The sequence below is a fragment of the Lacerta agilis genome, chromosome 9 (genome assembly GCF_009819535.1).
Source record: "Lacerta agilis isolate rLacAgi1 chromosome 9, rLacAgi1.pri, whole genome shotgun sequence".
Classification (NCBI taxonomy): Eukaryota; Metazoa; Chordata; class Lepidosauria; order Squamata; family Lacertidae; genus Lacerta; species Lacerta agilis.
The window spans coordinates 16,548,204-16,675,361 of NC_046320.1; the positions used below are offsets into that span (position 1 = coordinate 16,548,204).

Below are 127,158 nucleotides of genomic sequence, written 5' to 3' on the forward strand. Positions count from 1 at the left end.
TATGTTGGAAGCAGCCCATAGTGGCTGGGGCAATCCAGTCAGATGGGTGGAGTATAAATAATAAAACTATTATTATTAAGGAATAGGACGTCCCTATTTTCATTGTCTCCTTCGTGGATCACTGCCTTGTCGTGGCGAAGGGGCTAGAATAACTCAGGGAAGCTATGAGCTATGCCGTGCAGGGCCACCCAAGATGGATAGGTCATAGTGGAGAGTTTTGACTAAACGTGATCCACCTGGAGCAGAACTGGCAAGCCACTCCAGAATCCCTGCCAAGAAAACTCCATGAAGACAGGAGTGCCTGGCGTGTTCTTGTCCTTGGGGTCACAAAGTGTCGGACACGACCAAACAACTAAACAACAACAACAATTTCCATTGGAGAAATGTTGGAGGGTATAACATTTCCAGGGAGAGTTCAGATTATACCTTTTACTGAAAGCCTAGAGAACCACCGCCAGCCAGGCCATGTAGACAGTACTGAGCTACGTAGACCAATGGTATGACTCTGTAGAAAACACCTTTCTAGACTCCTAAATGCTGTAGAGTAGATTGAATACAGCCCACTAGAGCATTCTGCATCTGCTTCTTTGACACGAATGGGAGATTCACCTGACAGCTACCGTTGCCACCTCTCCACTCCCCCAAAACATTGAGGGGCTGCAAAAGAAAGAAGAGTGGCAATGTTGGGGTAACAAACATGGTTGGAGGCTTTAGGTGGCAGCAGTGTGAATATAGAACTCAAGAAGTAAGCTTTTGGGTGGTTATTTGATGGCTTGTGTTCATCTGAAGCCACACTGGAATTAAAAATGGCAAAGAGGTTGGGAAGGAAGAGGGCAAAATGTATGGAATGAAGGTATTGTATTATAAAATAGTACTATTACAGGAAGGCACGGTCATGGATTTGCCCACCGAGATACATTCTTTTGGTTGTTTAATTTCCCTGTTCCTTGGACTCAACACAGTGGGGTCTCCAAGTGGCTCACAACGTTGTTGTTTTTTTTTAAAGAGAAATCACTCGAGCAGCATAAATGCAACGAGACCAACGGTCTCTGTTGTAAAACCATCAAAGAGCAAGCGACTCCATAAAATAATGTAAGAACACACAGAGAGGCAAAGCTGATTAATTCTGCTTCCAGTATAGCTCAAAAGACTTTCTAAAGAAAAAGAAATTAATTGTGCTTCTAAAATTAGCCATTTAGCGACATCTTCCACTAGCACGTCGCATTTCGGTGAATGAACCAAAGAAGTGCAATCCTCACAGAAATATTGCCAATATACGTATAGCTCCTTCCTGAACATGTATATAGTGCGACTTCTCTTGTTTCAGATCCTTCCTCAAAACCCACCTATTGTGAATGGCTTTTGGCTTATTTATCCATTCCCATTCTCAACTGTAACTGAGTTTTAAGTAGCCGTAAACATATTTGCTCTCCTTCTGCCTTCATTGCCTTTAGTTCTCCCTCCCTCTTTTTCTCCCTCTTCTGTTTCCCCACCAGGGGCGTAGCAAGGTAAATTGGTACCCAGGGGCAAAAAAAATTTTTGTCACCCCCCCCAAGGCGTAGGAAGGTCAGGTGGTACCCAGTGCAGAAAATTTCTTGTCACCCCCCCATTGATCCCCCCCTGCAAAAATGGTTTTACGTTATTTCATATTTTCTTACAAAGGAATAATAACAAGTAATAATAATAAAAACTTTTATTTATATCCCGCCATCCCCGGCCAAAGTCGGGCTCAGGGTGGCTAACATCAGATACATAACATTGGTATAAAAATCAAGCAATAATTAAATTACCTCCTAAAAACATCTCAAAATCAAATTAAAAGTCTAATTAGATGGCTTTCCACAGGGTTAGGGTTGGGAACAGTAAGTGCTCCACTGAAGTGAAATTTCAGCCTTCACGACATAGGAAAACAGCCAAGTGAACAGCTATTTTGGTGGAGGAGGGTCAAGATATTAACCAATATGCATGAAATTTCATATATAGCTATATAATCCCTAGTATAGTAAGATAAGACCTTTGGAGCAGGCATTTAAAAAAAAAAGTTCTTTTTTATGAACCGCCCTAGTAGGGCAGTAATTGTTCCTTGATAATTTGTCACCCCCTCCATTATGGAACCTGGGGCGGTCGACCCCCTACGCCCCCTTGCTACGCCCCTGTTCCCCACTGCATTTTGGGAGCAGGGATTTTATAGGAAAGTTGCCTATAGCTGTGTAAGGTCACACATACTTGAATGGCACAACATGGCACAATATGTCAATAATCTTATCACAGAAGGAGTGCATGTGAGCACACTTTGGATGCTCTCCGGTAAATGTTCCACATTTAAGGATCATACAGGGTCCAATATTTTTTGAGAGTTCAGTGATTTAAGTCGGAACATTTCCTTTACTACTATTACAGTTGGCTTAATTTGAGGCCTACACTAAAAAATTCTGAGGGTTTCCTCCCTGCTGAAGGAGGTCCTACATTGGAACCACTAATTAGTCCTCATATTAAAGGCTCACATAGGCTTCAATATTTCTTAAGAACCCAGTGACTGCTCATTTTCGTTGCTAATATTGCAATAATTGGTGCTTACGTTTACCTGAACATCCAGCTCAAGGAAGAGTTATTGGCTGCATCCTACATTTGGACCACCAGTTTGTCCTCATAAAAAGGATTCTTCTTCTTCTTCTGTGGTTTTTCTATGGCCGATAACATTGGCTGAAAATAGCAGATTGCTAATCATAACTCCTTTGTTAAAAACTACTCTGTTGCTGCCATCTAAGTCTGTGGGCGTTTGGCAGCCTTTGTGATGAAATGTACATGAGGAGCTCTGTTTAGCAAAACATCCCATTTCCATACAGCTTCACTATTGGAGAAAACCCATAATAGGTTTGCCAAAAGTTTCCCCCCTTCCCTGTGGTGCACCATATTTTAGCAGAGCACAGTCATTCACTCAGTGCAGCAGTTGGAAGGTAGCCCACACCTCTTTAGAGAGAGCATTGAGGCATGCAGTGGCAAGATCTCTCCAGACAGACTGGCAGTGCTGACAACTGCTGCCAATAGCTTTTGCTTTATGGGTTTGGAAACCCTCATATTTAGGTTGTTGCTTTCTAGATAACCATTGAAGCAACCCTCGGTTTTATTTATTTCTGCCGAGCGGCAGATGGATGGCTTTGGCCACTATCTGCAACCTACATTCACTAGGGAAGCTGAAATGGCTATCGCAAGGCTAATCTGGAGATCACAGGTGGCAGAATTTGGGTAGCCACTCAACTTTCTCCTCTTTAATACCAGGCAATAAATTGGAAAGTGTATGGCACAATGAGAAAGTGTCCCTCCTAACAGGGCATTTTAAATGATCAGAGTTCAATTAGCAGATTGGCTTTATGCTAGAGATGTGCCAAAATTTTGAAACGTTTCTTTTTTGATCACTCATTGGCAGTGCTGGATTTACATATGAGCTAAACAAGCTATAGCTTAGGGCCCCACTCTCTTGGGGGGCCCCAAAAATGCAAAGGAAAAAAAACTGGATTACATTTCCAAAAGATAAAAAATAAAATGAAACCTACGTACAGCAACAGTGTTTCGTGTTGTGTGGGGTCCTGTGGTGTAAGTAATGGGCCCCGCCTGCTATCCTGCTGCCTAAAATATCACTGGTTTGCTCATTTCTATATAAAGGGTGCCAACATTCTGCATGGACTGGTTGCATGGCATAAATTCAACACAAAAACGGTGACAATTTGTTGTTGACAAAGGATAGCTGGACAAATAAAGGCAGGGGCGGAGTAAGGGGGTGCATTGGGGGCAGTCCACCCCGGGTGACACCCTGGAGGGGGGTGACACTCAGTGCATCCCCCCCACGATGCCCAAGCCAAGCCCCGCAGCTCAGTAAAAAGCGCACACCGTATGTGTATGCGTGCTACGGAGCGGCACCCCCGCTGCGGGTGGCCAAGCAGCTTCATTTGCCAGTGTATAAAGGGCACCATTACCTTCAGTAGTATAGGGCCTCCTCAAACCTAAATCCGGCCCTGCTCATTGGGGAGGTGGATGCAAATGAAATTCCCATAAAAAGCATTTGGGGAAAGCAGCACAAAACTCTCTGTGCAGTTTCTTGCAGGCTCCCCTTCCTGAAATGGCATAGGAGCTATGTTGTCTCATGTTGTACCATGTTGCTCCCAAGACATTCCAGGAAGTGTGGTCAGCAGAAGGTTTGGTGAAACATTTTCTGTGGTTCTCCACCAGCTGTGCTTCCTGGTGGAACTTCGTTTTTTTTATAACTTGGAAATTTGGGAGAAATCCCCCTTGGACTCATCTACACAAAAGAATGAGATGAGAAGTTGGATTCACCGTTTTGCCTCCACTGTACTGACTTTCCTCCCTTTTGCGCTCTTGGTAAGCACAGAGCAGTGATTGACAGGAGACCAGCAGTAGACCTGGAGGCCATAGTTGTATTAGATTAGATTTCTCCACCCCACCCATCCTCCTCCAGGAAGCCCATGGTATTCCCCACATTCTTTTTCTCCTTCACAACCTTTCAGGTAGATTGCCTAATATCACACAAAGGTTGCCTAAGATCACACAAAGAGCTGAATAGCAAGCAGGAATTTGAAGCACAATGGGAGGTCTTCAGCAAATGACTATCTCAGCTTCTGATTGCATCCCTGTTTAGGGAAGTTTTTAATAACTGGTGTTTATTTTTGCAAAAATAAAACAAAAACAAATTTCAGATATTGGCATATCACATAGAATAATCAATACAAAATAAGATGACATAAATAAAAACGACTTCCCTCCACCCGTATGTTGACTTTTCCTTTTAAATTTTACTTCTCTCGTTGTGTTCTTATGCTATCTTATACCACCGTTTCTGTTATGCCTGTTATTAGTCGATCTCTTCTCCTTGCGATATCTTAGACTTCATATCAATATTTCGATACCAAAACAATGTTTTCCATATATTCCTTTACGCAACTCCATTCTTTCATTATTTTTTGGTTTGATTTTCCTCTTACAATTGCGGTCAATTTCGCCATATTTATAAATTCACAAAATTTGCTCTGCCAATTTGTTGGGGCTTGTTCCCTTTTCCAATTTTTTTTGCTATCAAAACCCCGACAGCTGCTGTTGCGTATAGGAATATATTTTTCATACTTTTCGGGATCTCTTCCGTTACTAAACCCAGAAGGAAAGCTTCTGTTGTTGTTTTTTTAATATATTTTAAATATCTTTTTTTAGTTCTTCATGTATATTGCACCAAGATTGTTTTATGATCCTGCATCCCCACCAAATATGGCACATTGTTCCTTTTTCCATTGTACATCTCCAGCATACATTGGATTTTCGTTCGTAAATTCTGGCCAATTAATAACTGATGTTCTAATGTGTTTTTAATCTTTTGTTAGAAGCTGCCCAGAGTGGCCGGGGGAACCCAGCCAGATGGGTGGGGTATAAATAAATAAATAAAATTATCTCAGGGTGTCCCATTTTGGTTCCCGCAAGAGCACAACCCCCCAAAGATACTAGTTTTAGGGGGCCGTGCTCTTGGGACAGTCACCAGACTCCTACAAGAGCGTGGACCCAAAAGATGCCCTTTGGGGGGGGGCTGTGGTCTCACACAAGTCATGTGACTCATGTGGCAGCACAGCTCCGAAAGATGCGCACCCCAATTTTCCTCTGTGCCATGTTGGAGGGTATGCATACCTCAGAGGGTTGGCATGAAGAAACAAACAGGAGAATCCCTGTATGTGCCGCCTTGTGCTCCGTCAAGGAAGTGCAAACAGTATTTTTTTAAAATAATAATAATAATAATGGTCAAAACAACATTGTGTTAAAATATAATTCGCTGGCTTATTTCAGTACGGTATTTATTAATAATTATTAAACAATTTTTTAGATCACTTTACGGAACAAAGCCACTAAAGTGGTGTACACAGTAAACAAAATACAACACACACACCCCCACTGTATTTTAGGTGGGAGAACCAGACATTTTAGGCTCTGAGAAGATAAACAGTGTTCACTAGTCTTCCACTTCCTGTATATCACTTTCTCTGCACGGTGTGTTTCCTGGGCCAACTACACAAGAAAGTGGATGGAGTGATCTTCAGACAGAACAGAACATACCGAAGGAACTGACTTTTGCTGTTTAAAGCCAGCAATGTCTCTGTGTGCATTCCTGCGCCTGAGTGGTGAACAAAAATGATCACACAACATGCATCCGTTAGCTCCTTTTTTTCCTGGAGAATTGTGTTTTGGAGACTAGGGCAGAAGGTTTTTGTTTTGTTTCAGCTGAGCTGAATTAAGGAAACCCAAATTAAGGAAACCGAAGCTCCTTCTCCATTGTGAAGAGAGATAACTTGCAAATTTGAGCCAAAGTACTTATTTCCAAACTATTTTATTTCTAAAAAGAAATCCTTCATCGAAGGAGGGTGTGCATCTCCAAGAGCGTGTCTGTTATAACTGCAGCACTTTGATGGATGTTTCTACTTTGTGCAAGTCCAAATGTTGGAACGCTGGATGCAAAGCCTCATTAAAATCAGTGGGAATCTTTCCAACAGCTACAGTGCACGGGGAATACAAGCATTTATCCAGCGGATTTCTTTTACATGCAGTACAAATATCCAGCGTTTGTATTTCTCCAAAAGTGAAAAGCAGTCCGGATCAAAGAAGCAGATGGCTACTCTGCCTAGCCAATATAGACAAGTAACCATTTCCCTAGCCCTGTTCAATGTTAAAGCAATTTGTATTGTTCAGCTATTAGTCAGCTTCTGCGTGCCATTTGAATTGCAGCTCTTGTTTAATGTTCATAAATGCCTTTGGCAAGTTATCGATCTGATTCTGTAAACTTCAAAATCTGCCTCTCTCTTTTTGGTCTCCCCTCTGTGTAAAATAGAAGCATTTTTTTTTAAAACCTGGTTGAAAAAGGGGACCATTAGCAGAATGAAGCATTTTTAATGATGTAGCACGAATCCCTCTAAATAGCAAAAGAAGCTTCTTTAGTGCCGTGTTATCTCTGAGGTGAATTTTGCAAGATCAAAGAAGAGATAGCAGCAACATCAATTGCACAGGGTTGTTTTTTTTTTTACAAAAGCAATAGGCGCAGGAAGACAGAGAGAATGCAGCAGATCTGCTTTTTCAGAGAGCATGTTTGCCACACAGGGTAGTCTCTGTAGTGTTCTGTTTGTTGCCATCCCTTAACAGAAATCACAGGGTATGTTCACACTGCTGCCACAATACATGTGCTCCCACTGCTAATTTTTCTGAAGGCACATTCTCCCCCCCCCCATTTTCTCTTTTTTATTTTTTTTTAAATATAATTTTTTTATTATTTTATACTAAATTACTACAAAAAATAAAATATACATTCACATTCATTTTCCAGTTTTGGCTATCATAGCCGTGACTTCCCTCAGACCTTCCACATGGCATTCAGATTTATATCTTAGTGTTATACTTCTTTAATCTACCATTGCTTACATTATCATACATCTCTTACTCACTCTATCTACCATGATTACAATAATATTTCTACACATTAACTACAAAGCTTCTTGAAGTCCTATTAGTGTGTTCAGCTGCGAATTGTTAGTCAAATAGTTCGTAAACTTTAACCAGTCTTTGATGAATTTCTGGTCCCGCTGTTCCTGGATTCTTCCCGTCATTTTGTCCAGTTCTGCATATTCCATTAATTTCACCGTCCAATCTTCTTTTGTCGGTATTTCTTCTTGTTTCCACCTTTGTGCTAGCAAAATCCTAGCTGCAGTCACTCTGGTTTCTCTTCAGATCGTATAAATCTTTCGCCTTTTTTCCCTGAAGGCACATTCACACAACTTTTGCGGCAACCCATGTCAGTCCTGTAGTTCCCTGACAAATACTGGAAATTGATGTGCATTTTCTTGAACCATGTTCACTCCATCTAGAAAGAATGTAAACCATATGCATCTTCTTCTTCTTCTCCTCCTACTCCTCCTCCTCCTCCTCCTCCTCCTCCTCCTCCTCCAAATTTGTATACTGTCCTACATCTATGTATCTGAGGGCAGGTCACAACATAAAAGGACAATAAAAACACAAAATACATAATAAAAACAAAAACAAAGAAAACTCCATAATCCCCCCCTTTAAAAGGGCATCGGATGCCAATCAGCCAAAAGCCTGGTTAAAGAGGAATGTTTTTGCCTGGCGCCTAAAGGTGTATAATGAAGGCACTAGCCGAACCTCCCTGGGGAGAGCATTCATTTCAGAATGGTGCGAACATTTGAAGCAGCCATTGTGCATACACAGATGAATGTGCATGCACAGATGACAGTTCGAGGCAAATTGCAGTTTGAGGCGAATAGGTGTTGTTGTTGCAGGAGCAAGGAAACATCCCCATCTCCTCTCTGATGTGAACAGTACCATGCAAATGCTGCTTGCAACGCTGTGGGGCGAAACGACATTGCTGTATTATAATTTTTCTTTTTGCCAGTCCTGAGCCTGAATGTCCACGAGAGAAACTTCTTTCCCCTTTTCAAAACCTTGCTTGTAGTTTTATAAAGTTCTGTTGTGCTCCCACCCGTCACATCAGAGTTTGCGGGTGTAAAGGGGCTGCAAAAACGAGGGAGCAGGAGGCATGGAAATGAGGGTGAAAGCAGTGTCATGAAAAGGTCTGCAGCATAGGGTGGCTGGCTTCATAACTGGGCAGAAAGTTGCAATGTGTGTAGTAGTGGGGGGGATAGATGCAGGATGTTGCCATGAGGGGTAGTTTGTGTACAGTACTTCAGAAATGGGTTAGGGAAAGTGAAAGGGGAGGTTGGTGAGTGGAGCAAAGAAGTGTGCAGCCCCTAATAAAAACCAGGGCTTTTTTCCCCTTGTGGTACGTAATGATACAACTTTTATGGAGGAAGGAGATGGGAGAGCTCTCTGACCTCGTCAGAGCATCGCGCCTCCTTCTCTAAGCCCAGGAAGCATTTGCCTAGCTTAGGGAAGGATTTAGGCTTGATGAGGCCCTAAGCTACTGAAGGGAATGGGGCCCTTTATATGTCCAGCTGTCCTTTGGCAACAACAAATTGTCGCTGTTTTTGTGTGGAATATATGCCAAATGGTAATTTATGGACCTAATAGGTATCTAAAGCCATTTGCACATAACAAAATACAGTGGTGCCCCGCTAGACGAAAATAATTCGTCCTGTGAAAATTTTCGTCTAGCGGGTTTTTCGTCTAGCGAAGCGGCAATGCAAGCCACGTTTTTGCTAGACGAAAAAAAAAAAAGACCTAAAATTTTCATCTTGCGAGGCAGCCCCATAGACTTTTTCGTCTTGCGGGACTGCCTTCCGCTAGACGAATGCCTTCGTCTAGCGAGTTTTTCATCTAGCGAGGCATTCGTCTAGCGGGGCACCACTGTATGTATTTTATCAATGTAATTGTTGAACTGAAATACAATTAAGAAGTATATTAATAATGAAATACAATTAAGAAGGTGACGCAGGTGGTGCTGTAGTCTAAACCACTGAACCTAGGGTTTGCCGGTCAGAAGGTCGGCGGTTTGAATCCTAACGACGGGGTGAGCTCCCATTGCTCAGTCCCTGTTCCTGCCTACCTAGCAGTTTGAAAGCACATCAAGTGCAAGTAGATAAATAGGTACCGCTCCGGCAGGAAGGTAAATGGTGTTTCCGTGTGCTGCACTGGTTTGCCAGAAGCGGCTTAGTCATGCCAGCCACATGACCCGGAAGCTGTACGCTGGCTCCCTCAGCCAGTAATGCGAGATGAGCACCACAACCTCAGAGTTGTCTGCGACTGGACCTAATGGTCAGAGGTCCCTTACAATTAAGAAGTATATTAATAGTGAAATACAATTAATAAGAAGTATATATACTTTATTTTATATTTTGGAAATGTACATCGTTTTTTTCCCTTTACATTTTTTTGGGGGGGGCAAGAGAGTGGGGCCCTAAGCTTTAGCTTGTTTAGCTTATACATAAATCTGGCACTGGGTGCAATGCTCTGACAGGAACCTGGAGCCCTGCTGCCTCCTTCCCAAATCTGGGCGGGGGAGGCTTCTTCACCTGGGTGGCAGCACCCAGGTGTGTGGGCGGGTTGTTGGGTGAGAGAACATCAAGCAGCTAACACACCCTCTCCACCCAGCTTGGGCATCAGGCCATGCTTGGTGATGAGTGCCGGCACTTCCCCCCCCTTGAAATAAAGCAGTAGTAATAACAAAAGATCTAAGTGGCAGCCTATGGTGGCAGTGCCCAGCAGTGTAGGAGGAGGATCAGGAACTCATTCTCTCAACCCGAGGAATGGGTAAAGAGATGTTTTTTCAACTCTGGTGATGGTTCTTGGAAGTTTCCCGGAGCATCTCCTCCGTTGGCTAGACATTACCCTAACGTAAGAGAGCACACGAACTAACGTGATCAACCTTGTCATTTCAATTCTTCATGCATTGTCTATTGTCTCCTGGATTAGCGAGTGAAGTCTCATTTCCCTAGCACATTGCCATAGGCTAAAAGCTTTTGAAAGAGTGCACTTGCAAAAGTGTCAGATGAGATAACAATATGTCATGAAGAACACTGGCCTTAGATACTCCTAGATGTCTAACTTTTAAGGTTCCAGGAGACCTCCTGATCCTCGTTTAATCACCCCAATAGCTTTCAGAAGGCTACATAGCTCTTCTGCAGTCAGGCCATCTTTGCAGGTCATCTGTAAAGGTGTCTGAAAATTGGAACCAATCAGTCAATATCCTAGACAGAGGCAGAATGGATGCAGAGTGTCATTTGGCAATCAAAAGTGGGCTCAGATAATAATTGGTGGCAAAGGAGGGGGCAAGTTGAGTCAGGAAGTGCAGTGACTGCTGTGGTGCATCTACAAAGCAATATTTAATGGTCACTGAGGACTAGTGTATTACAAAGGCTTCCTCGAAGGGTATCCACCACCACCCCAGCCAAATTCACAATCTATCCATGTGTCTCGAAAATAGGCATCTGTAATATTCCTTTCATCAGATTTACTGCTCCACCTCAAGTAGTGCCAAAACTACTGTCCAACAAGACCATCAAAGTATTTGAGGAAATCGCACAGCCTCACTTCCCAGAGTGGTCCCTTATTTTAGCCCTTTACATTGATGCCACCTTACCCCTTTCCGCTGTCATTACCACCACCACTTCATTCACCTGAGGCCACTGGACTTCATTACTGGGGGGGGGGGATGAAGATTTTGCATGCTACCCTCATTGTAGTGAATGTGTGTAAGCAATCATCTCCCACTTTCAAACTTCACAAAACAAGCATTCAAACTTAATGGCAACGGTCCTTTTCAACTTCTAGATCTGTTAATGGGTCAAATGGATCTGGGCTCGATCCCAGATCCCCATTTGTGGTGGGCCTTCAACTCGCCTTGCATATGGCACAAAGGCGGGGGTTGCTGCTTAAAAAACACACATTCAAAGTTCTCTTCTGAATGTGGACGTGATTGCGACATTCTTTGCTTCCTTGCCATTGAGTTCGCTCCCCCCCCCCCACATTTTCACTGCGTTCTTTATTTAAAATATGCTTGTTGTTTTGAAAATGATCTCTTGCAAATCCTTGAAAGACTGCTATTCAATACAATCTCATCAAATATACAATGAGGGTGTCTTGAAAAATCTTCAAATGCTTCTTCAAAGCTAATGAAGCCCAACAGATTCTAACAATCTGAGAAACATCTGCTTTTTTCACCACATCAGTTGAATGAGAAGAAGCTAGTTCATTGGAACTTTGTGTTCTTCATGCTTCAAGAACTTTCTAAAATATAAAAGCAGTATATTGAAAAGACAGATGTTAACTTCACTGAAAGCTATGGAATATGGATGCCAGCATCCATAACAAGTATTTGACAACTGCGAGAACATTATATCCCCATTCACTGGAGAGCCTACATTGCAGCAAAACAAAAATAATTAGTAACGAAATAACCCAGAGAAGAACACAGCACAACTGTGATAACTAACTGATTCAAATAGTGCCATGGGTATCCTATTCTAGTATCAAGAATAATTTTGAGGCAGAGAGGGCCTTTATTGATGTGGGTTATCAGGAATACGATTCAAGGATTAAATACTGCCAGCTTGAGATCCAGTTGAAGAGAGAGAACTCTCTACCTAGAGGAAAAGAGGATCTGATGTTTGATTTTACACCTGGGCTGGGAATTCAAATCCTCAAATGAAGAATATGAATCCAAAGCGAATCCAAGGCAATGTGCCAAAGACACATCACTCCCCTGGAAGCTTCCAGTGGGGAAAGTATCTGAAAGCCGTCTAGTTAACACCAGAGTGCAAAGCTACAAATGAAGGCATCGCCCATTTGGATTCTTCTTAGTTTTCAGCCAAAGGCTGGGCTTCAGACAGTAGACCTGATTTCATATGTAGGTGATGAGCACTGCTCAGACCACCTTTGAAGAACAAAATCAAAAATTCTCTCCAGTAGCACCTTAGAGACCAACTGAGTTTGTTCTTGGTATGAGCTTTCGTGTGCATGCACACTTCTTCAGATACACTGAAACAGAAGTCACCAGATCCTTAAATATAGTGAGGGAGTGGGGAGGGGTATTGCTCAGAAGGGTGGTGGGAATGGGTGATCAGCTGATAGGTGTGGAAAACCTGTTGACGACTCTTAACAGCTGTAATTAGTCTTGCAGGGAAAGGCAAGGGGTGAGATGGCTAAAGATAGCTTTGTTATGTATAATGAGATAAGAATCCAATGTCTTTGTTCAGACCAGGTTTCTCCGTGGTTTTAAGTTTGGTGATTAGTTGTAATTCAGCCACTTCTCTTTCCAGTCTATTTCTGAAATTTCTTTGTATTAAGACAGCTACTTTGAGATCTTTTATAGAATGTCCTGGGAGATTGAAGTGTTCTCCTACTGGTTTCTCTGTCTTGTGATTCCTGATATCAGATTTATGTCCATTTATCCTTTGGCGTAGGGTTTGGCCTGTTTGTCCAATATAGAGAGCTGAAGGGCACTGTTGGCATTTGATTGCATACACAATGTTGGAAGATGAGCAATTAAATAGTCCTGAGATGGTATGTTTGATGTTGTTGGGACCAGTAATGGTGTTGTCCGGGTTTATGTGGCAGCAAAGTTGGCATCTGGGTTTATTGCAGGCTCTGGTACCAGTGTCCATGTTGAGTCCTGTTGTAGTATTATTGTGGGTGAGGAGCTGTTTGAGATTGGGTGGCTGTCTGTAGGCGATGTAGGGTCTTCCTCCCAGAGCTTGAGAAAGAGAACTGTCATTGTCTAGGAGAGGTTGTAGATCTCTGATGATGCGTTGTACTGTTTTAATTTGGGAGTTGTATGTGATTACTAGTGGTGTTCTGTTATTTTCTTTTTTGGGTCTGTCTTGCAGCAAGTTCTCTCTGGGTATCAGTCTGAAGAATCACCTCTGGGTATCACCTTTGAAGAAACATTCATCTTAGTTGGAAACTTTCTGCAGGAGCTCTCCATGGTGCTGAAGAACTTGACTTCCCCCTACTATTTGCATTACTAGAATCTGAATCACCTGCCTGGTTCCTGCTGGCCAGGATTTGATGACCTCAACTTCAGCTAAGCCTCATTCAGGTCCTGTGTGGCACCAGGCAACTTCACACCCTGGTCCTACTATAGGGCAATACACCAATGTCAGAGATGCATCAAAAACTCTGGAAGATGCAGTTTCTCTTCACAAGTACAGACAGGCAATGTATTGTTTGGAGAGAGAGAAACATCATACATGCAATAAATGAAGTCAAGAGAGATAAAACAACAATCCCATTAGTTCTCAACATCTGTTTGCAAAAAAGACGGGTCCCATTAAAATATCATTAAAATCACATTTTACACTTTTAAACTAAATTAATGACATCAATTAATCAATTAATGTTTCCACTTCTAGCTCACCATTGTATACTGGTGCAGTAATTTATAGTATGTTATTCCTTATCTTGGCAATTTATAACCCAACATGCTCATGGAATCATAAACTGTAGGGCTGACAATTCTGTGGGATGCAGTGTTCAGACAAAACTGCAAAGGTTCAAGTACTCAGAGGGACTTGCGCCAGTGCAGAAATTCAGGACGGTTTAACTGAGCTGATTAAGGAATATACAGGTGTCAGAAGGAGTGGGTGGGAACAGAGCAGTGGAATGGAAGAAATTAAAAGGAAGTCTTGTCATGTCAAATAGAAGGGCCACAGAAACCATTGTCTGAGAATCTTGAAAGCTGTGGCAGCTGAAGTAGTATTAGACTAGAAGGACCCACAACTTGCCTCAGTATGATGGCCTTCTAACCCCTTGATTGGTCTGTCATGTGTAGGGTTGCTAGCAAAGGAGCCTTGTTACTCACACTACAGTACAGTATAATACAAGCAGAGTACAGGAAGCAGCCCAAAAACACCAGAGTTGCACCAACGTGACTAAGGAGGCAAATTTGGGGTTTCCAGCTTGGATGAATCACTTAAGGCTCCCCCCACCTTTAAAGGAAAACATGCAATATTTCAACCAAACTACTGTATTGCAACATCGTTCTGTTCCATTTGGAGTTGTTTTACTTGTTTTTATAATTGTAGATTTCATTGTTGCAACCCAACCTGTGACCTCATGTCGAAAAGAGTGCATAAGAAATCTGAATGGATAAAATTTCTCAGGAAGGTTCTGTAAATTCATAATTTAAGCTTTTTAAAGCTATACACCCACTAATGTGAACAACCTAAAAAGAAGATACACAACATAAACTTTACTGCAGCATTGAAAGCTATGTTAGACAAAGACGCAGGCTTCCAGTGCTCACTCTTCTCTTGTCTAAATGACCCCTGCCCCTCTCCCCACCAAAAAGCAAACACACCCTCTGTATCCCATTCCCTGTCCTGAATTAAAAATAATCCTAGTACAGTAAAATTCAAGACTTGCCAATAAAACCCTCAGCAGCAGCCATATGAGTAATTATATTAAATATAATAACTGTTGCTTTATCTTGTATTATTGGAGGGTTTGCATTTTGTTAACTTTTTGTAAGCAGCCTTGATCATTCTTTTAATGAAAAGGCAGAATATTTTTTTTTAGCATCAATGAATAAAAGGACCTCGCTTACCATTATTAGGGGGGTGGGGATTAATGGCCCATTTTGCTTGTATCTGGCAGAAAACGACAGACGTGTATATTAATTTCATGCAGTCCCCTTGTGGGCAGAGATCAACATGGGTAGCCCAATGGCCACCAGTTGTTTGCCCCTACTTTAACTGGTATTTCTACTTACAAATCTATCTTTCACATGATGACCTCAAATATGTTGTTGTTCAGTCGTTCAGTCGTGTCCGACTCTTTGTGACCCCATGGACCAGAGCACGCCAGGCACCCCTATCCTCCACTGCCTCCCGAAGTTTGGCCAAACTCATGCCAGTCGCTTCAAGAACACTGTCCAACCATCTCTTCCTCTGTCGTCCCCTTCTCCTTGTGCCCTCCATCTTTCCCAACATCAGGGTCTTTTCCAGGGAGTCTTCTCTTCTCATGAAGTGGCCAAAGTACTGGAGCCTCAAATATAACCATCCTTTATTGCAAATTGTGGCATTTTCTTTGGTAGTTCTTTCTTCCTCTTCTTTTTTCCTGATCTTACTGAACTTGCCTTTTTGAGCTTAGCAGAGGGGATAGCTGAACTGAAAATACATTGCCTTCCAAATCACTCAGTGCACATGCTTATTAATTCACAATTTAAAGCCATTAATTTATGACAACAGTACTGGCTTGACAGGTTGGGGGATGACAGCCCTAATTTGTATAAGGAACGATCAATTTATTTTGGGCATGAACCATTTAGAGAACAGGACATGTCCACTATTCCAGCAAGTGTGCTTGTTTCTAGAGTGCTGCATTTGTACCTGCCCAGAATAACTTCATGTTCATTTTCCTTTTGACTGGGAGGAAATGGCTTACTTTTAAGAGGTTGACAAATGTTAAAGATTTCCACTTTAGTGGTTTACAATGATATCAAAGTGGCATTCCATCTTTCCACAGATCAGTTTCCTTGGCAACAGGAAGCACACAGTTCATATCAGAGGTGACTGCAAAGAGAGAGTAATTGAGGTGTGTGTGTGTTAAGTACAAAAAAAAAACCTCCTAATGTGGATAATGATACTGTACATAATTTACTGCTTGGCCATGCTGATTTTAAAAATCTTCAATAAATTGTACAAACAGCCATTGTCAAACACCTGTAACTTTTAATTATTCATGGTGTGATATATTCCACTTCCATGGAATCAAATTATAAAACACTTCTGTGAATTTGATAAGCACACAATGCTCAGATCTCAGCGCTGCTGCCGTGGAACAAGGTTCAAGGAATACAGTCTTTATCAGTACTCTTTGAGTACAGATGTTTTCTGAAGGCATTATTGAGAACAATTTCATATTGTGACATACACTTTTTTCTCCCTTCCCCCAAGGAACTTGGGGCAACACACATGTAGTTTGCCTGTTTTAGTCTCACCATCACCCTGTGACATGGGGTAGGCTGAAAGCGAGTGACATCTGGCCCAATTTCACACAGCAAGCACCTGGGCCATGTGAACCCAATTCTCCTTCAATATTCCATACCCCTGGGATATCCAACATGGAATAGGAGCCAACTCCTAGGGGCTGGGACCCCTTCTCCCCCTATAAAATGTTTGAGGGGACCAGACCCCCCCCAAAGTTGTTGAGCATTGCGTCTTGAATGGTGCACACGCACCATGTCTTGTGATTGATTATGTGAGGTGGGGCTTACCTGGGCCCGTCCAATATTTTGTTCAAGTTAGCACACCTGCAACATGGTGCCATGGACTCCAACTCCTATCAGCCATGGCCAGAAGAGCTAATGGCCAGGGATGACTGTAGTTGGAGTCCAACCACTTCTGAACAGCACTACATTTACTATCCCTGCACTATGCCATCTTGGTTTGAATATTGGGCTTGTTGGAGGTCTGTGTCAATGCCTGTGGATAACTATGCCTTTAAGCTTTTTGGGGAAAGTAGATTAATAGAAGGTTATATTTGTACTTACTGCTTGGCCAGGAAGAACAAAAGGTTAGTTTTTTTCAGTCATAGTAAACTTGCCAACCAGTCAATATTTTATTTATGAGGCGAGTATAACCATATCAGATATACAGTAGTGCTCCTTCCCAGTTTATTATTTAGTTTGAGCCATTTAAATGCAACCGTCTCTAAGTGGTAGACAGAGAGCTTAACAAATACAACAGGGATAATATAAGTTAAAAACCAACTATGGTGTCAGAAATGACTTGGAATGCCTGCTGAAATTAAAAGGTCCTCACAATGCACCAGAAATTCAACAAGGAGGGGGCTTGTCTGATCTCAGCTGGAAAGGAGTGCCACAAAATGGGGTCTACAACACTGAAAGCATGACTCCTGATGGATATGAGCTGCACATTTGAGCCATGGGGGACCCCGAACAGGGGCTTCCCGAAAGACTTCGGTGCTCAGAGAAGTATTACAGATTTGGGGAAATATCAGTGCCAGGACTATCTACAATCCTTATCAGCCCCAGCCAGCATGGATCTTGAGGAATGCAGCTATAGCTTATTCCACGTATCTGATATAATTTTTTTGCTATGCACTGAATAACTTTGAATGAAGAAATTGCTTTTCCAATCTACGATCAATGTAGATAGATTATCTACCAACCATTGAAGGGAAAAACATTTATTTGAAGACATAACGATATTAAACAATTACATTTAACAGAGCATTAAAACACAGTGAACTCTCTAATTAGAGAATATGTTGATATTCATTTCACTTAAAAAATGTTTAAGAAACTTGACTCACATTAGTCCTTGAGATTTTTTTACTAACATTGCAGTAGCTACTAAGTAGTGAAGATCTTTTATAAATGATTACACTAAACTGCGGTGGTTTTGTTTTTGATATTTTTTCCTTTTAAACTCTGCTCCACCATATAATTTAATCAGCTAATGAGTAAATTTGATTCAATTTGATTATTAAATTTAAAATGTCAAAGTTTGCAGTGTTCCTTTCATGCATTATAGCATAATAAATGTTCTCCATATTGAGTGGCTTATTTCCTGGAATAAAATTGCTGTTTCTACGCCAATGTATAGCAGAGTGGAAATAGCCAGTGTTCTTGCCATACAAAGACACTGCTCCAATCTTCGGGAATCCAGTCAAGGAGACAACTCTGAGCATAAGAGACAACTCCTAGGGGCTGAGGTCCCTTTACAACCGCCAATAAAATATTTGAGGGGGCTGGGCACCCCCAAAGTTGATGGACCATTCAAGTGGTGTGCAAGCACCATGTCATGTGACCAATTATGTGGGGTGGGGCTTACCTGGGCCACCTAATATCTTATTCAAGTTGGCACCCCTGACTCTGAGACTACCTTAAACAAGCTGTCCATCGGTTACAGAATCGTGCTCTTACTAGAAGATAACTTACTAGAACGAGATATTTGAGTAGAAGGGAGTTCATGGAATGAAACTTTCCTGTCCCGTCCCCCCCACAGCCATCTTGTGCCCTCTGGAAGTCGCATCAGAGGATGGACTGCCCTTCAGAATCGCATGGGATGGCACTTGGAGAAGAGCTGCAGCAGGTAGTGGGAAATCACACAAAATTGGATGCAGGCACGTTGCACCATCACAACCAAAGAGATACCCTGCAGCTTTTAGCCGGTTCATCGTGTAGGTTCCACAAACACTGGGGACACAGGAGGACTCTATTGACTTATGCGCCTTCCCACATAGTGGGTAGAATGAATCAGAGGGAGAGAGCACCTACACAGTCCCTTTGGCCCAGGGTTGGGAGTGTATGGATCTTGAAATTGGGCATAGGCTCTGATTTGCACATTAGGAGAAGGGGTGTGAACCAGAGTCTTACTTCCATTGCCTACATCCCCTTACCACATGTTGGGATGATGTATGAACAAGGCCTTTTGCAGGGCAAAGTACCACAAAGTCTTGTGAAATATGTCTATCCTTCATGTTGGGAATGATCCACTGACCAGCTTCTGGTGCCCAGCCTGAATCAAAAACCTTCTCACTTTAGAAATTAGATCTTGATAGAAGTGCCAGCTTGTTTATTGAATGATTTATGGCACTGTACAAAATAATTGCAGAAACGGAGAAAAAATCTTGTATATGCAGTAAAATATTTAAAGGCATTGGACAAATGTGGTGTGTCTAAAACAAAATGCTGATAAGCAGAAGAAAATGTGCTAGATGTTGCACAACTGGGGAGAAAGCAAAATAAATATCAAGCCAGAGCACCAAGCCCTGATGGATATCCACGTGGTGGATATATGACTGTGTATCATCCAAATGTTTTGTCTTTCCGCGTTTCTTCAATTTGGGTGGTTTAGTGGGAAGGGAACCTTCTTGTGATTAGGAGGAAGGAACAGATGTTAGGGTATAGAGTTCAGGTGGATGGTGTCAGTGGTGCTTACACTTTAAATACTGTGTGGGTCTGAGTGATTATTTTGTTGGAGATTCATTCCCTGTGTCTACAGTCATGGGACTGTTATCTATCACATGGTGGTATGTGTTTTCATTCCACAGAGTGGGAAGTGACGGAGACAGGGTGTTTGTGTTACTGTGTTCCGTGAAGTGAGACTATTGCCCTTTGTTCTCTCTCTTTGCTGTCTGACGCTAGAGAGAGAGGGAGCCATGTTGCAGTGCTCCGTGTGTGTTTACATGTAAATAAAGGTAGATTAGCCAAAATGCTGAGTTGCTGAGTTCTGTTGCGCAACTGCACAAACTCTGCGGATCCGTAAGCGTGCTGATGTTTCTTGGCATCAATCGCTGTGATGTTAGGGCTGAAGAAAGCTTTTGAAGCTCCCAAACGATTGCCCAGGAGGGAGGGAACATGCCAGTCGGGCATGTGTCTCTGCCAGGGTCCTACTCATGTGTAGGAAATCCTTACATCTTTATCCCCCCCCCACACACACACTTTTTCTTAGCTGAAAAAGCTGCCACACGACTCAGCTTAGTTTTGGCCAGCAATACAGCTCCTGCACACTTTGAAAATGGGTTTTCAAATGTCCCTGGAAAGTCACCCCATGATTTGTCATACTCCAATCAGAGAAAAGATGGCTACTTCCATGATGACAATTCGGCCAAGGTGGAGCATCACTTTTAAAGGTAAGAGAAAACAGAAATAAATAAGTCCTTGGACCATCTCATAATGTGGTCTATATAAGCTCCACATTCTCCTCCACCACAAAAGGTCTGAAGAAGTTCTCTCCCCCTCCCCCACACAAAGAATGGCTATGGATTTCCACTCCCAGCCTTCACTGGGAAGAAAGATCTGACAAAAGTGAGGAAGGGATTTTGCCCAGTACTAAGGACGGCACAACCAATGCCCATTATATACTGCAGCCTTCAACCTCCATAATCTCTGACCATTGGCCCTGCTGGCTAGGGTGGAGGGGAGCTGTAGTCCAAGACAGCTAGAAGCAAGCAGGTCAGAGAAGGTTGCTTTACAGAATAACATGGAAAAGAAAAGAAACAACAGCAACAAATTGTAAATGTTTGTAGTCTGCCTTTTAAGACATACAAAGTAGCTTCCAGTTACAGGTAAAAGCAATACAATTACAATACAAATGCAATCGAAGCATCAGGTAACTTCAGCAATATAAGGCCAGCATACATGAATCAAGAGGGTTTTAAACCTAAGAAATCAATCTGCAAAGGATAAGCAAAACAAGCAAGTCTTTAGAGTCCATTTACAAGCAACTTGAAAGGGAGACTCAGTAAGGAGGGAATTCAGTGGATGTGAGGCCACCACTGAAAAGGCTCTGCGTCTTAATAATTATAATAATAATTTTATTTTTTTAATACCTCACCCAGCTGGCTGGGTTGCCCCAGACACTCTTGTAGTTGTCAGCTAATCATAGAAACAGGTGTTGATGAAATTTTCTCACTGTAATACAGGACCTCTTGAAGACATTTTCTTCAAGTAAAGAGTGAACTTGTACTGAGAGTTAAAAGCAAAGCAAAAGGGAAACCCAGCAACCAATATATATATACTGATTGCTATTCAGACACTGTCTTGCTTACCTCCCCCCCCCCCCTGCTGGTACTGCTGCAGTTCCACAAACTGCCATGAATAGTCAACTCTGGGAATCTTTGCTTGCGTGCCATTTCTTTCTTAAAAAAAAAAGTTATTATAAAACTGAAATTAGAACTTTGAAACAACAGTATCAATTACAATAATATATACAATACAGCAATCATACAATTAATATCCATATCAATTGCATAGTGCATATTCTATTGGTCCAATCATGTAGAAAAATAAACATAATGTGCCAATTGTTGTATAAATGAGTTAGGCATTGTTTCATAAGATACCATTTACCACAGTGATCCCTCCATAATGTTCCATGTGCTGGGGATGGGCTCCAGCCATGTTTTCTCTGAGGTAAATATGAACCAAGGCTACCAAAAAACAAAAACAAACAAAAATTCCGTGCCATTTCTGAACAAGATGTTGGCTTGCGTAGCCCCAAACTTCTCAACAAAACTTCTTCTCTACCCAGGATCATTTGCAGACTTTGACCTAATTCCAGCTAAAGTACTTTGTACTAAAGTAACAGATGAGAGAGGAGAGCAAAGCTAATCAGAAGAGGAGCAGTCTTTTCATTCTTTTCTTTCTTTTGCAGAAGTGATTAAAAACAAAAAGCATTTGGGAAATCGTATTACAGACGTGTGACCTGCTCCTAATGCAGCAAGACAAAAAAAAAAAAAAATGAAAAAGCCTTACGAGTTTGCTTTATATAACTTTCTTCTTCTTCTCCCCAAACTTGGCAATTGTTTGTCCCAGATTCTGGCAAACGTTTCCAGGAGAAGGAGAGCATCTACTATATCAACACTCCTTATAATTAGGGTAGCATCCTGGAGTTTTGCATTGCACCTTTACATTTATTGATGCAGTGGGAAGAGTGAGCTGTTTCTTACGGTTTTTTTTTTTTTTTTTTTTACTCTGTCCGGGTTGTCTGCCATCCCCTTCAGCTCAGCATGTTGAGTTGAGATGCATCTGGTGGGAACCCAAGATAGGGCCTTTGGGTTGTCATTGCCCTGGTTCTTGAACTCCCTCCGAAAAGAAGCGGATTAGTCCTTCAGTATTTTGAGCGAGCAGTTAAGATATTTTTAATTCCACCAGGGTTTCAATGTAGTTCAACGTTGCAGACTGTGGCTTTTTATCTGTTTTAAATGACTTTTTCCGTTCTTAATTTTGCGTTCTTAATTTTGATTGCATTGAGATTTATATTGTTGAAAACTGCCTCGACACCTTTTTGGGGTGTGTGTGTGTGAAAAGGCAATACAAAAATATTTCTATAGACAGACATATAAAGAGGGGGAGGGTGCTCCCTGCTCCCCATCTTCTTTCTTTGTGACCCCTTGAGGGGAAAGCCCTGCAAAGTTCACAGAGAATAGGAACTTTTATGGACTTCAAATGCTTTAAATAGAAATGTGGAGTTTAATTACATTTGCACTGGCGCATTGAAAAGACTAAAGTGCCAAGGGACTTCAATAGATGTGTACTGTACGTCCAAATAAATAAAACAACCCCAGTTCCTTTCAGAGGAGAGCATTGTTATTCTGAATCAGTCCTGGCAGATGCCTGGCAATGAACTGAATTAACTGCAGGGGGGGGGGGTTCTTTCTCCCTGTTTCCTTTTTTAAATGACTTTTTTTTGCCACAGAATGCTGAAGGATACATTTGCTGATTCACTTAAGACAAGTCCCCTGTTACCTGAAGTAAAGTCAGGGCAATTTTTTTGTGACAGGGAAAGGGTAGCCAGAATTGCCACACTGAAATTTCCCTTGAAAGTGAGTATGAAGGGTCCTCAGGTAAAATATCAGTAATGTTAAGGGATGCCTGGAGAGTTCTGTTAAAGATTTGGATAATTTCTCAAGGGGTTTCCACCACCACATACTTAAGTTGGATGTATAATTTCACAGCACAGGAAGGAAGAAACAGATTCTGTTCAAAGCCTTAACAATGCCTTGCTTCACTAAACGAAAAAGGACCACAACAGAAAGTGAAAAGTGTAATGACTATAATCTGAATAATTCTCCTACTACTACTACTTTTGGTAATGCTGCAAAAGCATGTGACACTGTGACAGTTAGAATGTGGTTAAGCTGGCTTCATTCGCTCCCAGTGACATCATGGTGCAGCCCAATCTGATTGACTCTGTGCTGATGTGATGTCATCATCACGTTCCCTTTGAGATTCCAGGTTGGCTGGGATCACCCAGTGAGGGATAGAGAAGAAGAAAATGGTTGTCAAGTAGCATCAGAGAGACGAAGCAGTGGCTAGAAACAGGCACAAAAATATCAGGTTATGGGGTTTTTAGTGCATTGCACCGAGTTGGACTAGGTGACCCTTTGGGTCCCTTCGAAGTCTACTATAATATGATTCAGTGCTCCTGATACTTCCACCTTATGTGTGGGTGATGCCATTGTGACACTGTTTTCCATTCCTCCCCGTAGTCATCACCTATGACCCTGAGAATAAGAGTCTCGTGCTCTACTGACTGAGCTACCCTGCAGGCACCACTGTTTCCATTCCACTGCAGTTCATCTTCCATCTAAGACTACTATTCATCTCACTGCCCACTGTGGTAAACTTATGTAATAATTCCATAATTTATCCAAGTTACATTGTCATTGTGTTATTCCATCGCGTTATTTTCAATGCCAAGGCAACACAGTGCAAAGAGGCTGGGGTGACGTGTAATCAATCAGGCATCGTTTGTGGATGGAAAGCAGCAACAACAGTGAATGCTGATCCTAATAGCGGGATTGATTTCCATTCTGGACATGGGACAAAGAAGGAAGCGTCAGCAATTCCTGCTTCCGTTACAGACTGAACATCGGAAATAGCGGCAATGATTAAAAAGTAGTTTGAATAATCACTCTTGAAGCCATTACTCTCAAGCTGTTTCCTCATCGGTCACTGCCTGGCTTTTGAGCAGAATGTTCTTAGGGATGTTGTAAAAGCATTCTTTTTAGATAACATTAATTTAGCCAGAATATCCCAATGTGTTTCTCCAAGAGAAGTGAGTGCCTGGAAATGGGGAGCATTGAATCATTTAAAAGAAAGCATAAAGCTGTTCACGAATGGCAAAGTAACAGATTAAAGCTTTGAATCCCTTCATTTGAGTCACTTTCTGAGGGCCAACCTTTAATTGTAATTTTGTATGAAGGACTCCTTTAAAAAGAGTCTTTGATTTCAGAAGGACCAAGATATAAGCTGGAAATGTAAAAAATGACCTAAATTGATCTATTTCTCATACCCACTTCTCTAGCTAATGTGTCCTGACTGATAGCCTTCATCTGAAGCTGGTAAGCCACTGTGCGTTTCTCTGGTTTCCAGGATATGTGCTGCCAGAATGTGATATAATAATAATAATAATAATAATAATAATAATAATAATAATAATAATTTTTTATTTATACCCCGCCCTTCCCAGCCAAAAACCGGGCTCAGGGCGGCTAACACTAATTAAAATCACAGCAAAAACATAAAAACAATCAATTTAAAATACCGATTAAAATACAAATTCAAAATTCAAAATTAAAACTGCAGTCTCATTTTCAAATAGCCCACCAATAAAAGAATGAAGCATAAGTATCAGATAGAAACCAACCCAAAGGCCAGGTGGAACAGCTCCGTCTTGCAGGCCCTGCGGAAAGATGCCAAATCCCGCAGGGCCCTGGTCTCTTGTGATAGACTGTCCCACCAAGTCGGTGCCAATACCGAGAAAGCCCTGGGCCTAGTTGAGGCCAACCTAGCATCTTTGTTGCTCGGGACCTCCAAAAGATTATTATTTGAGGACCTTAAGGTCCTACACGGGACATACCAGGAGAGGCGGTCCCTTAGGTATGAGGGTCCTAAGCCGCATAGGGCTTTAAAGGTCAAAACCAGCACCTTAAACCTGACCCTGTACTCCACCGGGAGCCAGTGCAGCTGGTAGAGCACTGGATGAATGTGGTCCCGCGGCAAAGACCCGATAAGGAGCCTCGCCGCGGCATTCTGCACCCGCTGGAGTTTCTGGGTCAGCTTCAGGGGCAGCCCCGCGTAGAGCGAGTTACAGTAATCAAGTCTGGAGGTGACCACTGAGCCACATCCCTTCTCCAAATGGGCAGCTCCCAGTCACTGCAGAAAGTGGCAGACAACAGATGTCAGGCATAATCTCCCAGGAGCTTTCAGGGGGCAGGCATGGCCTTCCCAGAGCTGTGATACTTGACTGCTCCTTGTGTTGGTTAAGAGACATATGTCTGCATTCACCTTAGGGACTGGCTTGGGAAATCTGGGGGCAATGTGGAGGCACCGAGATTAAGGTGACCCTGTATCTTTCTGCATGGTGTGAATGTGACCAAAATCCTAGTCAGCCCTGGAGCTCATTATACTCCTCTCTCTTGTTTTTCCTACACTGCCAAAGAATTTTGGAAATCCAAAGAAAAGTTGTGTGTGTGTGTGTGTGTGTGTGTGTGTGTGACAACACTTTTTTAGTGCACTAAAAAAAGTAACCAACTAATTATGGCACAGAAGAACACTCTAGAAGGTTGCAGAATAAAACAAAATGTCTCAAGCCGAAAGATTATCATGACTTTCTCCTAGGTCCCTGCTTACATCAAGAATGTATGTGAAGTATGATTTCCCGGTGGGGATGCAAAGTTTGTTGGGGTGAAAATGCACAGGGTAAGCTTTGTGTTGCAGCCCTCCCAATGTGTTTCTGTTGTATTAAAGGCAGATAACTGTATTTTTAGAAACACTTATTCACAGGAAATTAGGCGTCCAATGGAGTGGGCTAGCAGGGGGGAGAATGACAGATGGCAGTGGACTAACTCCAGCTTTTCATTACTGCCATGCAACCCTCAAGACTTCTGCACTGCACCTCAACTAATGAGGAGACCGTGTATCTATTGGCTCTTAATCATGAGTCACTTAGGGAAGGGATTGGGTTTTATTGCTGCCTCCTAGAGTTATACTTGCAGATTAAGAACGTAGAATGGATTTTCATGATGGTTTTGTGCATACCCAGCCTGAGGGTCCTCTTCTCCCATTGGGCTTTTTAGGCCAATTCAGATTAATTTTCTGCTCTGCGTTACTTAAGACTAGAGTTGCAAAAAAGGGAAATACTAATCAATTACAGTAATCATATGAATTTGAGGCTTCAGTCCTGTATACACACTTAGCTGGGAGCAAGCCCTATTAAACTCACTGGAACTTACTACAGGAGTTATTGCAGACCCTCCAAGTGTCCTTGTTGTCTAGGGACAGCTCCGAATTTAGGGAAGCTGTCCTGGTTTCTGATTTGGTCCCGCTTTTCCTTAGGATGTCCCTATTTTCATGGGAGAAAGGGTGGAAGGTACAGTAGGACGTCCCTAATTTCATCAGAGAAGTGTTGCAGGGTATGGAGTTATGCAACCTCCGAGTCAAGGAGAAAAGTAACTATACAACCTTTGAAAGCCATCTGAAGGCAGACCTGTATAGGGAAGTTTTTTTTAATGTTTAATGTGGAGTGTATGGAATAGGATGTCCCAATTTTCACTGGAGAAATGTTGGAGGGTGTGGAGTTACCCGACCCCCGATCCGTCTGAAGGCAATCCTGTATAGGGAAGTGTTTTTTTTTAATGCTTAATGTTTTATTATGTTTTAACATATGTTGGAAGCTGCCCAGAGTGGCTGGGGCAAACCAGTCAGATGGGGGTGGGGTAAAATTATAATTATAATTAAATAGGACACCCCTATTTTCATGGGAGAAATGTTGGAGGGAATGTTATTGGTATACAGAATTGCAGCCCAAGATTGGCAAGGTTCAGACATTATGTACATTAAGGAATTGTGAAGAAGACATCCTGAACAATGGAAAACAGTGCAGATTTCTCACCAGTCAAATGCTTTATCTTTGCCTTTAAAATATGTTAGATGCCAGGGTGATATCCCATTAAAGGTTGCACATTGTGGGCAGATTGTGCCCGTCTCTGGGGTGACAGTGGTAGACACAAGTTCACTCCTCACTGCTCTGGAAGATTTCTTCATCTTCAGTCTTGACATCCACAGAAGCATCAGTTTCTTGAACAGGGGAAGCTTGATATGAATTACGAAAAGCCCGCAAGAAGGCCTTGATGACATCGCTGAGTTCTAGGCTCTGAATGACGGGTTCCTTTTGAGCCTCATAATCCTCTAAGGTGCAGTTTTCACTCAGCTGCTTGCAGATGAACACCAATATATGCTCCTCTGCGCCTTTGACTTTTGCTTTGTCCTCCTTGAGGTGGAGATCTGTGTTCCAAGTGCTGTTGCTAGGTCGAACATTTAGCGAGACGATAGCCCAGGTTTGGTTCCTCACAGCGACCTGCATAATCTTTTTCAGTGAAAATGAAGAATGTAAGTTAACCAGCGACGTGTCTGATGGGTTAGTAACAGTTGCCCGAATGTTGGTCTGGGAAATCAAAATATAAATTGTTTTATAGGACATCTGTGATCAGCATTGCACTGCCCAACCCAAAACCTACTATGCCTGACAACCCACCTTGTCTTAGAAGTTCTGGGCAAGCAGTGAAAACACGGTTGGCAGTTTCTCTTTGACTTGGTCTTTCACAAGTTCATAAATAATAAAAATATATATTCATACAGCACCTTTCAAAGAACTCCTCATATGCTCTCACAGATCCTTACAAAATTGTCCAAGACACACCAGTACTATTTATACCCATATTATAGCTGGAGGCGGGATAGTGGTCAAGGTTGAAACATAGTCACTTGCCTCAGAGTCTTTCCTAGTGAATTTTGAACGGGTAACTGCCCAGCTCATTCTCCCCATATGAACTGATCATCGTCTGAGGCCCTTCTTTGTGTGCCTCCTCCATGAGAGGTCCAGACAGTGGCAACACAATAACGGGCCTTTTCTGCGGTGACTCCCCATTTGTGGAAAGCTCTCCCCAGGAAGGCTCGCCAGGCACCTTTGTTACATACATTTAGGTGTCAGGTGACAATGTTTCTCTATAACCAGGCTTTTTGCTGATTAAACAAAATATGGCTTTTTAAATGTGTTTGTGGGAGGCGGGGCTATTGGTTTGTTTTTGTGTTATGTATTTTGTGTCAGATTTTTAGGTTGCAAACTACCCGTGATCTTCAGATTTGGGGTGGTATGCAAATTTAATAAATATAATAATAATAATAATAATAATAATAATAATAATAATAATAATGCTTCCTCACTCTATATTACACAAGCTGTGGTGCCTCAGACACTCTTGTGCTGCAAGGCACACAGGAAGAAAGGTAGCTATGTTGGCCCTTCAGAAAAATTCCAAAATCACCAGTAGAGCAATACTTTTATTAGGATCATCCAAAAGCTCACAAGATACTGAGCAGTAGTTAAGCAAGCACTGCTGAAGAGTTCTGGAGAACCTGAGAGTATGCTTACTACTATGTTGGACGCTGTCCTACTGTGGAGTTTGGAACTTTCCTGTAATACATCTCTTTAATGAACGCACTCCTCTGTTTTCTGAATGGTGTGCCCCACATTTATTTTTGAAGTATTTGGTTGCGGGAAATTAATGTCCTGTGATGCCAAGAGTTCAGCACTGCATGATCTCTGCTTTCCATTTTTGTGCAAGCAAAGTTCTTGCTCTCCAGCTAAGTTGCTGTGTATTGAAAGAAAGACAAGCATGGAATTGTCCACTGTGTGTGAGAGAGCTCATCGCGTACAGAAGCAGCCTCCAAGTAAAGATTTTAATGACAACTGTGGAGTTACTTCTGCTCTCTCCCCACTAGTAGGTGAGTGGTGTTTACAGCGCTGACCATCTGTTCAAAGGGTGAAGAGAAGTTTCTCACACACAGCAGTGGGAATACAGCTTTCTGCTGCTTGTGATGGTCTCTAGAGCTGGTCTAATGGCTGAAACACATGAATTTGGGTTTATAACAATCTACTGTTATCTATTTCCCCCCTGATTAATTCTGCAAAGAAAAGAAGCCAAAATGGTGTTCTGTATTTTTCTTACTTTAATGCACTGCCATGCGATCGAACTAGATGCGAAGAATAACAGATATGTGCTTCTTTTCATGTGTATACTCTGTGTACATATAAAGGGATGGACATGTGTGTGTCTAACAGAAGTACACAGGAGAAGAACACCAAACCTCTCCTCCCTTTCCTATCCTCTCTGGTTCATTGCTCCAAGCATTTATCTCTATTCTCTGATAACTTCGGGCACTGGAATTAAGATGAGAGAAAAGTTCTTGGAGCAATGGATTGAGGAGAGGGATAGTGCAAGAGGGGTGAGGTGTCCATATCCCTCTCCATAGCTCAGTGGTACAGCATGTACTTTCCATGCTCTGATCATCCTAGGTTTCATTCCTAGCATCTCAGGGGTAGCACCTACTTGGTGTCCTCCAGATGTTTTCAACTACAGCTCACACCAGCCCCACCTAGCATAGCCAGTGGTCAGGGATGATGGGAATTGTAGCCCAAAATATCTGGAAGAGACAAGGTTGGGGAAAGCTGGTGTGGATAATACTGTACTAGAAGGATCGGTGAACTCACTCAGTATAAGACAGATTCTGTGTTCCTCTCCCACTCTCTTTTAGCGTTAAATTAAAATGACAAATCTCTGTTTTAGGTGTGAATGAGCGGAATGCCTAAATAGTGGCCCCGTTACATTTAGTTTGGCCATCATATGGATGAACAAATGCAGGGAAGAGATCTAAAGTATTCGTTTGAGTTCATTTGGATGCTAGGGACAAATATCACATTGGGACCTTCCCAGAGCATCTGACAGCCGCTGCTACACTAGATGAGTTTTCAGTATGATCCAGAAAGGCAGTTGGCACGTTCTTGCAAGAGAAAAGAAAAGGAAAACTACCCACCATGCCATAATTGGGAGCGATTTCTTTGACTAGTTTGGCTAAAAGCTCCGCTTCATCAAATTCAATGGTTAGGACGGTTGGTTCAGATGTGATGATGGGCCTTGCAAATTCCGCATCGGGAGCCATTTGTTGAAATGTTGTGACCATCTTAGTTTTGCCCATTGTGATGGTTAATTTCGTGCTGAAGAGCAGGATGCAAGCCATGATGGTGATGCAGAAAACGAGGATAAGCCCAGCCAACAATGCAAATATCATAGAAAGGAGAGCATTCAAGATGTTCATGTTTGGAGAGTTTTCTGGCACGGCACGGCATGACCTTCAGATTGTTAGCATGACTGTCATTTTGGTAGTTTCTCCTTCTGTGCTGGGCCAGGGTCATCTGTAATCAAATGACACCAAGCCTAGCTAGAACTTGGTTATCTGGGCAACGGTGCTACATCACAATGGGTGAGGTAAGCAATTGTAACAGCACACAAAGGACCCTCGGCCTGCCAGTTTTCTCAAGATTGGCATTTTGCAGATAGAATAGCATGCTATTTCAGTTCTAGCTGCCCTCTGTAGGAAGCAAGGAAGGTGTGATCAGATCATTATGGGGAAATGGCTCACTTTAGTTCTTTAGCAAACCTTTCCAGTTGGGATGACAGTAAGTTTACATTCCAGAAAGAGCTTTTCCTTTGTTCAGTGAAAAAACACTATAGAACTGGAGCCATTCTTGGTATAATTCTGTAGGGTGCGAGCTATCATTAAGGTGTCATTATGCCTTTTACTTTGGATGGGCATAAGACACACAACCCTATAGTAAAGAACATAAGATTATATGTGTTCTATGACACCGTATTTACCTCTTAATTACATATCAGGAACATTTACTGATTCGTATAACTAATAAGGATAAACATCTAATTGAAAGGTAATGTCTGCTATGTGTGCAACATATGGGAATGAAAACAATGTCATAAGGTGGATGAACAGCTAGGGGAAAGCTATATTTCACAGGAGACATGAGGTTCCTGCCAAAACATGTGACACAACCATCACACTCTCTCCACCACCAATCTACTTCATACTGTAGGTTGAAAGGATGTTACAATGAAGGCAATAATATTACCAAGAAACCAGATTCAGGACTTGATGCAGAACTGGGGGGGGGGGGACATTTCAAAATAACATTTGCAGTAATTATGGAAAGCTTTGCTCATTTTATGTGCAATTTGTTGAGATCTGATTCATTTTCTGTTTCTTTCATTAGCATTCCATTTGTCCTGGTATCCACATCCATTTTGATGGGTTGTGTCTCCCTCCCAGTTCTTTACTATATTTTGCTTCCTTCTGGGGCAGTGGCAGCAGTAGAACAACAGCTGAAGCCCCTCCTAAAGGTAGCCGTTTTCTCCCCCCCCCCCCGAGTGTCTCCTAATTCTCAGGTATTGGAGAAACATGGCTGCCATAAAACAGCAGTCTCCCCTGACAACTGTCATTTCCCCCTGAAATGAACTGGAAGGGACTCCCAGCTAAGACCAATTTCCCCACATTTCTTTCAGGACAAATGGGTTCTGTTCTGTTAAATCTTCCATTTTTTGTGTCTGAAAAGAATGCACAGCCCTCGTTTTCAGAGGCAGCCACATATTTCTGCACCTAGCATGTAAGAGAGAAGAGACAATGAACACAAAACATCAGATCCTACGGATGGATGCCTCTGCAGCATCACATAACTATTTTCTGCTTCAAACTGCCTATTGGTCTGTTTTGGTTGTTACTTGCATGCACTGTGAGGGAAGGAGAACCTGGGTCTATGGAGAGTAAATAGGTGATTGTAAGCTTTAACAAACACGCAATACTTTAATTGGTGTCACTCCGGCCACACACTTAACAGGCTGTTCAGTTTTTCAGCAATCTGCTGCAAATTTTCAATGAAAATCTATAGGCTAGAAGAAAGAAAGAAAAAGATTTACTCTGTTTGTCATTGAGATACATACACAGACCACACATGGTCAGCTCTACCAATGGGTGGACCAGTCAGCTGCTTGATAGCTCAGTTGGTAGAGCATGAGACCCTTTCTCATGATCTATGATTCTGGATGACCCATAGAATTGTAGAGTTGGAAGGGACTCTGGGGCTCATTTAGTCCAACTCCCTGCAATGCAGGAATACCCAGCTGTCCTGTACGGGGATCAAACTTGCAAACTTGGCATTATCAGCACCATGCTCCAATCAACTGAGCTATCTAGGCTTAGCTGAATGTTGCTGAACCTGGTGATGGGTTTTCTTACCCTGTCCTACTTAGGGTGTCAAACACTCTTGAAAACACAGCATTATAGCAGTGACTTGTGCTAATAAAATTTTATGTACAGTGGCTTAGATATTAACAAACAGAAACACTATGCCAGCAAAAAAAGGACGAAATAGAACCCTTTTATGGTGTCTCTCTGGCCCTCATAGATATTCCTTTTCTCTGTAAGATTCTAACTTTCCTTAAAAAGTGAATCTTGCTTGCAGTGCATATTTTAATGACAGCCACATCTATGAACGAAACCAAGAGCCATTGCTTTCACACCACTTTCCATTTGTTAATTCTCTTGCAAAAAAAGGAAGATAAAGCCACCAAACCAAGAAGAAAATGTTATATATCCAAGGACTTATGAATCATGAGCACAAGTAATGCTATTTGCCTTGGGCTTGTCATTATGTTGTATGGCTATGAGCATTGTTGACCCACTCCTTGTATTGATGTTGCCATTTGATAAGTTATTTCCAGTAGAAAGCTCTTGGAATTTATGTTGACTATTTAGTGTGGTTCTGGCTTCACTTTTGGGGGGAAAGTCTATATTCCATCTGTGTCCAAGTGAGTAATGGGAAAGCCGAACAAGTCAAAGGAGGTCATGAACACGTACGTAGATCAATTGTCAAGCAGTGGATTACATATCTAGTGATCTGGCAAAGTTCCAGCTTTATAGATTCAGCTGCTCCATTTTGGCAATGCTGGAGTCATCAATCTATAACATCAGGTATATAGTGTTTTAGGGGAGAAATTCTGCACAGCAGCCTGTTAGTCTGTAGTGCACACAAGAGACACATTTAAAAATACAACATAAAATAATTGTGAATAAAAAAGAAGGAATATATAAGTTTGGAGAATCACACTCAGCTTTATACTAACCAAATAGCACAATTTTACTGAGCATAGATGGTTCTTTATACATATGTTATCGTTGTGCCTTGATCCTGGATTTTCATATCTTTCAAATTAGTTTATTCAAAACAGAGAAACGGTCACTTTGGGGGCTTAACTAACTCTACAAAAACACACAGCAGTCATATTTAGCCTTTTAACCCCAAATCCCTGGAGCAAATCCTTAGGTAACAGCTTTGCATATTGACACTTATCTAATCAGCTGACCATGGCTCCTTAATGTAACGGGACCATTTTAATAGTACAGCTGCCATAAAGCTCATGGTTATATGTATCTCTCTAACATGGAAATAGCAAACCGATGAGCCCAGTGACTGGAGAGGGAACAGAGGAAGGAATAGTATTTTGCCATAGTATTACCTATACTAAAAGTGGACATATCTGACTTTTTATTCCATTTCTCATTTTTCAAATCTAAAATTTAATTTCAAATCTTAAATTGAGTTTCCCACATTTCTGCAGTAACTTCCATTTTAATATATATACACACACACACTGCATATTCGACATCATTTTTGAGTGAATTCCTCTTAAACATGTTTTTGTATGCAGTATTGACTAATTTCTGCAAGCAGATTTCCCCTAATGTAAAGCATTTTTGTATGCCATTTTGACATCTATATGCATTTTATGTACATTTCCCCGTAATATATGCATTTCTGCACACATTTGTCGGTTGGGAACTGCACAGCAAAATTCAGAGAGGTGCAAATAGAGCTATGTTTCAGTTCATGCATTGGGTTGGGAAGTGTGATTTAGGTGGTTTCTCAGATAACGGAAACAAAATTTGATTATTTTTTTCCCCCCAGCCACTAATCGAAGCCAAACTTTTCTGGGAAAAACAATTTAATTTGAAATTTCATGGGATGGACACACAATGTGACAAGCCTTAATGTTTTCAGTTAGTCTCTGCGTTTGGTACAGGCAGGTACAGTATAGTGTGTTTGGGTTCTACTTTGGGATGGAGAAGCCATGCAAGGAAATGCGTGTACAAGCAATCCCTGCATTTGCTGCCTGCACAATGCTACATTGTTAGTGTCCCTTCCTTGTTTTTCTTCAGGTCAGTAGCAGCTGGCAGAGTCGCAATGTTCTCCCAGGTAAACCACAGTGCTTCTGGTGGTGAGAGATCAGGTCAGCAACCTTGCGCCGCTGACCATTATTGCTTCTAGTCTTCAGCTACCCTACTTCCTCAGGTCAAGAGACTCCCGGGAACCAAACACATGCACACTATAGTTCAGGGCCCTTACACTTCAGTGATGGTGCAGAAGGTGCACAGTTCAAGCACTGCACATGCACAGCTAATAAAGCTCCTCCTCCTGTTCACATTTACTTTTTAGAAAAGTAAATATGGCAACTAGTTCAGGTGCCTGGCTTATATACACACACACACACACACACACTGCTGGCAACTCCTACAGCGGTAAAAGGGAAAACAAGAGACAACCAGGGAATTTCTCCAGCCATGTAAAGAAGAAGCCGTACTACCAGCTATGACATCGTCACAGCATAAGGAAAGCCACAAAGCATGAACAACCAGAATCATCTTGCTTGGAAAGACTAGAGCCAAAATGGCCACACACAAAAACTACAAGCCAAAACCTAGAACAGCTAAGCGGACAAGCAAAATATTCAAAACCCCAAGTGCAAATGAAAGTATTTAAAAAGTGAAATAAATGGTGTCATATTATGGATTCCAGCCCTTAAAAAGCGAGATAAAAGGTGTCGTATTATGGATCCCAGTCCTCAAAGTACCTGCCTTATAGACTAGTTTAGAATTGCAAATGGGACATAAATTCTTCATAGTGTGTTCGCCGCTCCTGTGGGTTTTATCTAGAGCCTGCCAAGCATACAACCAGTGTAACATTTTGAGACAAACATTAATTTGAAATTTCATGCAACGGGCAGCATGTGACACCCTGAATGCATCCTTCTGAACTAAGCAGCTTTTGTCTTGGTAAGCAATAACCAAACTACTTGGGGTTCTCCTCCAGCCACCCCACCCCCTGCAAGGGCAGCTAAATGGCATCTTAATTATTAACTAAAAAATAACCACACCATTAATTTTTATTATTTCCACAGCTTTCTCTACCACTATTAAAAAATCATTAGATTCCATTATTTATGGCTTATTTAATTATTTGTTTAATGAGTTGTTATTGATTCATTCTTACAGTTTTCAACTCTGCAGAGTGCTTGGAGATTCCTTATCTCTTGTGAGAAGAATGTGAGAGGCGCCCCATCAAAGCTCCATCTAGTCCTGTTTCCCACAGCAGTCAACCAGTGGCTTACGAGAAGCATGCAAATAGGACATGAGGGCGATAGCTTTTCCTCTCCTTGTTCACTAGTGACTGGTATTCTGAGGCAATCCTTCCTCTGATTCCCAGTGCTCCCCCACCCCAACAAGCCTGAGAAAGAGCCTAAGCAGAGAGAAACTGGCTTTGGGCACATTCACGCCCAACACATTTAAAGCACTATTCTACCACTGCGGGTGGCGCTGTGGTCTAAACCACAGAGCCAAGGGCCTGCTGATCGGAAGGGTCGGCAGTTTGAATCCCCGCGACGGGGTGAGCTCCCATTGTTCGGTCCCAGCTCCTGCTCACCTAAGCAGTTCAAAAGCACGTCAAGTGCAAGTAGATAAATAGGTACCACTCTGATGGGAAGGTAAACGGCGTTTCTGTGCGCTGCTCTGGCTTGCCAGAAACGGCTTAGTCATGCTGGCCACATGACCCAGAAGCTGTACGCCAGCTCCCTCGGCCTATAGAGCGAGATGAGAACGCAACCCCAGAGTTGTCTGCGACTGGACCCTAACGTTCAGTGGTACCTTTACCTTTACCTTACCACTACAAAGAATCAAGGCTTTCCCCCAAAGATTTATGGGAGCTGCAGTTTGTTAAGGGTGCTGAGATTTTTTAGGAAGCCCCTATTCCTCTCACAGAGCTACGATCAGGGCTTTCACCACCCTGGCTGGAACTCAGTTCTGGCACCTCTCAGGTAGGCGCCATTGCCATTATAAGAGAACAAGGGAGGCGTTCATGGTGAGTTCTGGCACCTCTTTTTCTAGAAAAATAGCACTGACTACAATTCTCAGAAGGGACCCAGGTGGCGCTGTGGGTTAAACCACAGAGCCTAGGGCTTGCTGATCAGAAGGTTGGCGGTTCGAATTCCTGCCACGGGGTGAGCTCCCGTTGCTCGGTCCCAGCTCCTGCCCACCTAGCAGTTCAAAAGCACGTCAAAGTGCAAGTAGATAAATAGGGACCGCTCCAGCGGGAAGGTAAACGGCGTTTCCGTGCGCTGCCCTGGTTCGCCAGAAGCGGCTTTGTCATGCTGGCCACATGACCCGGAAGCTGTCTGCGGACAAACGCCGGCTCCCTCGGCCTATAGAGCGAGATGAGCACCGCAACCCCAGAGTCGGACACGACTGGACCTGATGGTCAGGGGTCCCTTTACCTTTACCTTTACAATTCTCAGAGTGGTTTAACAATCAATCCCTCTTCACAGGGAACTCTGGGGATTGTAGCTATAGACATATATTGGATCAGAGCAGTGTCTCATCTAGTGCAGTATTCTCTCCCCCAGGGAAGTGCTCTCTCTCTCTCTCTCTCTCACACACACACACACACACAGAGCAAGATGGAGATAGCCTTTGTTTACTCCCAGCTTCTGGTAATTGGAGCTTTATTGCTTCTGAATATTGGGACTTCCATTTAGCCCTCATGTTCGTTGTTGTTGTTGTTCAGTCGTTCAGTCGTGTCCGACTCTTCGTGACCCCATGGACCAGAGCACGCCAGGCATGCCTATCCTTCACTGCCTCTCGTAGTTTGGCCAAACTCATGTTAGTAGCTTCGAGAACACTGTCCCTCATGACTAGCAGCTAATGCTAAATCTATTTTTCATGAATCATCTGTCATTGAAGTTAAACACCATTCTCAGGGCTTTTATACCCCCCCCCCCCCGGGAGAATTCACTGGAACTCAATTCTGGGACTCTCAGGTAGGCGCCATTGTCATCCTAAGAGAATAAAGAAAAAGAGGAAAATAGCACTGACCATTATTATGTTTCCAGTCATGAATTTCATGTTGAGTGTAAGTTGTGTTAAATAAAACCTACAGTATTGTCCTTATCTGTCCCAAACCTATTGCCAATCAATTTCACCCAACAACTCCACGTTCTAGAATTAATTGATTGATTGATTTTTTTTTTTATTGTGAGAAAAATTACAAGCACCCAACCTCATCATGAAACTTCGTACTCCTAGGAATAGATGGGATCTTGGTTTTAAGAAAGGAAGACAAATAGCACTGAAGAGATCGCAGCCTCATGGCTTCCATTCACTGCATTTTCAAATGTAGATACTAACATTGACTGAGTTGCCTAATACAGGTGGTTATTTGGGTTAGCAAAAGACTGGGACTGCAAAATGCTCGACTCCCTTAATGCACTGTATAAATGATATATATCATTTGTGTAAGTGGCATATATTCTTCTAATGGCTGATATTAGAGTTTATTGGTGGATAACATGGGAATGGAAATCTTCAAATGCTCAGTTTTCTGAAATAATAGCAAAGACTTAGCCGACAGTGTGTTAAATCATAGACTGTTGCTCTCCTTAAAAACAAAGCACACGTTTAAGATTCATATTAATGCTATGAAGCAAAGAATCCACATAGCCGCGTAGTTCTATTTGCTGCAAATTCACCTTGAACCATTAAGCAACCAAACTTGTGTATACAGATAGGGATGACTAAGACTGAAATCATGACCAGAGATTATGATGCAGGGTTTTTTTTTGGGGGGGGGGGGGGTTAGTTTTGGTTTTGCAGGGAGAACCAGCAACTGGAAGTTAGGTATACATAGGTAAAGGAAGGGGTGAAGCACCTCACTTCACCAACCACTTCTCCCCTACAAATGCCCTCCATCCTCAACACAGTGGCATAGCGTGGGTTGCCAGTGCCCGGGCCATGTTAAGGAGAGGGTGGGGAATGGATGGAGTATGCATGTGCATTCAACTACCTAACAGCTACCGTGTCACCCAGGAGATGGCAGTCGCAGAGATAAGAAAAGAAGAGTCATTACATTGTCTAGAGAGGTCACTTCCTGGTTCATTTGGAGAAGCTGCTTTCAACGGAGCCCAGCAACGGAAGCATGCAGTTACCATTCACTAGAGGCAGTACAGTACTGGGTTTTGAAATTTGTGCCTCCAACAATTTTGCACCCAGGGCAACACCCTGTGCCCTCCGCACACTATGCCACTGCTTCAATGCTCATAGTTTTGGCAAACAAAGCAACAGGAATCCCATGCTCTTCATGCAGTGTTTAGTTCTGATGTAACAGCAGGTCAAAGAGTGGCCATTTTCCTCATCTGACAATCTCACATAAATCCCCATGTCCAACAGTCCTTGCCAGACTTCTTCATGAACCTGAAGACAAACCGTAAGTCAAAAAAGCAATCTAAGTGAGTGAGACTTGTCATTATTATCTCTGAGCTCATTCTCCTCATTCTCCGCTATGTAGGAGGTGACTACAGCTGTGCTGAGGCAAATAATATTCTGGTGAGTTTCTGATGAGCATTTCTAGGAGATACTTTAGGTTCTGGCCTAGTTTGAATATGCTCTGCCTCTATGTCAAAATAGGGGCGTTTGTACCTTTATAGCCGAAGTTCCTTTAATCTTTCCTGCGTTTATAGCTGCATGAAGCCTCAAATAACTTTTACGCAACTGAAACAAGTGCCTTACAAGGCTCTCCTATTTGTCAGATCTGCCTAGATACTTCCCAATCCCTAGGTAATACTGTGTTCTAATGCAATGTGATGCAAGAATCAGGTTACATTAGCAGTTTAAATAAATGTTGGTAAACAACTTGCCTTGATAGACAATGGTAAACATATATTCTACTGTACTATCTGCATATCTATGCCATATAAAGTTGATTATCCTACTAATCCTACCTATTTTAAGCACCTAGTCCACCCACCACTTTTTACACATTTTGAAAATAATCCCAACAAATTTTACCCAGGACAACTTAATAGTCAGTCTGAAGGAAGAGAAGAATGACAAATTAATAGGCTTTCAGCAAAGAGACACACTAACTTCACTTGCAAAGGGAAAGTGAACATGCCTGTAGTGTCCGTCCGTCCCCCATATGCGGTGAGAAAAGGTGAATAATAATTCGTTGCATATATTTTAAATGATAGTAGGTGCCTTTGCCTTTGTAGCCTTGTCATTTTAGTTCAAGGAGTTGGTATCTGCGAGTTTCTTGAAACACACAAGCACATTAAAGCTCTCCAGTAAAATAAAGCTTTTAAAAATAAACCAAACAGCACCTTGGAGATGCTTTGAACTATTTGCAAATACCCTTTAAGTTTGGTTTTGTAACCCAGTTAACAACAGGGACAACAAAACATTACTAGAGCCAGTCAAGATGTCCTCTGGCCTCTTCAGCAGCATTGGCTTTTGTACCTGAAGTCACTCAGGGCCCCGTCCTCCCAGGCCAGGTGGAAAGAGGCCTGCAAGTCAAGTCCTCCAGGACTTATAGCCAACATGAGCTATTCACAGCCAAGAACAGAGTTTTCTAAGGAACTTTAAAATGCAGTCAGTTCATAAATTGATAATGATAAGAAGATGACTTGAAATAAGAGAAGTTAGAGTGCCAAACAGCAGAAAGAGAATATTTAATAGGTAGGGCTTCTTCAGGAAGCAAAGAAGCAAAATAGGAAGGATAGATAGAAGGAAAGCTTTTGTCAAATTTTACTGGCGTACACATTGCCCAAGGTCCTCCAAGAGCGATTGGTTGCTCAGCAGTGGAGAAAGATGAAACCACCTCACGGCAACCATTTTAGGAATTCTGTACATGTGCTCGGTACCATTTTGGAAGTGCTTCCTCGTGTCAGAGAAGTCTGACGCTGATTAGATCGGGGCAAAACGAGCAGCCTCTAAATTGCACTTCTCAGTGGCGTAGCGCGGTTTGGTGACGCCCGGGATGGGCGCGCACTGGGGGTGCAAGGCACAGGGGGCAAACAGAGCCTACCTCACTAGCCCAGCCCTCACTGCTGACACTGCCAGAGTGAAACCCCCGACCCCTGAGCCAAGGGGGGAGCCCGGCCAGCTGACATGGCCCTTGATTAATCAAAGTGAGGGTGGGGCTGGGATTGAAGGTCACATAACTGTTGCGTTCTTCTCACACTACCCTGTCAGCCCTGTGCTGCTTTGCGAGGCTGGGATCTGACCTGAATTATTCACCCGGTGAATCGTTCAGATCCGATCCCAGCCTTGCGACACGAGGAGCCAAATGCGCAGAGCCCCCTTAAAAGATGTGCCCGAGACCATTGGCCGGGCAGCCCCCACCTTACAACTTTTCGTTTCACTGATCATTTTGGTCTTTAGCTACCTCAAACATTTCCCGTGAGCCTCATAATTCCAAGCACTGAGAGTAATATCAAGCATACTGTAAATGCCTCCGTTTCAGTATTTCCACTTTTAAAAGACATCGCCATTATGAATGGCTGCCCTAAGTGGTCATAAGGACAATTTAGCTTCCATTTATAATTTCCCCCTAGTGTTCTTTAGGAACGGTGGAATGACAGCACATTCCCATTCATCTTCATTCTATCTGCTGGGAAATGTGAAGGTTGTCTGTATAACAATTTTCCTATTTAGCTCAGTAATCACTTAAAGGGTTTCGCCACCTTCTCGCCTTAACAGAGCCACAAATCTTGCCTCTAACAGCGTGTTGCTAGCCAGTATATTACAAGCCCTCTTGAGAATAGCAGCCTATGGTTATTACAGCTGAGCTATACACAGTTTTTTTTTACCATTTGCAATGTGCAATTATTTATTTAAAGCGTTTTTACTCCGTTAATCAGCCAAAATGTCTCCTAGAGAAGCTTGCAGAAGAGCAATTAAACAAGGCAGCTTACAATCTAAAAGATGCACATATAAATGAAAAGGAAAGAGCAAAACACCAGCACCAATCTTGCTTTGCTGCAACGATGGCAAATACTGCTGCAAGTTTAAAGATCTCTGTTAAATTTTAATAGTGACCACTGGTTTATAAACAAGTTAAAACCATTGCCCAAAGCAGGGTCTCTCTCTTTCCAGCACTTGAAGATCACTGAAATATTGCTGCTCATCTAAATTCTGCAAATTTCTCTCAAAACTCAGAGCCTGAAATATTTTTGTATCAGTCCTGCTAGAATGACTCTGTTGACGGCTCTTTGTCCTAAGAGCTGAATTTCCTGGAATCTCAGCACATGGCTAGCCAGAAACCTTAATTTAATATGAAAACAATTTAAGATTGATTTCATAGGAAACTAAATAGAAAAATCATAATTTTTGTTCCCCACCCCTCACCCCCGTTTCCCACCCAACATGTTAACTTGAAAGCAATGTCTCTGGCTTTACAAAGTTGTCTTATCGGCCCTCTTTAAAGGGGAAAAATTCATAACCTGTGTCATAAATAAACATTACAAGACTAGCTTTCCAGGTTCTTTTTCATTTATCACAGGATGACCAATCATCCAATCACAGGATGACACAAGGGAGAAAAGGAAGCATTACAAGGAGATTTATAAAGTGTGGTGTTTTAACTCCACTCGATTCTTATCACATTACTGTCTAGAACATCACAGCGTAGTCTTATCGGTTTCCTTTGTTGAAAAGACACAGTACTAATAGCTTGATTTAAACTCTGTAGCTTTCTAAAACAGTCTTGCATTTGGCAAACTTTTATCTGTGCTTGTATAAATGATGCAGATTTTCTCTTGGATTCTCATGAGTCTGGTCTGACATACATGAGCAGATATAGAAGAGGCTAACACCAGTTGTATTGACACTAGTAAATTAAGGGATAAGGAGGTTATTCATGTTACTCTGAAGATTTATGGTGAGAGCTGGAACATAAAGAAGGCTGATCGCCGAAGAATTGATGCTTTTGAATTATGGTGCTGGAGGAGACTCTTGAGAGTCCCATGGACTGCAAGAAGATCAAACCTATCCATTCTTAAGGAAATCAGCTCTGAGTGCTCACTGGAAGGACAGATCCTGAAGCTGAGGATCCAATACTTTGGCCACCTCATGAGAAGAGAAGACTCCCTGGAAAAGACCCTGGTGTTGGGAAAGATTGAGGGCACTAGGAGAAGGGGACAACAGAGGGCGAGATGGTTGGACAGCGTTCTCGAAGCTAGCAACATGAGTCTGACCAAACTGTGCGAGGCAGTGGAAGACAGGAGTGCCTGGCGTGCTCTGCTCCATGGGGTCATGAAGAGTCGGATACGACTAAACGACTAAACAACAACAACTGAAGATTATAGGTTCAGTCCTCAGACTCTCCAGTAAGGAAGGGGTTGTAGTTAGGTGCAAGAGCACGCTTTACATGTCATTGTGATTATTACTATCAGTGCCATTTATCTAGAAAAAGAGGTGCCAGAACTCACCATGAATGTTCTCTTATCATGGCAATGGTGCCCACCTGAGGGGGGGGGACCCTGATTAATGTTATTATTTAAAATTATATACTATCCTTCATGAAAAGAACACACAGCAATTTACAACATGGAAAAATCAAAAGAGTTTTATTACTAAAGGTAATACATGACAGAAAACAGCTTTTTGTGAACGGTAGCTTTTTTATAACAGCAGCAACATAAAAAACAAGAAAGGAGAAAATGAGCAGCAGGGCATCTAAAATACAAAAACAGTGCACAAATACAGAATTTTCTCTCTATCTAAAGTAGCTCCTAATCCAAGCCAGCCATAGAAAATGATAGATGCTTCCAGCTCTCCCCTGGGAGCTTTGCTTCCCTCCCAGGCCTTATCTGTGCTATGGGGAAAACTGCTCTTTGGCACTCAATCAGAGCAAACAACAATTTGGGTTTCCCCCAGATTGCCATTTGTTCCATTCTATTATTGAAGAGTGGGTTTTCTCATGGAAAATATCAGGGCAAGGGGGAAACTGCTCAGGTCCATGTTTTCTAGCCACTGCACAAGCAGAAGTGTGGTTGAGCCCCCCAGTCTCTCACCCTGGGAGATCCTCACTTCCCCCACCTCTTGCTTTGGGGGCCTTCCACCCTCTACCTTCCGCTTTCATGCCCCAAGTCATGTCCCATGCAGAAGGTCTTCTCAATTCCTGGCATCTCCAGAGGCGGCTGGGGGAAAAATCAATTGTCTGAAATTCCGAAGAACTAGTCAAATGTGGACAAGACTGAGTGAGATGGGCCAGTGGTTTGACTCCCTAAGTTCATGACTTTTGTTTCCAGTGTTCCTAAGGACCAGGGAACCCCATCTGCTGAAGAAGACTTGTACCTGCTCCACCTTTAAGGCACCATGCAGCTTGAAAATTCTGTATTTCTCAGTAGTGGTATAGACCTGAATTGTTTTTCTTAAGTGACTCTCTGGCGGATTGCATGAACAATTTGTTGTGCTGCGTTTTTAGACTATTTTAAGAGAATGTGCCTACTTCACTTAATTACATCCCCTTCTCCCCTTTTTATCCTGCACACCTGCTGCACACTTCTCCAAATGGGAAACAAGACGATGAGAGGCCATTCAGCAGGCAGTCACTGTGTCTGGATAAACAGATTGTTCATTTTCTGGAAATGATGTGTAAATGCCACAAGTAACTCGACGGCCCATTTTTAAACATCCTGTCCACATCCTGTCTCCATGATGACCATGTTTTAAAAGACCTATTAGCAATAATAGTCCAAGAGCGGGATATTAAGTTCAAATTAATGGCCAGTGAGGATTTAATGGCCCGCAGCTTATTTCACTTGGACATTAATCCCTAGGCATTGGCCAATGCCTTCTGTTTATTTATTTGTTTATGTTTAAAGATCTGTCATGGGGGTTGTATTTGTTTTCTTGCAATTTGACAGTGCTGTGCAGCGGGCATGGCTGAGAGAAAATAAGCTGTACTTATTAGGTCACAAGCTTAGCTTCAGTTCAGCAAGAGCTTATTGATGTGGTATGAATAGAATTAATAAGGGCAAGATAGTGATTTTGTGGCAGATGAGTGGCCATGTGTTCTCCTGAATTGTCTACCCCTTGTATCTTGTTCCATCACACTGAGCTGACATGGCGAAGCATCTGAGGTTGGCTTTGGATAGGGGAAGCTTATAGAATGGCCTGGGAAATCACATATCCTCCAACATTTCTCTGATGAAAATAGGGATGTCCTTTTCCATACCCTCCAACATTCTGCAATGAAAATAGGAACGTCACTATCTCAGCCTAGCCTCCCTCACTGGGTTATTTGGGATAAGGGGGTGCATAGGCGTGAGATCCTTGAAGGAAGGCAAAAAAAAAAAAAACATGTGAAAGAAGTACATTTATGATGCTGTAACAGGGACATGGGTGGCGCTGTGGTCTAAACCACTGAGCCACTTGGGCTTGCCGATCAGAAGGTCGGCAGTTCGAATCCCCACGACGGGTTGAGCTCCCGTTGCTCGGTCCCTGCTCCTGTCAACCTAGCAGTTCGAAAGCACGCCGAAAAGTGCAAGTAGATAAATAAGTACCGCTCCGGCAGGAAGGTAAATGGCGTTTCTGTGTGCTGCTCTGGTTTCGGTGTTCCATTGCGCCAGAAGTGGCTTAGTCATGTTGGCCACATGACCCAGAAAAACTGTCTGCAGACAAAACCCAGCTCCCTCAGCCTGTAAAGCGAGATGAGTGCTGCAACCCCAGAGTTGTCTGTGACTGGACTTAACTGTCAGGGGTCCTTTACCTTTACCTTTTTTTTTTTTTAAAACAGATCTACTCCTTGTAGAAGATTCTCTTCAAGTGACATATTCAAAGGGGGAAATGAAGCATTTTGATAAGACAAGTAAGCAACAGTTTTCGGGACCATGGTAGGTGGTCCATTTGGAAAGTGTTGGAGCTTGGTCCACTTGGCCATCATTGACTCTGGCTCCACCTGTTGTGGGTCTCCCTGCCTTAGGTCTCCCTCCCTAACAGTCCTCTTGGGCAGCAGCCACCACTTTTTGGGACATATATATGTCTGAGCACGCATACACAGGAAGCATAACAAGGGTTTGATGGAAGGGCAAGATGAGATCCAATGGTGAAGGAAAGGAGTTGTGCTCCAGCATAGGAAGTTGCCTTCTACTGAGTCAGAGCACTGGTCCACCTAGCTCAGTAATGTCTGCACTGACTGGCAGCAGCTCTCCACGATTTCAGATCTCTCCCAGCCCTTCCTGGAGATGCCAGGAATTGAGCAGATGCTTTGCTATTGAGCTTTGGCCCTTTCCCACATCACATCAGGTTGCAATGCATCTTTGAGCCTTCTTTTAAATCACGTAATACAACAACTAAGAAGCCATCAAACATGACAGTGAAATGGGTCTGTATGCTTTTTTTGATGACACAACAAGCCAGGCACAGCTATGTGCCTCAAGACAGAACAAAGCTCAGCTCCATAAGAGGTATTGACTGGCATTATGTGAAACCCAGGACACTGAATTCATGGATCTCTTTTTACACAGAACAATAGCATTGGAACATTTCAGGCAGGACCAACTCAAATGAGCCCCATTTTGCTGCCCTAGGCAAAAATCAATTTTCCTCTCCCTCATATACACACATAAGCACACACGTTTATCCACATTGTGCTTCATATAACAAAAGACTACCTTATCTGTTCAAGAAATGGCTGCTCATTTTGCCTGTTGCTTTTTCCAGTCAAGTGAATTGAGTAAATGGAAGGAAGTTGAACAGATTAAAGGAAATAGGACAGCATTCACACAGAACTCCTGGGATTTTGCAACTCCATGCAGTCAGCCAGACTGACCGACAAGCTCTGATTTCCAGGAAAGGGAAGAAAAAGAAAGGGATCAGCTGGATATACAAAGCTGGAGCTTTGATGAATAGTTCTGGATGGTACAACCAATGGTGATAATGATGATAGCCAGTGATGGACAAATGAGAGCCAGTGTGGTGCAGTGGTTAGAATGCTGGACTAGGATCTGAAAGACCAGGGTTCAAATCCCCCCCCTTGGCCACAAAGCTCACTGGCAGACCTTGGGCCACTCACTGTATCTCGGCCTAACCTACCCACAGGCCTGTTCTGGGGATTAAATGAGGAGGGGGAGAACCGCATATGCTACCTTGAGTTCCTTAGAGAAAAAGGTGTGATAGAAATGGAAGAACCAAAACCAAACAAAATAATTGCACAAGGAACTTTTCATTTAACCTTGTAAAGGATGGTGGAAAATGCCATTGAAGGTGTCTAGCCTCTAGCGTATTCCACAATAAAATGGTGCTATAAAACCTAAGCCATCTCCCACACTTACTGATGTAGAACCTGCCATGATATATAGAAACCTTTTCATGTTGAGAGTGGAACACTTGATTGGTGTTATAGTGGTGGGCCTAGGGCCCTCGTATTTACGGGACCGCCTCTCCTGGTATGCCCCGCAGAGGACCTTAAGGTCCATGAATAACCGTAGTTTAGAGGTCCCTGGCCCTAAGGAAGTCAGACTATCCTCCACCGGGGCTAAGGCCTTTTCAGTGATCGCTCCGACCTGGTGGAATGCTCTGTCCCATGAGACTAGGGCACTAAAGGACTTAACCTTTAGTGTTTGTTGTGGGGGAGGAAGGGAAAGGAGAATTTTAGCCGCTTTGAGACTCCTTCAGGTAGTGAAAAGCGGGATATCAAAATCCAAACCTTCTTCCGCCGTGCCTGTAAGACAGACCTATTTCGCCTGGCCTTAAATTTGAACTCAACTTGATCTTTTATTTCCCTTCTCTTCCCCCCTCCCCTTTTTATGAAGATTACCCGCTCTGGGACCCCACAGCTAATTCTCCCCTGGCCTCCTCGCTGGCCCAAGTAGGACTAATTTAGCCAGCTAGCCCTGGTGACTATCTAATGTTTATTGGATGGATTTCCCCCAAACTGATTTTTGAACTTTGGTATTTATTGTTATTCATGCTTTTATTATGTATTTTATGCTGCTTTTATGTTGTATTACAATTAAGTGTTTTAGATTTGTTGTTAGCCACCCTGAGCCCGGGTTTCTGAACCGGGAAGGGCGGGGTATAAGTAAAAAAATATTAAATTTATTATTCCCTGAACATTTGTCCTGAACGTTTATTTGCTGGGGCAGTAAGACTTAAAACCCAGAAACACCAACCGCTCACTCTTCTCACTCCTTGCCAGATTTGGGGAAGTTTCTGTGAGAGTTTCTCATACCCAGGGAAATGGTTTGCAGGCAGATTATTATGTACTGAGTTGAACAGGATCCAAACTGCAGCAGTCTGATTGGTCCTAGAACAATAGGATTGAGATTGCAGCAGTCTGACTGGTCTCAGAACAATAGGATTGAGATTGCAGCAGTCTGACTGGTCCCAGAACAATAGGATTGAGATTGCAGGAGTCTGATTGGTCTGCAGGAGCCACCCAATCCAGCTCCAGGTGGAAGTGAATCCGCACTCTGATTGGCATACAGGAGTATCCCGGAATTAGCCAATCACGTGGGGCCCATTGTGTAAATAGTGTATATAAAGCAAACGTTTTGGGGGAACTACATTCCTCACTACTATGAGCTGAATAAAGAGCATGAAAATCACACTGGACTCCGAGTATCTTTCACAGATGAAAAAAAGGAAAGCCATTCCAGGTTCAAGTAATACATTTGTTACCTGCCAAACTATGGTTCATTGCATTCCCATTTGTGTCTACGCTCACAGTACTAGGAAGAGCTGAAATTATTTCCCCAGGAAACAAATGAGGTACAAAGAAAACTTTGTCAACAGACTGAAGCAATGTGTATTTCTAAGCCAAGCAGCCAGAACATTCGATATCTTTAATATGCCACTCCAGTGTTTTACAGAATTTAGAGACAGTAGTTCTTCTTTCACTTTTCTGCCAATTATTTCATCATCATTATTATTAATTAAATTTATATACCGCCCTATAGCCACAGCTCTCAGGGCAGTTCACATCATAAAAACACAAAATACAGAATCAAAATAAGGACAAGAACAACCCCATAACACCCCCCCACACCCAGAAATAATCAGAGAAGGGAAATAAAATTTAAAACACACATACACAATATTTGTAACAAAACATATAAAAATAAGCACCCATCAGGTATCATCAAGGAATAGATTAAAAGATCAATTTAACTGTCTTTTCAAATCAAAACATTTCAGCCACTGGTCCCCCATCCCCACAATTGCAACCATTCATAGAAGCTCTTGATCCAGTGGAGGCTTCTGTGAGGGATCCTATTCCCTCCCCTTTCGATACTTCCCCAACCGTGACTCTCCCTAAGTTTCACTGTCCACTAGGATGAATCCTTCAGTGGTTATATGGGAGTGTCTCTGGGGTACCTCAGTGCTTTACGTTCGAAACAACTCTTGCCACCTTTGGGATCTCCCGCCCTGGGTTCCCCAACTACTGCAGCTTGCCTTCCCTTTTTGGCAACTGCGTGGCACCTTTGGCTTCCCTGCCCAGTCCTCTGTATGCCAGGAAAATAAGCCACCCGTTCCCTCTATCACAGGAAACCCTTAGTGCTTTTCCCCTCAGCCACACCTCTTGAGGCACTGACGCACTGCCACAGTCAGCGAACGTTTAAGCACTTTAAACTTTATTAAGGTAACTTGAAAACATGGATGTCTTGAGTTAATACTGGTACAAATCTTCTTATATAATTCAGCTCAGTTATAATCTTTCCAGCATCCCGTTAGCAATGGTAATGACCTTTCCTCCCATTCCCCAAAGCCTAACCTCGCAGTTTCTCTTTCTAAACCTCCACACCCAACTGCCAAACCCCCCAACTGCCTTTCCAGGTTGTTCCCCCTCCTTTTAGAATGTCAGGTAGCTCCGCCTCCCAGGGAACATCTACCTAACATGGGAGTGATAGGTTAACCCATGATGAACCAGGCCTTATTCCGCCACAGCTTCCATGAAGGGGCGCTGGGAGGCAACTTTCTATGACTCCCCCTTCCTTCAGCAGCCCTTGCACCCACCCCCAAATCTGATCCAACGGTTGAAATTCTCTAATTCAGTCACTGGCACCTCATAACTAAATAGAAGGGAAAGAAATCACGGAGAAGTGACAAATGAAGATGAAGAAGAGGAAGAAGAGTTTGGATTTGATATCCCGCTTTTCACTACCCGAAGGAGTCTCAAAGCGGCTCACATTCTCCTTTCCCTTCCTCCACCACAACAAACACTCTGTGAGGTGAGTGGGGCTGAGAGACTTCAGAGAAGTGTGACTAGCCCAAGGTCACCCAGCAGCTGCACGTGGAGGAGCGGAGACGTGAACCCGGTCCCCCAGATTACGAGTCTACCACTCTTAACCACTACACCATGCTGGCTTGTCTTCATCTTCCAAGAAGAGGTTGAGCTCCTCCATAAGGTAAGGGTAAAGGGACCTCTAACCATTAGGTCCAGTCGCAGGCGACTCTGGGGTTGCAGAGCTCATCTCACTTTACTGGCCGAGGGAGCCGGCGTACAGCTTCTGGGTCATGTGTCCAGCATGACTAAGCCGCTTCTGGTGAACCAGAGCAGCGCACGGAAACGCCGTTTACCTTCCTGCCGGAGCGGTACCTATTTATCTACTTGCACTTGATGTGCTTTCGAACTGCTGGGTTGCCAGGAGCAGGGACCGAGCAATGGGAGCTCACCCATCGCGGGAATTCGAACTGCCGACCTTCCGATCGGCAAGCCCTAGGCTCTGTGGTTTAGACCACAGCGCCACCCGCATCCCACGAGCTCCTCCATATCACCTCACAAATTCTACCATTGAACTCTGTGCTACTAAAATGATGAGGGCAGACGTTACCTAGTGGACAAGGGCTGATACGCACTACACAGAACTTTGGCTTTATGCAACAGGGTAGGGAATCTGTGGACCTAATGATGTTATGATTTCAAACTCCCATCAGACACAACCAACATGGCCAATGGTTAGAAACAATGGGACCCCCCCCCCCACAGCCACATCTGAAGGGTCACTGGTTCCCCAGCCCTGTTACACAACTTCAGTTGCTATGGCTTTCTGCAAAGAATCCTGGGAATAGTAATTTGGGAATGGGGCAGGGCAGGGCTGCTTGTTTATTTAATCTGCAAACATTTCTATACCACCAACACCGAAGAAGCAAATATCATGGCAGCCAGGGAACAGCATAAAATTAACAATAATATTATATTAATAAAGCAAGTAAAAGTGCATTGCAGCTTGGTAGACCAGCACCCCTCAGAGAAGGTCTAGGATGAAGAGATGTGTTTAAGCAGCCACCTAAAAGCCATGGTGTTAGTGGACATAAGACAACCCTCAGAAGCATACAGCACCAGTAAAATTGCCCCTTTGGAGGATCAAATTGACTGGGCAGGGGTATGCAAGGTACGGTGGTCCTTGGTCCCAAGTTCTTGAAACTCTGCATTATTATAGGTAAAGGTAAAGGACCCCTGGACAGTTACGTCCAGTCAAAGGCGACTATGGGGTTGTGATGCTCTTCTCACTTTCAGGCAAAGGGAGCCAGCGCTTGTCCATAGACAGCTTTCCGGGTCATGTGGCCAGCATAACTAAACCGCTTCTGGGGCAATGGAACACCGTGCCGGAAGCCGTGCCAGAAGCATGGAAACACCATTTACCTTCCCGCCACAGCGGTACCTATTTATCTACTTGCACTGGCGTGCTTTTGAACTGCTAGGTTGGCAGGAGCTGGGACAAAGCAACGGGAGGTCACCCCATCACAGGGATTCAAACTGCTGACCTTCCGACTGGCTCAGTGGCTTAGACACCAGCGCCACCCACATCCCCTCAGTTATTACAATCTAGCCCTCCTCACAGAATCATCCTTCCCAGGGTTTGCAGCCCAGAAAGAATTACTATTGTCTGTTGCTGTGTAATGTGGATGTGCTGGAGAGTATCTGACACACATTTCACCTGAGCAGTGGCCCTACTGGATAGACTTTTCTCTCAGCTTCCCACCCCACTCCCAATCTGTAATACGTAATGATACGGTCATTTAGGGATTGGTGTGTTTGAAGTATGGACACCCCTAGTTTAAGATTTCTGTGGTAATTAGGAGCCTATCAGATTTGACTGCACTGATAGCAAACAAACATATAACAGAGAGAAATGTCAATGAATAATTTTACAGGCGTTGCTCCAAAATTATGAGAAGATAGTATTATTATTATTATTATTATTATTATTATTATTATTATTATTATTATTTGTACCCCTGCCCATCTTACTGGGTTGCCCCATCCACTCTGGGCAGCTTCCAACAAAAACATTCTCCGAACAGTTAGCCATTTTGATTAAGCCCTAGATCTATGTGCCAGCAGGTTAATGGCCCAGTTAATCAGAAAGGATACACACTACATTATCAGAAGCAATTATTACAGAGTATAGAGACCAAAGTGGAACATTTGCAATAATACTGTGACTTTAAAAAAATGTTTTTAATAAAAAAAGAAGCAAATAAAATAAAATCTATCTCAAAACTTCCAATTAAATATTTGAATAGGCTGATCCATCTGTTGTAAATGCTTTCTATGAAGATATTTAAGGATGTATTGTATTAAATGGGTGCTGAAGGCCTGGAGAAGAAGATCTGGCTGATTGATTTATGAATTGCAGCCTTCTAATCCCTACCACTCCTGGACCTGGCCCTGCTCACCAATCCTCTTGGACTTTTCTGACCATAGACACATAGGAAAGTGTTATACAAAGTCTCAGGCAGGGTTTTCTGCCAGTCCTATGTGGAGATGCTGGGGATTGAACCTGGGACCTATTGCATGCAAAGCAGATGCTCTACCACCAAGCTACGGCCGTTCCCCTTGTTTTTATTCCTGTAGACCACTCCTTGCTCAGCTCTTCTGTCTTGAGCTCCCACTTCAACTTCCATGGACCTGCATCCTGTTACTTAGGTGCCCATCAGCTCCTTTTCCTAGGCCTTGGAAGCCTGTTTCTCTTCTGGGTCCTTTTGCCTTCTCCCTCTCCAGCACCTGAGCAGCTAATTCAATGGCAGCCAATAAAATCTCTGCATTTTCCGATATTTACTGCCAATGGCTTTGCCGCCGCCACTACTCCTACAAATTATCTGAGCGAATTATAATATAGATAGCAAATCAGAAGAGGTAAAGTGGTATATTTTATTAGATCAGTCTCTGTAGGTTAAGGAATACTGAAGACAATGAGTTCACAGAACTCTCCACCAGGAAGAATAGGAAAACCATACAATTCTCTGCCTATATACAGCTAGAGAATTTCGAACATCAATATTTTTTCAGTCACTTCAGACAGATAATGGACTAGTCACAAAACACTAGCACATCAGACCATTTTATTACAAAACATTAAACCAAGAAGTAGTTGTTGCATGACTCTAGAAGCAAAGAGATGTACTTGAACTATTTTCCTGCACATTTTAACCTTTTTCTTTCCCCCCAGCCAAATATTCCATGGATGTTTGCCAGATTGTCTTAGAACCCCATTTAGGGCATCTCAAGTCCACCTGTCTTCCACGGCAGACATAAAATGTGAAGGGAAAGCATACATCTCAAAACCCACAGTAGACATTTGCCATTGGGCCATAGCTTTCTCAGACACATTCACGGCCTGTCCCTGAGTTTAGGGTTGGGTGTTTTTTTCACAGCAAACGAAATGCTTGCTCAGGCAACGGCGTGAAGTGTAATGCCAGTAAGTGATTCTTGTTGACAAGGTCGCTTGTGGGACAAGGTGTGTGGCTTCGTAGAATACGCTGGAGGCTATTTGATTTTTATGTACACCATCGCCAGTCGGCCATTTTGTGTCCCACATTTAGGTACATCACAAATAGTTACAACTGTCATACCTAGATTCTGTATGACGGGATTTGTTTTCAGGCAGCTGTGGTGGAGGCAGTGTACCTGCATGAAACACACCTGTCGTTCTGTCATCAGATCCAGTTCTAGTCAAGCCGCAGGCAAAACAAGGTGAGGAAAAATGGAACGAGGCAAAGGAAAAGCCGGGAGGCTCAAGGGATGTAATGCCAAAAAGGCACCAGTGGGTCTGTAGCCAGAAGTTGAAACAGAGTTCCCAAAATGCTCAGATTAATGAGCAAACTGAAACTGAGAGCCTTTGTAGGATCGAAGAGTATCACATTCTGTAACCCATAGTTGTTGAGAAGCTGACATGATTCATCTCTCCAGAGCCAAGTGGTGTTGTGCAGGCAAACCACAATTGACAATGGCATGGGTCCGAGTGACTGAAAGGAAATCCGTCATGAGAATATGCTGTTTCCCTGAAAGGAACTGTTCTAAAAAGCCTTTACAAAAAGTTTTAAAACCTAACAAATCTGGTGGTTGGTGGTTGCCATACAATGGTGAGCCCAGGGCAATTAGTCAATCACAACACACCAAGCGTGGCAACGTCCTGTGGTAATTTCTGCCCCTCCTCTTCTAGAACATTCTTACATCTAAATAATTATTTATCTTTAACTTTCTGGCCCACATCTCAGCTCAAACTGGAGCCCACGACATGACTTTAAAGAAATCTCATTTCTGTAGTTTTCTGCATTTCAATGTAGATTGTACCTTGACTGGGCGGCCTAAGACATTTTGCTTCCACATATGAAATGGTGAATCACTCTCCCATCGCCAAGTTAAGGTGCATGATGCCCAAGGCTGGCCAAGTCATTTTGACATCTGAGGGAGACAATATCTCTCATCTATGGATTTGTATGAGGGGCTTTCTAGTAACTTCTAGTGATTTCCAACACTCCACCAAAATATGACATATAACTTTTCCTAAAAATACCTGTAGCATTTCATCATCTACCTTGTGTGTCCAAATCTCACGGTTCTTATGTTTCCAAATGTATTTGCCACATCTGCATGGTCCTGCTATATGGCTTGACTGGAACTGATGACATCACATGGGAGAAGCTAACAATGGGGTTATATATCACAATAGTGCTGCCCAGACCTCTGGGAGGGACAATGCTAATGGGAAGCAAGATTGTGATATCTCACCCTATGTGATCGCCTCGATTCCAGTGTTCCTGAAGATGTGGCGAATAGCATTAAGAATTGCTTGAGCTGACACGATTCCACATTTCGGTTGCCCATGAAGACGAGTGAACTTACACAAAAAGTATCAGGCCTGGGAAAAAGCCTTGTTTCAAGTGCACGTTTTGAGGCATTATTCTGCTGCTTTCTGCTTCCTCGTGTGACATGGCCAAAGAGAGGCAGCAACAACACCACTTAAAAGTAACACAGATCTTGGATTTCTGCTGCACTTCAGTTTATACCAAAGACAGTTGGGAGGAGGGGTCTTTTCTGGGATGTTATATTTTGTGGCAGGAGTCTCTCAGAAGTGATGACAAGTAGACTTTAAAAAAAGAAAGAAAACATGTAGCAAATGTGACATATAAACCACTTTCAGCTCCCCTCCTTACAATTAAGTGGTATATAAATTTTATGAAACAAACAAACAAACAAATATAGGGCAGAAAGCACCCAGAAGTATCATGATTTTATGTAACATGCTGGTTGCATGCTGCTCTCATCTCTTTAGGCAAATGAATATATTGTTCATGGTCCAACATATTTCCATATGAAACAATATTACACAGAGGAACAGAGAGCTAAAAACAAGAGAGGGCTGGTCAATTAGCAACTTTAGCCAAGGCCAAACTACATGTGGGAGATCCATGAATGAATTTCCCGATGTCTTATTTAAAGCCTCTGACCATTTCCCAATAGGATTCTCTCTCACACATGCCAAAGCTCTGAATGGCCCTGATGGAGTTGAAGGATATCTGCAAAACAGATACAGATCCTTCCCTTCCCCATCTAATAGCAACCCAATTCCAGTGATGCCAATCTCCAGGGCTGCTTTTAAAGGTTAAATACAATTACATCAGGGAATTCAATCATGGATTAAAAAGGTAAAGGACCCCTGACAGTTAAGTCCAGTCACGAATGACTCTGGGGTTGCAGCGCTCATCTTGCTTTACTGGCTGAGGGAGCCAACTTTTGTTTTTCTGGGTCATGTGGCCAGCATGACTAAGCAGCTTCTGGTGAAACCAGAGAAGCAAACGGAAATATCGTTTACCCTCCCACTGGAGCGATACCTATTTATCTACTTGCATTTTGATGTGCTTTCAAACTGCTAGGTTGGCAGGAGTTGGGACCGAAGGTTGGCAGGAGCTGGGACCAAGCAATGGAGCTCACCCCGTCATGGGGATTCGAACCACTGACCTTCTGATTGGCAAGCTCTAGGCTCAGTGGTTTAGACCACAGCGCCACCCGCGTCCCTAATCATGGATTACCCCCAATGAATCACATGTAGTTTGGTATTCAGTGTCGTTTTTCAGCCCTATCCAAAAGTTGGTCTGAGCAGGAAGAACTGTTTGGAGCTGACTTCATCACATTAAAGTGATTTATTTGTCAATGGGTTTAAATGGCCTTAAATCCAATTACTCTGTGAACATAAGCTGTTGACTAAATCTTTCTTCAGAGTAGTCTCTGTTTCTTAAGGCTTTGTCAGCTTTGGTGTAAGAGCTGCAACAAAATTATCCACTTCAAACAATTATTGTTGTCTTTAAACAAATTATAAGGAAATTCCTAGTCTAGTTTTTAAACCACGGATCTTTGTAAAAATTAGTGGAAAAATGATGGAAAACATAAAAACCCAACTTTCCAAACGGGTTTTCAACCAGCTTTGTAAATGGTCAAGATAGAAAAGTTCTAGTGAACATTTTCTCAATTTCATTTCCGCATCTTGAAATGTCAACATAAAAACTAAATGAAATGATACGCTGGGCTTTAACCTTTTAATCTTATTTACTGTGGTGTGTTTCAGAGTGTCAGTTATCCCTTTTTCAAGATTGTCAAATATCTGGCATTTAGAGGTAAAGGTAACCAATCCAGTAGACAAGGTTGAACAAAGCGAAGGCTGTGGGAAAGAAGATCCGGGAATAGGAGTCAATTTTGGCCACGCGGATGTGTATTCGTCCTTCTCTCCACGATCCCGTGCGGCAGTCGTCAAAGCAACAAAAGAAGCTGGTGCAGTCTTTCCCTTCAAGGCACTCATATCCATAATTGCCACGATGTTCTTGAAGGTGACGGAGATTGTTGATTGGAATTAATGTTGATCCAGGGCGGACAGGAAGTGCAGGAGTCTAAAGAAAATGATAACAGGTTAAGGCTCAGCTTTTACGAACTACTTAAAAGCCCGTCAAGTTCAATGGAGAGAGGAGAAAAGAAGAGGAAGAACTTCTCAACCCCACTCTCTGTTAGGAGTCATGACCCCCCTACCTCTCTACCCCCACTTAATTCAACTTCAAACTCCTCATTGTGAGCAAGGGTCAGTCAATGATTACAATGTCCTGGTCATGTTACTTTCTCCTGATTTATTTCTCCTCATATGCTTTTGTTCAAGTTATTAAGTAAAGTATTATCAGTTTCTTTTGTCTCTGGACTCTATGTTATTCAAGCGACTCTGCTAACACATCACACATTATGTGTCTAGGCTGGCCCAGCCATTAGACAGGGTGGGTCTGCTGCAAACCCCTGAGATGCCACTCCCATGGGCACCCCGCTTGGGCACTCCCATGGGCACCACCAGTGGTGGAGAAGCAGTGCCAACAATGGTGCCAATTTCAGGCAAGGTCATGTCCGTTTCAGGTGAGATCTCACCTGAAGTTGGTGTGATCCGACCTGAAATTAGTGTCGATGGCACTTCTCTGTCAGTGGTGGATGAAGCAGAGTGAGTGGCAGAAGGTGGCAGTAGCAGCAGCAGGTGGCGGTGGGTGTGGTCTCAAGCAGTGAAATGGAACACGCCGCCCCTGTTTGGTGTACACCTAAATCAGGCATGGCCAAACCTGGCCCTCCAGATGTTTTGGGACTACAACTCCCATCATCCCTAGCTAGCAGGACCAGTGGTCCGGGATGATGGGAACTGTAGTCCCAAAACATCTGGAAGGCCTAATTTGGGGATGCCTGGTCTAGTGTTTAAAATAAGGATGCTCTCTTAAAGAAAAATCATCAAGTGTACACCTAAAAGTACACACGTCAGTGCACAGCAGTAAAGAATGTGTCAAATGAACACACTCCATGGGAAAACCTGGGCTTGTTCCCCAGCAATTAAGCAGCTCTGTTTTCATCTTTTGTCCTCCAAGCCATTATTTATCATTATCTTCTTCAAGTTTTGACTAAATATTCAGTGATATCTTCCTAAGGTGGATTATGCATTGTTTCTGAACTTAGCAGTATCACTACAGTTCATACATTTAAATGTCCAAGGAGGAGCATTATGCATGAATAAAATATTTTACTGTAGGCACATCAGAAATAAACAACTATCTGACTTTTAGAAGAGACCTGAAGGCAGCCCTGTTCATGGAAGTTTTAAATGTTTGAAGTTTTATTCTGTTTTTAATGCTATGTTGAAAGCCGCCCAGAGTGGCTGGGGAAACCCAGCCAGATGGGTAGGGTGTGTATGAATGAATGAATGAATGAATGAATAATATTTCATTCCAGTAGAGAATGAAGTGGGATGCAAGGGATCTTTCTCACAATAAAAATCTTAAGTAACAAGATCTGTGAAACAGTCCAGTTTTAATAGGTCCTAACAGGCTCACTGGCATACTCTGGTCCATGGGGTCACGAAGAGTCGGACACGACTGAACGACTGAACAACAACAACAACAACAGGCTCAAGGGTAAGACTTTTTAGAGAGATAAGTATGTGGTTAAGTTCACTATCCAATACGCATGTCGAAAGACCAAATGCTAGAATAATGGAAGGTTAATGCTAAAGATGTATTTGTTTTATTTAAGTGTGTTTACTTCCTACTTTTCTTCCATCATGAAACTCAAGGTATACATGAAATTATAGGGTAATATAAATGCAAGGATTAGGAATCAAATCATATGGAGCCTAATAACTTGAGATACAATATTATTAGACCCAAGAGTTTGTGAAATGTTGACTTTCCAGAGATAGTGCCTTGTCTTGGAATGAAGGTCTTCAAAGCCTGTTCACAACCCAGGAATGGAGCCGAAATAGTCCAGCAACCACTGGAGCTACTCAAAGTTACTGAAATTATATGATTAAATTTTAAATAGGTATTTTCATACAAGCTGCTTTTTCAGCATTCTTGGTAGCGTTTAGGATCTAACCGAGCCAATTACCATCTGCAGTGTTGTTAAAATGCAAAGCTTAAACACATTTTAATACAGCAGGCAGATAATTTCCTCTTTGTGCGAAGAAATAAAAAGTTTTGGATGGGACACATTTCTGACATATTGGTTACTAAACGATGATATCTTGCCAGTAGAAAGAATCTAATCTCCTTAATTGAACCGTAAGCATTGCAGAAAAGAGGTGGGCAACAAAGATGGGTATAATTCCTCTACTACCAAATGGCCATATTAGTTAACTGTAGCTGTACAATTTATGTGATATATATATATATATATATTGCTGCCATTATTTCATTGTATAAATGTTATTATTCCCATGGAATTATCATATATACTGATAGCAATCTCAATCTCAGTTCTCTCCCTATGTGGATCCCAATGTGGCAAAAGTGGTACCATCCGTGCACAAGAGGGGCATATCAGTAAGCTTGGGATAACCCAAAGGTTTTCAGAACTACAAAAAAATATTTAGGGGGAAACACCTAAGGACCCTCATAAAACGATGCTCCACTACACTGATGGCATAGAGGGGACCTGGAAGCTGCTCTTCCAGTTTGTGCAGGGAGCTATCTGTGCATGAAATAATGCACAAATCAGAACTGGGGCACATCAGATTGTGCTGTTTTGGGCAGCTGTCCAGACTGTCTATATAGCAGATAACAAGTAGGCTAACCAATGAAAGAATAGGCGTTTGCTTTGGCAATATTTTAAAAATTACCAGCAACAAATACACACACAGGGTTGTGTTCAACATTAGCCTTACTCATATTAATGAGTAATGTGGCAGCTAGACTGGTGACTGGGAGTGGCCGCTGAGACCATATAACACCAGTCCTACAACGGCTCCCACTACATTTCCGAGCACAATTCAAAGTGTTGGTGCTGACCTTTAAAGCCCTAAACTGCCTCAGCCCAGTATACCGGAAGGAGCATCTCCACCCCCATCATTCAGCCCGGACACTGAGGTCCATCTCTGAGGGCCTTCTGGCGGTTCCCTCACTGTGAGAAGCAAGATTACAGCGAACCAGGCAAAGAGCCTTTTCGGTAGTGGCGCCCGCCCTGTGGAATGCCCTCCCATCAGATGTGAATGAAATAAATAACTACTGGTACCTGACTTTTAGAAGACATCTGAAGGCAGCCCTGTTTAGGGGAGTTTTTAATGTCTGATGTTTTATCACATTATTATTATTATTATTATTATTATTATTATTATTATTATTACTGATGTGTTGAAATTAGAGGACATGAGCAAAGTAGGTCCATTTAATTCAGTGGGTGTACTGGAACTTAGATACAACCCTCTGTCCAGAAAGTGAAAATGTGGTGAATTGAAGCTGCTGTAAAGATTGGTTTCAGCATTAAGATTTGATATAATGCACAGTGAATTAAATATGAGATGATGCTTTCTGTCCTAATTCTTAACTTAGCCATTCTTCCATTTCAGAAAGCTCTTTGCAGTCCTCCTGATTCCAGTTCAGTGATCCTTTATTACAGTGCTTGGGAATTTCCATATTTTTTAAAAAAAATAATCTCAACATCATAGTAACGAAAAGTAACTTCTTATTTATTTATAGGAGAAGGCTAAATTTATATATTACTTAATGATATGCACCATATTAATATTTTAGTATGTTTACCCTGTGGGGATTATTAAATGTTCATGTTTCTGTGCACTGGTCTCTTTTGAAGTTCAAAATAATTGAAGAGACGAATGGTAATTGTTATTTAGAGTGACTGAGACAGAGGTATAAAAAAGGAGCTCTCTCCAAACATAACAAGATGACTACTGAACATCACCCAGGTACCCTGTGACAAATTTCAAACAATATCAAAATGATTAGAGGACTAGAAGAAGCATGAGATCTTCATTACTCTCTAGCTGAAGTGCATATAGACAAAGAAAAGGAAAAATCTAGAGTGCTTTTTGTGTTTTGGCTCCTAGTGGGAAATTTAGTACCACTGAAATCAATGGTGGAAGTGAACATAATTATGTGCAAGTGTGTGACTGCCAAGTATTGATATACATTTACCTGAGATTTCTATCTCACTAAGCAAGGTTGCACTGCATGCAAAAACTGAAAGCCAGCTTCAAAATTCTGTGCTACGTATATGCAAAATGCATGCAGCACAATATTCAGCAATACTCTGTCACTGCATTCTTAGCAAAGAACTGAAGACGTCTCCCCAAAACTGTCTCTGGGCTCTGCTTTTATATTGACCAAAACTGCCAGCTCCGCCACCAGCTCTAGTTTGTACCCCTTAACACAGAGGGCTCCCCCCCCCAGCCCCAGCCAGGCACCAACCAGATTTTTAAAAAGATGTCTCTGTACACATTCGCAACTTAAAATGCAGTGAGGTCCCCTTTCTTCACTGTGTTTGAAACTACATTTGCACCGTATTGTACACATGAGCATGGTTGGGAATGATTGTAAGTTGTCCACTATGTATCTGCATCAGTAGGTGGAGATGGGATGGTGATGGATTTAGCCAATGAGCCGTTCTCCATTTGGGTCAAGGCCAGTTTTTGAGTGGGAAAGCATTAAAATGCAGTAGTTCATAAGAAACGACAGGATGGATTGTGACTAATGCCATGTGTACACAGCTTCCCAAGTCAGTATTGGGAGCAACAGGGCTGGCCCTATGATGAAGCAGAGTGAAGCAGCTGCCTCAGGCAGCAGATGCTGAGGTGCGGGGACTGGACGGAGGCAGCAGTGCTATGTGGTCTGCCCGATTCCCCCTACACTAGCCTCCTGTCCCCAACTGTAGTGGAAGACACTGTCCTTTCACCAGTATTGGAGTAAGAGTCAACCAGAAGTCCAGTTGGCTTCTGTTTGTACCTAGGGGAAGAGTGCCAATTGCCTCAGGTGGCAAAATGTCTTGAACCAGCCCTTGGGAGCACACTGGGGTAAATGGGAGTGTGTGTGCAGCCTATATAGAAAATGGGCAAACTCTCTATGAGCCACCATGCAGGACCACACAAAACAGAGCAGGCACCTCTGATCACAGCCTGGTGGAATAACTTTCCCACTTGCATTTACAATGACCAAATACCAGCTCATGTACTGAAACCACAGTGAACATCAGTCTTGTTCTGCTATACTCGTACTGGGTCCCACCCCCTAGGGCAGGAAAATGGACAGACATGAATATGGTTGGCCTAATAGCACAGTCCTTTTTGCACCACAGAGCCTAGGGCTTGCCAATCAGAAGGTCGGCGGTTCGAATCCCCGCAACGGGGTGAGCTCCCGTTGTTCGGTCCCAGCTCCTGACAACCTAGCAGTTCAAAAGCACGTCAAGGTGCAAGTAGATAAATAGGTACCACTCCGGTGGGAAGGTAAACGGCATTTCTGTGCGCTGCTCTGGTTCGCCAGAAGCGGCTTAGTCATGCTGGCCACATGACCCAAAAGCTGTACGCCGGCTCCCTCGGCCAGTAAAGCGAGATGAGCGCCACAACCCCAGAGTCCTCCACGACTGGACCTAACGGTCAGGGGTCCCTTTACCTTTACTTGCACTGAGTTCCTCCCCCAGGGCAGTTTTATTCCAGGGCGGGAAATGGACAGACATGAATATGGTTGGCCTAATAGCACAGTCCTAACTTTGCACCATCCAATGGGCTGATAGTCACCTTGGAGTCAGAAAAAGAGTCAGGTGAGCACAGTGGCAGCGCTTCATGCTCCAGCACTGGGGGTGGAGAGCAGGTAGGGGCATGGCTGGCGCACGTCCCGGGGGCATGGCACACATCCTGGGGGTGTGGTGTGACACCTGTGAGGGCATGGCACCCAGCAGGGGGGCAGCCCCGATGGCACCCCACCAGGATCTTGGTGCCGGGGGCGATGCGCTCCCCCCACCCCCTCTTCCTCCACCAGTGGGTGAGCGTTTTCCCATCTTTGCTATTTGACTCACTGTAGAACACATATTATTTTGATATAATTACAAAGACATAAACAGAGACAGACCCATGCTATGGCTATCTCTCCCGTAACTAAGCAAATTGCTGATTCACAGATAGTATGAGTTTGTTGTTGTTTGTTGCAAAAAAAATTGCCTGAACAGATGGAGGTGTTTTGCTAACCTAAGAAACAAAATGTATTCCCGGTAGATGGTGCTGTCACTGCTATGGGGACCAATGCTGAGGGTTTTGCTTGTTGTGATAAAACAAACAAACGGAGGGGTTGAGTCAGCCTAGGAGTTGGTGGGTCCTGAGCCAGCCCCACTGCTGTCACATGACTGCACTGCATCTACTCGTGACTGGCCTTCGCCACCCCCATTGTGCTTCCTTCCTGGCTGGCGTGCTTGGCAGGGTTGCAGAAATGGAGATGGCCCCACCACTCCAGGAAGACTTCAAGGCAACAACTGGGGTTTGGATTAAAACCTTACCAAGTTTTTTTTAAAAAAAAAAATAGAAAGGAGGGAGGGAAATGGGTTAAAATGAATTGTTCTGAATTTTATAAGAATGGGTGATATTTTAAATACAGTTATTGTCAGTACTAAATTTGTAAACAAGATTAATTTGGGTTTTCCTTTGTCCAATAATACCTGGACGGCCACAGGTTTCCCCATCCCTGCCTTACAGTATATCTGACCTCGATTTTTCCTACTCCCCATGCAATATGAGAACTGGGAAGACTATGCACCTGTCCTTTATTCCTGCTAATCTCTTCCCTTCTGCTTTGTCACGGAATGGAATTTCTGGCTCTGATATTATCCAGCATCCTGCAGCCAAAGGATTGTATCAAATTAAAGACGTAGGCTGAATTCAGGATAGCCTACAACGCCATTATTTAAGCATTCGTAAGGATCCTGTCTGTAAACGTTAAAGAACGGCATTGTTGTTTGCTAAAATGTCAGGTCTGCAACCTTGCTCCTGAAACATTTCCTTCATAATAAAACGTTAGGACCGAGGAGATAAAAAATGCTAGAATTCTCTAGTTATTCACACTTACTGAGGACTTGTTTTTGGATTTCTTGTCTTTCTCTTCGGCCCCCTTTTTGTTGTTGGTGAAATAATGCAAGGTGCCATACTCCACCAGGGCAGCAAACACAAAAATGAAACACACAGAGACAAAAAGGTCCATTGCTGTTATGTAGGAAACCTTGGGAAGAGACTTCCTTGCAATTGTACTCAGCGTGGTCATGGTCAACACAGTGGTGATGCCTGTTAAAATATAAATATATAACAGAAATGGTTTCACCAAGAGAACTTGCAACAATGCTTAGGCTGTAACCCTATACCCACTTGACCTGGGAATAACCCCCCATTGAGAGGATAAGGCTAGTCATCAGAATGGGGGTATTTTACCTCCACTGTTGGAAGTTAGATGCCTCTGAGTATCATTTGCTGGGCAGAGTGCTGTTGCACTTGGGTCCTGGTTGTGAATTTCCCATGGACATATGGTTGGCCACTGTGAGTGCTGGACTAGATAGACCTTTGTTTGGTTTGATCTAGCGGGGCTCTTCTTAAGGTTCTTAGGAACTCAGTTGGACTTACTTCTAAGTAGACACACATAGGATTACAGTCATATCTTGGTTCTCGAATGACTTAGTTGACCAACAATTCGGAATGCCACCAACCCGGAAGTAAGTGTTCTAGTTTTTGAACTTTTTCCGGAAGCTGAACATCCGACACGGCTTCCGCAAGAGTGCAGGAAGCTCCTGCAGCCAAACGGAAGCCGCACCTTGTTTTTCGAATGGTTTCGGGAATCAAATGGACTTCTGGAATAGATTAAGTTCGAGAATCAAGGTATGACAGTATGCTGTTAGGTGTTAATATTCTAGAGATGATTAAACTATGGATCATTCCTGATGTACAAGGGAAACATTTGTGTGAAGCAGATACCAAAAGCAATTACAATATGGTTCTATAAGGATGCAAACTCGTGAAAATATAGATCCAATTCTGGTTTTGGTTACATAGTTTTAGTGTTTTAACTGGGTTATTTTTGTCAGTCACTTTGCAAACCTGCTGGCTGGAAAGCAGGATAGAAATAGAAGCAAGGAAGCAAATAAAAGCATTACTACTGCAGGCATCCTTTTACACACCCACCCACACACTTAGACCTGGGTACTCATACTTTTGTTTTAAAGGTTGCATATATCTCTTAAGACATTTTCGCCCCACTAATTTTTCTATTTCGTTCATTATATAAAAAGTTGCTGCATAGGTTTTGGGTCATTCTTTACATTTGTTGTTTTGTACTCAACAACAACAACAACAACTTTGTTTTAAGGGTATTTTAATAACAGGTTTAATCATGCTTTACTATAGAAGGCTTTGTGGATGAAAAACAAAATGCAGCTAAATATAGATTTTACCTTTATTGTGCCTATTCCCCCATTTACCATTTTCTCAAACAGCACAAAGGACTGGTGACCCTGTTCACATGATGCTTTCTCAACATTTAACAGATTAAAATCACTATTGCATTCAGTTATTTAATTTGGAAGTCCAAAGGGAGCTCAAATGGGAGGAAAGCAGGGGACAGAAGACAGAATTTGGTACCTAAAGGTATACAGTTGTTCCAAGATATGCCTTACTCATATGGCCAGCATGGTTCCTGTTTTAAAATGAGACCAGATGGATGCCTTTGTGGGAAGTCTTTGTGTGTCGCTGTGGGTTAAACTACAAAGCCTAGGGCTTCCTGATCAGAAGGTCGGCGGTTCGAATCCCTGCAACGGGGAGAGCTCCCGTTGCTCGGTCCCAGCTCCTGCCAACCTAGCAGTTCGAAAGCACATCAAAGTGCAAGTAGATAAATAGGTACTGCTCCTGCGGAAAGGCAAAGGGCCTTTCCATGCGCTGCTCTGGTTCGCCACAAGCGGCTTAGTCCTGCTGGCCACATGACCCGGAAGCTGTATTCTGGCTCCCTCGGCCAATAAAGCGAGATGAGCGCCACAACCCCAGAGTCATTTGCGACTGGACCTAACAGTCAGGGGTCCCTTTACCTTTACTAGAGTTGAGCCAAGAGTTCAGGTTCTCTTAAAAGGTGAGCTATGGGGTGGGGGTTGGAGGGGCACACTGGAAAAGTAGCCAGTTCTTCTCTTGTTCTTATTTTAAACTATATCTTCGGAGCAGCTGCTGTAGCTCTGCTATTGGTTGCCCAGTGTCAAAGCTGGAATGTCTAAATTGGAAAGATACTACATCGTGATGTCAGTTTGTTCCAGAGGCACAGTTTTAGGGGAATGTAGTTGGTGGTACCCATCGGAGCTAACACAACTGGTCAAAAGTAAGCTAAGGAAAGTAGTTAAAACATGATTCTGCGCCTGTCAACGAGGACTGCTGAATCAAGGTAGCAAACCTGAATTTATAAAAGTGTGAGATGATTTCAGCCTGCCTCAACAAGCTCCATGTGTCTTGTGGAACACCTGCTGAATGTGGACCCACATTTCTAATGATGTCTGCCTTACTGCTGCCATTTTCATGCTTCAAGGAGAAAATATGTGCAGAGTCTGAAATTTTCTATGCCACAGAGAGGCATGCCAACCCATACAGGAGCATACATGAAGATGGGTTTGCAAAGAGAATAGCTACCTAATGATGTCCTCGCGGGCACTGCATCTTTATTAATCCAGAAGGAGACCCAGGAAAGGACTACTGTCAATATGCAAGGAATGTAGGTCTGAATGGTAAAGTACCCCATACGCCTACTCAGAACAAAGAAAATCGTCATGACAACGTAATCCCCTGCAAGGAAAAGAAAAGAAATTCGGTCAGTTATATCCTGCAAGTGATCTCCTGTTTTCTCTTCACCTCTCCCACCAAAAGAACACCTTATAATGTGGCTGGGAATTTGCTGCTGAGGAAGTGCTCTCTGATCAAATATCCTCAATGTTTTATGGAAGACCAGTGGCTGGCAAATATTTGGACATCCAGCCTGTGGACCAGGAGAAGCCAAATAAGTCGAGAACTGTATGTCTGCTCTAATTGCTACAGAAGGTCAAAGTGAGCAGCTGGGAGGTGAAGGGAAACTGTAATTATTTTCTTGTTGTTCTTTGGAATGATGTGGGTTCTGTTCATTGTTTTCTGTATCATGGAAACTCGATAAAACCATAGGTTATTAAAAATAAATTACTAAATCTTTGCCTATTTGGCTTCTAACAAAGAATGCGACAGTAATTGCATTTCTCTAGTTAGTATAATAGCAAACCCATTGTGAAAGGGTGTGTACTTGGTGTGCCATGTGGTGGGATCTTTCCTCCCTGTTGACCCAGCCAGAAATAAGACACAGATGCACCAAAACTGTATGGATGTTCCTGCAGTGGGTGAGTTGGGTGGGGCGCATGGCACACGGCTCCCAGGTTCTTGCTACTTCCTCAAACACAGCAGAGAGCACCATGGAGGAAGGTTGGAGGCACACAATGGGAAGACTCCGGAGGGACTGCTTAGGGGCAAACACTCCGCAGTGTGGGAACTAGACACAGGTATGAGGGAAGTGCACTCCCTTTGATGACCAGAGCTGCTTTGGTCTGGAAAAAAAAGACTAAGGTTCATTTTCACATTCTACTATATGAGTGAAAATAGCAGAGTCTGAAACATTACTCTGAGGTTGTTACAGCTAGGAAACACACACACACACACACACACACACACACACACATCTTCCACCAAAAAATGAGTCCAGAATAGGAATGTCAGAGAATTCTGACAAATAAGGACATAGGAGTAGAAACTGCCCAAGTCAGCTTATTCATTCCATGTCCAGAATGGAAATCAATCAACAATCAGTATTAGTTGTTGTTGTTTTCAGTCTGCAAATACCGGTAATACTTCCTCCTTCACCCTTAGCATTTTTGTTTCCTTTACTCTGAAGTGAACGAGGTGGAATAACATCACAACTCAATTTATATAATCAGTTACATCAATTGTGTAAGCTATGTGATTTCGTTGCAGCACACATCGAGATAAATAGTGCTGTTTTTAACAGAAGATGAGCTGTAGTGGGACAGAAACAGTGTTGCATGTGACGAAAACAGGGGGAAACAGAAAACAATGCCTACTTATACTACCCATAGTCCAGAAGTATCTAGTTTAAATAAATGTGGTTGTTTCCTTACCGGACTGTGTATGGGAGATATCTGTTGTATTACGTAAGCCTACAAATGCAAATTGATACAATCTCCAGTATTTGGGATCTGCCACTTCCACAGAGGACTTTTTCCATTTGTATATAATTTCATTCCTCGGATATCCATCTAGAAGAGAGTGGCACAACATTTGTACAAAAAAAAATCAAGCACCCTGTAGCAGTGAGGGGTGGTGTAATGCTGATACAGAATGTTTTAGCATGTTGTATATAACTACAGAACAACTTTCAGAGAATAGTCCAGTTCACTAATGGGTAAACGGTTTGTGGAGGTAAATAAGGATTCTTTTCCAAGTTATTGCTAAGAGTGATGGCAACAGGAAGACAGCCTTGAATTAAGAAGTTAGCCTCCCTTTGCAGTAGATTTGAGTAGATTTCAGGGCCGTGTGTGTACCATGATTCCATTATTAGAGCTGTAAATATATTCTTGGAAGTGTTACAGGCAATGCCTGCTGAAATCTCGGAAGCTGAAAGGGGCTGTTGAATATGATTTACCGAAGTTAGTAAAACCAGCATAAAGTATGCAAGTGATAAAAAAGAAAAGCAGAATTATGCATACTACAAGGAAGTATTGATTTACATTGGAGGGGGGGTGCTTGGATACGGAGTGGAGGACAGTAAGTGTGAATAAGCCCTGAGTCTTTGAAGGGAACGAATTCTGAAAGCACTTCCCATCTGGAGGACTAAAATAAAGGACAGCAATAAATCACAGTTTAAAGACATACGTAGTAGTTACATTTTATCCCCAATTAAGTTCAAGAACTGGAAAGAAACTTTGGTTTGTTTGTTTTTTCCCATTCTGCCCATGACAGTGTTATGTCCTTGTGAGCAGATTAGTTTTATAAGCTTACTGCCATTTATAACATTGGGTATAATTCTGAAAGCCACTGAAGCTAGAAATTCTTAGATAAATTTAGGATCAGTGGGAACAGCTGAAACTCAGTGCTGGAGCAGCTGCTTTGCATGCAGAAGGTCCCTGTTTCAATCCTCAGCATCTCCTGGAGACCCTGGAGCAATGAATAATAATAATAATAATAATAATAATAATAATAATAATAATAATAATAATAATTTATTTGTACCCCGCCCATCTGGCCGGGTCTCCTCGGCCACTCTGGGCGGCTTCCGACAAATATTAAAATATCACAGATTAAAAACTTCCCTAATCTTTATTTCTTCTACATTAGAATCTGAACCTGACAAACTTCCTTAGCAGGGGTTATGGCTCATGTGTATCAAAGCTCTGGATCTGTATAATAGGTTTCCCTCCTTGTTGTTGGCCTCGAGATGCAATGCCATTTCCCCACAGGCGAGTCGCTTCACCTAAACTGGAAAGAAGTGATATGCAATACCAAAAGTGCTCATGACACTTCAGACCTAAGTTGGTGCCAAGTGGAACAAAGCCCTCTGAACAGCCTGTTAATCAATGGGGCCTCCATTTAAAATGAGAAGAATTATATGAAACACTTTACCACCTACAGCTTGAAAACTCCAGGGGGCAGGAATGCTCATCCATGGGAAAGTTATGAAGCTGGAGATAACATTCGGCATTAATCGTCAACCTGGTTAGAAAGGGGAGAAAAGTGTGAGGGAATGAACTGGAAACGATTGGGCACTTTAACTAAGATGTCAAAGTCATTTCTCTTCGGTGGCAGAACCTTCCCACCCTAAAGAGGCACTACTATTATCATGTTCTGCACAGTCCCAAAAGCTGTTTCCCAGGCTGCAACACTTTAATGCATTGGGAATGAACACAGCACACATAATTAATTGAGAGTTTCACAGGTTTTAAGTGGACTTATACCAGTAAACATTAGCTGTGCCGGGTGGCTCTCTTTCCCGAAGAGCAGACAGCAGTATTTCTGTGCTGCGTGATGAGAAAGGAAGCCATCACAAAGCAGAGAAGGTACAAGGCGTCTCCTCCCATTGGTAAGTGAGTGTCTGGGATCAGGAGGAGCAGCCAGCTATGGGATTGTCACCTATGTCCCAGGTCTACTGCCACCACTGCACATCCTTTGCCTGGAAGATGTGTTGCCCTGACTGCAAGGTGCAATGGGGGGCCTTCTCCAAAAGGATGCAGAGTTTGCAAGCCCAGCAGTTGAAGGCTGTCTACACCAGTGTTTTTCAACCTTTTTTGGGCAAAGGCACACTTGTTTCATGAAAAAAATCACGAGGCACACCACCGTTAGAAAATGTTAAAAAAATTAACTCTGTGCCTATATTGACTATATATAAAGTAATTCTCTTGAATAGGAATCAAATAAACAAATTTTTCCCATGGCACACCAGGCAACATCTCGCGGCACACTAGTGTGCCGCGGAACAGTGGTTGAAAAACACTGGTCTACACAGTATACCTTTATAGCACATTTGAAACACACACACACACACACACAGACACACACACACCCCAAGAATACAGGGTAGTGTAGGTACCCTCACAGAGTTACAATTCCTAGCAACCTTCAACAAACCGCAGTGGCCAGAATTCTTTGAGGGGAACAATGTGCCTTGAAGGTGCTTTAAAGGCCTAGCGTGTATGCAGCCCAAGTCAAAGCAGTGAATGGAGAAGGGGTTTCTGTCCTTTTTAGCAGGCGGCTCAGCGTGGCTCCATTTAGCTACAGTGGGTGGGCATGCCACACACACCCTGGCATGCACACCCCTGCCCTGGGCACTAGCAGTGAACGCTCTGCCACTGCCTTTGAGGCATCTCTCGATGGCTCCCTGGAGCTTGTTGTCTCTGCACAGAAATGCTCAATGCTGGCCTGCTCCTACGCCACAGACCTGCGTGAAAGTGAGTCCTTGCAAGTCGGTCAAACCATGCAGGTGTGCAACAGACCAATGGCCAGAGAATTAAAAAATGTTGCTGAATGCGGATGGGTTGCGGGTGGCAGTCATGACGCTCTACGTGCATGTAAACAACTGGGCTCTGAGGTGCCTGGCTGGTGTTACCAATCGCAAGGAAAGTATGGCGAGGACAAACAACAGGGGAAAGCACATGCAACAGATCAGTTCTTTTCTGGCCAGAAAGGACACTAGGGTAAACAAGCGGTGACAGACAGAGGCACTGAGTTATTTATAGGGGGGAATGAGTTACATTACTCCCAGTTGGAGAGAACATGGGCTATGGCTGAGGTGAGTGCAACCCACTCCACTCATTGCAACCCACTCCACTCATTGCAACTAGCTGCTAATGCATTATCTAAAAAAAACACCCATTCCAACCCCTCAGGGAAGGCCTTTAAATTCAGAGTTTAAAATTGTCATAGTCCGATGGTACCTCTGTGTGTTTGTTATTTGTAGCGGCCCAGTCAGCAACTCTCCTTATTTCTCCCTTAACTCCCAATCTGTATTTTGCAAAGTACACTCTTTTATACCAATGAAACATTAGAACAGGAATCTCTCTCTCCCCCCCCCCTGCCCCCCGCTTCAGTTTGGCAGCACAAGATACAGCAACTGGCTGGCCTTAGGGGAGCAAAATAAGCAAATTATCAGCCTGACAACAAAAGAAGCAGGTTTGAGAATTGCCAGCTCTCCCCTCTCCCCTCCAGCCTCCTTCCATGGACAGAACGCCATAGAGAAAGGGAAGGTGCCAGAGACTCTTGGGGAGCCAAATAGCCCAAAGGGTTGTCAGATCCTTTTACTGCTACTACAGTCGCTAACAGCTGAACTTTGCTTTGTTTTCCAGAATGCTCTCACCTTGGGCAAGTCCCCTGTGCACAAAAATGCAGTTGGAAACCATGGGGCTACGTGCTCAATTCAAAAAACTCAATTTACCAGCTTGTCCGCTGACTTAATGAAGCTGCGTGTTAGGTGCAGTTTTGTTGACCAGGACTGAAAACCCCCAGACCCAGGAGTGGGGAGCCTCTGGTCCACTGCTGGACTACAAATCCCATCATCTGTGGCTATTAGCCATATTGGCCCGGGCTGAAGTCTGGTGGGAGAGCTATGGGTTCTTATCCCTCCCTCCTTGTCTCTAAGATGTGCCAAACTTGCATTGAGATTTCCGGGGGGTGGGGGGCTGATGTAACAAGAAGGACAAGAAAGAGTGCCCTATTTGCAGCTACAGAAGCTTCCTCCGTAGACATGATTTGGGAATTCAAAAGATACTTTGGTTAAATCAATATAATTAAGCTTTGTTTGATAAGTAAGATGTGTGTAAAATTGCATAGGAATAATTAAAAATAATTGCCAAGTACAGTACCTGCAGTTGTATTATTATTATTATTATTATTATTATTATTATTATTATTATTATTATTATTTGCAGCAGCACATTACCTGACATTTTCAGAAGTCAAAATAAAAATTCTTTGGTTTTCCTAAAGCAGTTTATGTGCTTCTTCATCAAAGATAGACTTCCCAAGCTGAATGTTGTCTAATAACAAATAGCAGATTTGAATTCCTTATGCCCCCCCAAAAAAACAGATTTTAAGACTCCCCGCTGAAGAAATTTGCAAAAATTAAGTTTCACCCCCTAAAATGGCACTCCCTGCTGCTGCAGTTCTTTCTGAATTCTAGGCAGGAAATTCTGCTTAGCAGTGTTGATTTACTTAGACTGTAACCCTACGCACATGTCTTTGAAGTAATGTTTCTTGAAAAAAGCAGGACTTGCTACTGAGTACACATGAGTAGAATTAGGCTGCAAATCCTGCAACTTTAAATTTTCAAGAGCAGTACTGTATGCAAAATTAGCAATTAACAGGGAACAATGGTGAAGAGAACTGAAAATTCTCAGTGGGTGGTTAAGAACTCTACCTTAGGGTATATAAAACACGTCCATCACTCCAAATGCGAAGCAGGCGATTTGGAGTTGTGATCCAATGGGCATCTGATTTTCTTGAGTTCCGGAAGAAAGTGTCTGGAATCCAAATTTTTCCAACCATATTGCTATTTAGCATAAGTACTTTCATGGTGCTATTAAATTTCAAGCGACTGTCATACCAAGTCTGGGCAAAAATGATATCTATGGTGTACTCCTGGGAAAGGAGAGAGAGAATAATTTCAGCATAAGGTATCAAACTGGATAGTAAAAACACTGGAATCAGTCTAGGACAGCGGTCAGCAAACTTTTTCAGCAGGGGGCCAGTCCACTGTCCCTCAGACCTTGTGGGGGGCCGGACTATATTTTGAAGAAGAAAAAAATGAATGAATTCCTATGCCCCACAAATAACCCAGAGATGCATTTTAAACATTCTACTCATGTAAAAACACCAGGCAGGCCCCACAAATAACCCAGAGATGCATTTTAAATAAAAGGAAACATTCTACCCATGTAAAAACATGCTGATTCCCGGACCATCCACGTGCCGGATTTAGAAGGTGATTGGGCCGGATCCAGCCCCCAGGCCTTGGTTTGCCTACCCATGGTCTAGGTTCAGATCCTACGGGTAGTATCCAACTAAAATGTCCTACATATAAGCAGGGCTTTTTTTTCAGCTGGAACTCACTGGAACTCAGTTCCAACACCTCTCAAGTAGGCACCATTGTGCATTTTAGGATAAATTCACACTAAACTGCTGCCAAATATCAATGAGGTCTTTAAAAAAAAAATCATGAATTGCTGTGGAAATGTGGAGAACATATTTTCAGATGGGGAAAATGAGAAACTGAAACTGGAAAGATTCATCTATCCCTACTTCTGAGCAAAGACATGTAGGGTTTGGGTTTTCTGGTTTCCACCCCTCTAAGCCATTTGAAGCACAGGAGGAGGATAGCAGGCTAAGGACTGCAATACCTCAAGGACCACCTCTTTCCATATGAACCTACCCAGACCCTGATATCGTCTTCTGGGGCCCTTCTTCGTGTGCTTCCTCCTCAAGAGGTCCAGAGGGTGGCGACACGAGAACGGGGCCTTCTCTGCAGTGGCTCCCCGTCTGTGGAATTCCCTCCCCAGGGAAGTTCGCCTGGCGCCTTCATTATACACCTTTAGGTGCCAGGCAAAAACGTTCCTTTTTAACCAGGCCTTTGGTTGACCTGATCAACTTCCCATACCCTTTTAAAATGTGGCTCTTTTGGGGGTGCATTACTGGGTTATTGTTTTTATTTTTATTTTATATACTGGGATCTTTTTATGGGAACTGCCCTGAGACCTCCAGGTCTATAAATTCAATAAATAATGAATAATAATAATAATAGCAGGAGCATGCTCACTGCCATCACATTCCCAATGCTTGGATCCATCACCCTTCTCACACATCTGAGGGGTTGTGTCTGCAGAAGGGAGCCTGTGTAGTCTCCTTGTGTGATTTAGAACCTCGGATGATCAGCTTCCATGAGCAGAGAAGGCTATGGAGTTATTTACATGCAACTCCATGTCTGGCTCCCTCATCCCAGGCCAACGTGTGAACTTCTAGCAGTGAGGCATCGCTACCATACATGCAGCACAATATGAGATAAACAGGAAATAAAATGTCGAAACAAAATAGGAAATTCTTTCCAGTAGCACCTTAGAGACCAACTGAGTTTGTTCTTGGTATGGTAGCGATATACTTCGTAGATACTTCTTCGTATCTGAAGAAGTGTGCATGCACACGAAAGCTCATACCAAGAACAAACTCAGTTGGTCTCTAAGGTGCTACTGGAAAGAATTTCCTATTTTGTTTCGACTATGGCAGACCAACACGGCTACCCACCTGTAACAGGAAATAAAATGTAAGGGTCAATGACCTCCTGCAAGCATCTACAACAAACTCTTAAGGAGCTGCGGTCAACCAGAGCTCCCTGGTGTGTACCTGTATGAAGCACGTTTGCAAATATAGGTATATTTTATTTACACGTTGCACATTCAGGGGTACACCTTAAAGATTGTTGGTGTACGCCTAAAATCTGTAAGGTGTGAAGAGGCCCTGAGATTGCTGGCGTCAACAGCAAACATTGAGCTGCCTGTATGCCACAAACGTAGGATTTCAACCTCTGAATTTAGTTCTAATTAGGTAATCTGGTTTCTACATGGGGAAACTGAGCTAAGTAGCACACACTGTGGAGCCTCTCTAATCACAGCTGCCAACATTATATATATATATATATATATATATATATATATTTAGTGAAAGCGGCTGGGTGCCAAGCTCTTGAAAATCAGCTTCATTCAATTACAGATCTAGCTTCTAACTTTAGGCATCTAATTCCAGTAACCCTGCCTGCATTCTATGTCTATAAACTGATGAATTCCTGTGGTGTGACACGGTCACATTGTTCCTCTTTCAAGAAGTTGGATTAATATTTTTAATACAGTAGGAGCAGATCAAAGGAGGAACATCACTCATTTAGATTTCACTGAGAAGTCTGCTTTGACTGCCAAATCACCTTTATTTTTACGTTCCAATTCCCGCGACTTTCACGCGACTTTTTCTATTGTTCTGTAGCCCTTTTCAATATGATTACTACTTCCATGGCCCGTTTTTTAGCCCAGTTCCTGTGCTTTGTTTCAAATGAGTTTTCTATGTGCCTGAAAATGGATAGAACTGCCTTTGCTGAAGTTCCTCCTATGAGTAAGGAGATGTCAGCAGGGAAGCCCCAAAGTATTCAGAAGCACAAAACCAGTTAGCAAAAAACTGAGAGGGGGAACCCAAAAAAACAGCCTAGTAATGGCTATGCACACTCAGTGGCCACAGAATGCCAACCAAGGTTGTGTATGTTACAAAGCCAGTGATGAGGGGGAAAGGAATGAAGTATCATGGAGAAAAGCATGTACTGTACCAACCACTTGGGTTTCATGACTCTCTCTGGCTTAGTTTCATGACAATAGTTTACATGAAAGGCAAGACACTTGAATAATAAGAAATAGCAAAATGCCACACTTGCAGGAAAGGTGGTGCATTTCAATGGCTCCTTGGGTTGCAGTGTGCTTCTGTGGGTCTAAAGACGCGCGGTAAACACAACATCTCTGAGTGTAGACTACTCCCCATGACTAAATGACCGTCAATTGTATAAAATAATTTAATAACTGGCTTTTACATGTTCATCAGAGCAATTCACAAATATGTGTTGTTAAGGGTAAGTTTCCTAATAGCATAAGAAGGATGCCCGCATGAGTCTAACATGAAGAAAGGCTGCTTCTTTAGAAAACTGTAGGTTTGTTTACTGCCTTTTCAGATCTCTGGGTAATAAAATGAAATAACACCATGAAAAAGTAGACAATTCTTTGAGCTATGAATTGATACTACAAATTACACACACACACACACACACACACACCCTGTCCACTACATCTCTCACACTGCATTCCTAATTTTCACACGGGGAATTTTCTTTTTAAAAGGCACATCAGTCACCTTTACATTTGGATGATACCTATCAAGCAACCAGATTGTAGCAAACTTCTCCATTGATGGACTACTGCAATGCGCTCTATGTGGGGCTACCTTTGAAGGTGACCCGGAAACTGCAATTAATCCAGAATGCGGCTGTGGAGAACTAGCCTCATGCCAGGTAGGGGTTAAATGTTCTGACAGTTAGAACCCTCAGGGGCGGGCTTAGCCTGGGTATAAAACACCCCTCCCAGTGGACAGTAAGGCAGTTGAAGTGTGGGCAGGAGGAGTTGAAGTTAAGTGCGGGGAGTTAGAGTTGGAGTTGAAGTGTGAGTCAAGAGATAGAGCTGGGAGTTTAGAGTCTTAGGTGGATGTTAGCAGAGAGGATAAAGAGATTGTGAAACGCGTTGTTATTGATATTTAGTTAACTATTAGAGGTATTAGGCCGGTAACATTTAGAGGTATTAGGCCGGTATAGGACAACTGTTATAAGCTTATTGAACAACCTTTATTTTATCAGCAACCACAAGCTTTGTACGCAATAAACATCTTTTTAGTTCACAATATCCTCGTCTGTGGTGAATGAAGTAAGCAAGATCCAGCTAGTAGTCTGAAGGGCTGCAGCTGGGGACTGTTTGTCGTTGGTGCAGCACTCATAGACCGTAAAACGTCCGGGGGTGGGCTGTACAGGGCGAAGGGCCCGCGACAGCGGCAGCTAGACTGGTGACTGGGAGTGGCCACCGGGACCACATAACACTGGTCCTGAGAGATCTACATTGGCTCCCAGTACGTTTCCGAGCACAATTCAAAGTGTTGGTGCTGACCTTTAAAGCCCTAAATGGCCTCGGTCCTGTATACCTGAAGGAGCGTCTCCACCCCCATCAATCAGCCCAGACACTGAGATCCAGCGCCGAGGGCCTTCTGTCGGTTCCCTCACTGCGAGAAGCAAAACTACAGGGAACCAGGCAGAGGGCCTTCTCGGTAGTGGCGCCCGCCCTGTGGAACGCCCTCCCATCAGAAGTCAAGGGAATAAACAACTACCTGACATTCAGAAAACACCTGAAGGCAGCCCTGGTTAGGGAAGTTTTTAAACTGTGATATTTTAAATGTATTTTAATGTTTGGTGGAAGCCTCCCAGAGTGGCTGGGGAGACCCAGTCAGATGGGCGGGGTACAAATAATAAATTATTATTATTATTATTATTACTCCCATGTCCTACAAGGCTTGGGTGATGTGGCACAAACTTCAAGAGCTGACGAAGAAGATCACTCCATTGTAGTAGGGGTGCTGGTTAATTTGACCTTAACAAATTCTGATATGAAACAACCTGATCTGCACCTCCTGCCTGGATGAGAACTTAGCCCTGTGCAAAGCCAAAATTTGGTGCCCTATCCTCTTGCCTTCCACTCTTCTCAATTCACTACATCAAAGTCGCTATGCCCTGCATAGAACTAATTGTGCTGCCCTAAATCGGCCTCTGCTTAGCTGTTCATTGGCTTTTCCACTTCCTGAATGTTCAAATGCAAAGTATATCAAAAATGCATTTAACAATGTGCAAAATGTGTGTTTTGGGATGTTATGTACTGAGCTTGGATCCTAGAACAATAGGTAGCTAGGATCCTAGAATGCAACAACCTGATTGGCCTGCAGGAGCAGACCAATCAGGCCCCAGGAGGAAGTTCATCAGCCTATCAGGTCGGTAGGATTCTAGAATGCAACAACCTGATTGGCCTGCAGGAGCAGACCAATCAGACTCCAGGAGGGAAGCAGAGTCAGCCAATCACACGGGACCCTTGTGTAAATAATGTATATGAAGCCTGAGGTTTTGGGGGAGAAATCAATCACTGTTCCTATGAGCTGAAATAAAGAGCATGAAATCACTACTCGACTCTGAGTATATTTCATGGGAGCAAATGCATTTCTTTAAATATGTATTCTAAAGCAGAAGAGGAATGAGAAAGATGTGAGCAAATGACATATGAAAGTGACACCGATGAGAAATTGGTTCATCAGATGAAATGGGTTGGAACATACTATGTGCACCTGCAAGAGCCATCATTCCATGCAGTAGAGGTTTACAAAGCTGCTAGAACATAAATGGGCAGAGAGTGTTCACGTTTTCTAGTTTACCCCTCTTTCCCTGCAGTTTGGCAGCAACCATCTAACATCCGACCCAAACATCTGCACCAATGCTCTATGTGCCATACCATAATTACAGGTGTGGGTACTAGTTCATCAGACTTTGGGCAGACATTCTTACCCATATAACATTCTCTTTTGATTTCATATCCAGACACTGTTTTTCATCTCCCACATAAACTGTAATAAGACATCCAGACAACCTCATTCTAGTTATTCTTCTCCCAACAGCATTCAGATCCATCACATTAAAAAGACTGCCATGCTTATCAGTAGGGGGGAAATTACTCCTCTTGACCAAGGCATGCATTTCCTCCCAATATCTTTCTTTATTCCTTAATGGAGCATTAGACTTTACAAATTGGCCACTTCATCTTGCAGAGCTTCTACTGGTCAGTAATTGAGTTTCTATTAATTTTAATCTCATGACAAAGGTAAGGTATTCATCTGAATAAATTGCTGTGCTGCCCAGAATAAGCAAACATTGTATCATCTTATGATGTTTACTCCGATAAATGCCACCATACCCTTTATACAATACAAATAAAAAGCATTTTGAGTTCCTGGGGAAGTGATACCAAATGCACCACGGCAGCCATGCAGTATGTGGGTCAGTGGGTTCATCTTCCCTGCACAGATTCCCCTGGGGCTGAACTGATCCTTGTTTTCCCCATTCCTCTTCACCCCACCATGCACACCTGGCCACACCAAGAATGGAACAGCTGCGAGCATCTCCCATATACCCATCCAGTCTTCTGCGTATCTGCATCATGCAAGTTACTCATCAACATCTGGAATATTGCTGGAAGGGAATATGAGAGGTACACTTGAACCTGCCATGGTCCTTCAGTGCTTGGACCTTAATATAGCCCTAGGTGGGTGGGCAGGTAGGAGACTGGACTTTATTTCATCTTTAGGAATCCTCCACATACAGCGAATGCACCTACTTTCTGGTTCAGCTGAACCTGGAATATGTCCTGAACTTGCTAGGTAGAAAATACAAGCTGTATCGTTTTAATGTTTTATTATTGTGAGTCGTGTCAAATGTGTCGAGCAGGCAGTTATGCACATTTATATAACAAATGCTGTTGTGTTTATTTTTATATTGCTCTGGAACAGTAGTTTGCTTCTGTGAGAAGGAAGCAGCAGCAGCAGCTACACAGAAACAAAATACGTTCTTTTTTAATATTTTAGGGCACGATCCTACACTGTAGGTCTGCAGGTTGAGGTGCGTGATATGTCGCTGATATGATGGATACAATGGTGCGGGACCTCAGATATGCTGCTGGAACACGTTGCGGAGCAGTTCTGCTGGCACAGATAGGCAAGCAGAAATGCTAAATTGGGACCAAGCTGAGGAGGATAGAATTTGGAGCAGCACAGTGGAGAATCACACTTAGGACACAAGCTATGCCCCTTCCGTCCACAACAACACGCTGGTCGTTGACAAAACTTTAGAACAGACCCAGACTTAGTGCAAGACATTTCATACTTTCTGACTTCAAGGGGAACTTTTCAAATAAATAACCCACTATGCACCAATTCCCCCCCACCCACCCATTTCACTATGGCAGAACATAGGATATGGGAGCAGATTTCCATCCCCTCTTACAGACCCAAGTTAAGCAGAGCCATCATTGACTGCCTCACCCGACTCTTTGTTGTCACCTTTGAACTTGCCTGATGCACAGCAGGGTGGAAGGGGAGCTGGTCACCGCCACCGCCACCAACAACAGAGGTTGGGGGGGTAGGTCCTGGAGGTGTGTGCCTAAGCCGTTTCTATTGCCACATGCATACAGCTCCTTGCCTGCCGAGCCACTTCATCAGACAGATGGAGCAAGCCTACATTCAGGGTGAGGGACTGTGGTAACAGGTGGATGTTGATGCCTGTCAGGGTAAGGTGGCCATCCATCGTGCCTGGGGGGGGGGGAGCAGAAGCAGGTTGCAGATTTTGCTGTTGCCCTGGAGGGCTTACAAAGTGTCTGTGGTGGGAGGCCGGATGCAGCCCTTGTCTGTAATAACCAGCTGGCCAGTCAGTTTTCCAGGGTCCTAAAACAATAAGTATCCATGAGCCTTCACCTTCCACAAGTTGGAAGGAGATGGGGATAGAGAAGGAGGAGATGGAGCTAGCATACTCTTCCTCACTGCCTCAAGTGCTTACATGGCCCTCACTGAAATGCCTGAAGAGGGCTAAGATGTGACAGGTTTTTCAATGGCCTTAGAAGTGGATTGGACAAACTTGTTGTAGGTGTATCTATGTACAATACATAGGCACACATTGCAACTCTTGAAATCTTCACACACACAAACATTTCTCTCCCACTGCCTTGCAGCATAATGAAGGACATTATGTAAAGCAAACAAGCCACACATGCTGGGATGGACTGACTGTTTTCGTCATTATTTTTCCATTCTTGCATCTCCAAACTTGAGCACATAAGCATCAGTTAGGAGGCAGGCTGTGCTGTAAACATCAAGTAAACAAACTCTGTTGAGTGACAGCACTAGAATTTATTGTGTCTGAAGCCCACCTCCTTGATCCACACAGAACACAGTCACTTAGACTTGTTGAAGTCTTTACTAGGGATGGGCTTAGCAGCTAATACTGTTTCCTTTCACTCTTGCTGGCACTCAGCCATAAATCTGTTCCGTTCCATTCCATTCTGTCTTGTTGTGTGCCACTGTATGAATTTTGTGATCAACGTTTTATGTAAAACCCAAAGTTTTTACATAAAATATACACTTTCCAATGCAGCTATCCATAAGCATTTCTTCACACAGCTTTTACATAAAATAGGTATTTTTGTGCACACTTTTTGCACAGCGAAAAATAATAGTAAAACCCAAAGAAGTGCCTGACTGGAATGGGACTTGCGGTTCGATCCAGAAGCAAGTTTTAGAACAGCAGGTCGGGATGAGCCACTGCAAAAAGACCAAAAAAATTTCCTGTCCCTAGACCAGGCATGGCTAAACTCAGCCCTCCAGATGTTTGGGACTACAACTCCCATCATCCTTGACCACTGGTCCTGTTGGCTAGGGATGATGGGAGTTGTAGTCCCAAAACAACTGGAGGGCCAAGTTTGGCCATGCCTGGTCTAGACTTTACTTGCTCTAGGGACAACAAAATAGCAACATCAGGCACTGCCACTCTCACTAAGACTGGAGCCCTCAAAGAGGACAGCGGGAGCATGAAAAAGATCCCAGGTTAAGGAGAGGGGGGTCCCCATTGAAGATCCCATGCCAAAGCCACCGGAATTTCAGTTCTGGAGTGAGCACCCTGAAGCAGCTAACAAGCAGTTCAAGATAGATGCTACCAATGAAGCACGATTTTATACCAAGTTTAAATTAAGGGTATTTCTATGAAGAGGTGTCTAATTTAGAAAGTGATAAGACACCAAGACCTACAAGTATCTCATGTTGTGATTATCACGGGCAGACCTCATTAGACATAGATTACAATGACCTTCACTGGCACCTCAGTCACCTACGGGATAAAGATGCTGTACTGCCCTGTCATTTTATTAATAGAGTTCACGAAAACATCAGTTTTGCAAGGTACTGGGGTTGTTGTTGTTTTAATGAAAAAGATACAACGCTAAAGCCCTATTCACAAGTAGTACATGATTGTGTAGACGAGCCTTCCTCAAATCTGGTATCCTCCAAATATTTTGGGCTGTGACTCCCACCAGTCCTCGTCAGGTGTCCGGATCGTATGGAGCATTCACTCTTAAGTAGGAAGACTTGCTTTGGGCTTTCTTTAGAGACAACCACACATATGACATGATTGTTGAAATACAAAGAAGTGACATCAGGGGAGAACTAAAAGCATGACCCCCCCCCCCCACTCCATGCTTCTTTAGGACAGGGGTAGCCAACACTGTCGCGCCCTTCAGCTTGTTGTTAGACTGCAACTCCTATTATCCCTGACAATTGGCCATCTTGGCTGGGGCTGCTGGGAATTGCAATTCATAATATCTGGAGGGCTAACTCTTCCCTAGATACTGCACCTTTGGCTTTTGGTAAAATATAAAGGTGCTGGTTGCCTAAAGACTCACACATTTATGACAAACTAAAAATGTTGAGGGATTTGTGGTAAACTTTCTTAGAGTACATAATTCTGCACAGGAATTTGCTACAGGGTGCAATCCTGTACACCCTTACCTGGAAATAAGTTTCATTGAATTCAATGGGACTTCTGTCATCTATGCTCTGGTAACCTCTGGGTTATACATAGGGCTGCCTCTGAATTCAGCCTCCAGGTTGCTCACTGGAGCAAGATGGTTTGAGCATATAACGTCAACCCGGCTGCCAATTAATTTCCCATTAATTCCCATGACCCATTGTCAGTGGCATAGCAAGCCTCTGCGCTGCTGGGGGCGGCGGCAGCACAGAGGCACCACCCTGGGGGAGGGGCACGGCGCGTGCATCGTGACGTCATCGTGATGTCACGACGCACATGGATGCAGAAAGGGGGAATTTCCCCCTTTCCGCGGCTTTTTTCGGCAGGGGGTGGTAGTGGTGCTCTTCGATGCGCCTGCTCTGCTTCCTTTCCCCCCTCCCAGCGCGTTTTTTCAGCGGGGGTGGGCCAGCGAGGAGGGGGTGTCATGCCAGCGTGACACCCCCTCCTCGCTGGCCCACCCCCCACCGAAAAATAGCCACTGGAAGGGGGAAAAGGCGGCATGCCCCCGTTCGGGGCCCGCCCGGCGGGGCAGGGTGGGAGGGGCCAGCTGAACTGTATGTGTTCTCTGGCCTCGGCCTCCTCATTTATGACTTTCCTCTGAGCACTCTAATTGGTTTATTGTGCATCTTATTGTTTTGTTTTCAACTGCACTGTAAGCCACCCTGGGATAAGTATCATGAGTGCTGATAAAGAAATACTTTTTTTTTAAGGCATCTAGTAGTCACTCTACCACCCATCAAATTGGTCCTCTTCCCTGGACTCTGTCTTCCACAACATTTCCCCTTTAAATCCTGAAAATGAGATACATCTGAATAATGATACAATATTATACTGTGGAAAAAACAACAATGAGAAACAACAGCATAAAACAAATGATTCAAGGGAGAAAATATATTGAGTAATGATGAATGCAGAACAAAATTGTGACCATAACTGACCTGGAAAAACAGTGTGAAAGGGAGCTCGGAAGGCTTTGAGGTAAATATTTGGGGTAGCTTTTTAAAACAAGCCAATTGCACAAGTTGGCAAAAATCCAGAAATGAATCTAAAAATTATTTCAATGTCTTATGGTAATTTGTTGGTAATTTGTTGAAGTAATTAATCTTTTAGCACTAACTATTCCCACTTACAGCTAAGTGTTATGCAAAGTTATCAAAATATTTTAACAAACAAAACTCTTACCTGGAAATTATCATCTATTTTGAATGTTTTGAAAATGTAAGCTGTGAACTGTGGTGTTTGGCATCAATCCCTGAATACTAACACAATCACCTTGCTGAACGACTGTGCAGCCAAAAACATGGAAACAAACTCAACAAATACTCATAAAAGTTTGCTGCATATAGATTGCTGAAGCTAAGAGAAATAGGCAGTCGCTTAACACCTTGACAAAAATCAATCCAGTTTGTGACAGGGATTCTTCCCCCCCACCCCACCCCGCCCAACCGGGACACTTACTTTTCTTTCTTTATTTTAAAATTTCTAAACTATCTTTCAGTCTGAATAGCTCCTCTCAGGGTGGTTTGTAGCTTTCTGAGCTATGGTTGCTATTCAGTATTGAGGGTTTTACCTGAGAGGGTCTCTTAAATAATTATTTAGGGGTGTCAAAGGCATTATGCATGATTCATAGGCTTTCTTCCTATGTCCATGGGAGTCAGTGTAGCTACAAGATCAGCAGCTCTGAAAAGGTACACAGAGAGAGAGGGAGGGAGGGAGGGAGAGGGAGAGGGAGAGAGAGAGAGAGAGAGAGAGAGAGAGAGAGAGAGAGAGAGAGAGAGAGAGAGAGAGAACACAGAGCTGTCCAGAGCTGTGCTTAGAGGAGATCATTACCAGGGATGGACAAATGCCACCATTTGATGACTTCACTTATAAGTGTGTTCCATTTTTGCATTAATCTTCAATTAAAAAAAAATTCATGAAAATTCACATCTAAAGAACATATCTGAAAGTATTATATCTCAAAATACACATTTTAAAATACATTTTGATTTTTTTATAACAATAACAACAACAACTGCACTACAACATTCAGAGAAGTGAAAAATCTGATTGATAGCAACATTTGAATCAGCGTTTTAGTCCAGAAGTCGTGAATATGCGGACAGTCCGTATCAGAATTCACGAAGATGAAAGCCCTCTTTTACACATTCTATATTAGTGTTAAACAAACAGGTAAAGTGGGGTCACAGTGACCCTTCTGATCACCCTCCACAAATTAGAGGGTGCTCTTTTGCATATTTTAGAATCCTAGAAAATCAGGGTTCTAAAACAAATGGGAGACTCTGCCTGAGTACAGGAAGCTCCCAGTGTCAGAATATTATTCTTTAATTCAAAGAGTATGATCAGAATGTTGATCACCCCCCTACAACCAAAACTGCCTCAGTCCCAAATTGGAAGTCAAAAGCTACCTTACTAGAGCTTCAGCAGCATGCAGTTTTCCTACCTTGCAGATTTTAACAGCACAAGTACCTGAACAGCATTTGTTGGTATTTAAATATACTTAGATCACATTCCATTTTAGCCTAATTTAGTTTTGATCTGCCAAGCAGTCATTTCCACATTGCCAGGAGGATATGAAGTAAAAGGGAGTCATCTGAATAAGGTTAGTGTAGTTCTATTTCAAATGTTGCCTTTGTCTTCTATGACTCTTAATTCAGCTAGATTTTCCTTGATAACAAAATAGCTTCTTACAGAATATTTGATGTCTCAGCTATCTCAGTCAAAATAAGTCGCTTTTCAAAAGCACAAGGTTACCTTATCTCTTGATAATGTGAGAGGCATTGGAAAGCAGATGGATATCAGAAAATAATCTTACCTTGGAAGTTCTATTATAACCATAAACTTACCATATTAATTGGATCGACCGGACCAATGCTGTTAACATAGACATCAGTTTCAATTACTGTTGTTCTCACTAAACAAAACAGTAAGCATAATTCCATGTGAAATGCAGTGCTTCCTTTGTTGTCTAGTAATGCAATATTTTTTGTGAATCAATAGAAGACCATGCCATTAGTCTTCTTAATGTATCCTTTCCTGTGGACACACAGCTTCATGGGCATTGTACACAGCCTGGTTTGGCCTTCAGATGCTATGCTACTATGCTGGGCACACTGCAACATGCCTGGCCATTTTTAACAATGGGGTACCCTTCCACACCTCACGCTGGCATCCAGTTGCCCAGTACTCTCCAGGCCCACACCAGTCTATTCTATGGGAGCTCAAGCTCTGCAAGCCCAAGGTCCCGGGTTCAGTACCCCATAACTCCAGGTTACAATGGAACAGGTAAATGATGATGCACCCAGGACCCTGAGAAACAGGTGTCACTCAGAATAGACAATACACCCTTGTGCAAATTAAGCATGTTTTCTATCTGACTCGTAATCCTGTACTCAAAACAAACACGAAAAGTCAGTTGATTATTATGGTGTTGGAAGCCTGCAGCCAATAGAAGGAATGATGCTCTCGCCACAATATACTGAGGATCTACGAAAGAGAGTTATTCCAGAGCTGGAAAAGAGGTATCCTGACGGTACTGGGATATTGCACCAGGACCTAGCCCCCTGTCACACATCGAAAGTGGTGAAGAAATTCATGACAGAGCAGCAAATACAGGTACTTGATTGGCCAGGGAATTCCCCAGACGTAAATCCCATTGAGAATTTGTGGGCTATATGCAAATGTCGCCTCTGTGCTGTAGATTGCACGACTATGGAGAAGCTCATTCAGGAGCTGATTCAAGTGTGATACAGGGATCCGAAAATCAACAGTGACTGTTCGAAGCTAGTAGACTCTATGCCAAACCATGTTTAAATGCTGCTTAAAAATAGCGGAGGTCATATCTGTTATTAATGTACATATATGTAAGTTTTGTACATGTATATGTGAGTTTTGTACAATAAACTACATTGCTTGTTTGAATTAATTTGCACAAGGGTGTAAAAGGCTACATGGACCAATAGTCTGATAGTATAAGGGAGCTCCCTATGTACTCCAACATGGAACGTTAGAGGAGCACATAGAGGAGACAACTGTTGAATGCCCATATGTGGCGCATGGAAGGGTTCCCTGCTATATAATGTAGCTAGCTATGCAGAGCTTTTGCTGGCATATCAGCTTCAGCCCTGCAGAAGGTTGGCAGAGGAAGAAGAGAAAGGAAGAGGATCCTCTATTCAATGTCAATCAGCATCTCCTTCTGAAAACACAAAGTTGCTTGCCTGCTGCTCTGCACACTTGGGAGGGGATAGATCAGGCCAAACACTTGTAATTTATCGATTTAAAAATGTTCTTAATATAAGCATCATGCTTTGGTGGAACACCTCATCTAAAACTTTGCTCCTCTATTTATGTTCAGACTCAATGTACACAGAAGTCTCACTGAATTGAATGGGTCCTATTCCTAGGTAAGTACTGTGGGATTGCAACCTTAGTTGACATAAGATATTGTTTATTAACATGGATCATATTAAAACATTGGGGGGAAAGATAGGGTTTTTTTAAAGCTTTTTAAAGCTGGGGCACAGGAAGCGGATGTCAAGCATTGATACTTCAAATTATGATTAATGCATAAACGTAACAAATGGGTAAAACCAATCAAATGCACCACTAATTATGCAGCCTCCAAATTAATACATTGAAAACATAAAACCAATTCTTTCCTCTCAATATGTTCTTAGCAAAGATAGGCTTAGAAAATCCATTAGCTTCTTCAACCCTCGTAATTGTATCCCGACCAAAGCACAACTCAGGTTTATTAATATCTCTTCAGCTAGACTCTTGATCAATACACTACACCGGGCACAAAATCAATCACTTATATGAAAGAACAGTGACTCAGAACTTAATTGTTATGTTGCAGAGTTTTTTTCAAACTTAACTTCAAAGAAAATATCTTCACCCTACTCTCATCCGGCCCACTCTCCTGTCCTTGTCTGCCTGAGCAATAATTCATTTAATTGTGAATTTCTCTCTGCCCCGGGAGCCACCTGGGTCATACAGGTAAACTTTAAAAACTGTAATACACATTTCACAACCCACCCCAAATCTAACAAAATGGGGTGGGTAGCAATGTAACCTCAATAGCTAATGAGCAACAGGTGTCATTCGAGCCCATCTCCTGCCATAAGAAAGGTGGCTCCTCGTTTTGAAAGAAGACTTTAATTATTTTTCAGGTATCATATGTAAGCAGAGTTCATTGCTGCAATTGGGGTTGAGGGTAGATTTGTGGCTTCAGGTTGCTTTCCCTATGTGCAAAATAGGATAGAAATGTGACTACCTGTATGATCAATTAAGCAATTAAAGAAGTGCAATCAAAAGAGGAACTTTCAGCACGGAAGAGTTTAGTGATTTGTTCGTCTTTTTATCTGGACTATGGGGGAGGTAGATAAGCCAGGAATAACTGAACAATAAAATCAGTATATTGAAGCTCTGTTTTTAATAGACACACAGGTCCAACTTTCCAAACGCAATGCATTCCCAAGAAATGGTTTATTAGGCAAGCGTTCACATAATGCGCTGAGGGTTTCCACTATTTCCTATGGGAACATTTCTAATTTGTGATTTGCTGGATCCCCCTCCTGGCCCTGGTTTCTGCCAGAAACTGCTGCAGTCAACCAGCAAAAGGCAAACAAAGGAAAGACTGATTTGTCCAAGCTCTCCTTCTTCCTCCATGGTTTCGGCCCAATATGGCTGCCGCTGAGCAGCAAAACACAAACAAGTAAGGAAGTGTGCAAATCCCAGCTGTTCAGATATCTGAATCCTCAGTTGTTGTAGCGAGGTTTGGGTATAATTATTTTTGTTTGGATAACTGAAATTTTGGATAATGAGTGTTCCAATAGCAGGTCTTACACGTATTACATTAAACAGTCACTTTGGGATAATTATCCCAGAATTAGAGGCCTGATCCAGTATGCTGCCAAGATATGTCAAGAACAAAAACAGCTGTTGCCGAGATGTATTCAAGATATATTCTTTTAAAACTGAAATTTAAAAACCACTAACCTCCAATATCTGGTCGGAGTTTATTATCATAGCCTTGGAGTAAAGAGTTCAGTATATGAGTGACATCTCCTTCGTGAATCTTTGGAGCAAGCACCCATGTTTTGTTCACAGTTAGGTCTTCGTCATCTTCATCATCTGCTTTATCCATGCTAATGGTAGTTCAATGAAATGTTGGGAGAGGGAAAATAATGGAACTTAGCAGTGTGAGAAATGAAATATTCAACAATCAGTGTTGCAAACAATAAATATGCAAAAGCATTATAATAGCAGCAGTTAGGGTCACAATGAAACAAAAAAATGGGGTCAAAAATAAATTTAACTCTTCATTCCTAGCCCAACTATCTTCATTTTCCTGAAAAATCAGTCAACTTGATCCCAGTGAAGTTATATAATTGAACACTGTGTGTTTTAGTGACATTAGCAGAACTAGAGGCGGATAGTACCACAGGTCTGTAACAACAACTCCCAATATAATTTATATGGGCTTTACTCATGCATGTTTTCCTTCACCTTAAAAACTCCTGAGAATTTTTAAAAAAGGATTTTATTAAAAATCTGTAACTATTTTCTTTTGACAAAAGTGAGTAAAATTTCCAAGCGCGCTAGTCCCTCAAGAGTAGATGCAACCTGCCAAATTATAGGCAAATATGTTCAGGGGTTTTTGTGTTGCGTAGTTTCAAAATTTAATTATTATTTTAAAGGAAATGTTGACAATATTTGTTTTATTTTGAAGCAGAATTGAATGAAATTTGTAGGCAAGGGCACCCCTTCTGAGGACATGGGCCATGCCAAATTTCCAATGGATAGCGGAAGTATTTTTCTGCTAGGGCAGCCATTGCTGTTTGGGGGTAAAGTGAGATGAGAGCCGCAACCCCATAGTCGTCTGCGGCTGGACCTAACGGTCAGGGGTCCCTTTACCTTTACCTTTAATCTCCACCAGCATTCTGTGAGCAATGAGTCTGAAAACTTCAGGCAAGACAGAGGCACTCATAGCTAAGAAATCCACTGAACTGCAGTTAAAGAGACTCGGGGGGCTTTTGTGCTAGATACCCTTTAAAGTTGATTTGTGAATGAGACGAGCCAAAAGGGATTTGGTTTCCAGGTATAGTAATTCATAATTCACCCGGATTACAAACTTGCCTGTCAATCGCAATGGAGTTCTCCCTTCCCCCATCATCCCACCCTGGCATTATTCTATATATGATAAAATCTTTCCTTGAACTCAGGCCACCTTCTGTTCATCCCACTTTGCCCCAGACAAGCCACAACTCTTTCTGAGGTACCCTGCTTGGGCTCTGGATTCATCTAAATCAAATGCACATCCTTACTATTATCGTATGTACATTTACAGTCCATGCTTCTGCTATTTCATCCAAGGTGGTTTACAATTTAAGATAGTGTTCTATTCTAATATATGCAATACAAAAAGGGAAGTGGGATGGGGAGGAAAGAGGAAAACAAACAAACACCTGCTATGCAGAGACATAACCTTCTTTTTTAAAAAAAATCCCCAAATTTTTAATATTTATACCTTACAGATTTTTTACACTTTTAAATACAAACTTGATATCACACAGACTAAAACAAGGCAGATTTTTTTTATTAAAAAAATGAAGATAATGTATATATAATGCTATTAACACATTTTGATTGTCGCAAGGTAATCAGAAGGTAATTGTAGCTTTTATGTACATTTTTTAAAAAAATCAATGGATGAAATTTGTTCTTTCCAGACTGCTGAGTAATCTATTTCGTTATTAAGTTATTCCAGGTTTTCCTATACCAAAGTACCATAATAGGCAGCATACCCTTGTGTTCGTGGAATGAAATCCTACATTTAATTTTGCCCGTTTCCTTCATTTGGCCACGTTCTTTTTCTTGCACTGCAGCCCACAGCCTTCCAGCATCCCATTTTAAGCTGTGGCATGCTGAGCACTTTGCTCAAATTGCTCCAGGACATTCAATCATGTTAGAAGGATTATCTCACATTCTTCCCTCAGAGATCCAAATCATCACCTGAATGGCTCTCCACGCTGGCAATGACAATCGTTATCAAGCCAGAAGCTTCCATATGGAAAGTACAAAGTTATACTAGCTGCGTGTTCAAGTTTGCCTAGTTCTCACTTCCAAAAAGTATTTTAATGGATTCATAGAAGAGCGTCCAAAGACCCAGGCAGGTACCGGTAGTTCCACACTTCCAACAGGGCTGTGGACTTGTGTTTCTTAAACAGTTGTCCTCTTACTCCAGATCAGGGGTCCCCAAACTAAGGCCCGGGGGCCGGATGCGGCCCAGTCGCCTTCTAAATGCGGCCCGCGGACAGTCCTGGAATCAGCATGTTTTTACATGAGTAGAATGTGTCCTTTTATTTAAAATGCATCTCTGGGTTATTTGTGGGGCATAGGAATGCGTTCATATTTTTTTCCAAAATATAGTCTGGCCCCCCACAAGGTCTGAGGGACAGTGGACCGGCCCCCTGCTGAAAAAAGTTTGCTGACCCCTGCTCCAGATGGTAAACTACTTTTCAAATGGGGGGTGGCATTCAAAAGTAGTTTGCTATATGGGTGGTGGTGGAGATTAGTCTAGCGTTCAATGAAAACAAATCAAACACCCCTCTTGGCATGCACACGCTTATCTCTGAATCTTGGACATTATTATTATGTCCCCAAATGAGGACAGTTAGCAAGTAAATTAGTTGGTCACAAATACATTACTGCTAGACTCAATATAATTCTGTTGAATTATTATCTGCATACTCTTATCAAGATGGAAAAAAGGAAGGAGCTGCAGAGTAAAAACAATTGCATGTCCATTTATTACTTACCCTTCAGTTGGATAAAGTATATAAATTGCTGTTTTCCAAATACACGTAAGGGGGGGAGAAATTGGCAACAGCTTGAGCGTGTCTGCAAATTCATTCAGATGATCCCCTCAAAGGTCAAAGAATGCCTAGAAGTAATTTTCTCTCTATTTGAATCAAATGAGTGTGGACTTTAAATATTCCTCCAGTGCTAAAGTTTGCAATCTCCATTACTCATTCCAATAAATTTTCAAGCAATTGCTGGAGGCTTGAAGTCAAACAAAGTGCACCCAAACTGAAAGTGGTAAAACCATAGCAGTGATGAGCATATCTTGACAGGCAGACCATGGTGAGCATTAATTAATGCGCAGAATGCACATATAGAATGGAGAGAAAACCATTATAAACCTAAGTTAAGCACAGTTATTTCTGAGGAGTGGGGGGAGGAATCCTAATATTTTGTAAACATATATTATTGCTGTTTCTTAGTTTTAACAGAGTACTGCCAAATCCAGAAATCTCTTTCTGTGTGTGTAAGTCTGTTACAAAATGGTACAACCTTTACCAATTGATAGCATGGATCTCCGTACACAAAAGAATGATTGCATGGATCTGCTTCCTCCACCGAAATGAGTGACCCAAGAAGAGATCAGGGCCGCTGTACTGCAATTGCATCCTGCATTGTACATCCTTCATTGAGTAGAGGGTTGGATCCTTTAAAGAATGTCTTAAGTATAAAGTAGCATATAAATAAATTAAACAAATAAATAGGTGACCTTTGAAGTCGCTTCGAGTTCAAAAATTCTATTATTCTAAGGCAGTTCTGTGCAGGTTCCCATATCTTGACATGATGGCATCTAAAATATAGATGCACTTTTACTCTCGCAAGATTGAATGTATTGCCCTCGGCTGTACTTGAGGGACGATTCCAACGGATTCCACACGAAAAACACGTACAGTGTATCCCTGTGGAGATGGCAGTACCAAATTGGTGGCGCATGTCCTTCTGGCTTGCACTCTTTATAAAGACCTGAGGAATGAGGTTATCACCCCTCTTTTATTGTCCATTCTGGATCACCCAGCCACTGCCACAGTGTCGTTTCTCTTGGCAGATCAAGATGAGCAGGTGACAACAAAGGTTGCAAGGTTTTTAGCTGGGGAAGTTAGAATAAAACCCACAATTTGACTATTGATTCAAAACCCTAAAATGCATTTTAATAATTGACTTTTTATTTCTTTGTATATCATATTGTTGTTTTATTGCTATGGCCGATGGCTGATGCAAATAAAGATTAATTAATTAATTCATTCATTCATTGAACTGATGGCTGGATCAAAGTGTTTGACTTTCCAAAAGGAATAGCATTATGCATTCACTAACTGTGGGAGTAGTCTTTTATTCATGTTGTTGTTGTTCAGTCGTTCAGTCGTGTCCGACTCTTCGTGACCCCATGGACCAGAGCACGCCAGGCACGCCTATCCTTCACTGCCTCTCGCAGTTTTTATTCATACCATGGTTTTTATTTGGGTAGAACTACACTTCCACAAAATAAATAAAGTTTCCATGTCTTTTTAAAGGACCAACAGAGAGCTAGAAAACTAACCTGAACATTATATGAAGAGTGGATGCAAAGAAAGGCAATACTGTAGAAATATTCTGTAAAGTCAACCCTACACCTTTAATGTTTTTGTGTTTATTCTTTTTGTTTGATGCATTAGCAAACTGCATTGTTGAAGGCAATTTCTATTTAGCACCACATCTTTCCAATCTGTTATTATCCCTCATCCCAGCCTCTCCCATCCCCAATATCCCACTATTTTTCCTTCCTCATTTCCTACTACAGTATTTCCCATCCCATCATATCCCATTCTGTAAATGGGCAAAAGAGGAGGGTTGGAGGAAACTGCAGGTAGATGTGAATATAACTTTGCATGGCAAAGCAACACTACCAAACTAATGGAAAACAAGATGTTTAAAGAGTTTTCTAAACTATTAAGCTGTTTTTTAAGTAAAATAAAAATAATAGGAGGTAGACAGTGTAATGACCAAATGTGTTGCTGCAGTTATGTTTTTGAAAGTGAAAATAACTTGGCTTCTAACTACCTGAGTGATGCTACATAGCACCAAGAATCATGTAGGCATGTATAAATATAAATTGCAAAGTGATTGCACAGAATACTGAGATGGGGATGTGATGCTTTACATACTTGTACACCTTATGTTTATTATTGTTATAGTTATCGTGTGTGTGTGCTGCTGCTGCTAATTTGTTGAGAAAGAGAAGGCTGGAATAAAGACTTCTGACTTCTCCAGACCCCACTCACCCCCCACAAAGGTACAAGCATGCCTGATCATGTCCCTTGCTCCACCCTCTGCAATAGCAATATCCCCAGTAATCAATGAGACGGTGAGCAGGTCATTTTCTTCTTTTTCTAACCCTCATCACCTGTTCCTTAGTGATTTATCCACCCCCATGGAGATGAATGGTAAGCATTTATTTACACAAAGCAATGTAAAGCAGTATATGTTGGATGGGTGCTCAAAGAGCTGCTCCAAAGTAACTCCTATGGGATTCAGTGGGATTTACTGCCAGGTAAAGGTGGTTAGGGTTGCAGCCCAAGTCTGTTCTCGCTGTCCATGGTGAGACCCCTCATTTAAAACGTGAACCTGTCAGCAGTTCCATTTCTGGAATGCAGGGAATGGTGAGTTGCCCACATAAAACTCTTCGTAATTGAATAAGAGAGAATCATTGTCTGGAAAGTTCAGCTTCAGAATATGACTGCTGTGTAGACTGCAAATTAATAATAATAATAATAAAAGTCTGTGGAGTCTAAACGAGAAGGGTGCCTGTGACACATCTTGAGAAAAAGTAGGGCACTCTTGGATGCAGGTTCGCCAGGGGGATTTTGAACCACCCACAAGGCTTTTGAGAGTCTCTCTGCTGTTCCTTTGAACGAACGAGATAATGAGTATGATTGAATTAATGACAAATGCATATTAGTAAATCTCATCACTATAGCCACAAAATCAGCATTCTGCATTACTGGGGCGGGGGTTGCGGGGAGCTAATCCTCCAACTATTCATTTAGAAACAGGCCTTCATTGTCTGCTGCACACGTCTATGCCTCAAGGATGCTTCAGCGAGCGCCAATTTATGCTTAACGTTTCGAACGCCAATAGAAACAGACACTTTATTTTAAATGGCCGAAAACCCCCAAATGCAGGCATTTCGTGTAAATTCCTGCTCTGGCAAGTGAAGGGCGGGATGGGGGAAATGAGTCGTGTCAGGAGGAGCCAATCAGCAAGCTGGCCCACCCTCCTTCCTGTAGGGGACAATACACAGACAGTGCTGCCACTGCAGTGCTTTGTGGGTTGTGGCCATAGTTCAGTAGCGCAGCGCAGTGATCCGCCCAGGGGGGTGGCGCGATGAGCTGCCCACGGAGTTCGCCTGGCGGACGCAAGCCCCACACTGCTGTTTCAGGCAGTGCGGAGCCCTGAGCCACCGTGTCACTCCCAGGAGAGACGCATGGCTCAGGCACGCTGCAGGCCAGGCCCCCTCACAGTGTGCCATTTTGTCACCCGCCTCAAGGATGACACCCAGGGTGGACCGCACCCCTCACGTACCCCCTTCCTACATATACAGCAAGCCTGGGTTCAATCCCTGGCATCTCCAGTTAAAGGACTGCAGAAGTATGGCTGGGAATACCATTCCCTTTGATTGCAAACAATACCCGTCAATTACAGTGGTAGCTCTCATTAAGAACTTAATTTGTTCCGGAGGTCTGTTCTTAACCTGAAACTGTTCTTAACCTGAGGTACCACTTTAGCTAATGGGGCCTCCCGCTGCCGCCACACGATTTCTGTTCTCATCCTGAAGTAAAGTTCTTAACCTGAGGTACTACAGGTACTTCCGGGTTAGCGGAGTCTGTAACCTGAAGTGTTTATAACCTGAGGTACCACTGTACTTCTGACCTTCTGATCCTGGTGTTTTCTTTATGCTAAAGATGGGTGCTTCTGTTTGGCAAAGTTGCTACTCCCCCACGCGGAAGCCTTAATGGTTAAGCTTAAGAACCAAGATTTGTGTTTTACAGATGCTTGTCTGCAGCCTTTTACAAAAGTGTCTGGGTTGCAGATGGCCACGAACCTCACAGGGGTTTCTGTTTTGACTTGTGCTTGCTTTGTAGAAGCCCCAAATCAAGCTGAGGCAGTCCACCTTGGCTTGTTTTCCTGGATTTGCAGGAATCTTCTGCACACCTCTAGTAGACATGCCCAGTGGTTTGTGGCCAGCATCTGATAATCCAAGATAAACAGCCTCAGTCTATACTGACAGTGCTGGTGGCCTGAAAGCGAGCTAATGGTTTGGTAGACAGTGAAGAGGCTGGTAATCAGGGATATACTGTTATGTGAAAGCAGTTTAGTCTGCACCTGCGACACATTAGTCAGACTGAGGAGTCAGCTTCATAGGGCCAGATGGGACCTTATTTGTCACCTGATCCCTGCCAGGCTGACCCCTGTTCTCCCATCCGTTAGATACTCACAGTTGTGCCAGCGCAGCACAGCAGGGATCAGGCCTCCTGCTGCAAGCTGCTGCAGAGATGTAGTGAGTTTCACAGCCAGCAACCACAGTTTTTGAGACCCCATGATCCTCACATCTATCTAGAGATAGCCACGGCTATTGCCCACTGTATTTTTAATGGGATCGTAGTTTAGACGCAACCTTGATGGCAGAAAGTGAGGAGGAATTAAAGAACCTTTTAATGAGGGTGAAAGAGGAGAGTGCAAAATATGGTCTGAAGCTCAACATCAAAAAAACTAAGATCATGGCCACTGGTCCCATCACCTCCTGGCAAATAGAAGGGGAAAATAAAATAAATATGACAGTATGACAGATAAATAATAAAATATTTTTTTCCCTTACCTGCACTGATGATAGTCATTCCACACAGTCACAAAAACAAATTAACTGAAAAAGCCTCAAAAACAAAAACGCAAAATAAATAGCAAAAACAAAAGCCCCAAACTTAATCCGTTCCAGAAGTACGTTTGACTTCCAAAATGTTTGAAAATCAAGGCGCAGCTTCTGATTGGTGCAGGTGCCCTGGAAACAATAGCTGACAGACGCATCGGACGTTTGGCTTCCGAAAAAACATTCAAAAGCCGGAACACTTACTTCTGTGTTTTCGGCGTTTGGAAACCAAGGTGTTTGAGTACCAAGGCATTTGAGAACCAGGGTACCACTGTACAGTGAATGCACAGAAGACAAGGAAGTTGGATCACAACGACAGCATTACCTACGCACATTCATTGGCTCACCTGTAAAGGCCTAAGCGCATACAAGCAGTGTGCGGTCTCTGTTAGCATGACTGGGAACACTGCTTTGCCAGACAAATTACAGTACTGGAAGTCCGGGTTGGAACCCTGCTCTCACCCTTCACTGTGCTCAGTTGGTCACATGAACTGGGCATGTTATCCATGGGTAGCATTTTCTAGAAGCCAATTGTGTGCTTCATATTTGAGACTTTGTTTCCTTTCAACAGTGTCCTATTATGCTGAGTTTGTGAACAAAGAGGTTTTCAAATATGCTTTCCCCTCTCCTTAGAATAATTCAAGGCATGCTAATCAGATATGGAAAAAAGTAGCAAATGAATAATTGATAACCGAGTTCAGTGAAGCAAACTACAGTATACCGAGGTTAGGAGGAGAATTATTAGAAAGGCTTAATGCCCTAATCCTCATCTAAATGTTATTCTAATAAACCTCTGTGATGGTCTCATCCTCCAACTGCTTTAGGAAATAACTCCACATGTCAGGGTCCTCAGTTTTTCACACACACACACACACACACACACACACACACACACACACACACACTGCCCAGACTAGAGTTAAATGCTAGTATTAGCTGTATCATGTAACCAACCCAAGTAGTAGTAATTCCACTATCCAAATATGGGCTTGAGCAATTGGTTAAGTATTCATTTTGAGAATTTTTATGCCTGTATGAACCAATATTTTTTTTTTCTCTTAAACCTCTTGCCACAGGTACTTGAAGTAGTCAAATGTTTACAAATTCATGGCATAAATTAAAGAAGTTTCCTGCTTATTATTCTCCCCAAAGAAACACACGTTTATAGTGGTTTCGCTCCTAGCCACAATTTGCCCTCTGGGATATCTTTATTACAGTTTGCTCTCAGGTTACATTGTCGGTGATGCTCCTTCTTAATGAGCCATTGTATACTAACTTTTGGTAGCAAGAAGTTGGACTTTTAAGTGGCCTTAACTCCATGCTGAGGGAGACAGCTCAAGTAAATTGCAAAACGCCTATATAAGAAGACTTTGATACAGACTGGTTCAGCAGTGTCTGAGCCTGTAATGAGACACTGTCACAAGCACAAGATGTGAAGGAATCTTGTGTCATTTGGGGGTGGTGGGGGGGGGGTTGTTCTAGGCTGTAGAACGGTTGCTTTTCCTCAGAGGCTACAACTCACAGCAGGGCCAAAGGTTCAGTCCAAGAACCTGATACTTAAGGGTGGGAATGAAATTTAAAGGCTAAAGGAGGTGAGGAAACCCAAATAAATTATGGGAAAGTGAAACAGAAGCAGTTTTCTTCTGGCCGCCCGAAAGCTTGAGGTGGGAGAGTAGAATTAATTTATTAAAATAAAGCTGATATGGATTAGCTGCCAAGCATTAGCTTATGTAGAGAAACAGTTTGAACTAGGTTGAGCAGGATGATTTCCTATCTCGTTTTAATTCCCTCTATTGTTTACCTATAATTGTTCAAAGTGTTTTAAAATTAGTTTTCTTCCCCTTTAAAATATTTTCTCATTGTCTCCTGAGACAGATGGATGCCAACTACGTGTGTGTGTGTGTGTGTGTGTGTGTGAAATATGCTCTTATATTTTGTTATTTACCCCATGCCTATACAGCACAGAGTTGAATGAACATATCATACAGTGCAGAGTGTAGGATGGGCCAGTAAACAAGTTTCAGGGGCCAAAAGGTTGGTTAGTGGAGGCGGCAAGGGAACGAAGAAGAAGAAGAAGAAGAAGAAGAAGAAGAAGAAGAAGAAGAAGAAGAAGAAGAAGAAGAAGAAGAATTTGGATTTGATATCCTGCTTTTCACTCCCCTTAAGGAGTCTCAAAGCGGCTAAAATTCTCCTTTCCCTTCCTCCCCCACAACAAACACTCTGTGAGGTGAGTGGGGCTGAGAGACTTCAGAGAAGTGTGACTAGCCCAAGGTCACCCAGCAGCTGCATGTGGAGGAGCGGAGATGCGAACCCGGTTCCCCAGATTACGAGTCTACCACTCTTAACCACTACACCACACTGGCTCTCAAAGAAATCTCCTTGGTGATGGAAGTTTTGGATTAGCTCGCTTGATCCCCTCCCCTCCTCTCATAGTACAGGCTATAGTTCATTCTTTTGCACAAGGCAATGGAAATAACTGCTCCAGGTCTCCTTTTTCTCTGTTCCCCGTATGACTAGGGCTACTCAACACAGGATGTGATGCAATCAGGCTGTGATTTCTCTCACCCCGCTTTCATTGGCAGAACTCACAGTCTGATGACATCACACTGCATATTGATTCTCCCAACTACGCAATACAAGAGAGAAAAGGGGGGAAACAAAGCATGGAGATGTTGTGCTTTTTGTCACCAGCTGTGTGTTTGCGACAACATCTAGTTCCAGCCAGAGTCTTATGATAAAAACAGACCATATTTCATACTCAAGTGGAAGTTGTATTAGGCGGCGGTGGGGGGGGGAGAGAACTGTCCTAATTATTATTTCCAACTAATTAGAAACAGCACTATGACTAATAAATCCCCAAGCACAAAATGACTAATGACTAGGTCCTTTCACTAGCAGGCAGCAAGTTCATCTTTAAACATGAATATTGGAGATCTTTGTTCTATTTTCAATATGGAGCAGACCAATCAGCTGAGTTTTAAATTGTAATTAACACCTGTCAGATTATGCAGTGGACAGCACAAAATAAGAGAGCAATGGTCTTTTGCTGCTATCCACAGTGTAAGTGAGCTTCAGCATCAAAGTTGGGTTATCCGAGCTCTGTAAATCTGAGCGCCCAAATGAAGTTAATGACCATGAATTTTAAAAGGCGGCAGCTGAACATGACCTCCTGGTTTCAATAAACAAATCATATGGCTGAGATGACATTTTATTCCTTTTTTTTAATTTCTTCACAGGAGCTTATGAGTCACAAGACCCAGGGCAGTATGCTGATGTTCTTGTCTGATCAAACATTTAATTGGGCAACAACTCCTGTGATTTAAGGCATGGAAAGTATTAACACAATTATTTGTCATTCCTATTGCACTAGAAGCATCTTTTTCAAGACTAAAACATCCTCATAAACCAAGGGCAGGGAATCTTTTTGGCACCATGGGTCAGATCCTTATCAGGATCAGCCTCACTGCGGGGTGGGGAGGAGGATTTGACAGGTGGGTGGTCCTGTGAACCTCTCAAAATCCCTTGTGTGGAATATCAGATAGCCAGCTAGGTGTCAGGTGCCTGAGAACCAGCAACAGCCTCAAAGACCTTTTGCTGTTGGCAAAGGGCTTTAAGATAGCCCCCACATTATCTTATGTAGGGTGGGCGTTGGGAGCTGCCTGACAGGCTTTTGCAAAAGCACTCTTTGAAGCAGTGCCCCCTCCATTTAGCACCACTTGGCGATGTTTAAAGGGAGAAGAGGCTGCTTCAAATAGCACTTTTGCCAAGCACTTTAACACACTCCTGTCTGAACCTCTGCAAGGACTCTGCACAGAGACTGCCTTAAAGCCCTTGGCACAAGTGCTCTTTGAAGATGCTCCATACTCTTTAAGGCAGGTGGCAGGGGAGAGGAGAAAGACCCCTGTATTGTTTGGGTCCTTTGTCCTCTTCACGAGCATTGCTTGTGCCAGTGATGGCAGCTGATGGGTGGGCCAGTGTGGTTTGGGGGAAATGGCCTTGCAGGCCAAACTAGACACCCTGGTGACCCAAGATTGGTCTACAGGATGGAGGTAACCCCCATGAAGTTGGTTATCTCTGTGGATGCAGACTTGACCAGATTTTTAGTTAGCCTGTTCACAAGGGAACGACTTCAGAGGAATGGCCGTCACCTCAGATCAGTCTCATCCAGTCCCATAGGAAGCACCAGATCGAGGTTATGACTTGTCACACTTGTCAAACCAGATATTAACTGGAACAGGTCCATAGATGCCATGACTTCCATCTTCCTGGCTTTCAGTTGCCTTCTCCTGCAACAGTGGCGGTTGGAGTGCCATTGTGAATGTGAAGATAGGAGGTAATTGTAAATGTAGATGTCCTCCCCTAGGCACCATAAAATGCTTTTATGCACACAACTGCTTTTGGGATGCTCTATGAAACAAAGCATTTTCACACTATCTCAGTAAAACTCTGCTAGTTAATACAATGTCTTAACATCAAATTAGAAAATCCCACCGAGGGTTTCCTTTTCTCTTTTTAATGACAAGCCATGATTCTTCCCTTTTAATACCAAGACAAATTATCCAGAATACTTGGTGCTACAACGTGGGATGTTTCATGCATAGGCAAATCACATCGACTAGCCTCCTATAGCTTTTACAGAATGCCTTCCTTGCAAGAGTTTTTGCTTGTCACACTCAAGAATTATTACCCTCCTCCATAGGAGTGTAATTACAACCCTTCCCTATACAAAATTAATATCCCCATGTCCTGCTAGCAAGGCTAAAATAGTTGCAATGTTCAGTGTTCTCACCCAAGAGATGAAGATGACAACCCACAAATCTCAGACTCAAGCTGCCACTGCATCTTGCCCATAGAGGATTTTCAAGGCTGATGTGCAAGTTTCCTCTTAGAAGAAACATCAGAGTAATTTTGAAGGGGGGGAGTTTTGAGCAAACTATCCAATTTCTCAGTTGGGCAGGGGTCTGCACATCACTGCCTGTAACACAGAGGCAGCTTTAATGCACGGTGCTGGTCAAGTTGGGGGGGGGGTCATCCACCTTTCACCAATGGTTGCAGTCAGGGAATTTCACACCCTGGTCTTATGGCAGTCTCCATTTCAGATGGACATATGCACTGCTTCAAAACATAATAAGCCAGCTTTACTTTGTTTGGTGGCCCTCCTGCTCATTCCACTGGGCCAGGTCCTGGACTTCTGTTCCAGTGTCTTGCCCTGAGGGCACCACAGCTTCTGGTTCCCTTGTTAGGAGTAATTGTGAAGACACTCCTTGGGCAGTGGGCAAAATCAATGAGACCTGGGACTGGAGTTGCTACTGAGTTTTATCTGAAGTGAAACTGCAAGACAGATTTGGAGGTTTCTGCTCAGGAGAAATATTCAAGGAATTTTAAGGAAAGCAAATGTGGTAAGTCTAGCAAAATTGCTTAGGGGGCCAGATGGCCTCCAGGTGTTTATGGACTACAACTCATTATTTCCTCTGCCAATTGGCAATGTTGGCTGGAGTAAATACAAATGGGGACGGGACGGGGGGTGGTTTACCAGTTAAGATTTTATGTCAATTACATTATGCAGACTCTGCAACACTCAGTACTGATTTAAACAAGCAAGCAAGCAAGCAAACAAACAAACAAACAAACCCAGTTGCCTGGAAGCATTAGATCTCATTCAAACACTGATTGTCCACAGTAACATCTTCTGCATGGTGAAGACCAGAATCAGCACTTGGCAGTGGACCCACAATGTGGATGACTTCTCTGAAGTGGGTAATTTCATGTACTAATGTATTCACAAGTCCTTTTTGGTTGTGCAGAAGAACCTATGAGGGCTCAAACTGCACAGAAATACATGCTGCCCCCAACAACCTTAACCATGTCACCTCTGTGCAATCAGGGTATCTTATTGAGCAGGAAGAATCCTTTTTGGAATCTCAATTCATATTCAATGCATGAAAGATCAGGAGAGGTGGTGATGGGGAAATGGCCAGCACCCATGGGGACTTGGCAGTATGCTTCCTTTGGATGTGTGGTCAAAGCTTCCATTTGCCTGAGATGTACAATCTTTCAGTCCCTTTGATGGAAGATCCAGGCCCCCAATACATAGAGGGCACTATGCAGCCAATATCTCAATCCCAAGCCTGAGGTCACACTCATTTTTGTTCCATGTGCACTAAAAAAATTAGATCTGATCCTCTTTTTTATTTCCTTTTAACAGTTAGGCCATCAAACTTGTGGTGGCTTGATGGATACAGCAGGTGCCAAGAAGATCAAGTCTCTTCTGAATCACTACAGCTGTGAAGCACATCTCCAAATGACATTAAACATTTTCTTCTCCACATGATAAGCTCAGTATAATTAACTAAACTCCCAGCAAGCGGCTCACTTGAAAGAAGGGTTCCTGTTTTTAAAGTGAAATTATTTCCAGCACATCAGAAATATTCACGGAATGCAAACTGTCTCATCAGAAACAACTTTCACAAATTCCATACTTATGTTGGTGAGTTACCTAAACTGAAAGAAGAAGAAAAAGCCTGGATGCATTGCTACTCTTAGTTTAGCTGGTGCAGAATAAACCCCAAAGAATAAGTTGTTTGGGAGAACAGTTATAAGAACAAAGACGAGAATTAGGTTAGATTAGACCAAAGCTGGAACGTTTTTATGAAGCATGCTCCAGATAATAAGAGAAGGTGAGTTGATCATCTTTTATTGGAATTGCATCTGTTAAGTTAGGAGTTTGGAAACTTTAAGTTACACTGAACTTTCAGAATGGAAAGGAAAGCAATTTCCTACTAGAAACAACAACAGAAACTTGTTTCAAATGCAGGTATTTCTGATCAATTTTAATAATGCCCTAAGCAAATGACTTCCCTCCTTTATTCCAAATAGGAATACCACAAATTGATATTTGAAGTTTGCCAGTTCTATCAAAAAAACCATTTTGGCTCCCTTCAGAATGTCCTGCATAAGGAACCCCAGATTTGATTTGTATTTATGGTGGAATTTCTATGGGAACACCAATAGTATATTGATCATTGTGCCCTTTTAGACACACAGCAGGGCTTCTTACTCCTATCATCATGGCTACTGTAGCTCCCTTTGTTGCAATGACAGATGACAATAAATGGCCCCACATCTGGATAAGGTAAAGGAAAAGGACCCATAGTCCAGTCAAAGGTGACTATGGGGTTGCGGCGCTCATCTCGCTTTCAGGCTGTGGGAGCCAGTGTTTGTCCACAGACAACTTTCTGGGTCATGTGGCCAGCATGACTAAACTGCTTCTGGTGCAACAGGGCACTGTGATGAGTGCCAGAGTGCACAGAAATGCAATTTCCTACGTCTGGGACACCTGGGCAATAAGAACAATCCATCACAGCCAATTAATCAGACTTAACAAAAATAAATAAGTTTCTGTCAATCCTATAAAGTATTACAAACAAATTTCATATTGGTACAAATTAAAGATACAAATGAGTGCTACTATAAGCCATAGGTGCCAACTCTAGGGGCCTCTGGGTGCCAAGGCTCCCACACCGCAGAGCTCTGATGCAACTTCTGGTTTTGACTCTAAGTCACGTCAGAGACCCGACGCGACCTCCCTGGAGACGTTTGAGGCTGTGCCAGGTCTCCGAACATGACTTCCAGTATAAACTGGAAGTTGCGTCTGAGGTCTCGCGAGGCCTCGGATGTGACCTCCAAGACCCTGCGAGGCCTTGGAGGCAATGTCCGAGGCCATTCCAGGTCTCCGAAAGCGACTTCTGGTTTATACCGGAAGTTGCATCGGAGGTCTCACAAGGCCTCGCACGTGACCTCCAAGTCCCCGCGAGGTCTTAGAGGCAACGTCTGAGGCCATACCAGGCCTCCAAACACAACTTCCGGTGTACATCGGAAGTTGCGTCCAAGGTCTCACAAGGACCTGACCTGACAAGGACCTGACCTCTGAGACCTTGGAAGCACCGCTGCAGCAGTGCTGACGTAACGTGATGTCACAACGCCGTGACATCATGTTGCACCGCAGGCGCCATTGGGCATAACCTGGGGCCCAAATCAGCGCTCCTACTATAAACTCATCAGCTGAAGATGCACACGTTAACAAAAATGAAATGTTTCAATATAACACCACACAGAATACACCTGAGCTACATTGTTATAGTTTAGTCAATGTTGCTCTGGCATACCCCTGCAGTGCACAGCCTGGTGCCTCCACCTACAACAAGCTTTTGAATGCTAGGGTATGAAACAGGTGGAGGCGTTGCCCCAGTAACAATTCATTCAGCCTCATTCTGACTACTAATGGAAATAACAAAAAGGCTTGTCAGCAAGAGCAAAGACAGCTCAGCTCCAAAATGCCAGCAGGAGCAAAGGATGGTCATAGTATGGAGTGGTAGATAAGATATTCCCCTGAAGACAAGCCAAACAGTAATTCCTGCTTCCACTCTCTGCTCATCACATAGTTCTTTAACAGTTGTAGCAAAACCTTATGAATGAATTCATACGGCACGTAGAATAGTCTGGTGTCCTGTTTGGCAAATAGGTCACTGCTATAATTTGTATAATCTGTATTTCCCCCACATTTTCTGATGTTATATGTCATATGAGACCAGGTGTGCTAGTATTAGCTGTCATGCAAGAAGCACCCAAAAATGCTTTATGGCAGACATAGGCAAACTCGGCCCTCCAGATGTTTTGGGACTAAAACTCCCATCATACCTAGCTAACAGGACCAGTGGTCAGGGATGATGAGAATTGTAGTCCCAAAACATCTGGAGGGCCGAGTTTGCCTATGCCTGCTTTATGGGCAAATATAGCACTCTTCAGGTGAAACTTGAAAAATTAGAATACCGTGGAAAGGTTCATTTCTTTCAGTAATTCAACTTAAAAGGTGAAACTAATATATGAGATAGACTCATGACATGCAAAGCAAGATATGTCAAGCCTTTATTTGTTATAATTGTGATGATTATGGCATACAGCTGATGAGAACCCCAAATTAACAATTTCAGTTTTGGGGTTTTCATCAGCTGTACGCCATAATCATCACAATTATAACAAACAAAGGCTTGACATATCTCGCTTTGCATGTCATGAGTCTGTCTCATATATTAAACTCCAGGAGCTAATGAAAACAATTGCTTACATAAATGGACTTTTCCACGATATTCTAATTTTTCAAGTTTCCCCTGTGTAATTAGTACTCTGGGGTTTATAAGGTTATTTACCATGGGATTGTATGTGTGTTTGTCCACTGTCCATGGCCCCAGCTTGTACACACTGTGTCAAAATAATGCATATTGGAATGTTATTGCTATGTGTAAAATGTTACTTGCATGGCTTATTCTGGCACTACACCTTCGTGCATATGAACGATTTTGTTGGGAACCAATCCAACTCATGCGTCTGAGAAGCGACCAAATTAGATTTCCTAGTATCCTGTTGGACCACAGCCATTCTTTTTGAGACCCATCATCTCTCACTGGGAATTTCTCTTCCCTTCAGCGTGATCGACACTGTCATTTATTACCTCCACTCCACCAGACTACTTGGTCAGGATTAGATTAAATATATTTATTAGATAGTAGCCTACACATAATGTGTAAGTACAAACACACCAAAAGGGTGTTTGCACTTTGTAAGTTAAGATTCATAGGTCTGATTCTTGCTGTTGATTCTCCAACGATACATCAAACGCAACTGGAATCCAATTGATCTGGTTCTACCTATCGATCTGCTCCACTTATTCACAGCAAGATTGCCTCCATCAGCCAGACAGCCGCATTTGTCCAGATGAAGAAGAAGAAGAAGAAGAGTTTGGATTTGATATCCCGCTTTTCACTACCCGAAGGAGTCTCAAAGCGGCTAACATTCTCCTTTCCCTTCCTCCCCCACAACAAACACTCTGTGAGGTGAGTGGGGCTGAGAGACTTCAGAGAAGTGTGACTAGCCCAAGGTCACCCAGCAGCTGCATGTGGAGGAGCGGAGATGCGAACCCGGTTCCCCAGATTACGAGTCTACCGCTCTTAACCACTACACCACACTGGCTCTCAGATAGCCACCATTACTGGGTTCAGCCAAAGCATGAGCACCTGTAGCTTTTGTATTTAAAGGGAGAGGGGAGAGAAATAGAGGTCACTTGTGACAGAGTGAGATTCTTAGCATGGATAGAATGGGGAGGACTCACAGGCTGCACTCATATGGCTGTTTATTCTATATTCCATTTCCCTAACTGTTACACTTTCCATGTTATATTTGAGACTTCACACAACATCAACACCACTTCTAGAAATGCAGAACAACAGAATTCATTGCAAGTTTAGCATTCCCTTCCTTTGTTATTCACTTCTGGGGTGGGGGGTGGGGGTATGATTGCAAATAACATGGAAATGTGAACTAAACTTGTGCTGTATTCTGTTGTATTTCCAGAAGTGGCACTGCTGTTGTGCGAAGGCTCAAATACAACGTGGTAATTAACACTTAGGGAAAGGTCGTGGAAATGGAATACACTGCCATGTGAATGCAGCCAGTCTGTAGCTCATGAGGGAGAGTGTGGAAAGTGGAGCATGTAAGCAGCCTATCAGAGGAGGAAATTAGCCCAGAAATGATCAAAGACCCCTAAGTAAGAATAGTGCAATCACAATGATTCAAGAACTAGTTTCTGAGATTTTCACCCATTTCCTATAAGGAAAAAGACTTCTGTGCAGGAAATCACGTGAAACCCACATCTGTGGTGATGAGTCCACATTTCATGTGTATATTCATTTAAAATAGGGTATGTCATGGTTTCACACAATTTCCTACAGTTATTTCCATTTAAGAGTGAAACATTTGAAGTACAGCCATACCTCATGTTACGTCCGCTTCAGGTTGCGTGTTTTCGTCTTGCGTCCTGCGACAACCCGGAAGTACCAGAATGGGTTACTTCCGGGTCTCGCCGCTCGCGCATGTGCAGAAGCGCCAAATCGCACCACATGCCTGTGCAGATGTGGCAATTCAATTTGCGGGCTTTTCACATTACGGACTGGCCTCCGGAACGGATCCTGTCTGTAACACGAGGTACCACTGTAGTTGCCTGAGGATGCAAACCATTTCCCAGCTTTTTGCTTCGTATAACACACATCTAGAATATACAGAGGTCTGTGCTAAACATTTTAATATTCCTTTTTTAGTCATTTGTTTCCATTGCAACCTGTTCCACCACCCCCCACCACCACCACAGCTCTTCATTACCATAGTTATTTGTGTGCCTTCCAACAACACTAAGTGATGTGGCCAACATCTGCTGCTTGAAATTCATCTTCTCTCATCCTTTTCATGGAAGATGGTTGTTCATACACCATAGTGGCATGCTTCATAAAGTTTGGAGAGGGGAGGGGGAGTCCTCCTTAATCATATAAAGATTTTTGATTGTGTGTGCAGGCGTACACTATTTTTATTCAACATTTCCATTAAAGAAGCCAAGTGTGCTGGTGGCACAGAAAATTTATCTCTCTGCTGCTCATTCAAGAAGAAGCCAAGGCTTTGGCTGCTAGATTCTTAAATGTACAGTCAGATTCTTCTTGTGATATGAAAGCTACTGGATTCCGTGCTGTTGCTGCTTTTGCACAGGAAATTGGGTTGCAGGGACCTTTGGCCATAAGCAGTGGTGGACAAACTGCCACCCTCAGCCCATTTTCAAAAGTCGTCTGCAAGCAATGAGTTCAGACCTCTTGCAATAACAACCTGCCCCTCCTAAGCAACCTGCTGCAAGCAAGAGGAGAGATAAAGACTGCCGCTGCCCCGTTTGGGCTCTGGCCCCACCCACTGCCAGCATGCAGTCACTCTCTCAGTTACCTGCAAGGGACTGTGTGATGCTTGGGTTCAGTTCCCCATTCTTGATCTAGGTCACTAAAGATGTCTTCCTAGCTGAGCAAGATGGATGGAAAATTTGACAAGAGCAATCTATGAAAGTAACTAGTAGTCTAGATTATTTACAGGATGACCTGCTCACTGAACTGGGACTGACTCAAGACCAGGAATGCAAAAATGTAGATATCCAGTATGCACTGGGTCCTAAACAAACACACACACACACAACTGGGCTTGGTTCAGCAGTCAGAAGACCAGGCTTCTTCTATCTACCGGTAGCTCCTAGAGAATCTCACTGACTTTGTCATCTTTCACAAGACTATTCATTTATGTCTGCAACAACACAATTTCATTAATCAGCGGGACATCTGATTCGCATAAATGTGCAACTGACTTATTTAGTCTACCCAGAAGAGTATGATTACAGATTCCATTGCAATGTCTTTGTCCACACTATGGCAATAACAATGGTAGCTGTTTGTCCCATGGCATATCATTGCTCTTAAAACAGGATGAGGGTGACTTTGGTACACAACCTCACTGCGGTCTTGGTTATGACTAAGGTTAAAGGTATAAATAAGCTGCTTCTAGGTACCTGTGGGGCTATTGAGAGCACCATGTTTGGCCTTACTGAACAGTATCAAGAGAAGGGCTTAATATATGTAGCACAAAAGAGAAAGGCTTTCAGGTTACTTGTAGCCTTATTTTGTCTCTCTTACCCCCTGTAAATGGAGCCATGTGAAGCTAGACATTATGCCATGCATGACTGGGGGGGGGCGGAGTGGTCGCACCTGAATTCCTACCTCAGGTGTTCTTCATTGTGCAATGCCACACAACCTCAATATCTCAGCAAATGCAGGACAGGATTCAGAATAAAGGGAGCCAGGCATACTTTTGTGGTCCCAAATTTTACCATTGGGTGCCATTGTACTCAGAGAATTAGTTTATTCCTAAAAAACCAGGTTCTTCTTTCAGAAAATATGTGCATACATTCAGACTGTAAGACCAACATAATACTAAGGAGAATTATCTTACCATCCTATCAAATATTTTAACTTTTTAACTGAATTATACACCAAGGCAAAACATTTCATTAGATACCAAAAAATGATCCCCCCCCCACTACAGATGTTCTCTGCTGAATTATCAAAAGGTAGAGGTTTCAGAGCATGTTCCAGGGAACTCTGGTATTCTTATCAGAGGTTCCTTAAAGCAGTGTTTTTCAACCTTTTTTGGGCAAAGGCACACTTGTTTCATGAAAAAAATCACGAGGCACACCACCATTAGAAAATGTTAAAAAATTAACTCTGTGCCTATATTGACTATATATAAAGTAATTTTTCAATTTTTCCCACGGCACACCAGGCAACATCTCACGGCACACTAGTGTGCCGCGGAAAAGTGGTTGAAAAACACTGCCTTAAAGAGAAGATCAATAGTGCTGGAAAACCTGTTCCAAATGGTGGTACTGGGAGCAAGCTGCCTATCTTCTCTGGCAACGGGAAGCTACAAATAAGCTTTGGCTATATTCTATAGTACACTCTTTAGTATACACTAGGTAACTTTAAAGCCCATTAGGCCTGGCCTCTATGTAAACTGACTGTGCATTGTGGAATATGCCGTGGAAATATTTGCAATGCACAGGCTAGGGTTTTGATCCAAACCCTACAAATATATAAATTCATCAAACCAGTATATAGATTTGTGATTTAGTCTGCTGAACCACAAACCTTTCAGGTGAAGAGAGGGTGGGCTTCCTTCCTTGCTTGCTTGCTCTCTCTTCTTTCTTCAGCACTGTAAGGCTGCTTGTGGGCAACATAAACACTAGAAATGGAAGGTTCTGTTGCTTTTGGCTTTCTTGGTCTCTCATTTTTCCAAACTTAAATTCAGTTCTCCACATTTTGGCAGCACTTTGCATTTTTGTTTTTTTAAAACAATCCTCATGAAAATTCATCAGCGTTTTAGTGCAAATTTCTCCTAACACTTTTTAATGCAGTTTTGACCAATGTACATTGATTTTTCCCTAATATGACACATTTTTGTATGTTATTTCCCCATATATATTAATTTTTATGCACACTTCCCCCTAACATATGCATTTTTGTAAACCCTGTCTGATTGGGGAACTGCACTGCAAAATCCATATAAAGTGAGGATTTTGAAAGATGGCTGTGTTTTGGTTCACATATCGTTTTAGAAAGTGCAAATTTGACAGATCTGCTTTGCAATGTGAACTGAATCAAATTTCTTCCCCATCCTTGATGGTGGCAGACACCTTTGTGTGGCCCTTTGTATGGACACAGGAAACCATGTGCGGTTTCTTCCTACACCATTTAGAAAAATGTAGGAAGTACACCAGAAGTCCTGTTCTTTGAAGCTGCTCCAAGCAGCTTTGCAATGTGTTAAAACAAGAAAAGGGGCAAGAGATCAAACGCTCGATACACCTTGAAAGGACTCCTAAATTGCCTCTTCCTTTTGCTGATTATTTTTAAGGTTTTCCCCCAGAATTATTCCAAAAAAAAAACTGCACAGGAATTAGCCCCAAAATATTTTAAGATGTCTATGTACTGGATGGTGGGAGATGGGGCAGCCTGCAATCCATTCCTAGTGCAGGAGCTCCAGAAGAGATGGACTTCAGCATATTAATGTAGGTGACAGGGGTCCCTTGAAAGTGGAGAACTGAAAGAACACTTTACAGAGCAATACTGAAGGGGCAGAGAGAACTAAAGACAGATTCAAGCCCTGTGGAGCTTACACCAATAAGGAAGAAACAGTGTGTGGGGGGGATTACCTTCCCTCCCATTGTCTTTTCTTAAGTTCCCTCCCGTGGATTCCAGTGGGAAGGCAAAAAAAACAACAACTCTGCTTGCTCCAGAGCTCCAGTTACAGGTGGGTAGCCATGTTGGTCTGCCATAGTCAAAACAAAATAAATTAAAAAAATATTTCCAGTAGCACCTTAGAGACTAACTAAGTTTGTTCTTGGTATGTGCTTTCGTGTGCATGCACCACATTGAGCCGCATGAAATGGAAGTCCATCAACCTCACCACTATCTGAAGAAGTGTGCATGCACACGAAAGCTCATACCAAGAACAAACCTAGTTGGTCTCTAAGGTGCTACTGGAAAGAATTTTTTATTTTATTTTGTTTTGCTCCAGAGCTGACATTGTCTTCCCATTACATAGACAACTGGGGCTTCCATTTTGCCCACCCCACCCCCTAAAAAATCACCAACACCAATATGAAGAATTTTGATTGTCATTGCACATGCTTTCAGGATAATAAAATCCATTCTGGACTTTTTCAGTTGGCAAAAGGATGCTTAAGGAGGGAAAAGTATAGCCCCGTGTCAATCTCCCCCAATTTCATGCCTTCCAGATGTTTGGACTACAGCTCAAATCAGCCCTGCTGGGCTGGTGTAAGCCATAGTCCAAACACATGCAGAATGCCAGGTTGGGGGAGGCTGACCTACTGCCCAGGCATTGTACAGCTATGAACAAAACCACTAGAGCTTTAACAATTCTAGGAGGCAAAGCCACGTGTCTAGCTCTGAAAACCACTCACTTCACTTACAGCCATTTATCCATTATCCTGTGAATGGGGCGGTGTGGGGGGGGGGAGGCGTGCCTTTAAAGAAAACCAGTTGATGCAGGTGCTGGTGTTTACACTGAGCATTCAGCTGAGGAAGTGCTGCCTGGAATCAAAAACAACAAGTCAAGCAGTCCCACTCCCCGTTTCCCATTCAATAGTTCTGTAATTTGAGGATAATTGCACACAAACTGCAAAATCAAACGTTCTTAGTGCAGTTACAAAATACTCCTCAACTTCTGTCTCTTCGCTAAGGAATGCAGTTAATAGTTCGTTTCCTGCTTTGCCCCATTTCCAAACTACTTCCTTCCCCAGTTCCCTGCCTTTCCCTTCAAAGTCAGTCAACTAGCTAAATGATCACAGGTGATTGTTCTCTCTCCCTTCTGCAAACACAATGTACCCACTTGAATGTTATTATTTTTCTGAGGAGCAACTCGTTTCATTAAGATTCATTCACAAGAAGCATTAGCTGTGCTGGTGCCATTTTCATCAGTGCCTTTGAAACGTTACCATAACCTGACAAGTCTCTCCCTCCCACCTCCCTTTGAGAGGTCTCAAACTACAGCATATGCTTTAATAATAATAATAATAATAATAATAATAATAATAATAATAATAATATAATCAGGGATGCTTCTGGCCAATTTCCTACAGCATCCTGGTGGTGAAGCTGAGGCACACTCTTAAGATTCACACACTTGACACAGATGCATGAATGATAGCACAGTGTGGATTATTCAAATACTATTTAACACTTTTTTTAAAAAAAACCCACTCTGGATACTGCATATCCGGAATATTCCCCCACCCTGGTTAATGATTTGGCCTATGTAAGCCTACATCATTTTAAAAAATGGCAATGGAGCGTTGTATTGCCCCTCTGCATTGCAATTTAATATCTTTATGAGAAATGCAAACTGATGGCACAATGCCCATTACAGTATCTATGAATTATTCAAGGCATTGAAAAGGGACAGCTGATTTCCTTTTCTTCCCCTAAAAAAATCTTGGAAGCAGCCTGCTTGCCTTCCTCGGCGAAGTTATGCTTCTTTAGGGTCAGCCTGGCAATCCTTTTGCATTACCAATCCACCAGGCTTCCAAAATCTCTGAAGGAGTACCCCAGCTGTTCCATGTGTATTCACAAGGCACAATATTTCCAAGGCTTCCTATCCAAAATGTATCCCATTGCTAAACACATAGTGAAAGAATCAAGGGAGGGTAGAAAGCTGTGGTTGTAGTTTACCCCCGGAACATTAAAGATCAGGTTTAGCCAAGCCGTGGGCTCTGCAAGTTAACACTATTTCGGACAACCATTTTCTGTAGTTTTGAGAGATCACAGGAAGACAGTTCGTGCACACAGAAAACCAGTTGCTTTTCACCAAGAAGTGCTAGCAGAATTTTGAATGACTCGGTGCTACAGAAAGAAAGAGCATAAAACTTCCACTCCCAGTTACGGTGCCTTCCACAGCCATCTGGCAAAACCAGCCACTTTTCAGGACAAAATCCAGAAGATCTTTTCCTGCATAAAACTCCCAGAACCACCCCCACCCCCACCAAAGTGAACTTTAGTCCAAACATCTGGAAGGCACGAAACTGGGGAAGACTGACACAGGGGTTATACTACACACACACACACACACACACAGTTAGTTGAAAGCGAGTCCTGCTGATCTCAATGGAACTTATTTCCAAGCGCTTCATGCTCCCAGCCCAATACTAAACAGGGTTACTCAGAAGGAAATCCCATTTAGATTCTGTATGGCATATTCCCCAATAAGTAAGTTTGCATGTTACTTTGAATGCATGCTTCGTGAGAAGCACTGGGTGCTGTTTTCAATGGTTTTAACTTCCATCTGAATGTGCTTAGGCTTTCAGCATTGCAACATGATTCCCCACGCATTCCTACCCCAAAATAATTCCCATTTAGCCCCATCCTATACATGCTTACCAGAAGAACCTTAACCTAAGGGATGCTTAGAGGAATTTACTTCAGAGGGAATTGGGCTGTTAGTCAACACGTGGCTGTTCCCCACTCCAAAAGACAAAAAAACTCGCCAAGGCTAGGGGCTCAAGTCTGCTACCCTACCTTGGTTTCCTTAGAAGTGACCTGGGACATCTCAGTCGGTAGGTAGAACATGAGACTCTTAGATCATTGGTTCGAGTCCCATGTTGGGCAAAAAAACCCTACATTGGGGGGGGGTTGGAGTCGACGACCCACGGGATCCCTTCCAACTCTACAAATCTAAGATTTACTGTTTCTAAGCAGACACACTTACGGGCTTCGCAGCTCCCAATAACCGCCAAATCACACCCCTCCTTTTAAAGAATAACCCTCAGTGACCTGTAGCACAATGGGTCAGTGTGCTTAACTGTTAACCAGAAGGTTGGTGGTTCGACCCCCACCACCCAGGGACGTCTGTGGGCAGAATTCCTGCATTGTAGGGGGGCTGGGCTGGATGACCCTTAGGGACCCTTCCAACTCTACAATTTCCAACTCCCTGGGGACTTGCTTCCGAATCGACCCGGACGGGATCTAGCTTCCCAGAGAAGAAGTTCACACTCGGGAAAGGAGCAGGAGAGCAGCGGCTTTTGTCCAGGTGAGGTGGCGAGTTGCAACAGCTCCCTTGCAGCAAACGCGGGCGCTAGGTCCTGGACCAGAGCAGAAAGTGATGATGGTAGTGTCAGGAGGAGGAGGAGGATGATGATGATGATGATGATGCCATCCAAAGGACCGAACCCCCCTAAGCAGCAAAAAAAGCACAGAGCTCCCTTTGCTCGCCAGATGCGCCGATCGAATGCAGGGTTAAGTGCAGTGAAGTGGCCACGGGCAGGACCGAGCGGGCACGTGCGGAGCCTCGGCTACTCACCAGCTGCCCAGGCGCACCGTCAAGAGCAGCAGCAGGAGCCTCGCGCCGCCGCGGGGGCTCCACGGACGCGAAGGGAAGCAGGCACCCAACTCCGGCTCCATGCGCGGTCGGCGCTCTCGGTCCAGCTGCCACTGCTGCTGCTGCTGGCGTGCCGGGTCCGCAGACTCCGCAAATGGCAGCAGCAGCAGCAGCAGCAACACCAGCGCCGCCGCCGCCGCCGCCACTTGCCCTCCGGCTGCTGCAGCCGCTCGCTGCTGCTTTAGCAATAATAGTAGTAGTAGCGGCGGCGGCGGCAGCAGTTAAGGAGAGCGCGAGGAGCCCCTCAGCAAACAGGTAGCCGCGGGTTCGGGAGCGGAGCCGTCAAGGCGTGACTGGCCAATCGGAGCCTCGGCCCGCGCCATAAAGTATCGAGCGCACCAATCAACCCGGCCGGGGGGGGGCGGGGTTTGCTTTCTGTTCGAAAGCGGTGCTGAGGGGAGAGGAGAAATTGGCGCGCCGAGCGAGGGGCTGCTGCAATAGGGAGCGGGGCTGCTGCTGGGAAGGGCTTCGGGCTTGCTGCTTGTGGAGGGAAGTTGGAGGTTATTCGTGTAAACTGGGGAGTTGCTGAGTTAGTGGACAGTCTATCTCCCTCCTCCAACTTTTTAGGGTGCTTCCTAGGGATATTCTCTTTCCAGCAAAACTCTCACAGCCAGGAAAGACCGAGGGGGGAAAAAAAACCTCCCCTCGGGAAAAGTGGCGGGAGAGTTTCTCTCTCTGGATCTGCGTTGCCAAGCTCCGAAAAGGGGTCTCGGCTGAAGCAAATTATTATGCAGTTAATCCTGTGTTCCTTGCATGATCAAGAGATTTATTTCCACCACACAACAGATTCATTTCTCTGTCTCCCCCACCCCCGCCATTTCCCCCCTTTAAAGTTTCCAAGCCCAGTAGTTGTAGGAAAACACATAAATTTAATCAAAGGGGGAAACACATATTTTAATGAAAGGAGAAGAAAGTGAACTGCAGGTGTAAACATGTAGCTGCTAAGGCTTTATTTCAGTTACTTACCCACCTCCCCTAATATCTGTATTCTAATTCTTTAACTGTTCTACACCCTAGATATGCAAGGTTACATTGTTGTATTCGGTATTAATTAATATTGCCGCTATTCATTATATATACCTCGAAGCTACCAACATGAGCCTGACCAAACTGCGGGAGGCAGTGGAAGACAGGAGTGCCTGGCCTGCTCTGGTCCATGGGGTCACAAAGAGTCGGACACGACTAAACAACAACAACAACAACAATCCTCCATCTCAAGGGTGCCAACTTGAATGAAATATTGGGGGGAGGCAAGCCCTCAAAACTGATCACAAGATGCCCATCAAATTTTGAGAAGACCTGGCCCCCTCAAATATTTTTGGGGGGGACCGAAATAACCTCGGCCCCTAGGAGTTGGCTCCTATGTCCATCTCTTCCACTGAAACCAAATTGGCTTTTAAAATAGGTTTGGCTAGGACACACCTGAATTTGGGACTTCTGTGCAAAGTCTGGGAAGGACAGTAACAAAAATAGTTTCTTTATAAAAGAAAACGTTTGGTCCATGGTTCTGCAAAAACACTCGGAGCATGCTTTGCAAGGGTATAAATAGGAACTATTTGGCATCGTGATGGAGGCACAAACCCACAACTCTACTTCACCTTCCTACCCCAGTTCGTTGTGATTCCCCGTGGCTCTTTTGCACTATAGAGCCTGGTCTTCTTGTGCTAGACTAGTGTAGATGAGGGACCGATCCTTTGGTGGTGGTGAGTGGAGCTGTTTCCTGCTTTGGAGCCCCTTTTCCAGTGTAGGACATATCCTGAAGGCAGCTCTGGTGAACAAGAGGGCACAGGGCTCCTTATCTCAGGCCCCACATATTCACACAAAGGCTCAGCTGCAATGGAAAACAGGGTGAATTTGAACAGAATCGGAGAGCAGGCGGATCCAGAGAGAAAGATGTGCAGATGAGGTTGCCAACTCTGCAGTCTTGGAAGGGTGCCTGTGCCCTTGGAAGCACTTGGCAGAGTGCGGCGTGTGGGTGTTATGTCCCTTTCTTGCTTCTTTAGGTTTGCCAAGGAACAAGGACATAACAGCTGGCAATCTCTCTGAGTTGTAGGTGGCAGTGGTGGTCAGTCTGTGGGCCTGACTTCTGGTCTGTATGGTACCAACAACATTGCTGCTGTATCTACTGGGAGACAAGGATAGTTACGAGCACCAGATAACAGCTGCAATGGGTGGCCCTTTAGCTAAACAGATGCAAGGGGTGAATTACAAAAAAAGAGATAGAGGGAAGGGAACAGCCAAAAATGGGAGTGGTGCTTTGCCTCAGCCCCTCTCACTTGCAGTGTGCTTCTGGGGCTCCATCTCTTTGGGATACTAACTGCCGTGCCTACAATACTTACCTGTTCCCTTTAGACTTGGCCCTCCAGCTGTTTTGGGACTACAATTCCCATCATCCCTGACCATGGGATGATGGGAGTTGTAGTCCCAAAACAGCTGGATGGCCAAGTTTAGCCATGCCTACTTTAGGGTTTTGCAGCTGAACTTTGTATGCAGTGGCTAAATGTTAAGCTCCACAGTGCCTGCTGCAATATTACAAGGCAAAAGGGCAAATAGTGGCAGTGGGGTATCTGCTACTGCTGCACCAAGTGTCTGTTCTCATATTTACTTTCAGCGGTACATGGTGAGGTCATGCCTGAACATGAACATCTACGGCCAAACATTCCCTTTCCTACACAGTATATAATATACTCAAATTTCTGGTAAAGACTCTTGGGTGCCCATTGATGGCATATCTCCAAGGTACAATGATAGAGGATGCTAAGATGTGATGAAATGGGCCGCTAAAGAGCTCCAGCGAACATTATTATAGAATGGAATGGTGCTGTAAAGTGCATGCTGCAGTCCTTCATGTACTTATTGGTAGGATGAATTCACAAGAGCCATTTTAATGCACTACTGCATGCATACAGGCTGGAACATATCTATGTGACTAGATCTATGTTCATTTACAAGTAAATTAGTTTCATGTAGAATTGGAAGATGGATTCTTTTTAAGTTCTACTGGGATAAGAGCTCTGAATAATGTGAACGCTTACATGTTCCATCACTGTTATGGTGTCAGGGATGCGTTGTCGACAGTTATCTGAGATGAATCAGGAGCCAGGAGGAGAACCAAGGAATTGGAGCTGGGGAACAAGCTAGAAGTCAGGGCTGAGGACAAAGCAAGCGTCAGGATTAATCAGCAATCAAAAGAACACACAGGAATGCATTTGAGTCAGGAAGACATTGTTGTGCAGGCATGACCTAACTTAAGCAGGACCTCCTTTCATGGTCCTTCATGTACAGGAGGGTCCAATGGATAGCTTGAGTGGGCTACCCCAGGTCAGATGTCAAGGAAGATGCTCCAGCTGCACAGATCTGCAGGTTTCCCTTTTTGAGACCTAGCAGCTCTTGCCACACAGGCAAGCTGAGTCAAATGCTTCTCTCTAGCAACATTGAAGCTCTGTCCTCAGATGTAACATGATTAGGATGGGTGTTTAGTGCTGATGCAGTGAAATATCACAAACTATAATATAATATTGACATTAAAAGGGAATGGGTGGCACTGTGGTCTAAACCACTGGGCCTCTTGGGCTTGCTGATCGGAAGGTCAGCGGATCGAATCTGCGCGACCGGGTGAGCTCCCATTACTTCTGCCAACCTAGCAGTTCGAAAGCACACCAGCGTGAGTAGATAAATTGGTATCACTGCAGCGGGAAGGTAAATGGTGTTTCCATGTGCTCTGCCGCTCGTCACAGTGTCCCATTGTGCCAAAAACGGTTTAGTCATGCTGGCCACATGACCTGGAAAGCTATCTATGGAAAAATGCCAGCTCCCTCGGCCTGAAGCGAGATGAGCGCCGCACCCCATAGTCACCTTTGACTGGACTTAAGCATCCAGGGGGGTCATTTACCTTTACTGTATTGACATTGCAGCAGCAGGGATCAGTAACAAGAGGCTCACATTTGGTATTCAGGAGGTATCACTGAGTCCTCCTTCTTAACAACCTACAAATGCAAAAAGTGTAATATTGTGTCAATAAAATTTGGCAGCAAGCCATTGAGGGGAGGACAGCATGTGTTATTTTGTCCTAGTAGCAAACCTAGCCACTCACCAGGGCACAGTAGATATATTATCTTAATGCTGGAGGCCACCTTTTAGAGCTTAATTTTTGGCAGGCTCCAAGGCACTTTAGATTTGTGTAATATATACTTCCCATAAAAGACACTTGAATTTCCACTTTAAATGGCTTATGCCAACTAATCCACCTTCCCTGGCTTTAATCTCACATGCTCACAAGTGAATGCACCAGTGATGGGCAGATTGGTACCCAACCCAATCTTTGAAGCAATGTTAATGAGCAGCATACCGCTGAAGCTTTTTGAGACTCATCTGTTGCTATGGGGATGGAGAAAATCTGGCAGGAGCAGGAGCCACCGCAACACGTTTATAGTAACAGGAAACTTTTCAGTTTGCAGGGTGCCTAATCCTTGTACCCAGGAAGTTCTGCATGGGCCACAGAGTTGTGCTTTTGCTGGTAGCTCGATTAGTCTTAACACAAAGATGACTGCAGTTCACCAATCCTCTTGTATGAAGGAGAGCGACACATCCTTTGCTGTCTGTTTAGGGTGAGCTTGCAAATACACTTTCCCTCTAGCCAGTGTGGTGTAGTGGTTAAGAGTGGTGGATTCGTAATCTGGTGAACCGGGTTTGCATCCCCGCTCCTCCACACGCAGCTGCTGGGTGACCTTGGGCTAGTCACACTTCTCTGAAGTCTCTCAGCCTCACTCATCTCACAGTGTGTTTGTTGTGGGGAAGGAAGAGAAAAGGAGATTGTTAGCCGCTTTGAGACTCCTTAGGTTAGTGATAAAGCAGGATATCAAATCCAAACTTTCAAGTCCAAAGGGTTGGAAGTAAATTTCACCACCGATAGTATCTAGTTGGTCTCAAAATGAGCACATGAATGAAGGTATTTTCATTGGCTGTCCTGCTGAGATATTCATTCTCGTTTAATCTCTTTAGTAAAATTCTCTCTCCCAACCTTCAAGGAGCTACATTGTTTTTCGAGCCATTTCTCTTAACCCTGTGTTCAGAGACTGTTTTGGAAACTTCATTGTCAATTGCATTTCAGTTGCAATATACACAAAAACTTCCATGACTTTTGCAATCATTTTGGGAGGACATGTTGTGGCAACAATCAACAGATTAAGAAAGAAATGCACCCCAGGCCTCATTCCCAGGTGGCTTGGTCTTCCCAGTAGGGTTGCTGAAGAATTTGCTCTTTGTGAATTGTGATAGAGACTGATCTGCAGTCTCTATGTGACATCATTGGGTTTGTGTGAGTGAAAAGCAGCACAGAAGTATAACAAATAAAATGAAAGGCTTATGCAGGCAATTAAGAGCACATCCTCTGCAATTGGTTACTGGTGTTTTATTTTATTGCTTTTAACTTGTTTGTAACTTTATGGTTTTACTGTCTGGTTTTATGTTTTTGCTGAAAACCACTGTGATAAATTTTTGTGATACTGCGGTATACAGATATGTTTATAAGTAAATAAGCTGTTAGGAGGTCAGGTGAGTGCCGTCACAGCACAACACTATCAATTACTGATTTGGAAATTGTTCAATGGCTATTGTGTTTCCCAAATGTTTCAATGCAGTTCTTAGCTCATATTGTATATTTTGAGAGGCGAAACTTTGTTTAGTACACTTATTTAATGTAGTCTCTCTCAAAATAAGCATTTCTAAAAGTATCATTTTGTACATCTCTAGTTACTAAACATCTGCAAATGGTTACACTTAACATAGATTGTTTGAGTCTGTAAAAATGGTTGTTTTTGCTAGCAGCAAGCTTTATCAAAAGCCTTCCATAAATGTATTTTAAAGATAGCATAGTTACAACTTCAAGAATGCATAACATGTCAGGTGAGTGAAATTGATTTTTGATTGTTCCTGTAATGACATTATCATTATCCTACAGCAAAAATTATTCTGATGCCGGAAACTCTGTGAAACTTGCCTGTGGTTCTTCACTGTGATCACCACACGCATAAGTATCTGCAGCATGTATCTTAAATTTGTTTCACACAGTGCTCTTTTGAGGGTGGTGTATTCACAAAGCAAATTTCAGATGCAGTAGAAATCTGTTATTTGTGAGAATAGATAGAAAAGAGAAGAAACAGCACCCCTGCTTGCCTAATACAGACTTGTATTGGACCTTCTCAGAGGGTGCCATTTTTAAAATTATGACACATTTCTTTTCTTCTTTGGAGAGAAACCTTAAATGTAAAAAAATAAAAAAAATAAAAATTCCAGAATGTAACTGCCAGGTGGAAATCGCATCTTGATTCAACCAACAGCAACACTTAAGCCAGAAACCACTTTGTTTGGCTGATGAGTCATAAAAGGAGCCTAAATACAATCTACAACAACTTTTGTAGAAGTCTCATCCTGAATCTTAAATGTGCTTAAAATCAATGTGAGTCAAGAATGCTTCTGATGTGTTATTCTTGTACAGATATTCAGATCTTCCCTTTTTTAAAGTGCAGATTTTTCAGCACACTGTACAGTAGTCTTATTGCTAAGACTTAGATTTCAGTGATGAGAAGACTGGGATTCACACCATGGTTTGAATGCTGGCACGGCTATTTTTGCACCTCATAATAACCAGAGAAAGATTCTATTGAGTAAAAATCATGTGTTGTCTGAAACATAGCAGGGGACGATCACCCCAACTTATCCTAAATGATATACCTCTTATTAGTGCTTCAGACTTTTAAAGACCACCTTGGGTGAACAATCCTTCTGGCAAGGCATTTTCCATGCTTTTGGCAGAGTGGTTTGTGTATTCTGGTCTTAATTCAGTAAATCCAGAACCCACAGTATGGCATTGCCTCTATTAAGACTAATCAAAATGTCACAAAACAGCGAGCAAAGGTTTGAGTTTTCTGGCACACTTCATCAGGCTGCATGCCTTTTTATTTTTGTGTGGTTTGTCATTGCATCCCTAGATATCACAATAATCTAAATGATTGTTTTATTCAGTCTTAATTGTTTTTCTTCTTCTTCTTCTTCTTCTTCTTCTTCTTCTTCTTCTTCTTCTTCTTCTTCTTCTTCTCCTCCTCCTCCTCCTCCTCCTCCTCCTTTTTTAAAAAGTATTTTAACCAAAAAGGCTATTATTGGAGCATATCAATTAAACAACAACAACAAAGCAGTCCCTGCCCTCAGACTTAAAAAAAAGACACAAAAGGAAAAGGGGATATGGGAGTAAGAGGGGAAAATAGGCAAATACAGTTATGTTTTTATAGCTTATAAACAGTTCAGGGAGAGGAGACGAAAGAAGCAGGCTTTTCAATAGAACTGATTGCAGTGGCCACTTTCCCCATTTCTTCCTCTCTGCTGCAGCATGATGGGAGCACTGTCTCTAGGTGACAGTGAAGGTGGAGAGGAAGAGCCAAAGGCACTTAGTTTCTCAGAGTCAATAGAATGACCCTGCTTCTCTTTTTTCTCTCTGCTGCACCTTGGTGAAATTTTGGTATTTTAGACCCCACTTTGCTTTATCAAAATAAACGTCAAACCAGCGAATATAATAAAATCAAGATAAAAATCCCAGAAATTTAAGATTGCAAAAATATAATGCAGCAAAGGTAAAAATAAGAAGGAGAAAAATAACCCAGCGGCAGCATTTAAATAAGGGATTGCAATAAAACAAAAGCACTGGAGCTGGATATCAGTGAAGTCTAAAAGAACAAAGCCATATCACCTGAATGCTTTTTGCAAAAGCCTGCTTGTATTGGGACCTGGCAGAGACTCCTCTGGGGAAAGCCACTAAGTAGGTGTCACTACCAAGGAGGCCCTGCTTCCCAGCGCATGCCTGCCAAGCATCAGCTGACAACAGCACTCAAAGTCAGGTTTCAGATGTCAAAGGTCTGAGTGCAAGCACATTGAAATCAGGGCTCCATGGCATTGAAATCAGGGCTCCATGGCATAATGTGAACAGAGCGTGCAGAGGGTCTGCACAATTAAATAGTGAAAATGCCATCTTGTGGTCTTAGATATTTTATTCTTTCCCAGTGATTTCTCATAGCAGGGGTTGGCAAGGCTTACCTTGACTGGGCCGTGGGCCTGTTCACTGCCGCGAAACCCCCCCCCCCCCCCCCGTGTGCCAGCTCGCAGGTGCACAAGCAGGCGCTCCCACAATTTGCAGCATCTGCACTACACAAATGCGACTTTCAGCATCAGGACATGCACAGATGCAATTTCCAGCACTGCTCGGTGTAATGAATCGGATCTAAGTTAAGGGATTTTCAGAAACCCACGGTGTTTTATGAGTTAATGGGCACCCCAGTTTGAGTGGCAGATATCTCACGGGAGGCGGGACTTTCTGCTCATAAGAAGGAGGGAGCAGCCGTTAGAGACAGGGAGTGGTGACTGGAAGAAGGAGGGCATGGGGCCAGGATAGTGGTGGGTAGGTTAGGATAGGTTGAAGAGGTGTATATGATGCTGAAAGAAAGAGTTTACACTGTTATGAAACTAAGCTTATAAAAGATTGCATTACTGAAACCGTTATGTTCTGAAAGGAATAAAGACTTGTTATTGTCGAGCTAAGAAAGTATCGTCGATCATTTGGTCCAGCGAGTTATGTATACTCATGAGGAGGTGAACTCAGGGAAAGGACAAAACTGACCTACAGGGTGATAGTTTGTGTCTTGGAGTTCCCTCAGGAGGGGCTAGCAGGCGGAAACCTTGGTATTGCCACAGAGTTGCTAAGAGGGCTTAGCTAACTGATATAGTGAGGGATCTAATGAAAGAGAGGCCCTGAACTGTAGGCAAAGAAGAGTTTAACCCCTGAAGCCCAGAGCAGAGGATATAACCGGCCACGGCCGCTGGACAGGAAAACTCCCGTTACTAAGAGATTCCCAGATTATTAATAAAAGGGGATTGACATCACGGACGGACCTCAGAAGGACAGGTGGGGTGGATTGAAATTTGACCCAGAACACCTGATTAGAAATTCACTTAGTAACAAGGGGAGAGTGTGAAGTGGAGGTTCGTCGCACTTGACAAGTCCCCGTGCCACACTGTGCCGGTTTAACACAGTGCACCGGGACTCACCGAGTGGGCGGCTCAGTTCGGGGGTGGCTCGTGGGCCAGTAAAACGACCCCAGTGGGCCGCTTGTGGCCCATGGGCCTTAGGTTACCAACCCCTGGCTTATACCCTTAAAAAAAAAAGCCCTATTCATGCATGTGCTGAATTGAGAAAGGTGTGGTAGGGCAGAACCTCCTGGTCCCATCCACATTGCCATATCAATTACAGACCCCATTCTCGACACCTGAGTGTTGAGAGTCTGGAATGGACTGCTACTGGTGGTGTGAGAAGCTGCTCACACAGAGCCACCCCCCTTTGCAAATGCCTGCTCTGAGCATGCAGGTGTAGGGGTGCAGCCGGAATGGAGCAAGTGGTCAGAGGCAAGAGATAAGGCTTCACTCACTCCTGCCGACAGGAACTCTACTCATGGAAGGAACATCTTTCTGCATACATGTCATTTGCTTCTGGTGTTCAGGCGCACGGAGCAAGCAGGAAAGGTGTGATTCATTGTTATTAAAAGTTTGGCCTCAATTGCTTCTTCAAAACAAAAAGAAAAGAAGCACTTCTACTCTAAGGATTACCTCCTTCATTTAATTTTTAAGTGTTGCGGGAGTCGTGCTGCTAGTAATCATGTTAATGAGTAATGTAAGCAATCGAGGCAGCTAATCAATGACATCTTAATTAAAATGGTATTTAACTGTAGGAAATAAGAGCTTTATACAATTTCTTTTATAGCAGACATATTGACTATTTGGCAGAATGCAATTGTTTCGCTTATTTTTCACCCTGATACAACATCAGAAATGAAAAATTAGGTTTTCATAGTCTGTTTTCTGTGCCCTTTAAACTAAACTTTCCTCTTCTTCCTCTTCATTTGTTCAAGTACAGTTCAATAATCCAGTGTAATGCTTTATGTGCAGCTACTAACAATATGATTGTCCAGTAATTTCTTTAAGACAAACTTTATAGTACAATAAGGTTATATATATATATATATATATATATATATATATATATATATATACGTATTTTTTAAAAATCTCTTTATCCTGTATTTATCCAATCAGTGGTTTTTCAAAGTGATATTTAGGAATGCTGGAATAGCTCAGTTGGTACACCATCAGACTCTTAATCGCTGGGTTGTGAGTTTCAACCCCACATTGGGCAGAAGACTCCAGCATCACAGGTGACTGGACTAGACTACCCTTCCAATCGTACAATTCTACCTGAAAATATTCCAGTTTAACCTCCTTTAATTGAACAAGATTTTCTTCTCAAATGGACTAGATATCCAAATGGACCATACCAAATGGATCACAAGTAGGGCGAGAAAAGCTCCCAAGGTACCCTTCATTGGAGGAAGACCTTGAGGGCTTTGGCTCAGTGTGGCATGGCATCTCAACTTGGGGTCGTGGTTAAGCTGTCTCCTCCTTAGCTACAATTTGTAGCCAAGGTTTGTTCTTGACTACAGATTGTGGTTCAGGAAGGGAGAGCTCCTTGCTTTGGAAAATGTGCAATTGTCATAAGGACAGCTCCAAGAAAATGCATTATTTGTAGATCTTTATGCAGAACAAACTTGTTTGGGCTTTGAAGAAACAGATAATAGATAGTAGGGCTAACAGGTCCAGTCACACTTATCCAGAAACAAGTTTTATTGTGCACATTTGTAGGAAGATAGGCCTTTCTTTGTTTGAATTGAGATATTAACAACCTTTGGGCTTATGCTCAATCCTAATACTTACTGCCTAATGAAATAGCCAGTGAAATATTTACTTGAAAATATTTCAATTGTGGATCAGGGCCAATTGAGGATCACTTGTTTAATAGTGACTCATTTTTTTCTGGAGAAAAATGGTCAGAAATGTCCCTCTTCAAAGCACATGGAGTTCAGTTTGTTGGCTAGTACAGTTTGTTACTCCTTCGGTGAGGCACATTGGAGATCTAGACTCATCCCAAATAGATACTGATGAGTGAGCAGGTAATAGTCAGCTTGTGATAGTTAGAATTTGACATCTCTTTCCATCCCTTTTACCACCTTAACTGAAACCCAGTAAAGAGCAAACATGTTTATTTTTTATCTCCAAGCACAAAACTGTTGTGCTCTTCTAGTTAAATTTTATCCTATTTTAATTTATTTAGCCATGAAATCACCAATTTCATCTAGAAAAAATATTCAGGTGGAAAATCCTAATTTACATTTTTTTCCTTCACCTAGTAGACTTACAGATGTTTTGCTGGGATCTACACAGAAACAATGAATTGCAGTTTCAGAAAATTGGCCACCACCTCCTCCTCCTCCTTTAAAAAAAAGCTACATTAGACTAGCCAGTTAGGAATTTGTCATTTTAATCTATTTGTTTAGCAATATATATCAGTGAAGCTTTATTAACAGGTCCATTGTTACCTTAGCAATCTTCAATATGCTTAGTAGGAAGTATTTACATTGAATTTAGTGACAGGCTTGGCCTCCCCATCTCTCTCTCTTATACTTTCCTTAAAATGTCTATGAACTATAATGTCATCTATTCTTCAGTTTAACATGTGAACTAACTCTTGAGTAAATTCTTTTAAATAACAGTAATTTGCATTGGAATCACATTGTATGTGCCAGGATGTGTGATTGAAAGCTGGACGATCCCTTAATACGGTAGGTTATAATTTAAAGTATCATAACCTATTTAAAGTGTATTTAAAGTATAACTTAAAGTATCAGCATGACCCCATCCTTCTTGCCATTGTGTGTCAGGAGAATATCCAATAATGTAGAAAAACTGAAGGGTTGAAGGGAAAAGGCCTTCACTGCAGCCTTTTAAAAAGCAGCAATTGTAGGTCTCTTCTGGAAGTTTTAAATAGCTTCTATGTGTACAATATGGCATCTTATGTTCAGAGAGGCTGAATATTGGAGAGGACAGACAACTATTTGATGCCAAGCTGACTTACTCTACAAAAGCTCACTGTCACTTTGTTTTAGGAGCAGATCCATTCATCTACACATGAGCACAGTATGATCCAAGAACATAGCAAAGACCTTGTGCTAATATACGGTGAGTTTGTTCATCACACCAGCTAAGCCTTCAAATGTCTAGCTTTTAATTTTGATCTTATGATCTGCCTTAGTTTACGTAACATCAATGGAAACGCTCTTGTAGGCTTGAAAGTTAGAACCGAAAGTTAACTTCTAATTCTACTGTTTTGACGTTTTTAAAGTCATTTTTAAAACCCCATTCTTATGCAGTTTTGCCATGTTCGAAATGAGTCCAAACTTTTCAAATTGTGTGTGTGCACAGCAGACATCATTGGCATATGGTATCTAAATAATCTTAACACTATGGAAGACAAATCTTCAGTAAAGCGATTCAAAGGGACAAAGCAAGAAGACCCAAATTCCCTTTGACAAGTACATTAACTCCTTTTAGCCAGTATTTTTGACATCTTGACCAGAAGACAAGAATGCCAGATGGTACTGCAGGTGCTGAATCAAGAAACACCGTCTTTGGCCCTGATCCACAAATCTTTGCGGAAAGGTACAGGTTGTGTGTGCGATAGAGAACACAGAGTTTATTATGTGGAAATCTGTCAAACCAATGGCTTGTGTGGTCAACTTTGACAACACTGATCTGAAGAAGTGTGCATGCACATGAAAGCTCATACCAATAACAAACTTAGTTGGTCTCTAAGGTGCTACTGGTAGGATTTTTTTGTTTGTTTGTTTCAACACTGATCAAGAGAGGGAAAAGAAGGGTTTTTTGGTGACATCATGAGTCAATGGTGGTGGGAGGGCAACGAGGAGGTTCAGGCAGGGGAAAGCCAGGATTTATGAGGCAGAAATCCTGGCAATGTTCCCCAGTGGGGTCTAGGGAGCTCACTGCATCCCGCTGTGCCGCTCAAGCCCGTGTCTGTCAACTTGAAAGGCAGAACAGGTGTGACCTGGGAGTGTGTCCCTGCCATGGATGAGTCTCTGTCTCTGGCATGATTTGTGGTTGGTTCCTCCATAATTCGGACAATTGACATTAATCAAGAGGCACTTCTGGACCGTCATATGCTAATGGGCTGCAATCAGTCAGCTGCCTAAAGGACTGGGATTGGCTCTTTGAAGGTATCTGGATGTTTTCTTTGAAGCTTGAG

The 127,158-nt window shown here is 42.9% G+C and overlaps 2 protein-coding genes and 1 long non-coding RNA gene across 3 annotated transcripts; 1 reads left to right on the forward strand and 2 right to left on the reverse strand.

Annotated features, from left to right (window-relative positions):
* Window positions 1-26,875: 26,875 nt before the first annotated feature.
* LOC117052981 lies at window positions 26,876-30,267 on the reverse strand. The gene is made up of 2 exons (XM_033160420.1): window positions 29,861-30,267; window positions 26,876-27,353 (listed from the first exon to the last, which is right to left on the reverse strand). Exons 1-2 carry the CDS (start codon window positions 30,140-30,142, stop codon window positions 27,000-27,002), a joined length of 636 nt encoding a protein of 211 aa, XP_033016311.1. The 5' UTR covers window positions 30,143-30,267; the 3' UTR covers window positions 26,876-26,999.
* Window positions 30,268-55,805: 25,538 nt separating this feature from the next.
* Window positions 55,806-114,038, reverse strand: GABRG1 (gamma-aminobutyric acid type A receptor subunit gamma1). The gene is made up of 9 exons (XM_033160511.1): window positions 113,889-114,038; window positions 87,842-87,990; window positions 84,688-84,755; window positions 72,029-72,249; window positions 68,750-68,832; window positions 67,242-67,379; window positions 65,719-65,871; window positions 63,137-63,348; window positions 55,806-56,167 (listed from the first exon to the last, which is right to left on the reverse strand). The coding sequence occupies exons 1-9, from the start codon at window positions 113,987-113,989 to the stop codon at window positions 55,892-55,894; spliced, it is 1,401 nt and encodes a 466-aa protein (XP_033016402.1). The 5' UTR covers window positions 113,990-114,038; the 3' UTR covers window positions 55,806-55,891.
* Window positions 98,845-101,937, forward strand: LOC117053041. Its single transcript, XR_004427345.1, has 2 exons — window positions 98,845-98,939; window positions 101,816-101,937. It is a non-coding gene; the product is annotated as an uncharacterized LOC117053041 (long non-coding RNA).
* Window positions 114,039-127,158: the final 13,120 nt, after the last annotated feature.

What these genes read in the sequence shown, in the direction of transcription:
- LOC117052981 (XM_033160420.1), bottom strand. Translation starts at nt 30,142, where the DNA reads ATGAACATCTTGAATGCTCTCCTTTCTATGATATTTGCATTGTTGGCT. An exon ending in TCGCTCCCAATTATGGCATG is followed by an intron (nt 27,354 to 29,860) that starts GTGGGTAGTTTT and finishes TCACTGAAAAAG; the next exon opens with ATTATGCAGGTCGCTGTGAG.
- GABRG1 (XM_033160511.1), bottom strand. Translation starts at nt 113,989, where the DNA reads ATGGAGCCGGAGTTGGGTGCCTGCTTCCCTTCGCGTCCGTGGAGCCCC. An exon ending in ACTCCGACCAGATATTGGAG is followed by an intron (nt 84,756 to 87,841) that starts GTTAGTGGTTTT and finishes TGTTTTGTTTAG; the next exon opens with TGAGAACAACAGTAATTGAA. An exon ending in CGGTCGATCCAATTAATATG is followed by an intron (nt 72,250 to 84,687) that starts GTAAGTTTATGG and finishes CTCCTTTCCCAG; the next exon opens with GAGTACACCATAGATATCAT.